Source organism: Urocitellus parryii, unplaced genomic scaffold (assembly GCF_045843805.1).
Source record: "Urocitellus parryii isolate mUroPar1 unplaced genomic scaffold, mUroPar1.hap1 Scaffold_109, whole genome shotgun sequence".
NCBI classification, from domain to species: Eukaryota; Metazoa; Chordata; class Mammalia; order Rodentia; family Sciuridae; genus Urocitellus; species Urocitellus parryii.
The window spans coordinates 251744-395922 of NW_027551845.1; the positions used below are offsets into that span (position 1 = coordinate 251744).

At 38.9% G+C, this 144179-nt stretch overlaps 1 non-coding gene and 2 pseudogenes across 1 annotated transcript; 2 read left to right on the plus strand and 1 right to left on the minus strand.

Annotated features, from left to right (window-relative positions):
* The first annotated feature begins 20340 nt into the window (after positions 1–20340).
* Positions 20341–112872, plus strand: LOC144251569 (transport and Golgi organization protein 1 homolog; annotated as a pseudogene).
* On the plus strand, positions 80888–82197 carry LOC144251570 (transport and Golgi organization protein 1 homolog; annotated as a pseudogene).
* Positions 86555–86661, minus strand: LOC144251576 (U6 spliceosomal RNA). The gene has a single exon (XR_013342688.1). It is a non-coding gene; the product is annotated as a U6 spliceosomal RNA (small nuclear RNA).
* Positions 112873–144179: the final 31307 nt, after the last annotated feature.

Consider the following 144179-nt stretch of genomic DNA (forward strand, 5'->3'; position numbering starts at 1 on the left):
ATTGAATCATAAAAGCTGGGGTGAAATATGAGACCCCATTCATCCCTCTCTGCAGGGCTACAGGAAATCAGCAGGACACTAGGGCCGGCTTAGGCACACCCCAGTTCTGCCTGGAGACCAGGGTTCCCAGACGCGAAGGCAGTTATCCCAGCTGAGGTGAGTGGGGAGCAGCTGCCGGCCGGGGCCTTCGCTCCCACACTCCTGCGGACCGGACCGTGGTGCTGGAGAGAGATCCCAGGCTACAGGGATGCCTGTCCCATTTAGGGAAAGAGGAACACTAGAAACAAGTGCAAACGGTGGCCTTTCCGATCCAAAGACTTGGGGGAAATCATTTCTTTTAAGTCCACGTTTCCAATCCCATTTGATTTCATGATACTTAGCATCTATCTCAGCAGAACAGCAAAGGAGCCATCCAAGGGTCAGTTTTAAACGGTCCACATTTAGTCATTCAGAAATTCAGCTTGGAGCCTGGTGTAGTGGCACACGCCTACAACCTCAGCAGTCCAGGAGGCTGAGGCAAGAGGATCGCAAGTTCAAGGCCAGCCTCAGCAAATTAGGGAGACTCTGTCTCAACTAAAAAAATAAAAAGGACTAGGAATATAGTTCAGTGGTAGAGCAACCCCGAGTTCACTACCCAGTACTAAAAAAGAAAGATTTTCGACTTGGATCCATTTTCAAAATCATTTTCCAAGATTTGAGGAAATTCTAAAGAAAAACAATAGCATCACCCCAATAAACAATATGGAAACAAACAAACAAAAAATCCTTGTATGTGACCTGTTGGGACATTTTTACTTGCAGAGTTCTAAGTTCCTACCTCTCACACAGGCACCCAACAGGACAGCCTCCAGAAGATGGAAAGGGCAAGGCCAGGGATTCTCCCCTACAGCTTCTGGTGGAGTGAGGGCTGCCAACACCTTGATTCTGGTCTGGTGAAATCCATTCAAGACTTCTGAGGGACTGGGAGCTAGCTCAGTGATAGAGCACTTGCCTAGCACGGGCAAGTCCCTGGGCTCAGTACCCAGCACCACGAACACACACACATACACACACACACACACACACACACACACACACACACACACATTTCTGGCCTCTAAAACTATAAGTCTTTAATAAGTTAGTGTTGTATTGAGTCCCAAGATTTTGGTAATTTGTTACAGCAGCCACAAGAAACTAATACAGTTGTTCTTTTCTTGACTTGTGATTTAAAGCAGTAATTTTAATAGAGTAAGTTTTCATTTAAAAAAATCATTCAAATTTAGTGCACTGTATCATGTATGCACTAAAAATTGCATCACCAAACATAAACACTTCTTCCCACAGTCCACACTCTTTCATGGTTTCAAATCTAAACACAAATGAACACTGGATGTAGTTATGCAGAACGGCAGGGTTGACATCGGCCATGTTGTTTCTTCATCGCTGGGGTCTGGTCTATTTGTTAAGTGCAGGGGAGTATAGTCCCACAGAGATGCGGCAGGTGCACCCACCTCACTGGGAGGCACCTGGAGCCACCCTGAGCCCTAAGGAGCTCCCTCTCCAAATGAACAAGTGGCCACTCGGAGCTGGGAGGCCACAGCACATCGGGACTTTTCCAAATTAACTTCCACAAAGAACCCGCTGCTTATCAAAGGATAAGTGATACAAATGTGCTAATTTGAAGTTTACCTACATCTGAGTAAACTCCCAGGAATAGAAATTGTTTAGGATGCAAACCAACGAAAATTTTTTTTCAGGGACACTGTTTAGAATTGCTGGTGCCCACTGTGAATAAAAAACAGACCCACTTCCGGCCTGTTTTATTATTATTTTTACATTTCCTAGGGGGACTGTGTGTCCTCATTGCCACAGGACGAACAGACGGCTCCTGTGGAACCATGCTGGATCCTGTGGATCAGGAAGTTGGAAGAAGCTAACTAAGCCTTCCTCTGGCTCGCCCAGAGGGACATCGGGGCAGTGCTAAGCAGCCTACAGGTAAAGGACCAGAGGCAGGAAGGGATTTCACAAAGGCCACACACACGCACACACACACACACACACACACACGCACACGCACATGCACACGTGGAAGGAAGCTTTCCTCTGTCCCCAGGCAGGACAGCTTGCAAGGGGCCCATGGGAAGGGACCGTCCAGGCAGGTCAGTACAGACTTTGACTCTGGGGGATCTCGGTATGGCCCCTCCTGCCCAAGCCTGGAGTTCCCGAGAGCCTGGCCAGCCCTCCCCAGTCCCCGGAGCTCCCACACTGGCCTGACCCCTGAGGAACAGGCCCTCAACCAGGGCCTCATCTGCTGGGCTGATCACCAGCCAGTGACTCTTTCCATGACCAAGAGGCATCCCACGAGGCTGGCCCTGCCAACCAGGGATCTAGATGTCCCCAAGCAGGTGCCCCATGGGAGGCTCGTGAAGGTTGGCGTCACCAGAAGTGGAAATAAAGGAACAAGGAAGGAGTGAGAAAGCAGGGTCCTTCGCCAGCTGCCCTCCACCTGGCCACCACCTCTAGGCATGTGACCTGGTCACTGGTCACCACATTCTCCCCTGGTGCCTGGCGACAGATGGCCACTTCATGACAACAGGACAAGGAAGTCCCAGTGGGTGCTGGGCTAGGGGATCTGGATTCAAACCCTGCTCCTCTGAGCTGCTCGGTCGTGGGCGGGGCTCCATCCACAGACAGGGCTGGAGGGCTGAGCCTGGGCAGCAGTGGGCAGGTGCCTGCAGGGCAGGGCAGGGACTTGGACTGTGCCTAGCAGGGCACCTGGCACTGTAAGGGCAAAATTTCCTCCACTGAGGGCACATCCAGAGGGCAAGGTGGGTCTCATTTGTTTTTCGCCCCCCTCCCCTGGCCCCACAACCAGGAGGGGTTTTCTTGCCTCTTAGAAGCAACTTTGAGCATTTGACAGGAGCCTTTTGGAGACATTTTCAGCAGCCCTGCAGGAGGAATTCCAGGACTCTAGGGGACACTCCAGGGGCCGCTGGGGCAGACAGCTCCCTTCTGAGCTGGGCTGGAGTGGGGACCTGGTGGTGGAGGGGAGGGGCGGGCAGGGAAGCACTTCCACTCTGTCGGTATGCAGATCACTCACTGCTGAGATAAATGATCCGCATGATGGCAGCAGGCTTCCCAGCGGAGCCATTTGTCATTTCTACTCTGAAGAGTGAGCTCGGGAGTGTCCACCGGGGTCCTCCCTCCACCTAGGTAGCTCAGCCCGGGCACAGGTGCCTGGGACAAAGAACATCTTCCCAGCTCCACCCTCCAGTCCACAGAGGGGGCCACCCAGCACCCCACGGGGAGCAGTCCTGGGGCCCTTCGTCTCTTGGAAGGGCGATTTGAAACTGCAAGTCTCTCTCTGCTAATTGACAAGTGCTGGTCCTGTGTCTGCACGGCTAAGATTTTCCATGATGTCAGCAGAGCCCAACAATGCCTGGGAGTCGCCCAGCAGGCCTGGCACAGAGCAGGAGTGTCAGCCAGGTTATGTGCTGGCGGAAACGTGCGTCAGGCTTGGCCCCCACAGTCTCCTCTGGAAACAGCTGATGAAGGGTAGATGAATCAATCCGTTCTGGAGATTTCAAAAATTGCCAGAGATCCAATCCCCAAGCCTTCCCACCCTTTCAAATTTGGGCCCCTGGTCTCCAGGAAGAGGATGGAGAACCACACGTGGGTGGGACTCAGGCAGCCGTGATGTGCCAAGGGAGAAGAGACGCCCTTCACCAGGGCTGGCACCTGGTCGCAGCTTCAGAGCTCTGCGATGATTTCCAGAGTGGTGGTGGGCCGGTGGAGGCAGCTCCCTCTCCAGCTCAGAACCTACTCCATGAATATTTGCTGAATGAATTAAAAAGCCACCAGAGAAAACCCCTCCTCGGACCACACAGCACAGACCGAGTCCTAGAAGGAGAGAAGCCCTTGGGCAGTTAGGGGCTGAACCCCTCCAGGGCCTTCATTCACTCCTTCCTTCACCAACTCGTGTCTCCATCATCAAGAGCTGTTTATTGAGCCCACTATGCGCTCATCATTACACAATGCGTTGCCAAGGGGTAGGATCCTGAACAATGACCAGTGGGCTCCGCTGACAGTGGCCAGGAGTCCCGTAAACGCAGGCCCCTGGCTCTTGGTGAACCCCAGATGTTGCTGGGCTCTGCTGACCTTATAGAAGACCTTCAGGTCTTCACACAAGACACGCATCTGACAAGTAGCCAGGAGCTCACCAGCCACAGGAAGGTGGCCCGCGGTCTCACATAAGCCCTTCTAGAGGATGACAAGCCTTGGCCAGTGCTACCTTCTCCTGGTCAGAGCCTGCCTCATCCTGATGAGAAGAGTGAGGGGGTTCACATCTCTCATTTGAGGGCCCATGAGAACACTGTGGCCTCCCACCACCAGAAGTGGAAAAACTCCAAAAAGGCAGATTTTATTCAGTTCAACTTAACCACACATTCCTAGTCACTGCCTAGGCACAAGGACCTCTGTTTGAAGTCACCGGAGAGACCAGGATGTAAGAGACCTGGTCCCTTTTCCTCAGGGACCCATCTAGAAGAGACAGTCACAGACACAGGGGCTGTAGTTGGGGCTGTGTGGAGGGGGCCATAAACGGTGCGCGTGCGCACCAAGTGCAACCTGGGCTCCTTCCGGGCATTTTGGGGCTGGCCCCTGCACTCGGCTTCCCAGAGTGTTCCACTGACTTTCACAATAACCCGTGAGGCAGGACTCTCATTGTCTCATTTACAGATGAGGGAATCACGGCTTCCGAGGTCCAGGTCACAGGCCAGTGAATCTGTTGGCTTTAGCTAAACTCTGCTGCCTGTAAATCAAACCAGATGGTACTGTTGTCCCTGGTTTGGAATGTGGCAGGGCAGGGAGCAGGGAAAGCAGGTCAGGAGAGAGGAGGGAGCCGCCGACGGAAGAGGGACCGTGGAAGCTCGGCTTGCGTCTGTCTCGTCTGAGAGATGTGCAGTCCTTAGGGTCAGGGCTGCCATGACCAGAGTGGAGAACCGAGGGGCATGAGGACAGGGGGCGGCACCCCAAGCAAGGGGTCAGGTTGCAAAGCACAAAGATCTGGCAAGAGAGGACGAGCAGGGTGCCAGAGTCCTCGAGGCAGGGCCAGTAAATGTCAGCAAGCAGTGGATTGGTGACTTCCTCAAAGGAAGAGGGCCTGGGACCGGGGGAGGAGGCAGGGAAGCGATGCGGAGGACACGGTGTAGGTGAGGTCTGGGAGACCTCCCCTGGAGGGACACTGCCATCCAGAGTGACCTGTTCACCCCAGGAAGAGGTTCGACAGCACTGTGCAGGGAAAACGGAAGGACAGGGCCGAGGAAGGGGGTGGCAGGAGACCCAGGAGGGGAGGGTGGAAGAGACCAGGGAGGAGAAGGTGCCAAAGGAATCTTTCGAGAATAAGAACCAGACAAGGACGTCAGCTCCCTGAACGTCACACCGCGTGCAGCGGGAGGCCTGCGGAGACCAGGCCCGCACTCCAGCTTCCCTTGCTGCCTGCCCCCAGTCACGGCTCCACTGCTCCCCATCAGCCCCTGCGCGTCCCCCCATGGAGGTCTGCTGCACTGTGCTGCCCCGCCCCTCCATCGCGTTCTTACCCTCTTGGCGCCTATGTTTTACTTGGGGAGAGAAACAACAAACAAAAAAAACGAGTTTGATACGAGGTGGAGATAATAAGGGGGGGTTTGAGGGGGTGCGGTGGGAGCCGTGGGTAGGATAGAAGTGGAAACCCCCCTTTCTCCTAAAGGACATAGCCTCCGAGGGACTGGCTTTCCCGCGTCTCCTTCCACCCCTCCTGGGGACGTGTGCAGGCAGGGGCACCCCTCCACCATGAAGGGGTAGCAGGGATGGCTGGTTGCGACGGTGCCCCTGCTTACTGAGGCTGTTCAGCCCCCGCTACCACTCCGAAAGCCTGGGGTGTCTCACCCTGCCTCTCCAATCCCCTCCCATTGCCATCTTGACCCCTGTCTTATCTGAGTCTGGTCCCCCAGGTAGCACTGGGGCCAGGCAGGGTGACCTGAACACGGAGAAAGCAGTCTCCAGCCTCGCCTCCCAGTGAAGAGGGGGGGCTGGGGCAGGGCTCAGGCTTGGGGAAAAGCAACCTCAGGAAACAAGGCTCTTCCTCAGCTCCAACCCGGGAGAGGCACAGCGTCCCGACAATTCTTCCCCCAGAAATGACAGACTCCGTCTGAGCACAGAGGCCTGTCCACCGCCAAACCCCAGCTGGAGCACATCCTCAGTGGGCTGAGGTCTAGGAAGTCTGCTGCTAACTGCCCCAGGATGCTCGGATGTCCCCGCATGCGCCACAGTCTGCCCAGCTGCCCTGCCAGGGCCTCGCCAGGTCCTGAAGCTGCAGTGGGCCTGAGGGTCCGTCCTGCTGTGCCAGCCAGCTTAGGACAGGGGGCTGTGGGCTGGGACACAGGGCAGGAGTCACTTCCTGGTTGGAGGTACAGAGACCAGGAGGATAGGCTGAGAGCCCTGGGGACAGTCCAGGTACCCCCAACCCCATATCCTGCTTCCTGACAGCCCAAGTCTCTTGAGAATGTGTCACTTCACAAAGCCCCCACAGAGCCACCTAGACCTCACCTCTCTTTCCCAGCCCCCAAAGCTGCTTTCCCTCTCCCTTCCCTTAGGGCCAAGTCCTTCCTCTCACCGGGTCTCCAAATCGCCTGGATCTCCACCGAAGTCAGGTGGTCAGCAGCAACTTCCGGGTTGTAAGTGATGTGGCAGGCACTGGCGGGAGGGGCAGTGCCCTGCACAGTGGTGGGCAGCTGTGGAGCTGGCTTCCTGAGCTGGCAGGCCTCAGGCCCACCTACCTGCACGGGGCACACGCCCCCCAGGCTCCAGGCTCACAGCCCCCGTGAGCTGTGCTCACCGTCTCTGCTTGTGCTGCAGGCTGAGCAGGCCCAGGAGGCCCCCGAGCCTCCCTGTGTTACCGAGGGGTCAGTGTGATAGAGGACAGGCATGACCCCAAGCAGGAGCCAAAATCATAGCACCCAGGCAACAGAGGGGAGCCAGGGCCCAGCCTGTCCCACTTCAAAGAAGGCTCCAGACCCAGGACTGGAGGCCAGGTTGGGGGCTCTTCCCCCCCCCCTTGCTCTTCGGCCCTCTGCCCTCTCTCTGAGCCCTAACGGCCTCTTCCTGGAGCAGTGGAGCCCAAGGAGAAGGGTGAAATCCCTGCCCTGCCTCATTATCCCCTTTTGTCCCACGAACAAACTGATGGCCCAGAATGAACGATCCCTTTCCTTCTGGATTGGAATCTTCCCAGCACGATTCCTGTGCTGGAGAGAAGAATTGTCCCCGCATGCGCCACAGTCTGCCCAGCTGGCCCCTGGCTCCGGCTCCCACCTGCCCAGGCCCATGTGCCCAGCTCCCTCTGGGGCCTGTCCCCACTCTGTCCCCTCTGCCTGATGAAGTCTCACCTTGCTGCACATCCCATGACCGTGCTGTGGCTGGTTTGGTGGATATTATAATTACTGCATTAGCCCAGTGGCCTGAAGAAAACTCGGGGTGGGGTGGACTGAGAACGGGGGGAGGGGAGGATTCATTATTAAATGCAGATGTTGTTAAATCACTGTAATTAACTGGAATGGATACTGAGAACTGGAGGCATAAAAGCCAAATGGGCTTTTGTTTTAACTGTTTGTCATATATTTAAAGGGGTCATTGGAGAATATAACACAGAGAGATGTTCTTGCTCTCTTCCGGTTTGCTTTGGCCTGGCAAGTGTTGAGCATGTGCACGTGCAAATGAACACACACTCACACACACACTCACACACACACACACACACACACACACACTCACACATGTACACACCCCTCCCATCCTCACCCTCTGTCTCTCTCTGATTCACACACACCCTCTGTCCCCTCTGTCCCTGTCTCTCTCACTCTAATGCACACACTCAGTGGGGCTGGCCCAGGAGGTGGAGTCTGAAAAGGAGGAGTGGGGTTCCCAAACACAGCCCTGGGGGAGGTGGTCTCCCTGTCCTTGGAAACCTTCCTCAGAGGCTGTCCACTTGCCCGCCCCAGAGCTTGCCGGCCTCCTGTGGCTTCTCAGTAGGCACACAGAGGCCCACGCCCAGCCGCCTGCTTCTGATCACCCCTGGCCCAGGGGGCATATCCCTGGAGAGATGCTGCCTCCACTCCTTCCTGGTCTCACTTAAAAAGTTGGGGGACAGACACACCCCCATTGGGTCAGACTGTCCCTTTCTCCCCAGGAGGTCGAGACTTCTGCTTGGACACCTTCCTTCCCAAGGTCAGGGCAGTGGTCAGGAGGCAGGGTCAGCTGTGTCCATGTGGGCTCTGACAAGCCCCTCAGCCACACACCTCCTCTGGGCCCTGAGAGGAGGCAGAGGCCAGGCTTGGACCGCACAGTGTACATGACAGACAACACGAGGACAGGTGGAGGAGGCCGCAAGGTGGGGTCTTCTCTGGACTGTCTTGGGCCACTGCTCCGACCCCACCCTCAGCCTACAGAATTGCCCCTGCCGACTCCGGGCCTTTCCAGGGAAACCCACCCATTGTGTCCCGGAGCCAGTGGTTCTGCTGCCGGATGAAACCAGGGCCCGGGGCCTGCCCACCAGCTGCCCTCCCTGGACACCAGAGTGGTGTCGTCTGGCTCAGTGAAGAGTTCCTCTCTCGCCCTCTTGCTGGAGCTGAGCCTTGGAAAGCAAAAGCAGGGCAGAGAGGAAAACCAACTGGAGCAGCCTGGTGACGGGTGTCCCTGGGAGGCCCTGCCGCAGCTGAAACGGCCCCCTCCACTCTCCAGAGAACCAAGTCAAGGTGCTGGGTGCTCTGGTTCCCCTCTAGGGCTGCGACTTAGCTACCCCTGAGCCAAGCCAGGACCCCAGCCACCTTGAGAACAAAGCTTTCACAGAAAGGAGTCCCCCACATGGCCACCCTGGGCTGGCCTGTGAGCCAGGGAGCCTCATCCTTCAGGGCCTGGCCTTCTTCCTTGGTGTAGTGACAGGAGTCCCTGGATCCCCAGCACCTAACTCAACTCCCAGCTCCCCTCCTTCCGGCTCCACTCTTCAAGACGCCTCTGGGAGGACACCTTTCCTTCTGGGTTTTCAGGGCCAAGACTTACAGTAAGAGACACAGGATAGAACAGGCACCGTGGTGCACGCCTGTAATCCCAGCAGCTCGACAGGCTGAGGCACGAGGATCACGGGTTCAAGGTCAGGCTCAGCAACTTAGCGAGGCCCTAAGCAATTCAGCAAGACCCTGCCTCAAAATAAAAAATAAAAAGGGCTGGAGATGAGCCAGGCACAGTGGTGCACACCTGTAATCCCTGCAGCTCAGGAGGCTGAGACAGGAGGATGACAGGTTCAGAGCCAGCCTCAGCAACAGCGAGGCACTCAGCAACTCAGTGAGACCCTGACTCTAAATAAAATACAAAGTAGGGCTGGGGCTGGGGCTCGGTGGCCGAGGGCCCCTGACTTCAATCCCGTGAACATGTCACAGAGAAGCTCTCCCGGGCCCTGCACACTCCTATTTTATTTCTCTACATGCTCCTGCTGTTGTTTTACATTGCTGTTTCCATTCCATGACCAACTTCCCCACCACCTGATCTCACCCACTACCGAGTGTCGTCCGGCTCTCTGAAAGCCACTCTCCCTTTCCCGGTGACAGCAGGCAGCAGTAGGAGCATGCCTGCTCCTACCTCTGCCATCTTACTGCTCCACGGGCCGGAGTCCCGGCACCGTTTAACCAGGTCCTTTGCATCACTGGCGGCAGCCAAGTTGTCGAGTCGGGTCACCTCTGAGACCTGGGTTTCCGTTCGGGCTCACAGGGCTGCTGACAGAATCCACAACCCCGACCCTGTAGGAGCACCTCCCTAACCTGGCTTCCAGGTGCCTTGCTGGCCTTTCTGTGGGCCTCCACTGCTGCCCGGCCTCTTCCCTGCTCCATGAAGCCTCTGTCCTTCTGGGGTCTTCCCAGTTTTCCGAACCCTGAAAAGTTTCTTTGTTGTACAGAGAACAAGACTGGGCCTCAGGCAGGGTGGGGCAGAAACCTGGCTTGTCTCCGTGTGAAGAATCCACCTGAAGCCCTGGCGTTGAACTGTTCTGCTCCTGCCGCAAGGACAGACCCTCAGTGGAGGGTGAGGGTTTGCAGGTAGGACAGCAGTCACTGCCTGCCCACCGCTCTCCTTGGAGTCTAATTGGTGTGATCTCCTGCTGTCTCCCAGGAGCCCATGAAGCAGGATTTCATTACCACTTTTCCGCAGGGAGAGGGGGAAGGAAAGTCAGTTATCCCAGGCTTGTGGGAATGCTGGCGGGGTGGGGAGGGGTGAGGAGGGACGAGTCACACCTAGGCCTGTGGATATAGCAAAGTCAAGCTCTCTCTGCCAGGGAGATGGCCTCCCTGGGGCCTGGTGCTCAGATGGCAGAACAAGTCTCCCGGCCAAAGGGGATTGTTTTTGCTAAATGAATGCTGCCGCTCTTTCTGGCTCCCCACATCCCTCCCGGCTGTAAATTTCCAAGCTTAAGCCAACCATTCCCTGTACGTTCCAGAACCAAGACTGAGAGGCTGGGGAGGGAGGGAGGGGGAGAGAGGGTGAGGGGAAGAGTGAAGCAGAGCAGAGAGGAAACTAGAGAGACCCGGAGCCTAGGCGAAGCCCCGGGCTCTGTCTCTGGCACCAACAACACAGAAACAAGGAAACGGCAAGCATGCTTCTGAATGTCTATTTTTCTGTTAGAAAATAAACATTGTTTCCATACTCGAAGGTTCCTGAAATTCAGAGCATTTTATAACTGATGCCAAAGAAGCTTGCTGGTAAATGGTACACCCTAAGAGTCAAAACGATCTGGAACCGGGAGGGGGAAATGCAGGTTAAGGTCACCTGTGACAGCCTGCAGCGCCTCGCGCAGACTGTAGGTACGTCTGGACTTTGCAGGACCGTTAAAGGCTTAGCGGAGTCTGGTTATCATGCTTTCAACTATACCGGTTTATGGGGAAGGAAATTCTGTGGTCCCGATTATTCTACTTTTATTTGCACAGTCTTGTGTGTGTTTCCCAGTGCATCTCCCCAGCGTGTTTTTTTTTTTTCTTTGCAGTAGCAATTAACTTAATAAACCACCTCCTCAGTGTTCCGCATGCAGATTAACCACTTCAGACAATGCCGGATAAGCATGGCGCTTTGCATCCCTGCCCCTTCTGAGAGCGGCTGCTTTTTCTGCCAGGCAGAACAATGGGGGTTGTTTTAACGGCAGAATCCTAGTAATTAGCGAGAAGAGGCCCCCTCAGGTATCCGCTGAGAAAGGTCCCCTAATTTGACCCTGTTTCACACGGTCCAATTTTCAATAAAATGAGACCCTCCAGCACCGCCCCTCAGGAGCTCTCCTGGGAGTCGCAATGCCTACATCTTCCTGGGGCTCATTCAGTTGAGAGTGTCCCTTCTGATCTCTGCATCGAGCGCCAGCGGACCCCCTTCCCGCCTGGTATTTACCCAGGGACAGTTCTGTGACCCCGGCCTCCATGCCCCTTGGCAGCATCAGTCAAGTGCAGGGCTGTCTTCGTCCTCCGGTTGGGACTGCCTTTATTATTTTTGATGATCTCCTTGAACCTGCTTCCCTTTCCTACAGTCAGTGGAAGCCCAAAGCCGTGGGCGATGGTTTATTCATCATTTACTTACTTATTTATTGAGCAGCGCTTCCATTGCACATACGTTTTTACCAGAAGTAGGAAGCACACACAGACTAGCTCCTCACCCTTCAAAGTCCTCCCCTGCCGTTCTTTCCCTGTGGATCCCAAATCGTCCAAATCCACCGTAATATTTTCCCCCAGGCGCCTTGGGTTCTAGGTTTAGTTTTTGTCCCCAGATGTCTCAGCTCCATGTTTGATATCCTGGCAGCTCAGGACCATGACAGATGGGACAGTCACAATTCTTCCTTCAGGCAAAATTCTCTGCCCATGAACCATGAAGTCTTCCGTTCTTGCGCCCAGGAGGCGTGGGTCTCGCTGGACAGCCGTCTATCCCTTACCCCTCAGCGAGAGCTGCTTGGTGCCAGTCCTGCTCACTCAGACCTCGGAGTCCCTGGGTCTTGGCACCAAGAAGCACACAGAGATTCAGGGCTGGCTGTTGATGGGTCCGTCACGCTGCCCGGAACAGGGTGGCTTTCCAGGTGAGCAGGCAGGTAGCGTCTTGGGCACAGAGGAACATGTCTACATCCTGTCCTCCCCTGCTCTGCCCCAGCATCAGCTGCTAGAGCACACTCAGCGTACCAGGGAGGGCTGAGCACATTGGCATTGACATCTGTGCCTGGCCCCTATGTTCTTAAAAGACACACAGGTGAACCCCACAGAGTTAGAAACAGGAAATAAGGCTGCCCAAAGTAACCAAAATATCTCCTCCTGGGCTTTGCACAAGACAAGCAACCCAGGGTGGTGACGTGGTGTATCTGGTGTTTTCCACGCTGCTGTCATTCAACAAGTTATTTATTAGTAAAAGGAAATCATTATTATTACTATTGTTTTATGGTACTGGACATTAAACCCAAGGATGCTTTACCATGGAGCCACGTCCCCGGTACCTTTAGTTTTATTTTGAGACAGGGTCTCACCGAGTTGCTGAGGCTGGCCTTAAATTTGTGATCCTCTGGCCTCAGCCTTCTGAGTCCCTGGGATTACAGGTGTGTACCATTGTGTCTGGCTGGATTATTTCTTAATAAATGCAGTACAGAGGTGGGAAAGCTAGCTGGTGCAGTGGCACACTGCACTGTAGTCCCAGCTATTTGGGAGGCTAAGGCAGGAGGTCAATTGAGGCCTGGAGGTCAAGGCCAACCCAGGTAACAGCAAGATCCCATCTCTTAAAACACATAAATAAGCCAGGCGTGGTGCCAAAGGCCTGTCATCCCAGTGACTCTGGAGGCTGAGGCAGGAGCATGGCAAGTTTGAGGCCAGCCTCAGCAACTTAGTTAGAACCTACTCAAAATAGAAAAAAAAGAAATGGGCTGAGGATGAGGCTCTGAGACAGAGCACCCCTGGTTCCAATCCCTAGTACCAAAAAATAACTCAATTAATTCATTTCAAACAATCTTTCAAACACAGGGCCCATGGATCTAAAGGAGATAAATGGTATCTTGGTAGGCTAGGCTGGAAAAGACTAATCTGATACAAACTTTCACTTGGTGCTGGCGGCCCCCGCCCAGCCCGCGCTGCAGATTTTGGTTAACGGATGCCGGCTGGAGAGATCAGAAAGGCTCCATCCTCTCTCCCTTGCCTGAAACTTTGGGCTCTCCCTGAGCCCCTCCCTCAACAATGTCCACGCCACAGGCAACCCCAGACCCCTCTAAACCAGAGGGGCAAAGCCCAGCTCTGCCAGCCTAGCCATGGGCCCATGACCACCCTCTGAGTTCCTTCCCTAAGGTGGTCAGTTCCTCCTAACTGCCCGTGGCCTCTCCAACTCTCGGACTCAACGCCCCTCCCTCCTGCTGCGTGGAAACTGCCCTGGCGTGGTGGCCACCGACCCCCTACTATCTATCCAATTCCAGTCCTCTCACCATTGTGCATTTTGGGTTATTCATTCTTGGAAACTCTCTCCCTCCTTGTCTTCCCACCACACCCTCTCCTAACTCTCCCACCACCCCTTCCCTTGGGTGGTTACCTCGTCTTCCAGCCCCAGAGTTCCGCAGCCTTGGCCCTGGCCACCTCTGCTCTAAGCTTCTCCCTGGCTGACCCTCCGCTCCTGGGGTCAGACCTGCACCTTCGTGGAGGTGGTGCTCAGAGTTGCATGCCTTGCTCGGGCCCATGCCACACTCCGCCGTCTCAGGCCATCTTCATGAGAAGATTCTGCATGAGTCAGCTTTCACTTGGGCCCATGCCACACTCCGCCGTCTCAGGCCATCTTCATGAGAAGATTCTGCATGAGTCAGCTTTCACTACGGTCACAAATACCTGAGATAATCAGCTTATAAACAGAAAAGGTTTATTGGGGCTCACAGCTTCCGAGGTTTCAGTCCATGGTGGGTTGACTCGGTGGCTTTGGGGTGTGTGGCAAGGAGCACATCACGGGGAGCGGTAGGTGCAGTGCAGGGAGCTGCTCACCTCATGGTGAATGGGAAGTTAAGAGAGAGGGGAGAGACCAGGCGCCCAAGCCCTTCAAAAGCATGGCCTCCGTGACCTAAAGTCTCCCACTAGGCCCGGCCTCCGGAAGGTTCCACCACCGCCTGTCCCCTCGCCAAGCTCAGGGCCAAACCTCCAATACCCGGCACGATCCATCCCTGAGACCTGGGTCTCCCCAGTGTCAGTGATTCTTTTCTTCCATCACCAGCTATTCCCCTCAATGGTAGGAAACCCGTGGGCCTCACGTTCCTGGTACCCCAGCCTTGTGAGTTGTGATACGGTGCTCTGGGTGGAACACAAGCACACAGTGGGCTTCCCCCGTGTGCTTGGAAAGGTTCTCAGCCCCCTCTCTTCCTGGGGCTCCAGGTTGTCGGGACAGTTCCGCTGCCCTGGCACCAGTGTGGTGCTTCCTTTCTGGTAAAGGAACATCCTCCACATTTCTCCCAGGACCAGGTAGAAAGGACAGTGACCTGAGAACTGCTTCATAAGCCCGTGTGAGCATGCGCTCTTTGGGGAAGGGCCGCCCAGCTTGCTGCTGGCATTACCCGGGGAATGCCTGTCCCCGCACCGCACACCACAGGCTGAACTCAGCCTCCGCACACAGCCCACTTCCTCTTCCCAATATCGCTCACTCAGGCCCCAAACCCGAAGCACCATGCGATGCCACCTCCAATCCTGCCGATTTTACATCCTGCCGATTTTCTCCAGCTTTCTCTTCCTCTCCGCTCTGGTCCAAGTCTCTATCACCTCTGCCTGAACCTCGGCCTCCTACTAGCCCCCGAGTTTGTACCTGACAGGTGTGCACATGGTCGCTCTGTGTCAGACCCTCCAGGGACTCCCAGAAGCTCACTCCACACCCAGACCACCCACCCTGCCCTGCCTCAGCCTCCAGCCTCAGCCTGTGCTGCCTCCACACTGTTACTGGAGGCTGAGAGTCAAATGTGGCATGATCCTGGTCCTCGGGTGTCATGCCTAAGATTAGGACAGTTACTTCACAGGAACGGAAGCAAGGGAGGGAGGTAATCAGGGCACTTGGGGGGCCTGGTGGCGGGGCGGCGGGGGGCCTGGTGGCGGGGCGGCGGGGGGCCTGGTGGCGGGGCGGCGGGGGGCGGGGCGACGGGGGGCGCTGCCGTCGGGGCGGCTGTCCGGGAGGCGGGGCCGTGCAGCGGTGGGGCCTGGCGGCGGCTTGGGGCCTGAGGCCAGGCGGCGGCGGCAGGGGGCCGGGCGGCGGGGGGGGGGGGGGGGGGGGGGGGCGGTGCCGGGCGGCTGGGGGGGGCCAGGCAGCGGTGTGGCCCTGCGGCGGCTTGGGGCCTGGCGGCGGCTTGGGGCCTGGCGGCGGCTTGGGGCCTGGCGGCGGCTTGGGGCCTGGCGGCGGCGGGCCCCGGCTGCAGCGGCGGGGGGCCGGGCTGTGGGGGGGCGGTGCCCGGCGGCGGGGGGCCGGCAGGGGGGCGGGGCCGGGCGGCGGCGGTTCCGGTGGCGGCGGGGCGCGGGACGGCGGGGGGCGCTGCCGTCAGGGCAGCGGTCCGGGAAGCGGGGCCAGGCGGTGGGGCCTGGCGGCGGCTTGGGGCCTGGCGGCGGCGGCGGACCCAGCAGCGGCAGCGGGGGGCCGGTTGCCGGGGGGCCCGTCGGAGGCGGGGGGCTGGGCGGAGGCGGAACGCCGGGTGGAGGGGGACCAGGCTGCGGGGGGGCGGTGCCCGGCGGCGGGGGGCCGGCGGGCGGGTGTGGGGGGCGGGCGGCGGGCGGGTGTGGGGGGCGGGCGGCGGTGTGGCCCTGCGGCGGCTTGGGGCCTGGCGGTGGCTTGGGGCCAGGCGGCGGGGGGCCCGGCGGCGGGGGGCGGGGCCAGGCGGGTGTGGGGGCCGGCGCGCCCTGACCGGTCTGCGCATGCGCGAGCCCGGCCAGGCGGCGCAAGGTCACAGTGGGCTGTTGGCGGCGGTTGGCGGCTGCTAGCTGTTGGGCTGCCTTCGGGGCAGAGGTCCTGGAGGCGGCGCGGCGGGGGGGCAGGCGGCGTTGCCGTGGGGGGGGGCGTTGCCGTTGGGGCGTCGGTCCGGGAGGCGGGGCCGCGCGGTGGTTGGGCCTGGCGGCAGCTTGGGGCCTAGTGGCCGCTTGGGGCCTGGCGGCGGCGGCGGGTGGCCGGGCTGCGGGGGGGCGGTGCCCGGCGGCGGGGGGCCGAGCTGCGGGGGGGCGGGGGCCGGGCGGGGGGCGCTGCCGTCGGGGTGGCGGTCCGGGAGGCGGGGCCTGGCGGCCTGGCGGCGGCTTGGGGCCTGAAGGCAGCGGGCCCCGCAGCGGCAGCGGGGGGCCGGTTGGCGGGGGGCCGGTCGGAGGCAGGGGCTGGGAGGCGGGGGCTGGGCGGAGGCGGAATGCCGGGTGGAGGGGGACCAGGCTGCGGGGGGGCGGTGCCCGGCGGCGGGGGGCCGGTCGGGTGGGGGGGGGCGGGCGGCGGCGGGCCTGGGGTGGCGGGGGGGGGCGCTGCCGTCGGGGCGGCGGTCCAGGAGGCGGGGCCCGGCGCCGGTGGGGCCTGGTGGCGGCTAGGGGCCAGACGGCGACGGGCCCGGCGGGGGGCCGGCGCGCCCTGATCGGTCTCCGGAGGTCCCGGAGGCGGCGGGGGGCGGGGCGGTGCCGTCGGGGCGTGTGTCCGGGAGGCGGGGCCGGGCGGCTGCAGGGGGCCGGGCGGCTGCGGGGGGCGGTGCCATCGGGGTGGCGGGGCGGCGGTGGGGCCTGGCGGCGGCTTGGGGGGGCCAGGCGGCGGTGGCGGGGGGGCGGGGCCAGGCGGCGGCGGGGGGCCGGGCGGCGGGGGGTGCGGGTCCGGCGGCGGCTTGGGGCCTGGCGGCGGCTTGGGACCTGGCAGTGGCTTGGGGCCAGGCGGCGGGGGGGGGGGGGGGGGGGGGGGGGGGGGGGACAGGCAGGCGATGGGGGGCCATAGGCGGCAGGGGGGGGGGGCGGTGCAGTCAGGGCGGCGGTCCGGGAGGCGGGGCCGGGCGGCGGCTTGGGGGGCGGCTGTCAATTTAAATAAATTAAGATAGCTAATTCTTTGTGTTCGAAACTATATTGTTTCATCCCAAACATTTTATTAAAAAATGTTTTTTTTAAATTATATTATTCCTTTTAACTTTTAACCAGAGTCTTCATTTTTCTGATGGAGAAAGACATAAAAATATAGAAATCATGATTCTTGATGATGACATTCCAGAAGGAGATGAAAAATTTCAGCTCATTTTAACAAATCCTTCTCCTGGACTGGAACTGGGGCAACAGACAATAGGTATTTGACAATTTCTTCTCCATAGCCACCTCTTTCTCATGCTTGTTTCCCTAATTTGGGGGAGAGACAGATTAGAGAGACTTCATGATTTCTACTTAGAATAAAAAAAACATTTTAAATTAGGCATCTTGGAATTCTATGTCAGTGTTTTTGAATGGGTATATTTATCTAAAGAACAAAAAAAGAGTTAGTTGGTACTAAAGATACTATTGAGTCATTTCCACAATTTAGAATGTTCAAAACATGAACAGAGACAATGCAGAAAATATGTCTCAAGTGATGGCTATAAAGGAGGAGGAGAAAAATAGGTAAAACAAAATAAAGGGAAAGAAAAAGAATGTATAAGAGAATTTGACTGTGAGAAGAAAAAAAAGGAGAGAAAGAGAAACAAGTAAAAAAAAGAAACAAAACAAAACCAAAATTAACAAGACAAAAACACAGACCCTTAAGGGTCAATTCAAGGAAAAATAAACATGTTTAAAAAATGCTAAAACTGAGATAAAAAAAAAAAAACAAATGTATGTATGTCTACCAACAAATCACTCCAGCAAGAATACATACACACATGCACACTTAAAGAATCATCTCCACTTAGGTGTTTCAAAGTGTTGATAAAGGTGGATGTCGGTACCTATCCTCAACTGTCATTCTGTTTCTTCTTGGGCTATGTATTGAGAGTAAGAGACACAACCTTGGTTGGGGGTTAACTCCTTCCTCTTTTTGTGTTGTTCACTAAACTGCCTACTGGGTTGGCCTAACATTGAAGTTGTTTGAAATAGCTTTCAGCTTCCCTGCTTACCATTATAAGTCAGGAAGGAACGGGAAGTAGTATCAACTGCAGTTTTGTCCAGACAGATAACATTGATGCACTCCGAGTGTGGAGCTTCTGCACAGTCCTAGTAGTGATGTTCTGGTGGCTAGGGCTTAGGTCTAATCAGAGCTTAAGGACTTTGTTGAGTATTATCTTCCCTGGAGAACACACATTCCTAGTGCCAGGCTGATGGCAATCGCTGCCAGGATCTCAGGAATCTCCCTAGAATTCTATTTGTAGGACAGGAAAGCCAGTCCTCTCCACGTGTTTCACGTCTCTATAAGTCTTACACACTTATAGAGACTTGAAACACAAACATGGCCTTCCCACACTTAGTCCCTAAGTGTATTCATACCCACTTGTTCAGTTTCATGACCTCTTCAGCTGGTTATGTGAGCCACCAGACTCAAAGGGTTAGTGAGTTGCACTCCCCTCTGTATTTCTTACTTGAATCACCATGGGTACAATATTCTCCATAACTCTTGCATTTGTGTTCTACTAGGTACACGTTGGGCCACATGATGGGACATTATGGCAGTTCTTGTTTGATCTTACAGGCTTCTGCAGCAGCAAACTGCAAGGTGGCCTCCTCAGGATGACTTCCATGTCAGGTTGAGAGAAACAGATTTCACAACAAGCACATTTCAAACAAGAGCCTGTTGTGCAGCCTCTGGATAGCTAAATTATGACTTTTTATCATCCATAGGTTTTTCCATGCCAATAGGTTGTGTCTCTCTCTATATATATTACCCCTCCCCTCTGTGGCCAATCAGTGCTGCTGCTGCTGCTGCTACCAAGTTGGCTCCAATGTACTCTTTCTTGTTCTTTGTTCAATGCATCTTCATTTCTATGTTTCTAAGAGACCATGATTGTCTAAAATTGAATTTTAGTTCCCTTTTTTTACCCACCTTGCTGAGAAGCAGTTCTCCTGCTGCTTGAGTGTGGAGTCATGGAGCAACTGGAAATGCAACCTTCCTCTATTCCACTATCTTGAATCTCTTCTAAATTTATATTTCAAACTCTTATCATATGATAATTTTTTTCTTGTACCTTGTTAGTAGACAAGCATTTCATTTAAGGATGAAAGTTCTGGACCTTCTTTTCCATTACCTTTGCCTGACGGATAGCTCCAGGACATGTTGAGCAGTAGCAGTACTGGCAGTCATCATTATCTTGTTTCTTTCTTTTTTTTATTGTTATTATTAGTTGTTCAAAACATTACAAAGCTCTTGACATATCATATTTTATACATTTGATTCAAGTGGATTATGAACTCCCAATTTTACCCCATATACATATTGCAGATTCACATCGGTTACACATCCACTTTTTTACCTACTGCCATACTAGTGTATGTGGTATTCTGCTCCCTTTCCTATCCTCTACTATCCCCCCTCCCCTCCCCTCCCCTCCCATCTTTTCTCTCTACCCCATCTACTGTAATTCATTTCTCTCTCTTGTTTTTTTCCCCTTTCCCCTCACTTCCTCTTACATGTAATTTTGTATAACAATGAGGGTCTCCTTTCTTTACCATGCAATTTCCCTTCTCTCTCTCTCTTTCCCTCCACCCTCTCGTCCCTGTTTAGTGGTGATCTTCTTCTCATGCTCTTCCTCCCTATTCTGTTCTTAGTTGCTCTCCTTATATCAAAGATGACATTTGGCATTTGTGTTTTAGGGATTGGTTAACTTCTGTTTTTACTGGGAATGTTTTCACTGTTTCATCATTAAATTTGGTCTCTGCTGTTGACTTCTGAGAGGTAGCATCACATCAGGTTGACAAACCTACCTTCCATTCTAAGATTGCAGAGTATTTTCATATAATAAAGGAATATGAAATTTTATGTAATGCTTTAAAAATGACCTCTCTTTAAAAAAAAGGAAAAGGTACTCTTAAAATGATCACTTGAGGTCGAGAGTTGACCTTCTTTCCAATGAAATATCCACACTCATTTCAGCATTTATAACAGCCCTTCTTATTTTCACTTATCATTGAATATTTTTGTTTTGACAGCTGTAATTACCATCCTTGCTAATGATGATGGCCCTGGAGTTCTATCATTTAACAACAGTGAGCACTTTTTCCTGAGAGAGCCAGCAGCTCTCTATGTTCAGGAAAGCGTTGCGGTCTTGTACTTTGTTCGGGAACCTGCACGAGGACTGTTTGGAACTGTGACAGTTCAGTTCATTGTCACGGAAGTGAATTCTTCAACAGAATCCAAGGCCCTGACTCCTTCCAAAGGCTATATTGTATTAGAAGAAGGTGTTCGACTCAAGGTACAGTATGCAACTTTAATGAGGATGAAGCTTATAACTCTAATATTTACAAAATATTTTTTCCTGCATCCTCAAAAGAAGAAAAAGATATTTCCAACTTAGGTGAGAAATAAAGACACGATTAGATTATTATGTGACAAGTGCTAATGTACTATATAATATGTATAGAGGGCAACTGAAGGAATTTACTATTAATAGAGAAATATGGAAATAATAAAAATACACATTTTTTTTAAATTTTAAATTCCAAACTTATTTAAATGGTATACTTCACTTTATATGTAAAGCATAAGCCAAAAAAGCTCCCAGCCTCAGTCAGTCATTTCTTTTTGCTATATTTTAATTAAGCAGCATGTAACTGCTGCTTCAAACTGTTTGAGAATAGGAATAGTGTTTTAAAGAGAAAAATCCTGGATTTGAGATTAATTATGAATGTGATCTATCCTTACATAAGTTTAGTTTCCCAACTTATTTTTCTATATATTTTCCATTCCTGTATATTGATTTTCTGTTCCTACTAAACTTTATTTTTAAAAATATAGTTGAAGTTTAAATTAGTTCATCGAATTATCTTTAGACATTTTTCAAGCTAGCTAAAATACTGCTTTAAAGAAATACATTTGGGGCTCGCCTGGCATGCGTGCGGCCCGGGTTCGATCCTCAGCACCACATACCAACAAAGATGTTGTGTCCGCCGAGAACTAAAAAATAAATATTAAAAATTCTCTCTCCCTCTCTCCCTCTCTCTCCCCTCTCTCCCCTCTCACTCTCTCTTAAAAAAAAGAAATACATTTGCAGCCCTTTCCTCTAAACTAATTCATCTAACAATCAAATAACTTTCTCAATTTTAAGTTTTTGTAAAGTTCAACATATTTTTTGTTCATTTTTTAAACGTTCTTCCAAATTTAAAATCTTTGATTTCTTCAAAGACACACTTAAATTGTGAAAAATACAAAAGTTCAAATTTGAAGTATATTAAAATTTGTCATTGCTTTATTCACATTTTTCTCTTAATAATTTTTTTGTAATTTAAAATGTTTAAAATTTTTTTACTGTAATATTTTGTGTCTTTTTCTCGGCGTGTATTTAAGTAAAACTTTTGTTCATTTGGTAAATTAAACATTAGAGAAAATTAGATTAAATATTTTTGGCTCACACAACTGTTTTTGCTCCACGTTTTTATTTTGACATATAAATAGTAAAATGCACCAATTCCAAGCATATGGATTAATGATTTTAAACATAGTATACACACATATAATGACCTGTATTAGTCAGCTTTTCATCACTATGAACAAAATACTGATAAGAACAACTTAGTGGGGAAAGATTTATTTTGGCTTAGCGTTTCAGAGGATTCAGTCTGTGTCATCGGGCTCCAAGGTAGAATCATCTTGGTGGAAGGGTGGAGTTGAGGAAAGCTGCTCAGCTTATTGCACCCGGGGAAAACAGAAAGCAAGAGGAAAGTGCCAGAGAGAACCCAGACCTTTCCAGGAAAACCTCTATCCCTTGTGACCCACTTAATACAAGTAATCCATTCAGCCATCAGTGGATTAATCTACTGATGAGATCAGAGCCATCATGATTTATCACTTTCCAAAAAGTCTACCTCTGAGCAGATGAGACTTTGGACAACATTTCATATCCAAAACATAATACCTCCACTCAGATTAAAGATATTAACACTACTATTACCCAGATGGTTCTCTTGGCATCTTGCCTTTTCAAGAGGAAACCACTTTGTAATGTTTTAATTGACTCATTTTTGCTGATTCTTGAGCTTTGTATAAATAGGGCCTTATAGTATCTATTATTTTGTGTTTAGCTTCTTTCATGCTTCTTTTGTGTGGTTGCGGACATCCGTAGCTGATCCTTTTTTATTGTTGAATAGAGTTTTGTGGAACAGATCACCATTTATTTATCCATTTTCCTGTTGATGAACATTTGGGTTGTTTTCTAATTTGTTCCTACTATGGCTTTTTTGTAATATATATATTTTAATTGTCAATGGACCTTTATTTATTTATATGTGGTGCTGAGAATTCAACCCAGTGCCTCACACATGCTAGGGAAGTGCTACCCCTGAGCCAGAACCCCAGCCCCTCTACCATGGCTTTTTAATGGTGAATCCTAGACTACAAAGACATTAATGAAGTTATATAGCCAGAGCAGGATAAAAAAGTATCCCAAAAAAGGACATGAATTTAATATTTTAATATTTTATTCTGTGTTATTTAAAAATGTCATTTATTTTTTAGACACTTCCATGTAGTGTACCACAGTGTTGAAAATCCCAAAAGTAATAACATGAAAATCCCCAAAGTAGCTATCACATTATGGGGACCATTATTAAATAAAAAAGAGGTGCTGTTTTTTGAAAGACATTATTTTGGTTTCTAAAATGTTTAGTAAATTTCTCTATGTGTTTTGCAAATATATTCTATTCTAGTAACTTTACTTTTTTATTTTGTTTTCAGGCCCTGCACATTTCTGCTGTATTAGACACAGAACCAGAAATGGATGAGCATTTTGTTTGCACCTTGTTTAATCCGACGGGAGGTGCTAGACTAGGGGCTCAGGTTCAAACCTTGATAACAGTATTACAAAATCAGGCCCCTTTGGGGCTGTTCAGTATTTCTGCTATTGAAAATAGGTATAATTTATTTATAAGAAAATGTCACTTCTGAAAATAAGGAAGAAATAATTTTTGACATAAGAAAATGCAAAAGAAAATTGAGGTGTGATTATGTAAAGTGGACTTTTAAAATGAATTCCAGACTTAACCATGGCCTGCTTAATGGTGTCATCAGAATTCTTATTTTCTCATACTTCACACTTCTAGGAAAAGGCCTGCATTATTTTGTGATTTTAGAAATAAAAAGCAAGAAAAAATATAAAATATACTTGGTCACTGAATCCAAATACATTACTCTTTAAACATATTAAAATGATTATAATTATAAAATTTCCTTTGGAAACTGACAGATATTTATATACAGTATATTAAGAGATTTAGTTTTATTCTTATACTAAGAATTTCCTGTTTTTTCCTGTCAGATGTTTTTGATTTATGTGTGAAAAAATTCAAAAAAGACAGTTTTAAAATGTGTAATGTTAAATTACTGATCTTCAGTATTTTCTGATTATAAGTGTTGCATTTGTACTTAAAAAAACTCCATAAATGAATATTTTCAAGCACACATTTGTCTTGAAAATATTCATGTATCAAATTTGTGCATGTCATTTGGGTTGTATAAATGTAGAAGCATATTAAGCATATACTGGTAATGTGACATATATTTTAAATATGTAGAAATTATATTCTTTTTCTGTTTTCCACAATTTCAGAGCCACTTCTATAGATATTGAAGAAACCAACAGAATGGTATACTTAAATGTGTCGTGTACTAATGGCATTGATTTAGCTGTGAGTGTGCAGTGGGAGACGATATCTGAAACAGCCCTTGGCATGAGTATGTTTAGTTTTTTATGAGAAAAAAATGCTGTAACTCAGAAATGTTGCATGTATAAGATTTACATTATTTCCATGAATTATAATTTATGGGTTTATTAAAAATGGGAAACAGATATTTAATTTTATTACTATATCCAAGAATATTTGAGTGCCTAGGAATGTTACTGAGCTCATGGAGCTTAGAATTTAAGGTGTACCAAAATAATAAGTAAAAATCAATGTGGAGGAATCAATTATGCAAAGAACTGGGTTGGAGGAACCTGGGAGACACGAGGGGGAAGCTTTAGAGGCAGGAAACTCAGGCATAAAAGGACATGTCATAATTGAAGAACCTCAGTGAATAGGGAGTACAGAAATAGGGGAGATGCAGAGATCATTGAAGAACTTGAGAAATATTTTATGGATGTCAATCTTTTATCCCAGATTTAATGGAAAACCTTTGAGTGGTTTAGGCATGGGGAAGATGGTATGGTATGATCATGTTTGCATTTTTAAGTGTTATTCATAGGACCGTGTAAAGAATTGGTTGGTATAGCAGAGAAGAGAGGATGCATGGAGATGAGCAAAAGGGCAACAGATGATGGAAGTTTAGAGCAGGTGATGAACTGGGTGCAAGGGTGAGGGTGAGACCCAGATGACTCCTAGTTCCTCAGCTTGTGTGGTAGGATAGAGTGTCTTGCCACTGACTAAGAGATGTGTGAAAGAAGGCTAGGTGGTGTTTTGGTGAGGGAATTAAAATAAATCTGTTTTAGCACATTTTAAGTTTGAGTTCCTTTTGAGAAGGCGTTTATACTCAAAGGAAGGTCTCTGCTGCAAGATAGACTTAGGGATCTGACATGTGTTACTGTTTTTAAAGTCATGGACATTGATTTAACAATCTGAGAAGAGGAGCTGTAGACAGAGAAGGGAAGAAGACCCAGCCTGAAAATTGAAAAGCATCAGATTGAATGGCTAGGGATAGCAGAGTGATCTCACGAAGGGGATTTGGAGACCTGGTGAGAAATACAGGAGAAAACAGTAGATTGCAGATACTAGAAGAGTGTGTTAAAGGGTGGGAGATGGGCTGGGGCTATTGCTCAATGTCAGAGTGCTTGCCTAGCATGCCCAGGGTCCTGAGTCCAAACCCCAGTGCTGGAAAAAAGAAAAGAAAGAAATAAAACATGTTTTAGCATATTTCCCTTTAAAATTACAGTTAGCAAGTATTTATATTTAAATAGACCTTGGGAAAGTTCATATGGCTATAGAGTGAAGTATTAGTACTCCTTTTGTTATCCATAATTGTTATTTTAAGTTACTATTTTTAAGTTTTCTAGCCTCTTTCTCTCTCTCTCTCTCTCTCTCTCTCTCTCTCTCTCTCTCTCTCACACACACACACACACACACACACACACACACACACACACACACACCATGGGGAATTCATTTGTATTGAAGTCATTAGTCTCAATGTTTAAATAACAAATTAGAGCAGATAAGTTTGAGAAGGAATTATGCACTGGTAAATAATGATTTATGTTTTTTAGGGGGAATGGATGTTGTCTTTTCCATATTTCAAAGTTTTTTTGGACAAGCCAGTTTCTGGCTGGTGTTTCTTTACTTTGGAAGATTCAGTATATGGTATAATGTTAAGAAAATCATCATGTACTATTTACCGATGGCAAGGGATTTTTATTCCAGTAAAGGTAAACATTGCTTATTTTTTTCCACAGTGCACAAAATAATATATACAAGTAAATGTGAGATACATTATGAGTTAACTGTTTTTTGTAATTCTCATTTTCTAGGATTTAATGATACAAAATCCTAAAACTTGTGAGGCCTTTAATATTGGTCTTTCCCCCTACTTTGTAATTACTCATAAAGAAAGAAATGAAGAGAAGTCTTCTGTTAACAGTGTGTATACCTTCACATCTGGATTCCAGTTATTCCTGGTAAAAACAAAATCTTCATTTTATATTGCTTTACCTAAAAGAAATTCAGATTTGTAAGACTGATCTAAATGGATGACAATGTATATTCTATGTTAATGAGTAACAGAACTTTTTGCAAGTTGATACAAATTGTAGCATGTATCTTAAACGGGGGCTATTTTTGTTGGCTTGAAATGATGTATGCTTATGATATATGCATACCTAGTGATCAGAATAGTTTTAAACATCGAGTCTTAAACATCAAATACTAACTCATTAGTATAATATTTAGTGCCTTTCTGAGTTAAACTCTTTAAATTTTTATTCCCACTTTTCTGTCTTCCTTGCAGGTGCAAACAATCATTATTTCTGAGAGTTCCCAAGTAAGATATTTTACTTCAGACAGTCAAGATTATTTAATTGTTGCAAGTCAAAGAGAGGATTCCGAATTAACTCAGGTTTGAATCTTTGAAAATGAAGATCTCCCCAACTTTTAAAAAAATACTGTAATTGAAAGTTATGAGGTAGGGTCTAGAGATTTGGTATAAAAGAAAACCATAGTTTGTGGTAAAGTAGTAAAGGAGAATATGAATATTTATTGGTCCCAATTAACTTTTAAACAACAGTTATGAATATTATATGTTCTTCAAGAGCCAAAGCAAATGTAATCATAAACATGAACATTTAATAAGAATTTAATTGAGTTGGAAAACATTATGGAGGAAAATCACACAGCTAGATAGATGGTATCACTAAAAATTCATGATTAACATTACCAATTGGGCACTCAGCATCACCCCAGAAATTTCACATTTTTCTAGCACACTACATCTTATAATCTCCTTAATGCTTAATTGATAATTTTTGTCTCTGGTGCTTCTGTACATGCTTCTTATCGCCTCATTTTCAACTAATGACCTCAGTGAAATGAAAGTCACTAGAGGGAGATTACTTATTTTCCCAACACCAAATTCAAAATTCCACTTAAAAGCCAGTGTTGCCCCTCCCTCCTGCTGCAGCGGAGGAGTGTCCTTCTGGAGAAGCCCTTCCTTTCACATGGCTGCCCCTCAGCCTTCATAAGGTTTAGTTATTCCCTCCATAGCTGGCATTTCTTTCTCCACGAAATTATTACAGTTGGCATAAATAGTTGAGAATTGTTCAGTTTACAACGAAATCCCTTGATCTCTTCCCTTTCTGATTTCTTTTTTTTCATTTATTTTCTCTCCTTTTCGGTAGGACGTTGTGAGAGAAGTGTCAGCTAGCTTTGTCTACTTCTCATGCTCACCCATGGCGACTGGGTTGCCAAATCTAGTGGATATGTTTATCACTGTCATATACAACTTCCCACCAGCATGAGACTTAGTCATACCCAAATCTCATCCTCCTCTACTCTTGCTTTGTGATACCACAAGGCTTTCCTTCTTAAGAACTCTGTCTGCTCAGTCTCCATTGCTGGATCCTCCTCCCTTTTCTGAATCAATATGTCTTAGAGTATTCCATAATTCAGTTTTAGTTCATATTTCTTCTTTCTTTTCACCTACTATGGGAAATTTCATCAGTTCTGTAGCTCTTCATAGGAACATTAGGCTAGCTTTACATATCAGCTGTAGGCTAATGTCTTTCAAATCATATCTGCAACCTTTCCTCTGTAGTCCAGACTTGAATGTCTAACTGCCTATTGATGCATCCACTTAAATATATTTTAGGAGTGTGTTATAATGTATATCAAGCTGAACTGTAATTAATTTTCTCTATGAAACTGTGCTTGAGTATTTGCTTTTATCTCGGGAAGTAGTAACCTCAGAAATGCAAGTGCTCAAGGGAGAATTCTGTGATATATTTTGTTGAATTACCCCCTTTTTTTTTCTTTCACATCTAATTGATCATTAAGTGTTTTTGAATCTGTGTCTCCATAATATTTTTGAGTGTAGACATTTCTTCCCACCTCAGCTCATCTCCATCTAAGCGTAGTTCTTATCTTTTCTTACCTGAACTGCTAGTCTCCAAGCAAGTCTCTGAAGTTCTCTGATCTCAGATTCATTCTCTATTGGTAGCGAGAGTAATCTTTTAAAAATATTGATTCATGTTACTCATTTAAAAAATTTAGTGATTCCCAATGATAATAAATTTAGCATTAGTTAGTATACTATATATGTAGGATAACCATATTTCTTCTAGCCCAGGATAGCACTGGATCATGCCATGTCCTTGTATAATTATTATTAATATTTCAATCTCTAAAGAACCCCTACATGAATGGTAATTGTATGGTCACCCAAGAAAGGATACTTCATGACCTCCCCTTTCCTGTCTTGACTGTTCAACCCCTTAGCACTGTCAGCTTTCTGGGCTAGTTTTTATTCAGAGCACCATAACCATCTGTATCTTAGAAACTGTCATGTCATTCCTTCTAACTTCATTCCCCTAATACATACATTTCTTTCATCATATCATCCTGACTTTTGGCTTCAGTACCAGTTTTAATTTATGGTCATCATTTGTTCAGTTATTGCTATGTGAGTTTTTGCCTTTTCCTCATCGTTAATAAGAGTGATAAAGGAGGAGGTCAGTGTACCCAGGCTCCTAGCTTAATGCTTGTCTCAAAAGTCCTAACTGTTGACTGCATAATTATTAATTTTTCTTTTTTAAATTAGAGCTTTATAGTTATACATAGTAGTTGCATTCATCCTGAAAAACTCATACATGCATGGAAATCTATTTTAGTTCATGATATCCATTTTTCCCTCCTCTTTTTCCCTTCCATCCTCCTTCCCCTCTCCATCCCTTTCCTCCACTCTGCTAGACTTCCTTTCACTTGTCTATTATTTAATATTTGATTCATTTGTATTATCCTTTCCTTACCTCCTCCTTTCCTTATTTTACTCTAGCTTCTGCATATAAACTTTGAGTTTCTGAGTTTGGCTAATTTCACTTAACATGATATTTTCCATTTTCATCCATTTACCAGCAAGTACCATCATTTCATTCTTTTTTATGGCTGAGTAAAACTCCATTGTGTGTGTGTATGTATCATAATTGTGATACATATTAAGAATATATATATGTATATGTATATGTGTGTGTGTGTGTGTGTGTGTATATATATATATATATATATATATATATATATATATATATATATATTTCATTCTATTCCAGTCATCTATTTATTGGCATCTGGGTTGATTCCATAAGTTACCTATTGAAATTTTGCTGCTATACACTTTGAGGTGGCTATATCCCTGCAGTGTGTCAATCTTATGTCTCTCTGGAAAAATACCAAGGAGTGGGATAGCTAGGTCATAGGGTGGTTCCATCTCTAGGTTTTTGAGGAATCTCCATACTGCTCTTCAGAGTGGTTTAGTAGTCACACCAACCATGTTCAAGTGTACCTTTCCCCCCCCAACATCGCCAGCAATTATTATTCATATTCTTGAGCAGTGCCATTCTGACTGGGTTGAGATTACATTGTATTGTAATTTTGATTTATATTTTCCTGATTGCTGTTGAACATTTCTTTCGTATATTTGTTGGCCATTTGTGTTACATCTTTTGAGAAGTTTCTGTTTAGATCTTTTGCCCATTTATTGATTGCATCATTATTATTATTATTATATTATATTTGGTGCTAAGCTTTTTTTAATCTTCTGGATATTAATCCCCTATCAGAAGAATAGGTGGCCAAGATTCTTTCCCTTTCTGTCATCTCTCTCTTCATGTTCTTAATTGTTTCCTTTGCTGTAGACAAGCTTTTTAGTTTTATGGCATTCATTTATTCTTCATTTTATTTCTTGCACTTTGGGGGTCTTGTCAGTATCTATATGATGGACTATGGAGCCTATGTTTTCTTCTAGTAGTTGTAAAGTTTTTGGTCTAATTCCCGAGTCTTTGATCCATGTTGATTGGGATTTGTATAGGGTGAAATAGAGGGGTCTGTTTTATTTTTGTATACATAGCTATCCAGTTTCCTAGCACCATTTGTTAAAAAGGCTGTCTTTTGTCTGTCTAAAATATAGTTTTGACAGATTTTTCAAATGTCAGATGGCTGTAAGTATGTGGATTTGTCTCTGCATCTTCTCGCTGTGGCTGCTGCTTCCTTCTTGCTGTGAGGTAAGGAAGAGGGAGGGTGTGGGTCTTCGTGGGGGTGGCAGCCAGGGGGGCGGGGGCGACTTCAGTGGCCTGCCGCCGCCGCCTCTGCCGCCTGGGTCTCAGTCCTGCCAGGACCACCACCGCCTCGGGGTCTCGGTCCTGCCGCCTCCTCCTGCCGCCGCCTCGCTGCGGCGGCGGCTGCTTCCTTCTTTCCTCGGAGGTAAGGAAGAGGGAGGGTGGGGGTCAGCCTGGGGGGTCAGCTTGGGGGTGGCAGCCAGGGGGGCGGGGAGGGGACGACTTCAGTGGCCTCGCCTTCCAGCCACCTCCGCCTCCTTCCTGCCGCCGCCGCAGCCTCCTTCCTGCCGCCTCCTCCACCTCGTTCCCGTTCCTGCCGGCGCCGCCGCCTCGTTCTCCTTCCTGCCGCCACGATTGAGGTCGGCTTTGGGGGCAGCTAGGGCTGTGGTAGCGGCGGCGGCAGCTTCCTTCCCGCCAGGAAGTAGGGCAGCGGGGATGGGAACCTTGTTAACTTTAGCCAGGGCGGTGGCGGCGGCAGCTTCTTTCCCGCTGCAGGTAAGGCGGCGGGGCTGGGGTCCACGTGCGGGGCAGTAGGGGCGGCGGCAGCTTCCTTCCAGCGGCAAGGTAGGGCGATGGGGCTGGGGTCCTGGGGGGTGGGCAGTTAGGGCGGCGGTGGCGGCAGTTACCTTGACGCCAGGAAGTAGAGCAGCGGGGATGGTGTCCCCGTGGGCTTTGGCTGGGGCGGTGGCGGCGGCAGCTATTCCCGCTGCAGGTAAGGCGGCGGGGCTGGGGTCCACGTGGGGGGCAGTAGGGGCGGCGGCAGCTTCCTTCAGGCAGCAAGGTAGGGCGGCGGGGCTGGGGTCCTGGGGGGTGGGCAGTTAGGGCAGCGGCGGCCATAGTTACATTCACGCCAGGAAGTAGGGCAGCGGGGATGGTGTCCCCATGGGCTTAGGCTGGGGAGGTGGCGGCGGCAGCTTCATTCCCGCCGCGAGGTAAGGCAGGGTCCTGGGGTCCCTGGGGCGGCGGCAACTTCCTTCAGGCGGCAAGGTAGGGCGGCGGGGCGGGGGTCCTGGGGGGTGGGCAGTTAGGGCGGCGGCAGCAGCTAGGTTCACGCCAGGCGTCCACGCCACCGGTGTCCCCGAGCTGCGGGGCCTTTTGGCTGCTCCTATTACTTGCCCGCTGGGGCTGCGAGCTGTCGGTGGGTGACCTTCCCCACAAAGGGCCGCGGAGCTGCGTGGACGCCGGCAGCAGCAGCGACAGCGGCAGTGGCTCGCCTATGAGGGCGCAGACATTTGTTGCAGTTCTTGGGGCTTTGTTGTTTTCCTTGGGCTTTTACCCTTCTTTTGGTTAATTTTGGATAAAATGTCCCCCGTGATGTAAATATTGAGCAAGGAACCTTGGTGACGTGGGGAGCTTTGCCGAAAGTGCAGTTTGGATTCTGCTTTTCCCATGGTGGCGGCTGGATGAATCTTCACTGCTGGCTGTGGAAAAGGCTAGGGAAGCTTGTTAGTTGAGTTTTAAATTTCCCAGTGTTGTGTTTAAAGGTTTTACGTGCATAGAAGAGGAATGTTCACCTTAAATAAGCATATGAGCGGTTGACAGGGAATGTTTTCCTCTGGGAAAGGGAATTTGGTAGCTCTGACCCATGTCAGTCTGTGAATATTTAGACGTGTAGTGACTTTTTAACATTTTTCATAAAAACCTGTTATTTACAGTTATGTTGTTAATACTCCTTGCCTTAAGTTCCCCGGCAAATCTTTTTCATGCCTTCTGAGAAAGTAGACAATTCATAGATTATCCAAGGAATGGAAAAAAATGTGAGTGGGTGATTTCGGACAATCCCTGAGAGCTGGCATTGTAAGATTCATCCTATCCCCAGTAACATTTTCATACAATAAATGTGAACACTTTTGAAGCCTTTTTATAAAGATACAATTTGGGAATGATATTAAGATAAGGAAAAGCTGTTGATTGATTTCTTAGATTAACATTTCTTCCCTCTTCTCTTTCCTCTTTAAAAAAGTTTTTCAAGTGATAACTTCATCAAATGGCCAGTGATAAGCAAATGTCCGATGATGACAGCCCCAGCACCAGCAGTGGCAGTTCAGATTCGACCAGCAACACCCTGCTGCTCCAGAGCCTGAAGATCATGAAGAAAGAACCTTCTGCCACCCAGGGGAAGAAGAGCACCAAACTCTCTCGCAAAACCACTGCTAAGTTATCCACTAGTGCTAAAAGGTAACATTGTCAGGTTGTCTTTCAAGCAATTGGATGCTTTTATTTTTACATCAAGAACAATACTCCAGAAATACTTCATGACCAATTTTATTTGTACTTGAATGAATTGTCATCCTTTAGGGAGCATGAAAATATCCTCACTAAAATTATGCTTCTAAGCAAACTTATTCTGTACTTTGGTAATTTCAGCAAGAGTCCTAGAGACTGAATTCTCATCCTGACAGTTTAAGGAGTTGGCAAGGAAAATTTGTGAAACTGAATTAGATGGTACATTGGGGATGTTTCCTTTTGTGAGTTATACTCTTGAGTGAAATTAGCGTGTGTCCATGTGGGTGTCAGTCCAGGCATCTGTGGTGGCAACTTCATAAAAGGAAATATGTCACTTTTCATGAAAGGAAATGATCAAAAAAGTTTATATTTGCTAAAAAATGTTGAATGTCAGGCCTTGGCTTTTTTTGAAAGCAGATTTTAAATTTGCTTAGTTTTACAAACAAGTCTTTAAATCCTGCATAATAGGTATAATTTTTTTTGTAGTTATAGTTATCCCTGTTTGTTCTTGTGAGAACAAATAAAATGGAAAAGTAGCCATTAACAATCTCAGGTGTCACTTTGCTGTTAAAACTTTGCACATCTTTAAAACTCCTGGATGTTCTTGACATAGTAGTGAAAATCAACAGCAGGAAAAAAAAACATTTTGTTGGTTATAAGTGAAAGATTATTTGTTTCCTGCTGACTTTAATTTTCTATTATGGCAAAAAAAATCCATCAATGGGACTCCATCAGTGATAGTGGTTGTGTTGAGTAGAACTCTTGTATCAAACATAAAGTGTACCTATAGCATTACCTAATGTTGATGTTTTGTGGTTTTTCATTGATCACAACTAAAAGAAAAAGGAAATATAAAAACTGATCAATTATTGCATTTTATAGTGATTCATGTTCTTATTTTTCTATACATTTTCACAGTCATTGCACCATTAATCAAACACTAATGAACTTGAGAATATTGTATTGAATAGCAGCAGTCTTTGAAATAATTTAAAATTCTTCTCAGTATGTTGTAATCTTGTGGAGAGAACATTAAACAACTTTTGAAAACATTTTAAATTTCAAGAAAATCAGAGAAATGCTCTTTTTCCCCTTACCTTAAGGCCCTCTTTCCTCCAAGAGTATGAAATTTAAATTTGCGTGCTGTACCTAAGATCAGAGAAAAGAAATGGTTAAGTAAGATTGCTAAAATAGTCCTTGGAAGTTTTTCATTGGTAAAGGTATTTGTAAATTTTAAACTTTTTTTAAACAGATAAAATATTGACAAAACTATTAATGTGCTCTTGCAATAGCTTTCTAATTTTTACCACAGTAAAAGTGGATTGAAGTCATTGTCAAAAATATTCTAGTGCTTTTCCTCCTTCTGTTTTGTCTCATTTGCATATAAGCTTGAAAAGAGAATTTCTTTGGTAAAAAGAGTTTTAAAATAGATTTTACATCGTTTTGTTGAGTAGTAGTGGAGGACTTTCTCAAATCAGGTGTAAATGACTTACCTATTTACAGTACCAAGTGAGAAAAAAGCTGCAATTTTCTGTTAAGGAGTTTGGGTTATGCCTCTGAGAACAAAGAGGAAGCAGCCATGTTAGCATTACTGAAGGCAAAACCAGCCTTGCAGTTACCTGCATGATGGTAGAGGGCATTCTGATTTTCTGGTTATTCTGTAGACTGTCTCAAATCCTTTTTGTCTGTTCCCATTTCACTAATAGAATTCAGAAGGAGCTAGCTGAAATAACCCTTAACCCTCTCCTAACTACAGGTAAGAAACAAATTTTGTTATTTTGATTTCTAAATTGTGGAATGATATCAGGAGATGAATGTATTATCCTTGTATGTATGTGCAGCAGAAGAGGCTAGCTAGCTATGTTTGCTTCCTTAAAACTTTGCAAGTGCTTTAAACAAAAATTTCCTAGGTGAATTAAATTAAATTAGGGGAAAAACACTGTTTAGCATGTATCATATATTCTGTACTTATGAATATACTGATCTTGTGCTTCTTGCTGAGATTTGTTTGAGTGGTGTTGATTTTTCTGTTGTTTTTCTGTGGAATACATTTATTCACAAGTATTTTGTAGAAACCTGTAAGGTTTTAAGTTTTAAAGTTAATGTTTGAGTGCAATCTGAACTGATTTTCCAAATTTAGAAATTGTTGAATATGGTGTTACAAAATGTGAAAGCATTAAACAGGAGTATAGTTGTTTTTGTTTGATTTATTCAGTAACTTGCCTAAAGGACAAATTTTATGTGCTAAGCTATGGTTGTAGTTGTTATTTTCTAGAAAACACATTGTTGGAATTATTTACATTTTAAACAAATATCCTAATGACTTGGGAAAATTCTTAGAAGTAAATTAATTGGAATTGTGAGAAGAATCAAATTCAGTGGAACTCAGACTTTAAGATTGGTTGACAAATTGTATTAAAAGTAGCTGGTTGATTTTTTTCATTTGTGTCTTATATAGTGTTCTGTTTATTTTTGAATGGTGACTGTATGGTTTACAAAATTTATCAAATTTAGAGAGCAATATTATAAATAAATTGCATAGAAATATGTGCTCAAGAATGAGAGGGGAAGGGATGCTAGAATTAAGGCAGTGTTATGATTTGATATAAAAATGTTTTGGTGTTTAACCTGTGTTTTTGCTACAAATTGTGTTTGCTCATATTGATCAGCACCATCTCTGAAGTCTACTTGAGACATAATAAAGAAAAATCCATTTGCTACTTATTGTGTGTGTTAACCAGATTCCCAGATAAGGGGGATCTGATCCTGATTTATCCAGTGAATTAACAGTTTTGCTTATATTTGTAGTCACAGCCATTTCAGTTTAAAAAGCAGACATGAATGTGAACTAATTATAAACAGAGTGGTATGTCAGATCTCAAAATATTACTTAAAAAGTATACTCCTCAATAGTGTAGCCACTAGCCACATTCTGATTATGGACCAGGTTGTTGTGGTTAGTTGAAAATGTGATATGCTGTAAGTGTGAAATGCATACTGGATTTTTACATCTTGAAATAATATTTGGCATGTTTAGTGTTTTAAAAATTTTATTTTTATCATCTTCGCATAGTTATTAGAAAATTCAAAATTACATGTGTAACTTGTATTATAATTTTGTTGAACAGTATTGCTTTAGAGAAGAAGTAAATCAGTATTTCTTTTACCCTTCTAAATGGTGTGTCAAATCTGTACCATTTAGGAGGTCAAGTTAAATTTGCTCTGTGGAAGAATCACTTAACTTTCAGAATATATTCTGATAATTTCTGTTGATTTTCTGCAAATGGCTTAAACCAGTGTATGAATTTACATCTAGAGAACATAGTAGACATATTGAATACTTTCAGAGCAGTAATTTACTAGTACATTTGGTAAAGGAATGTACTTTAAGTGTTTAACCCAGGACTGTTTCCACAAGGTCACAGGATTATTTTAGATGAAGTAAAATAATCTAAAATAATAATAATATTTCTGTGAAATAGAAAGTAAGTTTCACTTATCGCATATTTTTTTCTCTTTATATACCAGATTTCATTTAGGTTCATGAAATAATGCTTAACATTTAGTGATTTAACTATTGAAGCAGTAAAACTTTGGGCTTGCTTGTGCACAGTAACATGGAATACTTATATCTATTTTCTTTTGTCACAGTCTTTGGTGACTGTTGGCTATTGAAAAGGACATCTTTTAACTTCTCTATTTCTTTAATATCTGAGTTTCTTTGTGGCTGTGTAAGTGATTCAGGAAAAAAAAAAACAAATGTAAAATACAAGTTTCTTAGGAAATTAGAAGTTGTTTCTTACTACTTTGGGGAGAGACTTTTTTCCATACACCTCATATGTAAAATAATGCAGATACTTTTGTGTGTCTTTGGATTCTTCTGGGTAGAAGGTTAGTTCTTGTAATTTTGATAGAAAAGCCTACATTTGTATTGTGTTTTTGCTTTCATGCCAGAAAATGCAATAGATTGTGGTATTATATTTCTTTTAACTCATAGCTGCATAAATGAGAATTTTAGCTTTATGGTAATTGTATTATTTAGATTTGTTAATTTATGTTGTAATTAAAAATGGGATTCCACAGTCATAAGTATATTTAGAATTTGTGTGTTAATATTGCATGAGACCTTTGAAACCTTATGCTTGCTACTTCCAGGTGCAATTATTTAATTATGGCTTTTGGTAAGGTGTGTGTGTGTGTGTGTGTGTGTGTGTGTGTAAACTTGTCAAAGTATGTGGCAGTTAATTATCCCTCAGGGAAGAAATGTTAAGTGTATCTGGGTACATTCAGGAAAATGTTGAATGAGATATAGGAAAACCAGAATTACTTGTACTAGGGAGATTTGTCTTAAATCCCATCTTTTGTTTTAATTAATAAGTTATTATTTAGTTACATAATTAGGTCTAATATACACATCCAGGATGGCCTTTGAAAGATATCATTGTCAAATTAAATGCATGACTTTAAAAGTGTTTGATTATATGTCAATAGGAATACTTCTTTTTCTTTTAGTAAACAAGGTTGATAAAGATTTAATTTCTAATGATTTGATGGTATTTTAGGTTTTAAGTATTGAAGGCCTGTGGGCCAATGCATTTTAAACACAGGGAAATAATATATGTTTTTTGGTTTACTTTTATACTTTTTACATTCTATATTTTAGATTACGGTATAAAAATCAATTCACCAGTGAGCATGAAGGGAAATTATTATGAACATCCCTTTGTTTTACAGAAAGTTATGGACGAGAGTTGTTTAGTAATGTGTTGACATTTACGTTCTGTTTATCAAAGGATGTGCTTCCTTTTCCACTTAGAGTTAGCACTTGTGTAAACAGCAAAAGTTTGGAAAGGTGCTGGATTTCTAAGTTAACCTTGAATTTCTTTTCCTGTATAGAGGGTACAAACATGTACTCCTAAATATTAATGGGTTTGGACTGAATCTATGTTAAAGAAGATATTTAAGAGTAATTGTAAATCCTTTTTGGATGAATGGAAGGCCTTATGGGGGGTAGATATTACAGTTTCAAGTTTATATTAATCATATGTTGACTATCAAAACCTGAAATTAGCTACTATAATACTTGTAAATACTATAATACTTGCAAATTTTGTTAACTTCCCTTTTTTAAAGAGAGAGAGAGAGAAAGAGAGAGAGAATTTTTTAATATTTATTTTTTAGTTATCGGCGGACACAACATCTTTGTTTGTATGTGGTGCTGAGGATCGAACCGGGGCGCACGCATGCCAGGCGAGCGCACTACCACTTGAGCCACATCCCCAGCCCTTAACTTCCCTTTTTAAAAGAAAGAAAAAGAAGTAGCATAAGTTCTAAATCAGAAGTTGGCAATTTGCACGTAAGAGTAATTTTCTGAGTATAAACTGTGTTTCTGATGGTTGCCATATCTCTCACTATTGTCCAGTGTAGATTAGAACTTTGCTAATTAAAGGGTGATCTTCAGACTAGCAACATCTGTATCACAGGTGTGATTGTTAAAAATCAGAATATTGTTTTCCCCTAACCAGAAGTACTGAGTCCGAATCTGAATTTAATAAGATTGCTAACTGAATTGTGTGTCTATTGAGGTTGGAAAAATCCTGCTACTGAAGCCAGACTGTTCAGATCCATGCTGTGCCACTATTGGCATGCCACTTTATATAAGTTACGGGATATTTTTGTTCTTCAGTTTTCCAAGTTGTAAAATGAAGATTAAGTTGATCTCCCCATTGTATAATTATTGTGAGGATGAAATGAATTTGTTGAAAGTTTTGTTTACCACATAAATTGGATCCCTAAAGTGGATACAGCATGATAAAAGTAGGTGAGACAGTTTAGCAGCATGCCCTCACTCTTGCTGGTGTTTGCTCCAGTGCATCCACATCCTACTTATTGGAAAAATTACATCTTAATTCATCATCTAATTATTGAGTACATATCAAGCAGTTTGTTTTTAATGTGAATAAAAGCAGGTTTTTTTTTTAAAACTTGAGTTAAAACAGAAAATTAGCCTAAAAGTGTTGATCATAGATGAACAAATACTCAATCCCTTCCAAAAAATATGTGTAAACTTAATGATACTTTAAAAGAATGCCTGGGATTGGGGCTGAAGCTACTGGCAGAATGCTTGCCTAACATGTGTGAGGCACTGGGTTTGATCCTGAGCACCATATAAAAAAAACATAAAATATATGCATTCTGTCCATCTACAACTACAAAAAAATGTTTTAAAAAATATTTATAAGAATGCCATGACTATGACTGCCCAGTAAAGTATAATAAATTTTTTAGATAGTTGTATTAGTTACTATTTTCCCCTCTTTAAATATCCCATTTTAAGAGTTTGTGATTTTATTCAGAATGCAGTAATTTCAATATTTGTAAAATTTACACTCATAATAGTATAGTTTACCAATTACTTCAACATAATGTAGTGTAATTCCAGGCAAAACAGTGAGTTGGAATTTGAACGAAAATATTAAATAACTCATATTCTTTACTTTTTTCATAATTGTGATATTTAATATTATTCACTTAAAGATTATTTAGCTATCATTTCTATTTGCTTATAGAAAGTAGTTGATAATTACAGTAATTCTAATTGTGTCCAACTACAACTAAAAATTAAATTTTAAAAAAAGAATTCTGTTTGGGCATTTCATTAGAATTTAAAAGATGAAATATCTTTAAACATTTAATGTTTCTTTTGCATCTGGATCACGGAAGTTTTTGCCTCTTCCCCATATTCATAGTCTAGGAGATAGTTGACAATACCTGGAGACATTTTGCTTTTCAAAACTTGGGGAAAAAGGCTCTAGCATACAACAAAGAATTGTCTCCCTTCAGGAGATCTTAATGAAATAAAACATATATATGTTTCTGTTATGTTTTACTAGGAATATTGAAGTAACTTGTGACTACAGAATGGGAGTCACCTTTGTATTGTCTTAGTGATGAAAATAAAAACCAAATGAAGAGCATGGCTTTCTCACCAGTGTGTAATTTAGTGTCAAAATCTAATATAATGTAATCATAACTTTCTGCAATCATAGAAAGTAATGTAATTGCCTCTTCGGAAAAATGTGAGAAGAGAGTATCAATATCAAATTTTGAGAAATGTTAAGAATAAGGGAAGCATCTGGAAGAGATGGGAAGGATCAGTCTCTAACCACAAATTTTGCACACCTCTAGTTCTCCCACCTCCTACCACATATCTGGCTTTGTAAAACTTTACTTTTTATTTTTTGCCTTAGATAACTTAGCTAAAAATTATTCCAAAATTATGTAAAATAAATGTAATTTTCCATTATTAAACTTTTGTTTTCCATAACACATTAAAAGGAAAATTAAATAATAAAAACAGACATAATAAATTCTTGTTTGATATAATCATTTAAATATCTTTTTTAGACAGCAGTAATTCAAACAAAAAATACTTCCCTTACTTAAAATGTAACATTTTATATTAATGAATCAGGAGGCTAAAACACTAAAATTGTCAGACTCAGTAAATCCTTCAAATATTTCATCTATAGAGGCACAGTAAACACTTAGTGTAAATTATAAAAGGTTTTTTAAAATATATAAATTCCAGGTCAAAATATATCAAATCAAACATATATCAACTTTACTTCTCAATTTACTTCTCTATGTAATCATATTTTGTTGACTCTAAATAACATTGTCTGGTAACTGATAATGACATTAAAATTTGTATCATCTCTCTGCTAAAATATAGTAAACTCTACTCTGAGCCCCTCATTCATAGGTCTTACATCTGTTATCCCATCGTCAGCAATAAAGCCAATGAGATTATTCTAAAATATAAATGTCCCCATGTTATTCTTGTCTTTGCTTTTTAAAGGACCAAGCAATGTACTCTCTAATTTCTCTTTTGCCTATTTTCCCTTTGTTGTAGAATTATATTGTGCATTTCAATCAAATTAAAGTCTTTCAGTTCCCTTAACTGTCTAATATATTTCTAGTTAGGCAGATGATGATGCACCTCCTGAAATCCTATTTTCTTTTCACAGACCTCTCAGTCTCACTCTGCTCCATCTGGAAATATCCAACTCCTCTTTGGGATCCTTATAAAATCTCCCTTTTGTGAACATACACTTTATACAGTCTCCTTGATGACTTGCTGCTTCCCGTCAGTTCTATTTTGGAAATATTTGCAAAACTGCATTTATTACCTCATATCACAGTTATTCATTCACATCACTATTTCCATTTGCTGACTATGAAAGAAAACCTTTCTGGTTTTGGCATCTGCCTTGGCAGCAGCAGTCGGAGAAGACAGCCTGGAAGACCTCCTCTTAGGCTTCTTCTTAGCCTCACTTTCTTCAGAGCTGACCTTCCTCTGGAGCTTCCTGGCTGAGAGCACAAGGCTCATGCAGGTGCTGCAGGCAGTGGCTCTCAGGAACCTTCTGAAACTGTGCTGCCTGGCCACTGCTGCTGTTCCCACCACATGAGTTGCTGTGACACACCAAGTATTCAATTATTTTAATTCAGTTTTTACCATAATTGAGACATAACTATAGGCAATTTTAAATCTCTAAATTTTGTGATTTTAGCTACAACAAACCAAATAAAAATCAAATCCTTACTATTATGTTTTGTTTATTCTGCTTTCTAAATAAGTTCTCATTTTGTCATTATTGCCAGTGCTTACAACCCTCCTTTCTCTTATCTCTGGCCTAGAGAACAGTGACCTGCCCCTGGTTACTCTTCCTGTCATGAGCCTCTCTCAAGTGTGCCATTCTCCCCTCTCACAAGCATTAGTTTCTAAAATAAACATTTAACCATGCCATACCCACAAAAGTAAGAAAGTATTCTATTATTTATGCAATAAACTCAATATTTATTCATATGTCCCCCAGCTCTTCCAAGCATGATCACAAATAGTCTTCCAAATTCCCTGTAGGAACAAACTCAGCCCCACTAATACTTGTTCACATCATTCCTTCGCTTCACACAATTCCTACCTCTTCTGATTTTTATTGCTTCTCTGTCTCTATTTATGCTTAACATTTGCCAACATAGCCTCCATTGCCTCTAGCTCCTTAAGTTCCACATTGAATTCTCTTTTTTTCATGCCCCAAAGAATTTCTGCTGCACCATCATTACTTTCCCATCCTAATAGAAGTGAGAGCTTATTAATCTAATTTCCATATACTTTTTCAAAAGCTTTAATCATAACATTAAGTGTGCTTTGTCTGTTTTTACAAATAAATATCTTCTCCATTATGATGCAAATTCTTTCAGGATTGATATTATATTGTATCATTTTTTATATCATCAACATCTAGTATATAAAAGGAAGAATGAAAGAATAATCTAAATAGAAAATATATCTAAAGTTTCTAGTTACTGTGTATTATATCCAATATTCAGAGCTATAATATTAATTCTATATTTTGTGACAAGGAACTTCTTGTAATAATTCTACAGTGCAGGTGGACATAAACTTTAAAGCCCAAATGAAAGCCCCACACCACTTACTTTCCCCAGTAATAAATGCTACTTTTGGATTATGCTAATAAAATCTAACCTTCCATTAGATAGATGATTTCTGAATATTCTTGAATAAATTACCTCTTAAACAGAATAAAATTAGAATGGCATTCACTTTATTAATTAGCAATTTTTAAGACAGGCAGAGATACAATTTACATACTTAAATATGCCCATCTATTATACATATATATTATATATACATATATTTTTGTCAGGCCTACTATTTCTCTATCCTCTAATAGATAATGAAACAAAGGTACTTGTGTTTATCAAGTGTAAAATAATGCTTCTGTGGATGTGGGGAGTAGTTTTTAATTGCCTGCTATTACCTATGGAATAAATTTAAGAGTTAAGTTTGATCACTTAGAAATGCTTGGTTTTAATGCTTATAAAAATTGAACTTACACATATTCTGAAAAATACATTTTTAAAATCAAACTTAAGCTCATTTCACTTTCTCTCTTTAATATGTCATCAACACAAAAGCTTTTATCTCTTCCACTCTAAAAAAGAGTATGTTATTGTGGATAAGTGAAGGAAACAGCAAAAATATAAAAATTAAATATTTTGTGTCACAAGTCTTTTATGAGGAATAACATTTGTTTGATTTTTATTTTTTGAAAGCTAAATATGTAAATGCTAATTCTTTAAAATTGGAATGGAACTTATTGATGTCTATTACCAGTATCCTTTTTTTCACTGTGTCACAAAGGGGAAATTGGGCGCATCAGGCCAAGAAACTACTCCAACATATTACACAGGAGAACTTTAAAAAATCTAAGGGAAATTGGACAGTGGCATTTGCAAAATCAAGCAGCATGATACAAAAATTTGAGATCTATCTAAGTCAATAGGATGATTTTATTCAAAGAGAAAAAGTCTCCACTGTCTCTCAGATTGGCAAAATCAGTTTCCTTTGTCATAAAATTGCTTAAAATTCCAAAAGGTAACATTTCATATGTCAGTGACTTGTTCAAATGGCTATCCCCTACCTTACCTAAGCCAATTAACATCACTATAAATTTTGTTCATATTGATTTGCCTTTCTTAAAGTATAAGCAGGAAAAATTCCTCACTGTCTCAAAACCTGCTATTTTTTCTCAATTATTTTGTGACTTCCTGGCTATTAAGTAGATGGAATAATATTTAATGCTCACACAACTGGGGCATCTGAAAATGAAGGGAAGTCCATCTTCCTTAGCCACTCTGTCCTGGGGGATAACTCCAGGTTCCAGTGCCAAAACAAATCAGGAGAAAAACTTTGTCTCAGAAGTATTTTATTGTGTGTTAAAATGGCAAAAATAACAAACTGAGGTGGGTGTTTGTTTTTTAGAATCCAACTCAATTATAAAATGTACTAAATTAATTTTCCAAAATAGTCTAATAATCTCTCTCAGAAATTACAGTGATGCAGTGGTTATTTGCATTTTCCTGATTATATTCTATTTTTTCCTCAGAGGGGGACCTATGTCCAAAGGGAACAAGTCCTATCAATTGAGTGTCATAGCAATCATGCAGAAGCTTCAGCATATCAAAATGTCAGAAATCAGACAACAGAGAGAGAAGATGAACGTTTAAATAATAGAAAACTCTTCAGTAGCGCTGAAGTTTGGTAAAGAAAGAAAAAGGGAGGTGGGAAGAAACTAAAGAGTTAATGAGGAAATAATTTATGAAGAATTTTATAATGCTTTCCATCCCTTGTACTAAATAATTGAAGTTTTAAGTATAAAATACAGGCTCTTTTTACATTTTGGACAGACTGGCTCTGCTATAGTGTGGAAATTTGTCTTGGATGGGAGCCAGAGCAACAGTGAGAGATCATTCATTCATCCTGTTGTTTCAGGTATCTACTTACCAGTTAATGATGTCTTGATCTCAGGCAGTTTCTGGACCTCAGCATTATGATGGTTCTGCATTGCAGAATTCTGTGCTGTTGGGGGTTTTGCTGTAAAAATGTAGTAGTTTATCAGTAACCAAGGCTTCTACTCACTAGATGTCAGTAATATTTCCCTCACCTCCAGTATAACAATATCTCAATATCTTTAGGCATTTTCAGATGTTCTCAGGGGAGTCTCCCACCCCAGAACACTGATTTGTGGTAATAACAAAGAGGATAGAAGAAGGAGAATTGGAGAATATTTAACTTGTTAACAACAAAATGATGATGTATTGAAAGTAACATTTGAGGGAAAGGGGTAAATTGTAGATGCAAAATTTAAAGTGTGTCTGCTTTTGCTTTTTACTGGGAACAGTTACGGTGCTTATATAGGGAGGTGCTGATATCAGACATATGAGCTTAAAGAGTAAATTGAAAAATACACACACACACACACACACACACACAGGAGAGTCAGAATATTATTATAGTATTCCAACATAAAATTAAGGGGAACTCAACTAAAAATGATAATTAAAGTAGAAGAAACCAAGGCGAACAATTTTCAACCCCTACTCAATCTCTCCAGTTTGAACACCTATGCCCATCATATTAGCCATTTTAGAATATGAAAATACAAAGAAGTAATAGTAGCTATTTTAGAATATGAGAATATAAAGAAGTACCAGATTTTAACATTCAGAGTTCAGAAAATATTTATCTTAGCTACTTATTATTTGGAATGTTCATAAAACACAATGTAATGTCTTTTCGAAGTGTCTGTGATTTTAGGGATATAATATGGAAAATCAAAGACAACAATATTCTATTACAAAAATGTGTTTCATATTTGATGTTAGAATACAACACATTTGTTTTCTAAGTTAGATTCAATAAAGATGAGGAGCTTAAAGTTATCTGGACAGAAGAAGAGAAAGGAATCAGTCATCAGTTAGAATGAAAGAAACCCATGATTGCACTTGAAAGGGTGTTAGCAGAAGCTGTCCAATAAATTCACAGAAGATGCTTCTGCTTTAATAAATTGTTGTGCTATCAGCCAGGCACGGTGGTGCACAACTGTAATCCCAGTGGCTTAGAGGCGCATGAGTTCAAAGGCAGCCTTAGCAACAGCAAGGCGCTAGGCAACTCAGTGAGACCATCTCTAAATAAGAATACAAAATATGAGGGCTGGGGTTGTGGCTCATAATATAGTGTTTGCCTAGCATGTGTGAGGCCCTGTGTTTTATTCTCAGCACCACATATAAATAAATAATAAATAAAGGTCCATCAACAACTAAAAAATATCTAAAAAATGCAAAATAGAGCTGGGATGTGGCTCAGTAGTCCAGGGCCTCTGAGTTCAATCACTGGTACCAAAACAAACAAAGAAACAAACTGTTGTACTATCAAATCCTTTTGTAGCACTTGAGCTTCACTTTCTCTACTTGTACTGACGGATCAAGGTTTTGTTTGTCCCAAATCTATAATTTGGTGCCAATTGTCTGTTTATCTTCTGAGCATGAAAGGGAAATCTCAGCCTTGAAAAATTTTTTATTATTAGTGTTATTATTATTGGCCTGGTAAGAACCACAATAGTGCTTTTATGAAGCATAAGAAAATTTAGGGGTTCTAAAACTTTATTCTGAAAAAAAGTAATTTTATAAATATTATTTCATGTTCAAAGTATATTCATATACAGCCTTACATTTTCAAATGACCAAAGAATGAGGAACACTTAAAAATAATGTGTTTCATTATTCACATAGGTGGAAATAAAGTTGTAGGTTAAATTTTAGCATTAGTACTCATTCTCTGATTTTGTGTTATTTCTACCTATTGTCAAACATCTAACAATACTTTAGGAATAGGATGTCAATTTTTTATGTTCATAAAGTTCAGTGTAAAATAAAAAAGAATTATCTTGATTATGGCTAATATTTTCTGTATAATCTTATGAATCATTACTACTGGATTAGCATTTTTCAAAACCAGGATCAAACATGTGTTTTTCAACTTTATTACCTTTTTATACCTATTATTAGAGTAAATAAATTGGCATCATAATTTTAAGTTAATAATTTTTTTTCACATAATGGATATGCTAAAATTAAATCCATTCCTTTATATAGACTTGTAGAATCTACACCCAATTTTCAGATGCTATAAAAAATGTCACAGTAATCTTCATATATAAGTAGATATATATATATATATATATATATATATATATATATATATATATATATATATATATGATACTTGTTATATTTTGGAAGAATATTCATGAGCTAAAAGGTGTTCATATTTTTTAGTATTTTTTAAAATCAGAAAATACATTAATTTGCTCTTTGATTAGTCCAAATGCAGCTTAAACTTTTCCCATTGTCCTCCATCTTTTACAACACAGTTGTTTTCAGCTATTTAATTGTGGAAACAATAAAGACATTACTCTGAAACAACTCTTAGTAGGCAAAAAATTTTAAAAAAATGTTATCACTAAGAGATAATCTATTAATCTCTTTGTGACACTTGGTTTAATTCTCAGCTTCAAACTCAATAAAATTCCAGGCATTTGCATAAGTTGTATATTATCTAATAAAGTAACACTGTTCTTCATTTTTCTAATCTAAGGTAATATATTACCTTTGTAATATATGGTGGTAATAAATTTATCTTTTTTCACCATAAGTAGTGGACTTTAAATCCAGTAAATTTGATCATTCTGTTGCACATTGGTGTTTTTTATTTGGGTTTTTTTTTTTTTTTTTTTGGTTTTTCATTGCATTGACTGATTTGAGTGATTTTCATATTGATTACTCTTCCTTTTCCTTTTTTTCTCTCTTCCTTTCAACATATTTAAAACCTGGAATTCCCTTTTCTTTCTTTCAAAGCAATTTTTTTCTTTTACAAATATTTTTAGATTTTTTAGAAAAATCTTGCCCATCTCCAAATTCTAAAATGATTTTTCACCTTAAAAATTTTACATATTATTTAGTATGTATTTCAGCATTTCTTATATGTTAATGCTGCCTCTGTATTTCTTATTTAGTAAGGTATGTGCCCTGTCTCTTCCTAATTGTAGAAGCATTATTTTTTTTTCAATTGATAATATCACTTTTTCATGTAAATTTTTACTATTTGATAGATATAATACTAATTTTATCTGCAATTTATGGATTCTTTTTTTGTGAAGTCATTTAAAATAATTTTGCAGTCAAATCTCTCATTACCTTTTCTTACGTTAGCCTTTTCTACATAAAGCCAATTCAATGTAAAATTAAAAATTGTCTCATTAAATTTTTCACACAGTTATGATTTTGTATTTAATATTTTAAACAATAATATATTTGGTTTTCAGCCTGAGAAGAACTGGGTTAAAATGCCCATTTTCTCCATTAATATTTCAAAACTTGGAAAAGTCAGGGATCTTTGAGCATCTTTAAATGGAGCCTATTAGGAACCATAGGGGTTAAATTAGATAATGTGTGTAAACTCTTAACAGATGTCTTGCTGGTAGTAAATAATAAATGATGCAGAAAGTTATTTATGGCTTTATACATAATGAGGTGTTTTAATTTATTATTTACCAAATACATATTTATCGTAGAAGTTTAGGCTAAATATGTCTTTGGTAAATAATAAATTATTTTTATTAGTTTTGACTTATCTCTTGAAGTTGGGACATTCAAAAGATAAGTCAAAACTTAATGAATATAGACCTGAAAGTAATATGAGAGTTTTTCCAATTATAGTTGAAATATAATGAAAAATTAAAAAGTAGTCATGGATATAGGACACATAGAGAAACTTCCTGTTCAGGAACATCACTTTGGTCTTTGGAGATTTATGTCTTCATTCTCTGACTCTTTAAATGGAACAGTACAATAAATAGTTAATGTCTTAAGAGTGATTGCAGATCAACAAGCAAAGATAAATACAAAAATGTTACAGGACACAGTGTTCCTATTCAATATCCTTGAAGTAGTTTCAGATTTAGATTGATTCTAGGCACCCAGGCCTCTTAGACATCATCAGGAACATCTAAATTGCTTTCTCACAACTTCTACAATGTTGGGGACCACAAATCAAGTCAAGATGGCATCTGGCAGTTTGCCAGGAGGAGTGGTTTGTGAGGCAAGGCCACTGAGCCATTAAGATGATAAGGATTCCTTATTGGCTGACTGCTGTATCTAGATAATGCTAATTGAGTCAAGCTGTGTGTAATCAGTTAGGTATATATTCCTCTGCTGTTCCGCAATAAAGTGGTGCCTGCTACCTTGGGTACCCACTACCTTGAGTTCGTGCTCAGTTCCCTCTGAGTTTCTCCTCAATAAAGCAGTTCCTGCTTCAACCTTCAAGTTGTTTATCACCTCCCGGTTATTTTACCCAGCCGGACTGCAGCACTACAAAGCCTTCTTATCACCTCAATTTAGAAGGTACCTCATTAAATTGCTTTTAGCCAATTCGCTTTCTAAAATACTCACATTTCACATACAATAAAAAAATTTCTTTAGCTCTACTCTTTTAACTTGCACTTGATAGCATACAGGCATTCATTAAGTTTTACTGTCAGCAGAACAGCACAAATTTAACAGTTTTGTGATCCATTTTTACTAAATAACAGAAGAGAAAGTGTTATGTTAAGGGCAGTGTGAGTTTAATTTTCTGTATCATTTAAAATTACTTAAGTGCATCCCCAAAGAAAACTAATATATTGATCAGATATAATTCACTTCAATGTTAATAAAACCTTAGCATGAATTGTTTGCATATACTAGCAAAAGATATATAAGTGAAAATAATCTACGAAGGTTCATAATGCTTATATAGCACACAAGAAATCTATGGGATAATAATAACAAGAGACAAAATTTGATGTGTATAAGAAGAAATATATTTTAGTGAAAAAAGTTTGATATTTAATTGTGGCTTTAAAATACTCTTCTATATTAGATTATATAAATACACAAAGAGAAATATTGCATCCTGGTCACTCTCCAGTAATCTGCCCATGTCACAGACGGGTGGACGGACAGCACTCTGACTCACCCTGTGCAGGCAAGCAAGGAGCTTCCTGTCCCAGCCACATCAGAGGAAGATACAAGACAAGCACCAGTTCACCTGCCATGGTATGAGGGAGGATCTAGGGACCAATGCCCAGAGACACATTATTTTTAACAAATGCAACACTCACTTTCTCAGCCACTGGAAGTGGAGCATAGGTCTACAGGGGGGAGTGGCCATTCTGACCTATGGCCTCTCACCCACCTACCAGCACCACTCACCAGGGTGCTAGGAGGTGCTGTCATTGGCTGACTGCACCAGGCATGCTGGGTCACAGTGATTACTACATCCTTCTTTCAGCACTCAGGGACCCCTCAGTTCCACTGGACCTGGGAGAGACTGGAGGGGGATGGGAGGATTTGAGGATATACTTTAATATGTGTATATATAAGTATTTACTTATTATATCTTTATATGTATATATGTATATATTTTACATATTTATCGTGTCTTTATATGTGTGTATATATTTTATGTGTGTATATACATACATGCTTATGAACTTTATACTTCCATGTGTATATTGATACTTAATTGAGAGTAGAGCTTCTATTTATCATCTTTATTTTTTTGCATACTGTTTCTTCCATATTGATAACTCTGGTTTGGAAGCATAGAGGGAATAATTTAATTTTCATGTCTCATAAATGCTCATTTCTTTTGTCCCATAATACATATCAGTCAAAGAATAAAATTGCAATACTTCTACAGTATGATTACTGGAAGCATTCTGGGGTTTTATTGTTAGTTTTGGTTTTGGTTTTTAGCATATACTCTCTCATTTCTTTTTTTCTTTCTTTCATTTTTATTTTTTGCATTTTCTGTTTCTTTTTTGCCAGTGTTTTTTAAATTGATTTTTAAAAAAATTAATGACAGCAGAATGCATTACAATTTTTATGACACATATACAGCACATATTTTCATATCTCTGGTTGTATATAAATTATGTTGACACCAGTTCGTGTCTTCATATATTTACTTTGGATAATGTCTATCACATTCCAACATCCTTGCTAGTCCCCTTACCCTTCTTTTTCCTCCCACCCCTCTGCCCTATCTAGATTTCATCTATTCCTCCCATGTTTCCCATCCCTACCCCTCTATCAGTTAGCCTCCTTATATCAGAGAGAATATTCAGCATTTGTTGTTTTGGGATTTGCTAACTTCACTTAGCATTATGTTCTCCAACGCCATACATTTACCTGCAAATGCCATGATTTTATTCTCTTTTATTGATGAGTAAAATTCCATTGTGTATACGTGACACATTTCTTTTACCCATTCATCCACTGAAGAGCATCTAGATTGGCTTCATAGTTCAGTTATTGTGAATTGTGCTTGAGCCACATCCCCAGCCCAAGAAAGATAATTCTTATGGAACACAAACACATTTTCAAATGAGATGACTGCCTCGATAGTTAGCACACAGTGGATAAAAAGGTTGTGGAGCCTGGCACAGTAGTGCATGCCTACAGTCCCAGCTACTCAGGAGGCTGAAGCAGGAGGATGGCTTGAGCCCAGGAGTTCAAGGCCGGCCTGGGCAACACTGTGAGACCCTGTCTCTGTCCCAGGAGTAATGACCTCAGATTCTGGAATATGGGATGGAATCCTGACTGTTTTATCTTCTAGTGGTGCAACTTCAAATAAATCCCTTAATCTAGCTGTTTCCATTTCAGCATCTGCAAAATGAGAATAGTGCTAGCAAGGACATAGGGTTGTTGTGATAGTTAAAAGAGTCAATGCATGTAAAGTGCCATGAGCAGTGCTTGGCAGTAGTAAAGTAGAAGTGTAGCTCTTATTATTGGGTATAACTTAGCCTTTCTCCGTATTCAGTCATTAGTATTTCTTTATTCCAACTTTGATTTTATAGGAAGACTTCAATGAGAATGTTCCTGCCTGGCTTGTCTTACATCCAGCCGGGAGTTAGTAGTCCTTGTGGAAAGGAACCCTTCATTCAGTTCTTGGAACAAGCCCTTTTAGGCCTGTTTTAGCAATGAGCTCCAACGACCGTGGCTAGAGTGTGTTCTGTACAGTTTCCACATTTATCAAAGAGAAGCCTGTAGTTTGCTTCTTAGTACTCTAAATTCCTGAACCCAAAGTGCTCTTTTGGCCTTTTCCTGCACCATTGGAGAAAGAGCAGAGAGTTGTTGCATTGAGTGTTCTTGTCTTGAACTGATTTTATGACATCTTCTTTGATCAGTGTGGAAACCAGTACAGGAAGACACTCTCAGGTTTTCTCCACTCAGAGGCAGGTATCATCTGCTCTAATCATAGCTAGCGTCAGGTCTTCCTACCTTGTTGAAGCTGCAAGTGTGGTCATGTGTGTTTCTTACTGCCCACTGCAGACCTCTCATTGTTTTAAGATACATTTTTAGTTGTAGATGGGCACTGTTTTAGTCAGCTTTTTCACCTCTGTGACCAGAACCAACTGTGGAGGAGGAATGTTTATTGGAGGGCTCATGGTTTCAGAGGTCTTAGTCCATAGAAGGCCGACTCCATTCCTTGGAGCTCCAGGGGAGGCAGCATCATGGCAGGAGTGTGTGACTGAGGGTAGCAGCTCACATCATGATCAGAAAGCAGAGAGAGAGAGACTCCACTGTCCAGATACAAAATATATACCCCTTAGCCATGTGCCTGATGAACCCGTTCCTCCAGCCACACCCACCTGCCCCAGTTACCACTCAGTTAATCCCATTAGGGATTCATTCACTGATTAGGTTAAAGCCATATCCCAGTCATTTCTCCTCCAAACCTTCTTGCATTGTCTCAGATGTGAGCTTTTGGAGGACACCACATCTAAACCATAACAGATGATACCTTTATTTTATTTATTTTTATGTGGTGATGAGGAAGGAACCCAGTGCCTCACGTGTTCTATCACTTGTGTTCTATCACTGAGCTACAACTGCAGCCCCCAGACCTCTTATTTTTGGAGCTGTTTTCTGAAAGAACTTGTGTCCTTATTCACAGACTGTTTGAAGCAAAATCCAATCAAGGTTTTCAAACAAATATTAAATGTCTTCACGCAATTAACTTAAGCATCCTTTTCTTCTGCTTACCTCTCATTCTGTTATATTTGATAATTAAATTTTCCCAGTTCATGCAATGGAAGGTGAGGTAGCACTTTTGACCACTGTAGGGTGGTCAAACCTGAAGTCTGGGGCAGAAATGTCAGTTTGAAGGATGAAACCAGTCAGTTGGACTGATTTCTGATTTTCACTAGGACCTAGTCCTGCCTTGTGTATTTTCTAGTTCCCTATTTGTGTGTTGCTCATCATGTTCCTTTTTTTTATGGTTTTCAGGTGGAGTTGGCATGAACTTAAAAGCAGCAGATACTGTTATTTTTTTTGACAGTGATTTTAATCCTCAAAATGACTTGCGGGCAGCTGCCAGAGCTCACCAAATTGGCCAGAACAAGTGAGTGAGTTAGACATTGGCACCTTTCTGCTCTGTTGGCTTGCAGCTGTGGATTGGGGAGGAAGGTGGACCGTGTAGTCCTGACAACAGTGCCACGTTGGAGTTAGAGACCACTGGGTTTGAACCCCGTTGTGCTACTGGCTTGTAGAGTCATGTTGGGGGATCAGTGGTCACATGATCAGTTCAGACTCACTTTGTTGAAAAGAACAGTTAAATTCCAAAATGATTAGAAGAAACTTAGAATTTATTTAGTTCATGTTTCTCACATTAGATCCTAATTCAGTTTAAAAATGAAGTTAAAGCCAGTGGGTGCACATGCCTGTAATCATTATCAGCATGGGAGACAAGCAGGAAGATCAAGTTTAAAGCCAACCTTGCAACTTACCTAAACCCTGTCTCAAAACTTTTTTTTTTTTAAAGGCTAGGATTATAACTTCATGGTAAAGCTCCCCTGGGTTGGGTTCCCAGTACCACAAAGAGGAAACAAAGTTGTGTTCAGCTACCCTTTGACTTGAGGTAACATGCCTGCCAGGGGTTATCCTGGCTACAGATGAAGGCCCAATAGTGGTCACTTCGTCTTCCTTCCTCTTCCTCTTTTGGGGAAAAGTTCAGGAAGAAGTTGAGGCCAGATTTCTCTAACAAATGCTCAGGTCCCAATGAGCAGTGTCTTTTTCCTTTTTCCCTCAATGTGGCATTTGGTTCTGCTTCCTTTTGGGTGTATTTTCCTGGCATGCTTTTTTCCCCAGCTTTGCAGACTCCTAACACTGCTCTCATTTGACTCCAGTACAGGGCTGGGAAAGTGATCCGGCTGATTGGCCGAGACACTGTGGAAGAAATAGTTTATAGGAAAGCAGCCTCCAAACTGCAGCTCACCAACACAATCATAGAAAGAGACCATTTTACTCTGGGAGCCCAGAAACCTTTGGCTGATCCTGACCTCCAGGTAAAATGTATTCTTTTTAGAGTCTCATGATTTATAACTAGTACTCTCTGTGGATGAGAATGCAAATAAAAAGGACCAGCATTAACCACCCATTGTTGCAAATTACCCATTTTTTCATTGGCCTAATTCTTACCCTCTCAGTACCTAACTACATGCAAGGTGCCATACAAGCTAAAAATGAGGGTGGCATTTAAAGGCAGAGAAAATAGAATAAAGAAAATGAGCTTTGAACCATCTAACTTGGATTGAAATTCACATCTTATCCCTTATTGGATGGATGACTTTGAGCATGTAACTGAACATCATGGATCTAATCTCTTCATGGCTTCTAAAGATGAGTGTGCCACGAGTTACCTCAGAATTTGTTTAAGTTCTTTTTTTTTCTTTAAATCAGTGATGATTAGTTTCATACCTCCTCCTTAATCCCAGACCCTTTGAGTAGTGACTTACAGTACTCATTCCATACTCAGAGATGAGTGAACAAGATTAGGAATTCAAAATTATGCCATAGGATATAGGGATGAAAGCACTAGAGTTAATTTGTTGAAGAAGGAAAAATTAGATGGGAGTCAAATGCTGTCTTAGAATATCCTAGAGAGCTCTCTTTTGGTAAGAGGTTTGGAGTTATTCCTTAGCAGCAGCCTTTGAGATAAAATTGAACCTATATTATAATATACCCCAGGTCGTTTTGAGGGATTAGATGCAGAGAGATCAACCCCTAGTATCTAGTATGATTCAGGCATGAAGAGAGTAATAAATGTCTGAGAAAAGGTAGTAGCTGTGGGAAGATCTGCTGTAGGAAACTGCAGAGAAATGACAGGAGTTGGCTCTTGTTTTGAGGCAGGCAGTGAGAGAGAGCAAGTTCAAAGATGGCTTTAAGCCTGAAAGATGAGAGTAGAAAGTAGGAGATAGGGATAGAAATTAGAAGGATGAAGATAATGTAGGCTTTAGTCAACAGAGTTTGTAGTAAAAATCAATATACATTATTGTTAGAAGGAGACTCAGAAAAGAAAGGAATTAGAAAAGTTTGCAAGAAAAACCAGGCTTTAAAAGGATCAGCTTATCAAACAAAAAATTCAAGAGGTATGTGAAAGGGAAAAAATTACACAGTATTACAAGCAGAATCATCAAATTTACAACTAGCCCAAGCATGAGTTTAAAAATGGCAGTTTTCTCACATCTGTATCTTTACACATCAGCATTGCAGACAGGGAAGGTGCTGTTTTTGTTAGGGAGTCACTGACCTGCAGGAAAGGTTCACAGATTTGGGGGTACTAGAACCTGAAAGAAGAACTCTAGGTTTTGTTTGTTTGCTTGACGTTTGTATATCTTAGAGAGTAACTGGAGTCTTTGGCCTTTTGTGTTTTGAGTCTTCTGCATGCTCATCTGTCATGGTGGCTGGGCAGGCTGTGCATTTTATTTTCACACTATTGAAGAGGCAATTTCAAATGGAAGGTGAAAGCTTGAGAGAGAGGTGCATGTACACTGTAGGTGTCTAAATACACTTCTTCACAGGATCTTGGGAGAGGAGCTCATCATGGGCTGTTGTGAAGGCACAGGTGTCAGGAGTTAGAGGAGACAAATTCTCAGATGCTCGATGCTTCCCCAGTGGAGGGAGCTCCAGGCATTCAGTCAGGGGTTTCTCTATGACATTGGCTGCTAGCACATCATTGTGAAATGCACAGGCACAAACTCTGCCATGGGACCAGATCTTGGGGCCAGTACAAACTATGGGCTGGTGGAGAGGACCTCGGTGGGACTTCCTGCACAAGCCATGGCAAGAAATCACACTCTGGTTCTGTCTTGATTCTTTCCTCCCCACCAGACTGTGAGTTATTTATGGTTGCCAGGAACAAGGGTGATAACTCACTGCCTTGTCTCAAAATACAGCAGGACATTTTTTTTAAGTTATTAAAAGAATCTAATAGTAAAAGACGTGGTTCTGGTTTGATAAATCTAAGCAGTATAGAGCAGTGAAGTCCTGAAAAAGGAGAGCAGGTTCCTTGTCTTAGAAGGAGAACACAACAGAAACAGAGAACAGATAAAGATGCGGTGAACACTTATTGAATGCTTACTGTGTGCTAAGCATTGTGTGACGTGCACTTTTTCCAGTTGTTTCAGAAGAAGAATAACAAAAAAATGAGATAGACGTTGTCTTTACCTCCATCTTAAGAAATTTTCCAAACATCAGATTCATGACTCTAATCCGAGCACTCTTTAACTTCCAACTACATGCTCTTAGTTACTATAATAAAGTGGTTTTCATTTAAAAAATGGGTAGTTCCTTAAAGACACGTTGTGAGTGAGCAGTAGCGAGGGAAGCCAGGAGACATAGTCCAAGGAGTGGACGAGTGAAGGGTCCCAGTATGGACTGAGCCTCATCATAAATACTTGGCTTTCTTCTGTTTTGGGTACTAAATGCCAAAGCCATTTGGCTTGGTTTTATATATATATACACATACATATATATATATATGTACACCAAGGTTAAATATAAATATAACAGTTATGGTTTTGCTTAGTTTTTGTCATAGTTTTTATCTTGGATATTTTCAAGCTAAAGTTTCCAAGTTACAGAATAGGCAATATAGAGATAACTAACCAAATCTAAAAGGGCAAAATGAAAATGAAGTCCCATGATGTGGATCCCAATTGGTTCAGAATTCCTAAGAGATAGTACTTAGGGAGGTGGAGAGTTGCAAGTAGCAAATGAAAGCCAGGTAACACTATCTAAGATTCTGGTTCCAATAGCCGTAGGAAATAGGCTGAGTATATCCCCTAGGTGGAGCAAGAGGGCAGGATGGGGAGTGCCGCAGGACTATCCAGGGAGATTGAAATTGAGAAAGGGCTTTTGGGTCTGGTGATCAGGGTGGTTATGGTTTTGCCAAAGTGGGTCCCATAAAGCACTGTAGTAGCAAAGCGGCTTGGCAAGGACAGGTGGCAGCTCATGGTGAGATGAGGTATTCAGTGGCACCTTTTATTTATAAGAGTTTGGCAGTGGGAGAGGTAAGAAGGTAGCCAACAGGGTCTCTGACTTCTCTGGGGACTGCTGGAAGTGCCTGTAAAAATTGCTGGTGAGAAGTGCTATAGAAGATGCTGGGAATCATTTTATCTGCCCCCACTCCTCAAAAAAATTGGAGGCCAAAAAATTTTTTTGGTATTGTAAATAATTGTCAAAGTCAACATCTCTGATCATCATTTATCACCTCTCTGCTTATTCCTCATCCAACTCCAAAACAGCCTGGCAGGTGTCATTTGTGATGGAAGAGAAGAAAGTCCATCAGGGAAAGAATTACCTGGTGTCATTTAGACACTTAGCAAGTCACACATCCTCATCTGTGTTTTCATGAGAACTAACTGGATCTCTCATTTTCTTCATTCAAGTTGAGTGACATACTGAAATTTGGCTTGGATAAACTGCTGTCTTCTGAGGGGAGCATCCTGGAGGACGTAGACCTGGAGTCCATCCTGGGAGAGACAGAGAACAGCCAGTGGGCCTCTGATGCCCTGCCTGCAGCTGGAGGAGGGATCAGAGAGCGGGAGGAAGGAAGTGAGTTGGGGTTAGGTGAGCCAGTGACTCCATCACCTCAAGCTAGGGTGTGAGTGAGATGCGTCCCCACGGGTAGTCCTGTGTCCTGCTCTGGCACCTCTCTTTCCTACCCAGCCCTATAGTCATCTGTTGACATTCTTAAGGCTTCCTGGTCCAAGAACTGCCAGAGTAATCCTTGTTCCCTTGAAGCTGGACTTTGAATCCAAGTGATGATATTAATGTTTATGGTCCTGTCAGTCTCAAGGATTAAATTTGAACCTTTTCTCTCTTGACACAGACTTCTTCTCTGGAGTTTATTTGGTAAACCTGCTATCTTTATGATGGTGCTTTGCACAGTGATACCTCTTCTCAATAGTAGAATGTTTTTTAAATTGCAAATGATATTTATGGACATTTATTGTGTTCATCAACAGTGCTGACTATGTCATGTGCTTTAGGTCTTTTAAGACCCATGAGGTGGGGGGCTGGGGTGGTGGGTCAGCGGTAGAGCACTCACCTCACACGTGCAAGGGCCTGGGTTCAATCCTCAGCACCACATAAAAACAGAAGTAAAAATGAAGGCATTGTGTCCAACTTCAACTAAAAAAATACATATTAAAAAAAAAGACCCATGAGGTGTAGGAGATCATTTTGTCTTCCTTTTTCTTTTTTCCCAGATTTGGTGTCTGTCTGTCTGTCTGTCTCTCTCTCTCTCTCTCTCTCTCTCTCTTTATATATATATATATATATATATATATATATATATATATATATATATATATATATATTTATATATATATTTTTTTTTAGTTGTAGATAGACAGCATGCCCTTATTTTATTTTTTTAATGTGGTGGCTAAGGATCGAGCCCAGTGCCTCACACATGCTGAGCAAGCACTCTGCCACTGAACTACAGCCCTAGCCCCACTATTTATCTTTTTGTCCGTTTTCTGTTCTGAAATATTTGAATTTCAGACTTGAAAGGAGTTTTGTTTTGTTTTGTTTTTTTCCTCATGATTATTTTTAAAATGACTGTTTTCCTGTATCAGCAATAGGGAGTCAATCTGGGCTGGTGTGAGAGGGTTTTACTGACCTTTTTTAGAATTTTTTATTCATATATGACAGCAGAATGCATTGTAATTCTTATTATATATATAGAGCACAATTTTTCATATCTCTGATTGTATACACAGTATATTCACACCCAGTTCCTGTATTCATACCTGTACTTTGGATAATAATTATCACATTCCACCATCTTTAATAACCTCATGCCTCCTCCCTTCCCCTCCAACCCCTCTGCCCTATCTAGAGCTTGTTGTTCCTCCCATCTCCCACTCTCTATCCCACTATGAATCAGCCTCCTTATATCAAAGAAAACATTCAGCATTTGGTTTTTTGGGATTGGCTAACTTAGCATTATCTTTTCTAATTCCATCCATTTACCTACAAATGCTATGATTTTATTTTCTTTTATTGCTGAATAATATTCCATTGTATGTGTGTGTGTACACACACACACACCACAGTTTTTAATCCATTCATCTATTGAAGGGCATCTAGGTTGGTCCCACAGTTTAGCTATTGTGAATTGTGCTGCTGTAAACATTGATGCAGCTGTGTCCTGTAGTATGCTGTTTTTAAGTCCTTTGGGTATAGATTGAGGAGAGGGACAGCTGGGTCAGATGGTGGTTCCACTCCCAATTTTCCAAGTAATCTCCATACTGCTTTCCATATTGGCTGCACCAATTTGCAGTCCTATCAGCAGTGTATGAGTGTGCCTTTTTCTCCCACATCCTCGCCAACACTTATTGTGGTTTGTATCCATAATAGCTGCCATTCTGATGAGTGAGATGAAATCTTAGAGTGGTTTTGATTTGCATTTCTCTAATTGCTAGTAATGATGAACATTTTTTCATGTATTTGTTGACTGATTGTATATTATTTTCTGAGAAGTGTCTGTTCAGGTCCTTGGCCTATTTATTGATTGGGTTATTTGTTTTTTTTTTTTTTTTTTTTTTGGTGTTTAGCTTTTGAGGTTCTTTATATACCTAGAGATTAGTGCTATATCTGATGTGTGAGGGGTAAAGATTTGCTCCCAAGATGTAGGCTTGCTATTCACCTCACAGATTTGCTTCTTTTGCAGAGAAGAAAGAAACTTTTTAGTTTGAGTCCATCCCATTTATTGATTCTTGATTTTAATTCTGGCACCAAAAGAGTCTTATTAAGGAAGTTGGAGCCTAATCCCACATGATGGAGATTAGGGTCTACTTTTTCTTCTATTAAACGCAGAGTCTCTGGTTTTATTCCCAGGTCCTTGATCCATTTTGAGTTGAGTTTTGTGCATGGTGAGAGATAGGGATTTAATTTCATTTTGTTGCATATGGATTTCCAGTTCTCCCAGCACCATTTGTTGAAGATGCTATCTTTTCTCTAGTGCATGTTTTTGGTACCTTTGTCTAACATAAGATTATTGTAGTTTTGTGGGTTAGTCTCTGTATCCTCTCTCTGTTCTGTACCATTGGTCTACCAGTCTGTTTTGGTGCCAATACCATGCTGTTTTTGTTACTGTTGCTCTGTAGTATAGTTTAAGGTCTGGTATAGTGATGCCACCTGCTTCACTCTTCCTGATAAGGATTGCTTTAGCTATTCTGGGTCTCTTATTTTTCCAGATGAATTTCATGATTGTTTTTCTATTTATATGAGGAATGTCATTGGGATTTTGATTGGAATTGCATTAAATCTGTATAGCGCTTTTAGAAGTGTGGTCATTTTGATAATATTAATTCTGCCTATCCAAGAGCAAGGTAAATCTTTCTATCTTCTAAGGTCTTTTTTTGATTTCTTTCTTTAAGGTTCTGTAATTTTCACTATATAGATCTTTCACCCTTACTGAGCTTCTTAATTCAAGAGTTCTTTCTAGCCTGGCACAGTGGTGCACACCTGTAATCCTGGTGACTCCAGAAGCTGAGGATCATGAGTTCAAAGCCAGCCTCAGCAAAAGCGAGGCACTCAGTGAGAACCTGTCTCTATTAAATACAAAATAGGGCTGAGGTGGCTCAGTGGTTCATGCCTCTGAGTTCAATTCCCAGTACTAAAAAATAAATATTTAAAAATCTCTCTCCTCTCTCCTCTCCTCTCTCTCTCTCTCTCTCTCTCTCTCTCTCTCTCTCTTAAAAAAAAGACACAACTGATGTGACTATGTGTACAACCAGAGATATGAAAAATTGTGTACCATATGTGTAATATGAATTATAATGCATTATCCTGTCATATATAACAAGTTAGGATTAAAAATAAATAAATTTTTTAAAAAGATAAAAAAAGTGGGAAAATCAGAAAGTAATATCGTTCCATGCTGTACATATCACTTCCCTTTCTCAAGTACAATCTGGCACAAAATGTGTTGAGAAGAGATTCCCCTCCAAAAAAACAAATCCACTGGGGCTGGGGATATAGCTTAGTTGGAAGAGTACTTGCCTCACACGCACAAGGCTCTGGGTTCAATCCCCAGCACCACCAGAAAAAAAAATCTGATATTATATCCAATGGCATGAACAAGATTTAAAAAGCCACATAACCATAATGAGAGCACAAAGCACACAAAAGGCTTTCTAGATTCCAATCTAGAAAAAAAAAACAAACATATCCCAAGGGAGGAGAACAATGTTCTTGCAATTACTTTTCTCTAAGGAGTATCTTAGTATGGTGATGAATGACCTTTTTCCCCCCCAGCACTGAGGATTGAACTGAGGAGTGCTCTACCACTGAGCTACATCTGCAGTCATTTAATGTTTGTTTTGTTTTTGTTTTCCTTGAGACAGAGTCTCACCAAGTTGCCCAGGCTCTCCTGAAACTTACCATTCTCCTACTTGTCAACCTCCTGAGTAGCTAGGATTATAGGCATGCACTATTGTACTGGCTACAAATTATATGTTTTTAAATCAGGAAATTGTCATTTAGAGAATATTATTCCCATGAGTCCTTTCTATATAAATTATTATAGAGCAAGCTTCACACAACCAATTGAAGAGACATTATCGTTAATAGATTATCCTATATTGTAGTTAATTGTATGGAAAAGAAACAATGTAGCAAAAATGAAATCATAAAAACAAAGACATTTCACATAGTAATGTAGATTAAAATGTCATCCAACTATAAATTCCCTCAAAATGCATGGACCAAGATCCTACCCAAGATTGAGACTTGAGGAAGGACTGACTGTATCCTTTAAAGGCACAAACTCGTTTTTTCTTCTCTTTGGTACCCTGTGCCACACTGTAAAGAAGCCCAGGCTATCTTGCTAGAGGGAGAGTCCATTTGAAGAAAGCCCCTGACATTTGAAAGACCACATGGAAAGGGAGACTACATAAAGCCAACAGTCAGCACCTTAGTTCCAGACATACAAAGCCATCTCAGACCTTGTAGTCTAAATCAGGCGTTTGCTGTATGGGTGAGCCTAGGTGACACTGGAGCAGAACCTTGGTTAAAGTCTTGACTTACAAAATTATGAGAAATAAAATGGTTGTTTGTTTGGTAGTGGGGATTGAATTCAGAGGCTCTCGGCCACTGAGCCACATCCCGAGCCCTATTTTGTGTTTTATTTAGAGACAGGGTGTCACTGAGTTGCTTAGTGCCTCGCCATTACTGAGGCTGGCTTTGAACTCTCGATCCTCCTACCTCAGCCTCCTGAGCCACTGGAATTACAGGTGTGCACCACCACTCCTGGCAAATGGTTATTTTTTAAAGCCACTAAATTTTGGAATTTTAAAAAATATAGCAATAGATAACTAAAACACTGTTTATTGATGATTTGCAGGGCTTTTATTTAATGACCAGTTTTATTAAAGAATACCCCATTTATTTCTACTGTGATCAGCAAACAAACTGATATTCAATATTTAAAATTTTTTGAAACTGATTAGTTTGCCAAGAATATAACCTATCTTGCAAATTTTCATGAGGACTAGAAAAGAATATATATTCTGGAGTTGTTGGGCATTGTCAGTCAATGTCAATAAGGTTAAGGTGGTTGATAGTTTTGTTCAGACTCTTGTGTATCATTAGTGATTTTTTATACTGTTACTATCAGTTGTTAAAAGGCTGTTAAAAATTCAAAGTATGGATTTATCTCTTCAGTTTTGTCAGCTTTCATATATTTGGGGCCTATAAATGTTTGGTTGTATGGTGTCATGTTTCTGTGTTCTTAAAAAACACATTATAGTATTATGAAATGTCTTTCTTATCTCTTATAAAACTCTTTATCTTGAATTTAAATTCATCTGATGTTAGTATAGCCTCTGCATTCTTCTTGGCTTACTATTAATGATGTATTTTTATTTAATGTAATTAAATAAAATTACATTAAATAAAAATTAAATTTTATTTAATTTATCCACTAGCTTTTAGCTGTATTGCTTTACATTATTGTTTTAGCAATGTTTCCAGGAATTATGAAATGCATTCTTTAATTTATCACAGTTTTCATAGTTTAAATTGTGATACTTTCTCACATTTCCCCAAGTCTTTTGTGCTTTGTCGTCATACATATTACAGCTGTATACCCTATGTTTTTTACCTTAGTCATGTTTCCAAGAAATTAAAAGAATAAATATGTATACATATTGCCTTTTATATTTACCTACATTTTACTATTTCTAGTACTTTTCATTTCTGTTTATGGTGCATTGTCTTTAAAAATATCTACCCCAAATTCTCCACATTCCTGTATCATGTTGCTTCTCTCATTATGAAGTAATATCTATTTTCCCACCCACTGAGTCTGGGCTGGTCTTTTGTCTTGTTTTAATGAACAAAATATATTTTTGGTGAAAGTGATTCCATGCCAATCCTAGACATAACACCCTGGGAAGGTGTATACATTCTACTATTATCCTCTAGAAATCTAATCAACAAATAAAAAATTTTAGAATGACTGAATGACTAAAAGCATTTGAAGAGATAAGCCTGACCCAACCAGTTGAGCTAGCAGACATGTAAACGAAGCTATTTTGTCAGTTCTACCTTTGGTTAAACAATTCCTGCTAAAGGAAACCACGTAAGCAGTAATAAATACCTAGAGCAAAGGACCCATCAGGTTATGTAAAGCCAAATCATAGAATAAGGAGAAATAACAAAGAATTTTTATATTAAACCATTAAGTTTATTACACAGTGAACTAAAGCACACAGTGCATCTGTTTCTACCTGATGGATCATCTCCTTTTATCCTGAAGAGGTTCTTTTAGCATTAATAGTAGAGATCTATTGGTATTGAATTTTCTTTTTATTTATTTGAAAAAGTCTATTCTGCTTTCAGTTTTGAAGAGTATTTATCCTGGATTAGCAGTTTTTGTCTTCTAGCACCTTAAACCTTTCCATTAACTTTAACCTCTCATTTCTGATAAGAAGTCAGCTATCATTTTAGTCATTTTTACCAATGTAAAACACACCACTTTTTTCTAATTGCCTTCAAGACCTTTTTCCTCCTAATTGATTATTTACAGTTGACTCTGATGCATCTAGGTGTGATTTGCTTTGTAACTAACCTTAGTATTCACTGAGTTTCCTAAATCTGTTAACATCTTTTTTGTTAATTTGGGATAATTTTAGCCATCGTTGTCTTAAATATTTTTTTCTGTACAATTTATGCGTCTATTCTTCTAGAAATCTAATTATATGTATGTTAGGTCACTTTGTACTGATAGTAACCAAGTCTCTATTTTTTTCTTTCTGATTTTTAGAACAGATAATTTTTATTGGTCTATCTCCAAGTTAACTTTTTGCTGTTTTTGCACTATACAATCTGATGATAGATTTGTTTCATGAATTTTTCATTTCAAATACTATACTTTTTATTTCTTTTAAAAGAATTTTTTCATTTATATGTTGACACCCATATCTACTTATTCATTATGATTAAGCTTTTCTTTAACTCCTTGAAATTAGTTATTAAAACTATTTAAATTTTTTTTCGGCTAATCCTAACATCTGGGTCAGCTCATGGAACTTTTTTTATATGTGATATTTTCTCTTGTGGTTCTCATTTTTCTATCTTCTTTGCATTCTGGCAAAATTTAATGATATTCTACATGCCTATAATCCCAGCGACTCAGGAGGCTAAGGCGGGAGGATCAAAGCTAGCCTCTGCAACTAAGGGATGCACTTAGCAACTCAGTGAGACCCTGTATCTAAATAAAATGCAAAAAAGTGCTGAGGTTGTGGCTCAATGGTTAAGCACCCCTGGGTTCAATCCCTGGTACCAAAAAAAATTTTTTTAATTATATTCTGGTCATTTATAGATGATACATCATAGGAAGTCTGGATTATGTTGTCTTCCTATAAAGGATATTCTGTTTTATTTGTCATGCAGGCTAATTACTGGTGAATTGTTTTGATCATATTAGATTTGGTATTACTATTATTATTATTATTTGGTTCCAGAGATTGAACTCAGGGTACTCAATTACTGAGCCACATCCCCAGACCTATTTTGTATTTTATTGAGAGACAGGGTCTTGCTGAGCTGCTTTAGCACCTCGATTTACTAAGGCTGGCTTTGAGCTCGTGATCCTCTTGCTTCATGCACCTGAGTCACTGGGATTATAGGCATATTCCACCGCGCCTCACTAGGTTTGGTATTTTTCTTTATTTCCATATTTCATGGTGCATTATACTTGTACATAATGGTGGGATTTGTTGTTATGTTTGCATGCATATGTACAATACAGTGATAAAACTTGGCCAATATCGTTCTCGAGTATTTCTCTTTTACCTGCTTTCCTCTCTCCCCTGATCCCTTTCCTCTACTGATCTCCCTTTGATTGTCGTCAGATTCCTTTCACACACACACACCTTTCTTTTTCTTTTTCCTTTCTGGCTGCCACATATATTTTCAGCATGAATCAATTTTGGTTTCAAATTTAGGTCTACCTTTTTCCCTTTACTCTTTTGTGTGTGGTTCTTTTTGCTAAGGCTTATTTCTGAACTCTTAATTAAGTACCTGATATATTAGTGAAGCTGCTGCAACCTGACTCTGCTGGAAACCTAATTTCTTCCAACATTGCCATTTAGCATCATCTTCAGTCTCCTTTATAGCAGTCAAACTCTGCTAAGCCTTAAAGAGTCTCATCTGGTACATTCATATGAAAAATGAATTTCCTCCAGGCTTTTAGTATTCTCTCTCTAACACACACACACAATCACATTGCACCCACCATAAATAGCTCAGACATTCTTGTCCACAAAATTCCAACCACTATGATAATCTTGCACTTTGATAATTTTCTCCTTAACTCAGTATGACCTCCATCTTACTTGAGCTTCATCTCCCTAATTGTGTTTTGTGCACCAGGCCTACAGTCATGTCTGAAATTAATACCTGAAAATGTTTAGTTTTCCTAGTTTTATACACTTTTGTGTCAGGAAAACAAATCCAGTACAGTAGATCTATAACAGTTTCAAGTAAAAGTACTAAATTACTTATATCCTTGCCCATCAATAGTGGTAGAGGCACTTAGGTGAACTTACATAGAAACTGCAACATCTTACATACTCAACAACAATTTCATTGCCCATGGAACCCAAAATTAATTGAAAGAGTAAACCCCAAAATGGATATCTGAAAAATAAACTGGTCAAAATTAGTAAGGCAATCAGACTTAAATAATCATATATTTTACCAATAGCACTAGCTTAAAAGTATGGGTCTACAATAACTAGAAAAATACAAGTTAATGGCTAGAGTCATAAAAGTTTCTATTATGATAGGCAGTCTCTTATGATGCTTTAATATTATATGATAGTTGTGAAATGATTACAAACTAATAATGAACATAATCTATTTGCAGATTACAATATTCTTCCCTGTATTATCTACAAAGTTTAGATACACCTCAAAATGCCCTGGAAAAGAAATTTCTTAAGTCTCATCAAAATGAACTGCCAGGTTTTTTTCCTACATTTGACATGACACAGTGCCAAGATTTCTAGTCCTGAATACACACTTTCTATAGGGAAGGGACATTTATCTTGGCAATTAATAGATCATTTATCTCATTTCATACAGCCAATTTTAGTCGTAAGAAAAGAAATGTTTATGTATTTATTCTGCTGACTTTAATCTATAATCTAATCAGGGATCAACAAACTTTTCCTGAAAAGAGACTGATAATAAATATATTAGACTTTGTAGGCAAGTCTTCATTACCACTCAAGTGCCAATGTAGCACAAAAACAGCCTAGACTGTGGGTAAATAATATAAGCTTCTGTATTCTAATAAAACTTTGTTTACAAACGCAAGTGTTATTGTTGGACACCGTGAAAGAAAGAAAGAAAGGAGGGAGGGAGGAAGGGAGGGAGAGAGAAGGTGTGGGGAAAGAATGAAAGAAAGAAAGAAAGAGAAAAAAGGAATAAAGAGAACAATTTAAAAAAAAAACAGTGTCAGGCTGACAGGTATGATTTGCTCATCACTGTTCCAGAGTATTAATGTTTATGCTCACAATAGATGTTTGGCTAGGCTGTATACATACATACATACATATATACATGAAAGCAATTTTGTTCTTTTGTTTGCTTTCTTTTATTTTTTCCATTTTTTTGTTGATACATTATAGTCGTAAATCATGGCAGTATTTGTCGTAACATATTTCCACATGCACAATATAACACTATAGTTTGGCCAATATCATTCCCCAGTATTTTCCATTCACTCCTCCCTCTCCTGGTCCCTTTCCTACACTCTACTGATCTCCTTTTGATTTTCACTTTTCTTTCCCTTTTTCCTCTCTTGCTTCCACATCCGAGAGAAAACATATGCTCCCTTGATTTTATGAGTTTAGCTTATTTTGTGTAACAGAATGTTCTAAAGTTTCATCCGTTTTCCAGCAAATGACATAATTCACATTTATGGCTGAATAAAGCTCCATTGTGTGTATATGCCACATTTTCTTTATTTATTCATCCTTGATAAGCACCTAGTTTGGTTCCAAAGTTTGGCAACTGTGAATTGTGCTGCTATAAACATGGGTATGCATATACTACTCTAGTATTATGACTTTAATTCTTTAGGATAAACATTGAGTAGTTGTATACCTGGGTTATATGGTGGTTTCCTGCCTAGTCATTTGAGGAACCTCCATACTGATTTCAATAGTGGTTATATTCATTTACAATCCTATCAACAGAGAAAAAAGTGTCCCTTCTCCACATTCTCTCTAGCATTTATTATTGTTCATATTCTTTTTTTAAGTAGTTGGACACAATACCTTTATTTTTATTTATTTATTTTTAATGTGGTGCTGAGGATCGAACCCAGGGCCTTGCACGTGCTAGACAAGCAATCTGCTGTTGAGCCACAACCCCAGCCCCATATCATTCATATTTTTGATGGCTGCTATTCTGACTAGAGTGAGATGAAAGCTCACTGTAGTTTTGATTTGCATTTCCCTAATTGCTATTGATGTTGAACATTTTCATAGATTTGTTGTCCATTTTTATTTCTTCTTTTGAGAAGTATCTGTTTAATTCATTTGCCCAATTAAGCTAGGATATTTGAGGTTTTGGTGTTAAGTTTTTTAAAGTTTCTTATATAGTCTGGATATTAATCCTGTGTCAAAAGAGTAGTTAGCAGGGCTGGGGATGTGGCTCAAGCGGTAGCACGCTCGCCTTGCATGCATGCAGTCCAGGTTCGATCCTCAGTACCACATTACAAACAAAGATGTTGTGTCCACCGAAAACTAAAAAATAAATATTAAAAAATTCTCTCTCGCTTTCTTTAAAAAAAGAAAAAAAGAGTAGTTAGCAAATATATTTTCTCCCATTCCATAGGTTCTTTCTTCATGTTACCAATTGTTTCCTTTGTGTGCAGAAGCTTTTTAATTTGATGCCATTCTGTTTATTAACTTTTGTCATTATTTTCTGAGCTTTAGGAGTTCTAATAAGAAAGTCATTGCCTGTACCTATATGCTGGAGTCTCAAACCTATATTTTCTTCCAAGGATTTGCATAGTTTCTGGTCTAATTCCTGGGCTTTTGATCTCTTTCAAGTTTGTACAGGGTCTAGTCTTATTTGTCTACATATGGGTAATCAATTTTTCTGGCACCATTTGTTTAAAGCCTGTCTTTTCTCCCAATGTGTTTTTGGCATCTTTGTCAAGAATCAGATGACTGTTAACTGTGTTGGATCTTTTTCCGTGTCTTCTCTTCTTTCCCATTGGTCTATGTATCTGGTTTTATGACAGAGCCATGCAGTGGTTATTTCAATAGCTTTGTAGTATAATTTGAAGTCAGGTATTGTGATGATGCCTCCAGCTTGCTTTATTGACTTAGAATTGTTTTGGCTATTCTGAATATTTCATTCTTCCAAATGGATTTCAGGACTGTTTTTTCTACTTCTGGAAAAATGATATTTATTATTATTATTATTATTATTATTATTATTATTATTTTAAATTTATATGACAACAGAATGCATTACAATTCATATTACATATATAGAGCACAATTTTTCATATCTCTCGTTGTATACAAAGTATATTCACACCAATTTGTGGGTATTTTGATGGGAATTGCATCAAATCTGTATGTTGCTCATAAAACCAATTTCAAACATATACAATCATATTAGTAGTGATTTTAGTGTCCAAAAAGAGATCTACTAAACAGTAATTACTGGGCTGGTTTGGTGACTTGTAGTCCTAACTACTCAGAAGGCCAAGCCAGGAGGATTGCTTGAGTCCAGGAGTTGGAGATCAGGTTAGGCGACATAGCAAGACCCCCATCTTAAAAATAATAATAATTACTGATGTCAAAACACATCTCAATCATTATGATAGTCACTAACTCTTCATTGTTTTCCTTGAAACTCTAATATACAATTAGTGAATGTCAATTTAGGACTAATTGGGCTGTTTTATAGAGGAGAAAGCTGATTATAATAGTAAATGAAATCAGCTATCATGAACTGATTTGTGTTTATTTAATTACAATTATCATGCTGATGACTCTAATATGTAAAGTCTCCACCTATAGTTCCCTAGGTGCTAATTTTAAAAACGTGAGTTTTCACTAAAAATAAGAAAAGAAACCCCTCCATATGCATTTCAATAATTCAAATTGTATCATAATTTGACTATTAACACAATGCAACTAGTTCAGATTTAAATTCAAGATTACACAGTGCAAAAGAGGGAATAGTCTTGGAAAGGAAAGTAGAAAAATGTAAGATCCCTCTTAGAGGTCAGAAAAAATAAATTCAAAAATGTGATTTTTTTAAAGGTAGTGTTAACTTGAAGTGGAAAACAAAAAGCAAAAAAACCTTTGAAGCAAATTCAGTTGTGTTTACAAGGGCCTTTGAGTTTCTTTGATGTTTTAGTGATTCTGGTTTTTAAAATGTTGATTTGTGGAGGATGGGCACAGGGGATTGAATCTAGGTGCTTAACCACTGATCCACATCACCAGCCCTTTTTTACATTTTTTTTATTTTGAGATAGGAAATCCATAAATTACTTAAGGCCTTGCTAAATTGCTGATGGTGAGTTTGAACTCAAGATCCTCCTGCCTCAGCCTCCAGAGCCACTGGGATTACAGTGTGCATCATGAAGCCCAGCCTTAAATGTTGATTTTATAATCCTTTCTTTTTAGCTGATAAGAGAAATTACAAAATACAGAATACTTGCAAACTACAAAATATAGGATACTTACAACTAAAGGTGCTTTGTTAAATGATCAGAGTTTAACTAACATTTCAAGCAGTGACTCTCAAACTGGGAGAGTGATACTAGTCTTTTCAAGAGAAGTTTAGAAATGCCTGGGGGCATTTTGTTGTTGTTTCACCATGACTGAGGAAACTACTAACATTTTTTGGCCAGGCCCATAGATAGTATATAACCTTCAGCTAGTAGGAATAGTCCAAACCAAAGTACCAATAGAGTTCTATCAAGAAACCCTGGTGCAAAGAAGTAATCTAACAAGGAAAACACAGTTGCAGTTAAGTAAGAGAACAGAGCAGGTGCCGGGTGCAGTGCTTCATGCCTGTAATCCCAGTGGCTCTGGAGGCTGAGGCAGGAGGATCGTGAGTTCAAAGCCAGCCTCAGCAAAAGTAAGGCCCTAAACAATTCAGTGAGACCTTATCTCTAAATAAAATACAAAATAGGGCTGGAGATGTGATTCAGTGGTCTAGAGCCCTTGAGTTCAATCCCTGTTACCAAAGAAAAATAGACCACCCAAGTGATTTGTTTGTACCAGTAGGTCTACCTAAAACGAAAAGGGATTTTATGCAGTCAAATTGTTTTATTATCCATTTAAATATAATTCTTTATTTCTTTATGTTTGTCAAGAAGTAAATATATTTAAGATAACAATGAAAAATAATAAAAGAATGACAAGTGTAGGAACCTAATGATGACTTACACTTTTTGATTACAGACTTGACATTCATCTGAAATGACAATGCAATCCCTAGCTACTGCAACAGAAATCCTAACCACTGAGTGAAAAAAAAGAGGGATGTTGAGATACCTTCAATCATCTTTTCTCACTTCTGAGTAAGTACCAAGAGAGGTTGGCCAAAAATATTTTAAAACCTAAAACATGCTATTAAACTTGGCTTTTCTTTAAAATAAGTGCAAGTATATGATATGGCCTAGTGTTAATTTACAATCCCTAATTTCTTATGCTTTGACTGTCTTTAAATGTGCCCAGTTTGAACTGAGATGTGCCATAAGTCAGATATCAAAGACTTATTATGAAGAATGTAAAATAACAGTTATATTTTTATTATGATTACAAGTTAAAAGGATGTCATTTTGAATATATTGAATTATGTAAAATGTATTATTAAATGAAGCTCATCTGTCTTACTTTTTAAAATATGACTTCTAGAAAATTTAATTTACATGTAGAGTTAATATTATATTTCTATTGGTGGTTCTAAGGGATCAGTGAGAAATAAGAGAAAGATCATGTTCAGATTCTCTATTTCATCATTTGCGTTTGATGTCATTCACTGATCCTCCTTATGTATTCCAAACCATTTCAAATTTCATTTGGATTTGGGTAAGACTGAGCTTTCATGCTAATCACAGAGAACTTACTTTCCCATATATATTTGTTCAGTGTCCCCCACTGAGTATAGTCTTCATAATAGTGTTTATGGTCCTGTTTCTAATTTTATACTGCATGCATCAGTTAAAATGCTGAAGATTCAGGAGGGTTTGCTTTGCTTCAGTGTATGCTCTGGTAGACTATATGTTATCCCGAAGAACATATTTTCTCCTCCACTCTCCCTGTCTCCTCCAAGAGGTGCTTGTGATCTTCCAAGCACACTTTTGGAGGATGTTATCAGCCTTACTTTGTTTCAGTGAGAAGAGAACAGTTTCCAGAGTATGCACTATCTAAAAATGTCTTCTTAGTGATGAAAGCATTTATTGCCAAGACTTTTGTTGCTTTGTCAATTGTCTATATTGGCTGTAACCGCCAGGATTTTGCTGTTTAATTATTTAAACCACATAAATGGGCAATCTTTCATATATTATCTCATTTTCTTCTTAAAAAGTGAATTATAAAATTTTAACTTTGACCCCATATTTGTATAGATGAAATATCTGAGACTCAGAAAAGTTAATGATTTCCCTATAGTCACACAATTAGACTTCTGACTCTTACTACAATCTTTTTGGCTATATTCCTTACTTCTGCTGCTGTTCTAGTAAGGAAGTAATTTATATTTCTGAAAACTAAATGTATAAAGCCCAACAGTGCACTGTGGAAATTGAGATGTGCAGGCCACAAGTCCCCAACATCTGTTCTGCATTTATTTCAACACACCAAATATTTGACCTCCGTGAAAAGAATGCCAAGGTAAATTAGGCAGAACCAGAAACAGGAACTCATATATGCCATATATTAGTGGCAATTTCAGATGTTTGAGTTTCTTTCTTTGTACAGTTGAAAGTGGAATAATATTTCAGGGCTAGACAAACAGTAGATGCTGGCAGAAGACCTTGCCTTGTATATGACTCAATTCCATTAGTACAGTACACTTCAACATGACTTTTTAATTGTGGGGAGTGCCTCAGCCCTACTGGTCATGCCCAGCCTAAACCTCCATCTTCCCTGGATTTAAGGGCAAGATACTTGTTTAAATTCCACTTAAGTTATATGATCCCTTTACTTAAAGTCTAATATTTTCTGCATTTTTATTCTATTAAGTCTAAATCCTTATGCTTGATTTTCAAGGAATTTCATAATCTGACCTAAGCACACAAATATGTCATCCTTTATAGAATCCTTTCCTCTTAGCAAAATGAGGTGTCCTTACTGTCCTTTAAACATACTTCTTTCTGCTGAGTCTTTCTTATGCTGTTTAATTCACTTGCCTTTTATTCTCTTTTTAGAATCTGAATCCTATGTACTTATCCAGGTCTAGCTCAAATCCCAAGACTCATCTCTTACTTTTAACTCTTTAGTGTTTACAATTTGTACCAAAATACATTTTAGCATTTATTTTGTGGCAGGGTAGTGCCCTTTCCACCCCCCCACTACACTAACTTTTACCAAGGAGGAAACTGGTGTTACCAAGAAAGACCTGTTTATTTTTTTAGGAGTTCCCACTCTCGGGATTATAATGAGGATCTAGAGTCACCTCCACCCTTGGAGATAGATCCCAGATTGGGGTCCTTCGGCACAGGTGTAAAGGTTGATCCATTGCCTAAACCTCTTACACTGGCACAGAAGATGATGTACACACACACACACATACACACACGCGCCAAAACTCGAAGGAAGGAAGGGAGGGAGGGAGGGAGACCCTTTGAAATCCATTGAGAAATGATACTGTTCTGGTCAACCTGACAGAAAATGGGTATTTGTTGTCATTTTCTGACTTACCATATTGTGACCAAGCATAGTGCTTTTATTTTTATTATTTTTTTTTACTAAGACCTTTACTAGGATTCACCTGGTTTATAACTTTCTACCTTTAAATATAACTGAATCTGCTGGAAGGTGGTGGCAGAGTCTGTAATCCCAGATATTCAGGAGGCTGAGGCTGGAGGATCACAAGTTTGAGGTAAATGTGGGGAACTGAGCCAGACTCTGTTTCAAAATAAAAACTAAACTGGTGGCACACACCTGTAATCCCATCAGCTCAGAATGGTGAAACAGGGGAATTGGGATTTCAAAGCCAACCTTAGCAACTTAACGAGGCCCTGAGTAACTCAGTGGGACCTATCTCTAAATAAAATACAAAAGAGGGCTGGGGATGTGGCTCAGTGGTTGAGTTCCCAAGAGTTCCATCTCTGATAGCAAAAAAAAAATTAATAATAAATGAATAAATAAAATGGGCTAGGGAGTAGCTCAGCAGTAGAGCACCCCTGGATATTTGTACTAGGGAGTACAAAAAAAAAAAAGAATTTTCAATGCATATTACTTTTTGTCTAGTTTATTTCATTCAGAATCTCCCTGTTTTTGCTATTATCAATAGTTCTTTATTCTTGCTAAGTATGTTTCCAAAATTTATTATCTATTTTCCTATTGATATACATTGGGGATTTTTTTTTAAGTAAACCAGGTTATATTTATACAGTGGAAAATTATTAAGCAATGAAAATAAGAAGTACATTCACATTCAACAACTTGGATAAATCTTATAAAAATACATATGGAGCTAAAAAAAGCCACATACCAAAGATCACATGTGTATGATTACAGTGTATAAAGTAACAAAACAGGCAAAACTAACCCTTGTTATTAGAAGTTAAAATAGTGCCTAACTCTGGGGGAGCGGAGGGAATAATTAGGGGAGCAATAAGAAAGGGCTCATGAAGGTGCATTTGATGTCCAGTTTCTTGACCTGGGTTAGGGTTCAGTGGATATGTTTACTTTGTGATAATTCATTGTGCTATACGTGATTTTCTTTTGTCTGTTATATTTAATAAAAGAGAAGCTCTATTAACAGTAAAAAAAATCAGTCTCTACATTCATGTAAAAGTTAGTAATCAAATGCCTACTATATGGTTAATATGAGTATAAGGGTTCTGAGGCATGTAAGACAGACATGTTCCCACAGTCCAACATTGGGGATTTTTTGACTATTACAAATAAAACCACCATGAATAGTTGTGCACAAGTCTCAGTGTGGATGTATGCTTTTATTTCTCTGGAGTAAATATCTCGACAGATGTGATTTAACTTTTAAAGCAACTGCCAAACAGTTTTCTAACAGTTTGTGCCATTGTTTGTACTACATGTTATAGTCTGCAGTTCTAAGAGAGATACCATAGTCTTCATCTTTGTCAACATTTGTTATGATCAGTCTTAAATTTTGTCCATCCTACTGTATGTGTAATAACATTGCAGTTTTGATTTACATTTCAACTTACGTTGGATATCCTTTCATGTGCACATTCACCATATTTGTATCTACTTTGGTGAAGAAAAAAAAATCTTCTGCCCATCTTTTCAAATTGGGTGATTTTTCTTATTAATAAGTTGTAAGAATCATTTGTATATCCTAGATATCATTCCCTTGAGAGAGATATGTTTTGCCAATACTGTGTCCTAGTCTGTCAGCTTACCTTTCCATTTCCATAACAATGAATATAGAATAGACAAAGTTTGTTGTTGTTGTTTTTGGTACTGGGGATTGAACTCAGGGGCATACCACCACTGAGCCACATCCCCAGTCCTATTTAGTATTTTATTTAGAGACAGGGTCTCACTGAGTTGCTTAGTGCCTCACTTTTGCTGAGGCTGGCTTTGAACTTGCAATCCCCCTGTCTCAGCCTCTTGAGCAACTGGTATTACAGGTATGTACCACCACGCCCAGCATGAGACAAAGTTTTTAAGTCTGATTTATTTCTGAGAGGAGAGAGAAAAAAGAGAGCATGAGGCAGAGAGAGCTAGTTAATTTTAAAAGTCTCTGCCAAGCAGCTTTTTATATTTTCTTCCAGAAGTTGTATAGGTTTAGCTGTTACATTTAGGTCTGTAGTCTATTCCTACCAGTAGTGTGTGAGGGCTCCTATTGATCCACATCCTTGCCAACTTATTATTATCTTCTTGATTATAACCATCTTAATAGATGTGAAGTAGTATCTCACTGAGGTTGTACATTTCCCTAATGGTGCTGGGTATCCTTTCATTTGCTTATTTGCTTTTGCATATTTTCTTTGGAAAAATGTCTATTCTAATTTCTTGCCATTTTTTTTCATATTGAACAATAAGAATTGCTTGTATATTCTAGGTAGTTATATTCTAACTACATGAATTGTAAATATTTTCTTCTATGATTGTGTTTTCACTTTCTTCGATGGTAGCCTTTAAAAGTTTTAAATTTGATGAAGTTCATTACTTTATTATTTTTTTCTTTTCGTGCTTGGGCCTTTGGTGTCTTAACTACAAAGTCATTGTCTACTCCAAGATTTACCTATGCTTTCTTACATTTAGTTTTGGTATATATATATATATATATATATATATATATATATATATATATATATGTGTGTGTGTGTGTGTGTGTGTGTGTGTGTGTGTGTGGGGTCCATTTTGAGTTCTTACATTTATGTCTGTGGTCCATTTTCAGGTAATTTTTATGTGGGGTAGGGTTTAACTTAATTCTTTTGCATTAAAGACTACATCATTTTGAAATATATTTTCATTTGGAATGCAATTCTAGGATGTCAGTGTTTTTTTCTTTCAGAACTTGAAAATGTTGATGTACTGTTTTCTGCATGGTTCTTGAATGAATTTTGACATTTTACTTTCACTCCTTTGTACATAATGGTGTCTGTTTTCTGTAGATGCTTTTCAATTTTTAGCACTGGTTTTAAGCATTTAGTGTATATTTGTGTCATCTTTATCATTTTTCTTATTCATTGAGCTTTTTGAATCTGAGTGTTCATCAGATATAGAACATTTTTATTTATTATTTATTCAAATGTGTTTTTCTCACCTCTTTTAGGAACTACCATAACATACATATATATATGTTGGACTGGTTGAAGCTGTGCATACTGATGCTCTGTTCAGTTCAGTCTCTTTCTCCATGTTTGATTTTGGAGTCTTTATCACTGCATATTCAGTTTGCTGATATTGACTTCTTCAATGTCGAATTTGCTGTTAATCTCATTCAGTGTAATTTTCACCTTAGCCATTGTTTTATCTGATTTTATCTAATTTTATCTGTTTTATCTAATTCAGACATTTTTATATCTTCTTTTTCTCCTTTACATGCTTATTCTTTTCCATAGCATCTTGAACATATGGTATACAACTGTATTAATGTCCTTGTATAATAACTCTATCACAGTGTAATTAATGATCATTTCTATTAATTTTCTTTTCAACATGGGTTATATTTTCCTACCTCTTTGCATGCCTCATACATTTTTATTGGATTCCAAACATTGTGAATTTACCTTGTTGAGTACTGGATATTTTGTATTCGTTTAAATATTCTTGAGCTGTGTATAGCTTTTTTTTTCTAAACTATCTTGGAAGCATTTTTATCTTTTTAAGATTCTGCTAGACTGGAGTTACCTTCAATCTTGGGCTAATTTTTCCCTTTTACTGACTATGTTACTTGATGCCCTTTTATTATAGATTTTCCATTCTAGCTGGTGATTACAAAAATTGATCTCCATGCCAACAATCACCACCACCTTCCATTCTGTTCTTTTCTGAAGGTTCTTTCTCTGGCCTTACATGTGTGCCCATTGTTACATAGCCACAGACTTCAGGGGAACCGTCCATAGATGTCTAGAGAGCTAGTGCATGTACACACTCTCCCTCCCTCTGCAATTCCCTACTCTCCCCTTTATTCTGCTCTGGGACTTCTAGCTGCATCTGTCTCTTCAGACTTTAAAATCCATCTCTTCAACTCAGGAGATTTTCTATTTGAGTTTCCCTTCTCTGGATGTGGCCTGAAAAAATTCTTTCCAGGGAGTAAATTGGGATAATCCTAGCACTCATCTCTCATGCTTAACTTTATCTTAGAGGTCACTCTTACGCTGCTTATTATCTAATATCTGAGAACTGTTGTTTGTATTTTGTCCACTTTTTTCCAATGTTTTATATGTGAGGGTAAATCTGTTGCCCCTCTTGGAGAGATTTAGTCTTCCATAAATGTTTAACACTATTTTCTGACTCATCATTTACAATAGATGAGGTTCTTCCTGGTAACAGCAGCGTTAGGCCTACTGAATGCTCCTAGGCAAGTGCCTTCACAAGTTTCCAATGGTATATGTTATTATGCTGCCAATTATTTGTTTCAGATATGTTTTTCTTGTCTCATTTAGATTGTACTCTGACATTAGGAACCCTTCATATCTTAGAATTTTATGTCCCCTCCACCCAAACTGGTCACATTTACCTTTAACCATTACTCATCCCTTACCCCGTAAGATTTCCCTTTGAGGTATTAAAGAATAATGCACTTGAGATTATTTATCTCCATGCCAACAATCACCACCACATTCTATCCTGTTCCTTTTCTGAAGGTTTTTAATATAACCTTATATTAAACATCATGTTAAACATCAATGCCACAAATTTAAATGCCATGAGTAAAAGTGAATGCTGATTCATCCACTAATTGTATGTATCCTGATAGAAAGAACTACCACTACCTTATTGTGGCCAGTTGAGAAATTTTCTTCTCATTATCCACCAGACTAGTTAATATGTCTTTAAGGCAATAAGTTTAAAAAATAATACTGATAAATCAAAGTATTGAAAACTCTACAAAATAAGAAGCTAGTTCTTCAGTAACTGGAAGCACTGACTATGCATATAAAAGTATATCTGATTATGAGTCAAGGTAAATATCAAGAAGATAATATGCAATTAGATCATTTTGCTATTCTGATTTTTCCACCAATGAATTATCATTAATTTCTATTCTACAATAAGAAAAATTCTACAACATACCATATTCTATAATAAGAAAAATAAGAAAAAATTAAAGCTAGTTTTAAAAGATCTACTTAAATATTCCAGTATCATGTAACCAAACAACTACTCTCCACACAAGTATGTTTTCATTCAACAACAAACACATTCAGGGGTACATTCCTGGAGCTGAGGATGCATGCTGCTGAGAGGTAGACCTTAAATGCCTTGTTCTCATAGCTTATTTCCTCTCAGTACTATTTATATATGGGGGCTTAATAGTTAATATAGGTGTTTAGGTTAATAGTGTAGTATATTTATAATATCATTGGAACCATGAGTTTACCCAACAAATCATTTGTTAACTCTCTCATACATTCTAGGCATTTCCCTAGTCACTGATGTAACAGTAGTGAACAAAACAACTAATTTCCTGCTCCTGTTGGAAATTGTGTTTGAGGTTGGCTCAGAGCAGTGAAGTAGATAAACAAATGTAAGGAAAGTGGTAAGAGAAGTCGAAAGTGGAAAGGCAAGTCTGAAGAGAAAGAAAGGCAGGGTAATGGGCTTGATAGTCATGGCAAGAGGCTCTATTTTGTGTAGGATGGCCAGGGAAGGCCTTTATCACATGAAATGCCACTGTTACAGAGACATGATAAAGTGAAGGGGTAGTTAGCTAGTCAGATGATTTGGGGAGTTAAGGTTGAGGCAAAGTTACAAGTGTAAATGCTCTGAAGCAGGGGTGGGCTTGGTGTATTTAAATGGAACTAACAGACAAGAGAAGAATGTTAGGAAATGGGGAGAAAAGGATGAGGGGAGTCACATTGAATAAGAGCAGTCCATAATAAGCCAGGGCAGTCCATAATAAAGTCATGGCTTTTTTTCCTGATACCAGAGATTGAACCCCCAGGGGCACTTAAACACTGAGCAACACCCACAGTCCTTTTTAAAATACTTTATTTAGAGATAACTCTCACTGAGTTACTTAGGGACTCACTGCATTTCTGAGGCTGGCTTTGAACTCAGGATCCTCCTGACAGCCTCCTGAGCTGCTGGGATTACAGATGAATACAACCAGGCCTGGCTAAAGTCATTGCCTTTTATTTGGAAATGGGAAGCTATAGGAAGATTTTGAGCAGAGAGACACAATCAAATTTATATTTAAGAATATCACTCTAGTTGCCATCAGTACAATAGATATTGGGGGAAATGAGGGCAGAAGCAAGGACAGAAGAAGGCTAAGGGAATCATTCAGGTGACTTATGATGTGGGTTTGGCCTGTATATTGGCTTAGCAGATGCAGAGGAGTGGTCAGATTGGGGGCATGTTTCAAATGCTTATTTGGAAAGAAGGAAGTCAGAAAAATAAATAAATAAAAATAAATAAATAAAATGTTGTATAATTTATATCAAATTCTAGAAAATGCAAAACAATCTATAATGACAGGAGATGTTTGGAGACAGCCCAGAAAAGGAGAGGGGAGGGATTACAAAGAACGATGAAAGACTCTTTTGATTTTGGTGATAGTCTCATGGGTATACTCATGTCAAAACTTATCAAATCGTACACCTTAAACGTGCAATTTATTGTAGGTCAACCATATCTCAATAAAATTATAAAAATAAAGACATAATATTGTCTAATGGACTGGAGTTGGAATGTGAGAGAAAAGAGATCAAAGATGGTTTGTAAGTTTTGGGCTTTGAGCACCTGGAAAATGGGAATTAAATTGTCATTCTTATTTCTGAGATAGGGAAGACTGAAAGGAGCAGATTTTGAGAGAAAAATGAGTTCAGTTTTTTCAACATGTTGTTAGAGATGCCTACTAGATACATTTTATAATAAATACATGGTAGAAAAGAAATGAAGAATGACTCAGACAGTTTCTCTCTATGATCCACTGGTTCTCCAGAAAGCGCAGAAGTACACTGGACCAACCGGGACCTCTCATGGCCCCTGTAGACAAATGTTTGTGCACACCTTTTTTCCATCGTTTTCTTTATTTAACATTATGAGCATGGTGGACTACATTCTTTTCTCTAAGTTTTAAAGATTCAGTTAATTTGGGGAAACAACTGATGGGTTCATTGTTGGAGGTTGATGAATAACCTTAGCAGAGACTATAGTGACAAGCCCTTGGTCACAGACAAACGAGAATGGCTCCACCCAGGACGGGAGCATTGCAGACACTCTTCCTTGGGCTGGCTAGCTTGTGCCTTCCCCCTGTTAACTGTACATATCAATAATTCAGCTATATTATGATTTAAATCAGATTTTGCTCCTCTTGTCAGAAAGTACAACAATTGCTTGTTAGTTGATAGGTTGTGATGAAAAGGAGTCTACTCCTTTGGCTTGAAACTTAGCTTCATTACTCACTGGATGTGTGACTGCCTCAATTTACTCTAAAATAAGGATTTGAATAGGACCTACTACTACTGTAAGGTACTATTGTTATGAAGATTAAATGAATTGATATATATAAAACCTTCAGAATAACAACTGGACATAAAGCGTTCAAGAAACGTTAGCTAGTAGCTTTCTTCTCTGACAATCGGTTTTGTCAGTTGGTTCCCACTAAGTTGTGGACTTTTTCCGACCAGGACCAGATATCTTGTCTTTTGATTTTCATCCACTCCAACACCATTCTAGGGCCTTGTCCAGCGTCTGGCATGAATGGTAGCACAAAATGAGAGTTAAAAATATGCTTTTGAATTAAATAATTTCTTCCCTTATGGATAAAGATAAGAATCTCAAGATCTTAGCTGGAAGACTAATGTCCATCTCTCTGCCCCCACCTGTCCCCGCCTTAAAAAAAAGCAGGCCACTGTCTCCAGTTTACACCCTCACTCACAGTTCCATTCACCTTCCCCTTTCCTAATCAGAGGGATCTTGGGGTGGGGCTTCAAGGATCCTCAAGGAGTTTGAAGGGGAGGGAGCCTGGAACCCTAGACTAGCTGTGACAAGTCATGGGTGGGATTTGGTAGTTCAGAAAAGGAGGTACCAGACCAGGAATGGGGGATGGGAGTCATGGTGGAGTGGAGTGGGCTAGTTCAGGATGGACCAGAAAGGAGACATTGAGGAAAGCCAGAAAGGACCGGTTGGCGGAGTGGGGGGGGGATGGGTGGGTGATGACTTGTGAGGGCATAGAAGCAAAGGCAGGTGATTGGACGAGAAGGAGAGTTCTAGTTGCCAAGGCAGCGACTAGAGGAGAAGGTCTTCAGTTGAGGAGAAGGTCTTGACTAGAGAAGGACAGAGCTCTGGCTCTGTGAGTTCTCCAGTAGAGTCTGTGCATCTACCCCCAGATATCCCTGCTGACGTGTCACCCGGGAAAGGCTTAAGCCTTCCCAGGCGCCACCCCTCCCCGCCTTGCTACCCACCACCCCTCCCTGCCTCGCTACCCACCCGCCCCCTGAGCCCCCTCCAGCGCCGCCTGCCACTGCCTGCCTCAGCCTACTCCACCGCATCAGGGGCTCACTGAGGTGACCACAACATGGCTGCGGTGCCTGGGCTGCTCTTCTGGCTGTTCGTGCTCTGTCCCACCTGGCGAGTGCCGGGCCACCCGGACCCAAGCACCGGCAGGCGCTGCTCGAAGCACAAACTCTGTGCAGACTACGAATGCACCAGTGAGTGAGCAGGCGGGTGGGCGGCCCGGGGTCTCTGCGGTGGCTCTTTGGGGCTGCATGGGGCTCCGATCCCCTGGTCCCCAGCCCTGTGGTCTGGGCTAGGGGTTCGAAGGACAACGGGTGGGGTGCAGGAGTGACAGAGCCTCGGGACCCTGTGTGTGTCCCCTCCGTCTCTGCCGGCGCCCTCCTACTTGTTGCCAGCGTTTTATTTTTCTCTACTGACTGAGGCGGGGGTTGGGAAAAACTCAGAGCGCATTGAAAGTGCATTCTCAGAAAACACTATGGATGGTAGGAACAATTTTTGGCTCAGAAGAACCATCCTCATGCAGATAGTCAAACAGATAATGCTCAGGGTGAACAAACTTCATTTGAACTTTTTGAAGAAATACTACCAGATAAATTGAAAGTGCCAGAAAGTGAAAGCAACAAAACCAGCAACATTTCTCAGGTCTCAAACGAACAGGAGAAGACTGATGCTTATAAACTTTTGAAAAAAGAAATGACATTCGACTTGAAAACCAAATTTGGCTCTACTGCTGATGCACTTGTGTCTGATGGTGAGACGACCAGACTGGTGACTTCATTAGAAGATGATTTTGATGATGAGGAATTGAATGCTGATTATTATGCATTTGATAAGGAAGAAGAGGAGAATGAGGAAAGCTTTGGGGAGCCCCCGTTACTAACCTTTATAAATGAAGAAGACATGAAATTCACAGTGGAGTTTGGAGTGGAGAAATATTCAATAGGTGAAGAGCAGAATTCAAATGGAGAAGATAAGGCTGAGGTAACTCTGCCCCCGGGCATCAAGGATGATGATAAAAATATACTGACAACCTTGGAGGATACTTTATTTATTGGCACAGGTGGTGATGAGAAAACAGATATGATGGATTTGGAGAATTCTTATTCAGAAGAAGAAGAAGAAGATGAGGAAGATTTAGTCCCAGATAGAAAAAAGAAGAAACCACAAGCAGCAACAGATTATATTTATCCTGAAAGTGCAGAATATGGTCTTTTTGTGGAAACCTCTAAGACAGATAATGATGAAGAGCCAAAAGTGGACATCGAACTTCATATTAAAGGAAAAGAGACAGATGTTCAGGAGATGTTTAGGTTCCACCACAAAGTGATGTCAATGACCTCTATAGGTAAAATCTTCCCAAATGTCATTTAATGTGTCTCAGGTGCTGAGATGCTGAGGCAATGGGGCAGACTTCACCAGCAGTCAAATTCATAGACCAATAGTGAATGGAGGGCCTGGGGTTATAGCTCAGTGGTAGAGCACTTGTCTAACATGTGAGGCACTGGGTTTGATTCTCAGCACTGCATACAAATAAATAAAATAAAGGTCCATCAAAAACTAAAAAAAATGGCTGGGGATGTGGCTAAAGCTGTAGTGCGCTCGCCTGGCAAGCGTGCGGCCCGGGTTCGATCCTCAACACCACATACAAACAAAGATGTTGTGTCCGCCGAAAACTAAAAAATAAATATGAAAAAAATTCTCTCTCTCTCTCTCTCTCTCTCTCTCTCTCTCTCTCTCTCTCTCTCTCTCCTCTCTCAAAAAAAAAAAAAAACTAAAAAAAAAATTAGGCAAAAGCTTAAAAGAATAGTAGTGAATGGAATCTCAGGGTTGAGAAAGACCTTAGAAGCAACTGGTCCAACTTCTTAATAACTGCATGTTGGACTCCTGCTGTTTAATCAAACGTACCCCAGGCTCATGTAACTCATACTGAAATTCCACCCCTACAAGCTCTCAGTTCTAACTGGAATTCTACCTCATTCACAGAGCCTCAATGCAGGTCTGTACCCAATTCCCTTTAGTCTCTCTTGGTATTACTGTGTTCTTTTTAAATAGCTGTCATCTGTCCATTCAATACATAATTGTTGAGTATCTCTGCCAGGTGCCAGATGCTGTGTTAAGCCTTGGCTCATTCCACCTGCAAATCTGCAAACCAAGACTCCCTCTCTTTCAGCTTTCCTAAAATTTTAAACACAAAGTTTCACCAGCACTAAATCCATGTTTGTTGAATGTGACCCTGTCTACATATCTCTGGTTTTAAAATTTTTCCTTGAGTTAATATTGTTCTGGTAGCAGTTGTATGGCCATGGAAGTAGTGGAGAGTAGACTGGAGATTGTTCATTTTATAATTGAAGGGTCTGACAGCTCTAATTAGGATTTTGAAGTTTTCTTCTCTGTGTTAATTGTCTTTAGGAGAGCCACATATTCCAGGCACTGTGACTCATATATTTAGTGAAACACTCGATGAATATTGAAACTGAAGAGAGACAATTCTTATTCTATAACATAAAATAAAATAGCCATTTCCCCTTTCAATTTTAGAGCTACTTATAACAGAAGGTACTCCTGTTGATGCTGCTGATACAGAAAACCAACTAGCGATAAAGGTAGAAGAGCCAGCAGATGCCACCCTTTTGGACAGCATACTTTTCTTGTTACATTCATTCTTGCTTTATTTGTCTAAGATGGTAAGTTTGACATAGTTTCTTCATTTAGAATGTTGATTATTTATTAGTTTGTAAGTGGCTTCTGGTCATGAAGTGAAGAACTTAAAATGTCTTTATGAAAATGACTCCTGACCCTTTGAGTAGATAGCTCCAGAAACAAAAGCCATAGGGGTGTGGCTTAAATGGCTACTTGGTTTAGCACATGAGGAAGATTTGCTGTCTACCAAGGCTGGTCATTTGCATACCTGTAAAAACTTGGTTCTTCCCCTCAGAACCTTTCTTTCTGGCAGGGAGATAACAGCATTCACTTGAAACACAGTAAGATAATGGCAGAAAGAGAGGTATTTATTTGATGGTAGAACATTATTGTCCATAAATGCATTTATTATGGTTGGAAGGGTGATCAATAAGGTCATAAAGTAGTTGAGATGTGTTTGAAGCACTGGCAAAGGGCAAACAGGAGTCTGACATGTAGTTTGTTGTTGATTAGACAGGCTGGGGTGGAAGACGGAGGGGGAAGCTGGTAGTCAGAAGAAATGTGTTCAGAGAAATGGAAACATCAAGAAAAGGATATTTGGGGAGGGCAGGAGAATGTGAATAATTGGTGTTGTAAAGTGTGAAGTTGGAAGGGGATGGTCTGTTGGAGAGGCCAGCAAATCTTAAAGGAAGTCATGAGCCAAAGTAGCATTAGACCATTAATAGTGGGGATCCTTAGAAAGTTTTAAGAATGAAAGGAATTAGGTTAGATCTGTTTCTTAGAGTCACTTAAGGCTGATCTTTCTAAAGAAAATCATGATCCAAACAAGACATTTAATCTGTCTAGAAGCTTATCTAAGCATTTTAGGGCTTACCTCCCCCCCATTGGTATTTGTTGATATTGGACTTTTAGAATTTAATTATAGGAATGAGAAAGCTTTTAGAGGTTGGAGGATAAGATGGTCCTAGGGCCATTGTGACAGTAATCCTCCTAAACTGAAGTTGTTTCCTGTAGATTGTGTTATTTCAAGGCTTGAGTAAGAAAGATGATGATGTTGTTTTCCTTGTAAAATGTATAAATTTTGTAGCCAGGTAGATCTGGTTTCAAATCCCAAGGTTATCATTTAGAAGTTTGGGCAAATAACTAAACTTTTGAAAAAAGTTTTCCTCATCTGAAAAATGTAGATAATGCTTACTCCAATCATAAGAATTTAATGATTTGACAAGGTAAAGTGTCTGGTGAGGTGTCTGGCATTTTGAAGGGTTTTACCCCCACGTACCCCCTAATTCTCATGTAGGCAGTCAGAAGGTGGTATAAAGACAATGAATATACCTGGGGAGGAAAGACCACCAGGGTGGAAAAGATGTGGTGGGGAGAAACAAATCATTTTTCAGTTGGCTCCATGTTTGTTCATGATGGTGGCAGCCACCTGAGTAAGAGGTATATAGAAGCCAGGCAGTTAGAATAGTGATATTTCCAGTGATTAAAGCAGTCTTCCACAGTCATAATTTGATTATCAGAATGAATCAGCATCACTTGGAAAGTTAACAGCCTCACGATATGGGAAGGATTACTTTATTCATATTTTTAGGTATGCACAGAGCCCTCCTCTAGTTCTAGGTCGGGGGACACAAATGTGGTGCAGGTATGGTCAGTGATTGTACGGTGATAGGTAAGACATAGATGTGAGTGGTAAAGGAGAGGCACAATGTTAGGAGACTGATTTGAAAGGAGATTTCAAAAAGGCATTTTGATGGCCCAGTATGTACAGGACATTGTGCGAGGACTAAAAGAGTCTAACAGGTATAAGGCACGATTGTGATTTTTGAAAGCCTTAAGAAAAGGACTTAACAAATATATGCAAAAATTATGAACAAGTCAATGTAAAATCTTAAACAAGTAGTATGATATCTGATAGGACTGGAGAGTAATAGGCTCTGATGTGTTTGGGAGATGTGCACCAATCAGATTCATTGATCAATGGAATCTTAGTAGAATCTTAGTGTTAGAAGAAACCTTGGAAGTCAGCTAGTCTAGTTTCTCATTCATTGCTGTAATTTTCTTTACTGTGGCCCTGACGAGTAGTTATGAGGCCTGTACACCAGTATTTCCTAGCATGAGTCACTCTCTTACAAGGCTATATGTTCTTCTGTTGTCTAGTTCATCCTTGTATTGACTCCAAATTTTCCTTCACATGATTTTCTCTATAAAATTGAATTCTTTTCTACATAGAAATCCTTTAAATATTTGAAGTTATATCTTAATTTAAAAATTATTTTTAGTATTTTTATCATGGAAACTTTCAAATAAGAGCAGAGAGAATAGTAGGGGACTATAGGTAACCATAACATACTGTCCATTTCAGAATACTAGAAGAAAAGATTGTGAAAGTTTTACCATAGAGAAATGATGTTTGAGGAGGTAGATATATATTTAACCTGATTTAAACGTTACATAGTGTATACATGCATCAAAATGTCATGTTACCTACTTCAATAATTGTAGTGTTTGTTTCTATGTACTAGTTAAAGAATAAATTTAATTAGAAAAGCTTTAAAGAAAAGCATAGAGAATAGTATAATGAACCCACGGGCCATCACCCAACTTAACAGTAATTCCTTGATAGCCAATATCAGTGAGGTTTTTTTTTAATTTGTTCTAATTGGTTATACATGACAGCAGAATGCATTTCAATTCATTGAATATAAATGGAACAAAACTTTTCCTAGTTGTACACAACACATGTGTAGTCCTACATGTACCTCGGGTAATCAGGTTCATCTCATTCTACCATCTTTCCTATCCCTATGCCCCCTCACCTGTCCTACCTCCCCTCTGCCCAGTCAAAGTTCCTCCATTCTTTCCATGCCCCTTACCACACACCTCACCCCCATTATGGGTCAGCATCCACTTTCAGAGAGAACATACAGCTTTTGGTTTTTGGGATTGGCTTACTTCCCTTAACCTGATATTCCCATTCACCCACAGATGCCATAATTTTTTCTCTTTTAATGCTATAAGTAATATTCCATTTCATATATGTACCACAGTTTCTTTATCCATTCATCTGTTGAAGGGTTGGTTCCACAAAACTATGGAATGCTTCACAAATGTGGGTGTCATCCTTGCTCAGGGACCATGCTAATTTTTTCTGTATTGTTCCAATTTTAGAATATGTGCTGCCAAAGCAAGCACACTCTGAGTTTTAACAAATGTAGATACCCATATAAAAACTACCATAATCAAGATATAGAACAGTTTTTTCACTAGAAAAGGGGTTTCCTTGGGATCCTTCCCAGTGAGTTCCTTCACCACCTGTTTCAGGCAACCACTGATAAGTTTTTTTTTTTTTAACTATAGATTCATTTTTCCTACAGTACTATTTTATATATATGCCACTATAAGTGGACTCATATCTAGGAGTGCAATTGCCTCCTACGTTTAATGTATGTTTTTATCTTGTGTGATACTGTCAAGCCATGCTAAAAATGACTACAATCATTTTATACTTCCACCAGCAATTTAGGAGACTTCCACTTGACTTCATCTTCACTAGCACTTGGGCCATTCTAGTGGGTATGTCTTTGTGAGTTTATTTCCTGATAATTAATGATACTGAGTGAACTTTTTTTTCTTTTGAGATAGGGTCTCACTAACTTGCTTAGGTCCTTGATAAGTTGCCAGCCTCAAACTTGGGATCCTCCTGCCTCAACCTTCTTTTTTTTTTTTTTGTTTTTGTTTTAAAGAGAGAGTGAGAGAGGAGAGAGAGAGAGAGAGAGATAATTTTTAATATTTATTTTTTAGTTCTCGGCGGACACAACATCTTTGGTATGTGGTGCTGAGGATCGAACCCGGGCCGCACGCATGCCAGGCGAGCGCGCTACCGCTTGAGCCACATCCCCAGCCCCTGCCTCAACCTTCTGAGTTGCTGGGATTACAGACATGTGCCATGATGCCTGGATCAAATACTTCTTGATGAGCTTGTTGACCATACTGTTTTTGTATGTCAACTCTCTCTGGCTAGCTGGAATCCAGACTTCTCTCAGCTCAGTGCCAACTGTGGGATTGGTTAGCTTATAGTTGTTCTTGGCCCTCACAGGTACTGCTTAGAATGTAGCCCCAAACTGAAGACCACCTCCATGCAGATTTCTGGAACTCTTTTTCTTGTGGCTCCCATCTTTCTGGTAGTTTTCTCTACATATTTTTGGCTGCTTAATCTCCTGGAACTCTGGTCTCTCTCTGCACAGTGAGACTGTTATGCCCCATTTGGGTTCTCCTTCCCAAACTGAGGTCTAGAGGGTGCCTCCAGGTAGAATGCTCACCTATTTGTTCTCCTGCTCTTAGGGGTGACAGTTGCATGTCCCTTGTGGCTTTCTATCTGAAAAATAGCTCTTTAAAAATATATTTTGACTGGGCATGGTGGCACATGCCTTAATCCTAGCGGCTCGGGAGGCTGAGACAGGAGGATCACGAGTTCAAAGCCAAAAGTGAGGTGCTAAGTAACTCAGTGAGACCCTGTCTCTAAATAAAATACACAATGGGGTTGAGACTAGGGATGTGGCTCAGTGATCAAGTGCTCCTGAGTTCAATCCCTGGTACCAAATATATATATATATGTAACTTTTTGCAATAATTGAAAAAATATGTTTGTGGGACTTCTAGGATATATTATAGTTTTGGTGAATAAATGACATCCCCTGGTACAACAATTTAACCTGTTTTCTCTATTGCTTTTTTTTTTTTTTTGGTGGTGCTGGGGATTGAACCTCGGGCTCCATGCATTCTAGGCAAGTGCTGAGCTAACAACCTCAGCCTCTGTCTGTTGCTTTATATTTCTTGCAAATTGGTAGTCAGGTTTAGGTTCAATTCAGAATAGTAAGGTATTCTTCTAGCATTATCAAATGATACACAAAGGGGCTTGAAATCTTTTTAACTTTTATTTGTCAATATGATTATCATGCATTTAAAAATATTTGGTGTGTTTAATCCAATTAGGAATAGTAATTGTTCTTACCTGATGCTCCATTCCCCCCCCCCTTTTGCCTTGTAGAAGCCTCTTTATCTTGGCTCCTGGGACCCTTTGCCACCACCTAGTGGTCATTGTTACCTATTTCCCTTGCTTTTGAAGTATGAGATGTTCCACGTTCATCTTAAACATTTCCTGTCCAGACCTTGAAGGAACTACTTCTCTAAAATAACTTTGGTTCCTTTCAATAAGAAGTCATATTTAGAGGCTACATTCCAAGTACTAGGATTGCTTATTGCTCAAATTGACTGTCATTTGTAGGCCTTTTTAGTGAACAAAGCTCAGAAATATGTGGGGGTTTTTCATCATGTCATTTAGATAATTCCCATGAAAATTCAGGATGCTAGAGATTTTACTTCACTTCATCTATCTTAGATTTGTGTTTTCTTTCTCTGATGTTGGAGTTCCAGTTTTCAATGACATCAATATAATTGTTTACAGTATTGTGCCACTTAATGACATTTTGGTCATTAGTGCATAATAATGGAGCTAAAAAATTCTTGTCACCTAGTATTTTTAATATCTTTTCTGTGTTTGATATGTTTAGATATATAAACATTTACAATGTTACAATTGTCTACAGTATTCAGTATAATAATATCTTATAGGTTTTTATCCTCAAAGCAATAATATACCATATATGAATACCTAAGTGTGGAAATGGCTATATTTTCTAGGTTTGTATAAGTATACTCAATGATGTTTGCACACTGAAATTGCCTACGATGTGTTTTTCAGAATTTATTCCCATCATTAAGCAACATACGACTATATTTATATTATTTAAAATACTTTCAGAAATGTATTCCTGAAATGAAATGAAATTCTCTTGTCTTTAAGCTATATCCCACTAAGGTGTGTTTGAAATAACTCATTTCTGTGGTTTGTCACCAAGTTGATATCACAGGTTGTTTCATTTTTGCTTTCAATATTTAGGTATTACTTTTTAAGATTTTTTAATTTATTTTACAATTATTTAAATATTTAGAAGAGCCAAAGTTAATTTGTAAAAATAAGTTGTTTCTGTTTTTTTGTACTGGTGATTGAACCCAGGGCTCCTATCCACTGAGCCACATACCTTGCCTTTTTATATTTATTTAGAGATAGTTCTCACTAAGTTGCATAGGGACTTGCTAAGTTGCTGAGGCTAGCTTTGAACTTGTGATTCTCCTGCCTGATTTTGAAAGAACTCTAGCTTTTGTCCCAGTTCTGTCTATCCTGATGTTACTCTCTTTTATAGTTAACTTTAAAAATTTATTTCATTATGTATTCTGCTATTAAAAAAATAAGCAAATGAGAAAAGGGATATGTAACTCAGTGGTAGAGCACTTGCCTACCATATAAGAGGCCATGTGTTCAATCCCCAGCACCATAAAAAGAAAAAGAAAAGCAAATGATTTTTACATCTAGCTATGATAGGTTTATATAGGTACTGGCTTCACCTTCCCAACTGAAACAACTAAAATAAATATGAAAAAACCCCACAAACATAAAATTTGAAGATCAAGCAACATTGAAGATCAAGCAACAAAGAATGGTTCTGGAAACATAAGGAACAAATGCTATGAGCTCTATAGTTGTCCCAGCTTTTACTATGTTAAGAGATTCCCAAGCCATGACAAAGAAGGGGAAGTCGGGCAGAACCAGAGGATACCATGAATTGAGAGATGGTGCTGAGATTCCAGGAAAACCAAAGTGACTAGAATTCACAGGGTGGAGTAACAAAAGAAGGTTTCTACATTGAGAGACAATTCTGGAAATTTGTGAAAGGCTCCCTGAGTGTTCAGCAGAGTATTGATCAGCACATAAGTGTGATGAAACTGCTTAGCAAGTCAGAGAAACAATCTTAAGTGATTAGAAGGAATAGGTCCTAACACAGGGACCAGAATAGCACCTGGAAAAAACTATCTAAGGAAGTTGGGTAGAATAATCAGAAGGGTGTTACCTCGGACTGACTATTACAATTTATGTCATACCTAACAAATATTCAGACCCAAGAGACTCAAATTGTTTCCAGTAATTTAACTGTATACAAAATATTAAGAACAGTAATTCGTAATGTATGGCATCGAATCAAAGCTTACCAGGCATGCAAAGAAGCAAGAAAAATACAATCCACAATGATGAGGAGAAGAATCATCCAATCAAAGCCAACTGAGAACTGGCGGAGATGTTAGAATGAGGTAATGGCATTTTTTTTAAAGTTATCACTATTATATTTCGTGTGTTAAAAAGGTAAAAAGAGATATAGAAGATATATTTTAAGAAAATCAGACTTCTAGAGTTGAAAATATATGATAAATACAGTGGATGGGATTAATGCCAGAATAAGCATTGCAATGAAATTGTTAGTGAACTTGAAGACATAGCAAGAGAAGTACCCCGAATGAAACACAGAATATAGTGGAGTGATACTTTTAATATATTTGAAGAGCAATAATGTTGGCCGATAATATCGTGCCCAGTGAAATATCTTTCTAAAATGAAGACTTGTACTTACATACAAGCTGAAAGAATTCACCCTACACTTGCACCAAGACAGCAGATGGAAATAATGGAATAAAGGAGTAAAGAAAATGGTTACTGTGTGCATAAATGTTTAAAATAATTTTTCTTATTTGAACATTTTAAAAAGTCATTGACTGTTTAAAGACAAATATCAGTGTAGTATGGGACTTAGAAAACATGTAAAGTAAAATACATGACAACAGTATAAATCTCAGAAGGGTAGTAACTATTGTAACGTTCTTATTGAATATGTGAAGTAATATAGTATCATCTGAAGGTAGATTGTGACAAATTAAAGATGTATATTCTAAACTCTGAAGCACTAAGATTAGAAAACAGAGTTATAGCCAATAGAGGAATAATAAGCCAATAGAGAAATCACTAAAACATACCGATAGTGGTATTTCTGCAAAAGAAGACAGAAAGAAAGAAAAGAAAAAGAACAAAGAACAGAAGGAACAAATAGAAGATTATATTAAGATTACACCTATGTACAGCAGTAATCCGGGGACAGGTGAGCGTCTTTCCTTCTGGAGTCCTTTCATTTGGACTCTTCCGCTTGGCTCTCCTTGAGCTGTCCCCCGCTGGGCTCTGCAGTTGGTTCTTTCCGCTCCCAGCCCCGCCCCTCGGCATCCTCCATCTGCTCACTGCAGTCCACCCAGTGGCTTTCTCTGATGACGCATTTTACGTGCTTTGGGCAAAAAGCGCCTGTGGAGGAAGGCAAAGTTCACTCCCAGTACGCGCCCCCTGCGCTGGGTCCTCCCAAAGTAGGAAACAGTGAAAGACAGGGTCCTGTGCTGTTCTGCAGGGAAGCATCACTTCCGCTCACCTGTCCCTACACCATGGACTCACAGTACCTGCCACTGTGCTTCCCCGGGGGACCCGGAGCTCCTGGGACCCCTGTCCATGCTCTACGCAGCCCTCATAGCCAAGCTACTGGAGGTGACGGTCCCATTCCCAGGGAGGGACCCCAGCTCTGGCAGGCGGGTGGCTGAGTTCTGGCAGAGTGGGTGCACTGACTGTCATGGCGACGGAGAAATGGAGTGTGTCAGGCCCAAGGCAGGCAGGATGTGACTGTATTGTTAAGCGAGGCCGGTGAGAGTGGACTTGAGCTTTCCCCACTTGCACTTTTTTTTTTTTTTTGACGGAATAGAGGTGACAACCTCATGGTATGTTCCGAAATGCAGCCAACAATCCAAACAGCTAACGTTACTACAGGTCTTTTCCCTTAGAGACTGCTGGGGAATTGGGCTCAGATGACAGTTATCTGGTATTACCTGTAGAGGGCGGTGAAAACAGGGAAGAGTAGGCAGGTGTTTACTACACTGCCTTTGAGCAACCATTTAAAATTAGGCTTTGAATTTTATAGAAGGATGTTAAATTCAGAGAAGTTTATCTAAGCCAGTTTTCAAGAGTTGTCTGAAATTACATGTCACTTATCTGTTTATATAAGAGTGGAATGGAAGTAAGATATAAAATCTTATACATACATCATCATTGTTTTTATTTGTTGCCATAAAATTAATTAGTTCTTTCATATATTTAAGTTTTTGTCTTAAATGAATTTTTTAAATTCTAAAAACCAGGTTATCAGAGAAAAGAATGATCCAGAGGGATTCTAGCCAGGTGTTAGACAATGTGATGATATAGGGCCTGTTACAAACTGGAAATGTATGCTCAATTTAAAGTATTTAGATTCGGGCTGGGGTTGTGGTTCAGTGGTAGAGCGCTTGCCTAGCATACATGAGGCACTGGGTTCAATCCTCAGCACCATATAAAAAACAAAACAATGTGTCCACCCTAAAACTAAAGATACATAAATATTTTTTAAAAAGTATTTAGATTCATTATACTTGAAAACACTGCAAGAGAACAAAAAATATGAGACTGCCAGTATCCTCTCTCTTGAAGACGCTATTGGAAAATATTGAGGAGGTGGATTTCTGATGAGGAGGTTGGTTTAGAATTGCCATGATTCTTTGTGACTGTTTTGTTATAAATTTAAGGTTTCCCATTTTTTCTAATTTGTCTGTTTCAGCTGTTTACTACATTGCCTGATGATACTCAACCTGGGCCTGATTTTTATGGACTACCATGGAAGCCTGTAGTTTTCACTGTTTTCTTTGGGATTGTATCCTTTCTCATTTTCTTTTGGAGAACTGTTGTTGTTGTGAGTAAATTGACTTACTTATACCTTAGCACATAAGCACAAGGATTATTTTATATAGTCACTGCCCCCCCCTTTTTTTTTCTTTTTCAGTTGCTAAAACACAAATTAGTGGTTTAAGTCAAACTAACCTTATAAAATAATTTAGTGTGGGTGCAGTTGGTATAACTGGTAATTCTTACAGCCATCCTAACCAGTAGTTTCATATGTATCAGAAGTCTTAAAAGTGGGATAAAAGATGGGATAGGTTAGATAAATATCCTTTTATGTAGCATATATGTCTAGTAGTCTATCTTAAAGAAATAACTATGCTTTGAAGATTTTGGTAATGTTTTTCAATGGAACAGTGTATTAGATTGAAGACTTAGCACAACATTATTTAGGGGTTATTGTATGTTTGATTAATGGAATAGTAGGCAGATTTATTTATTTCAAAGCTTTGAGGTACAGAAAATGCTCACAATTAAATGTGAAGTGGGGAAAAAAGCAGAAACTAAGATTTAAATGTTGATGAACTGTATGTTAATATAAACACATATAAACAGGGGGAAATGCTGCAAAGAAATACAGTAAAATGAGAAAAAGGAGATGAGATAATTTTTCCAGTCTTTTATATAAATTTTCCCAGATTTTATGATTTGATCATATGTTCAGAAAATACCTTTTTATTTGGAAGTATAGATTATGTGTTGTCCAAAAATCCATTAAATGTTTTGTTCATTAAGTTTTTTTTTTCCTGAGCAGAATTAGTCTATGTCTGTGTATGTGTGTACATATATGTATAAGTGTGTGTGTGTGTGTGTGTGTGTGTAGGCTTATACATACTTATGTTTGTACTGTGGGTTATTCTGTTTCATAGTTATTTAACATAATTGGAAGAAAATTATTTTAGGTAAATGGACTTTGCATATGAAAATCCTAACATTTAAAGAGGCCAAAAGCATTGGATACAAATCTTTTCAAATCTGAGTGTTCTTTTTCTGATTTCTTAATTATTTCAGACATATCATTGTTAAGATAAGTTTCCTCTCCTTGTACAATTGAGAGTAAAATCTCTTAAAAAGTATTCCCTTCTTAAATAGAAGAATCGTTTGCCTGGATTCCTGTGAGGAATTTTCTAATCTCATTGAACTTTGTCTCAGCTAAAAGGAAAAAGGAAATAGAAGGATAAAGAGAAGGGAAAAACATGAAACCATTTTATATTTCTCCCTCTTGTTTCTTTCATTTCAAGAACTGCGGTACCTGTTTCTCTTTTCACTAGGTTATGTGGGATCTGGTTCCTAACTTGTTGCTCCTCAGTTTCAGCATTTGACTTTGGAACTTTAGTCCCTACCTTAGATGACTGCTTTTATGCTACTTCCCATTTTCCTCTGTTGCCATTTTGAGTAAAAGGTTAGCAAGGCTATGACATTAAAGAAATGTTCATTTATTTCTGTGTTGGAGTTTTCTGAATGCAATTTCCTATTACGAAGATCCCATGGATGATCCATGGACACATCTGAGTATCCCATCACCATTAATAACATAAGTTTGAAAGGACAAGTAATATGCTAAGTTACAAAGAAATTTAGTGATGTTTTAAAAAAAATTCTGCTTAGGTTTTATTATCAGGCAGTTTATTGCTGTCTTTTGGAAATGATTGTTTTTGTCCTTTCCAGAATATGTTAATTGTCATTTCTCTTGTTGCTTGTGCATTTTCTTCTAGCAGTCTTCCCTTTCAGATTTCTTGCTATATATTTAGTGGTTTGCAGAAATAAGATGATGTAGCCTCTTAGTTTCTAAATTCAGCCAATAGCCAAATTTAAATTGGAGTTCTAAGATGTTTTCTGGTGAGTGAAAGTGGCATATCTTAGTACAAAGATTATGCCTTTAATATTGTTTCCTCAGATTCCTTTTGAATAGTCATTGTTTCTAGACTTTATCCTGGTTATTTAGAATTGTCAAGTAAATGATTTTGAAGACACACACACACACACATATACACACACACACATCTTTACTGTGAAATAAGGTACATATCTTAGTGTTTTTATGTCAGAGGCTATTTATGAAATCTCACTACCAATTAAATTTAAAAGGCTTGTTAACTTTACTTATTTTTAATCCTATAAATTATTATCCTGAACCAGAATGTTATTAAATTCTCACTTGGTTATGATTCTGACTGTTGTTTTACTGTTTCTATTGAGCATATGTTTGACATCAAATTTAATCTTTTTTCTCTCTCCTAGGTAAAAGATAGAGTATATCAAGGTAAATTTTTAGGTTTCTTAAACTTGTAATAACCCTTTGTATTGGTGTTTGATGTGTGTTTTATGTATGTTAGAAATAGATACAGTGACTTTTAATGTCTATTATCTTTTTTACCTCCTGAAAATTTTACTATTCCTAGGTTGCTAGCATGGATAATAGAGTAGATGATGATGGTTCCAACTCTGAGATAGGAGATAAAGAGGAGGAACAAATTGTGGATAGGGAGATGATGATAAGTTTTAATTTGGGGCAGATTAACTTTGAATATTGATGTAATGCAGATGTATTACATTTGAAGAGTATTTCTATGCTAATTATTTAATCATGCATTAAGTAATTGAGTAGATAATTTAAAGAATGGTAATGTGAATCAGTATGTTTTCATTTCTGTTTTTCTTTGCAAAGAATGAAATGATTCCATTTTCTGAAAAGAAAGTGTTTTGAGAAGGGAGGAATATCAAGCTACAACACTTTACTGTATTTCCCATCTGTGAAATAAGCTTAAATTGAAATATCATTTTGGATGGGAGGGGTACCTGTGATTGAACTCTGGGGCACTCTACTGAGCCACATCCCCAACCCCCTATATTTAGAGACCAAGTCTCACTTAGTTGCTTAGTGTCTCGCTCTTGCTGAGGCTGGCTTTGAACTTGGGATCCTTCTAGCTCAGCCTCCTGAGCCACTGGGATTACAGGTGTGCACCACTGCACCCAGCAAAATATCATTGTTCTTATATTTTTCTTAAATTTTAATAATTTTTATACTCTTATTGCTAATAAGCATAGATTGCTTTTTAAAAGCATAATAGTTATGCTAAGAAGTATTTCCTCATAGTACCATATAACATGTCTTTGCTTTTAGTAGATTGAGTAATTGAATTTCATTTAGTGATTGTAATAATCTTGTGTATTTCCCCCTTTTAGTCAATGAACAGCAAATTTCCAAAAAGGTGAACAATTTCATGAAAGAAAATGAGGAACTAATGCAGAAATTGTCAAATTATGAACAGAAGGTATAATTATTCTTTTTCTTTCTCCCTTGGTTCTAGCTTGAATCATTTCTACCTGTTTTAATTTAAAATCGTATTTTAAAATTTTTGTTTCATTATTTCCTACAAATCATCCAAATTCTAAGCAGTCATATGTATTAAGTACTGCTTTCTTCTGGAAAGGGTCACTTGTCTGGAAGTAACTTGTATAGTAGCACTATAATTTGTGTATCTTAATTCTGAATGCTTTATTTACATAGATGAAGGAATCAAAGAAACAGCAGGTCCAAGAGACCATGAAACAAAATATGATTCTTTCTGATGAAGTAACTAAATATAAGGTAAAAATCCCTTCTTTGGGGGGAATTACATTCTAAACTCAAAAGTAAATGTAATGAGTGAGTGATCTTGACACCTTTTTTTTCCAGGATGAAATGAAGCTTCTTGAAAAAGCTAATGAACTTCTGGATGAGAGAGCTAAAAGTCTTCTTGTTATGTTAGAATCTGAGAGAGAACAGAATGCTAAGAATCAGGACTTGGTATGAGTTTTGCTGCTAAGTGTTACTGCAATTTGGCTTTTGAAATATTTTGTAAAATTGGTTAAGTTGAACTTAGTCCAGCTGTTAACTAAAGTAAGATTAGGAGTCAAGGAAGTTGAACACACTTCTGCCCATTTTGTGGAACTTTTAAGTACTGATACAACAAATTATTTTTATGGGCCTAGGAAATATTTTTATTCTCAACCTTGGATAATTTTCATATTGCTTTGCTCTGCCCTTGGAATCATGCAGAACAACTAAAAAACTATTGTCCAGTTGAATAGTATTTGTTTACTTTTTACTTGAAAGTGTAATGAATTAATGAATTTTCTGCACTTAAAAAAATTTTACTTACATATTTCATTTTCAGTTTCTATAAGTTTCTGTAATTACATAAAAGTTGCAAAAGATAGTAGAGTGTGTTCTGAAATATCCTACCCCCAAGTAAGCTTGATCACCTAGCTGAGGTAGTATTTATCAGATTTCTCCACTGTAAAAATTCTTTCCAATCCTTGTCATATTGCATTCTTTGGAAGTTACCATGCACAGCCCACAGTTAAAGTATGAAGAGTTACAAGCTCAGGATGCAGCTCATGGTAGAGCACTTGCCTAGCATGCATGAGGCCCAGGATTCAATCCCAGGCATTGCAAACAAAGATTGCAGAGTTATGTCCACTTCCTTAAGGAGCGAGTATCTTTATAATTTTTTTGGAATTCTTCTGTATGTGAGATTAGTCTATTCTTCCTTAAATTTTATCATTTTTTACTTCAGATAAGAAAATTTTAAAAATGATCTTGGGAAATTTTTTTCTCTATCACTCGAAAAAAATTACTAATTTGAACTGGTTTATTTGAAACAGTAATTAATTAGTTAATTTTCTATGCTTTAAAACATTTTATTTACTTATTGCATTATGGTTTTCTATACTTTGTCCTTTTTTTCTGGTTATCTCATAAACAGTAATGTTGTGGATGCCATGAAATATTTATGACTTCATTTTCCCTCATCTCTTTCATTTCTTGATTTTTTGCTTAGTCCAAGCTGGATCCCCTGCATTTACCTGAAATTTAATGGGATGGCTTGACAAATATTTTGTTGTGTTTATCTTTTTTAGTATATATATATATATATGTGTGTGTGTGTACACACACACACACACACACACACACACATATGTATCAGTATTTCTACTGAAATCCTAATGCATATTTTGTGTTCTGTTTTTACCTGGCAGATAATGGAAAATAAGAAATCTATAGAGAAGCTTAAAGATGTCATTTCAGTGAATACTTCTGAGCTTTCAGAGGTAAAGCTGCCAACTCTTGCTAACGGATATTAATACTACATCTTAGTTTTGTTGCGAACCAAAAATTTGAGGTGTGCTAAAATGTGCAAAAAATAAGAACTATATGATGTCTGGTTTGGGAAAGTATAACTTTGTTTTTTCTTTGGAACTAATTCACTAACTGTAGTGTTTTGCATTAGCTTCAAATTATCCTCAATGAAACTAAGCTTCGTGAAGAGAAGGTGAAGTTGGAATGCTGTCAGCTTCAGAAAGAAAATACCATGCTTAAGAAGGAGAAAGAGCAGGTAAAGAAAATTTGATGTCATACATAATGTAAACTAGAGAAGTGAATCTTTCTTGGATCTGTTTCTGAGGTAAGGAATATTCATGTAGGACCTTTTCTAGATATGCAAAGTTTAAACAATGCTCCCCAAATTGAGTGCATATATATGTTCTCCATCTGTTTTGGATTTTTGGATTATTGCTTTTCTTATCAAATATCAATCAGTTATTAACTTGCATAGCCTCAAAGAAACTTTTTAAAACAGAAAATTAAGTATTTTATGATCCTGTTTTGAGTAGTTACTGATTCACCGGCCAAGGGAAGATTACATGATAAGGAATCTAAATTTAGGAGACAGTCATATGTGCCCAGCCATTCCTGCTGGAGGTAAATTATTTGAATTGACAGCAATTTTCTGGGGAATGCAATAAAACAGGGTCAACTTCCTGATAGCTCTGATGTTCTTACTGCAGCTGTGAGAGTTGGGGCCACTCTGCCCTCTTCCTTAACCAAGGTCTCAACCCCCTCGTTTGAGGCAGGCCACCGAGGAGTATGGCTCTCTATTTCTTTGTCTAAGTCTTGTAGTCCTAATGTATCCAGTGCAGAAACCCCTACCTAACCCATAGGAATTCATGTGTTTTGACTTTTCAGTTGCAGCAGGAAGTCAAAGACTGGAGTACATCACATGCTGAGCTCAGTGAACAAATCAAATCATTTGAGAAGTCCCAGAAAGATTTACAAGTAGCTCTTAGTTACGAAGATAATACTAATAAAGTAATTTTATACTCCAAATACATGTTTCATCTCATGAATTCTCCTGAAATCTTCTGAATTAAAATCGAAAGTCTTCCAACCTTTTGCTTCTTTTCTAGGCTTTGACTAATTATATCACACTGTTGAATCGGTTACAATGTGAATCTAAATCTGAGGATCAAAATAGAGAAGATGAGTCAGATGAATTAACCAATGGAGAGAGAGCAGGTAAGATCAGTCTCAGGGAGGTTGAATCCTTTTTTGCTTTCCTGTCTTTAAGTATACAGATGCCACTTTTCAGCTGGATGAATTTCTTCTTAAGCTTCAGGGTTGTAGACACATATCACTGGATCTATAGATATGTCTGTTGCATTGGCAGAGGTGGGTTGCTGCGGTATAATGTAGCAATAGGCATGTGAAGAACACTGACTTTTTCTATCCCATTGAAAACTAGTAAGTACACTGCAGCTACAATAGTCACATCCTATACCTCTAAGTATTGAACATTGTACAGTAAGAGAAATTTATTTCTTAACTTATGCAGATGATACTTGATTTTGATACTCATCATCTCTATGGCTCTGTGGTTTTAAGGTCCACAGTCAGTCTTAAGAGTCCAGAGGCAGTTGGAACCATAAACTAAGGCTGTGAGAACAGAGGCTAGAGACTATCAGAAAGCTAGAGAGGGAGTGTAACAGTGTTTACTGATGAGGAAAATATTTCCAGATGTTTTCTCCCAAGTTGGATATTGCTTACATAGCAAGTATTTCAAACCACACCTGGTAGTAGATTCAGGGAGAAAATATAGGATTGAATCTTTCTAAATAAGACACTTACTTGCCCAGGTGAAGATAGATCTGAGAGAGAAGAAAAGCTTTTATCTTACAAGAATAGCAGAGATAACATTTTAGTTGTGCAAACTAGAAATTCACCTTTTTTTGATTTCTACTTCTATTTATTTTTATGCTGAAGATCAAACTCAGTGCCTCACACATGCTAGGTGAGCACTCTACCACTGAGCCACAACCCCAACCTGAAATTCACCTCTCTCTCTCTTTTTTTAAATCTAAGCTTGCAATTCTCTTAAAAGTCATTAGTCTAATCAGTTTAATTATTTAATTGATTTTTTTTTCTTCCGGTGTTTGAACACGATCATTCTTTAGTTTGGGGAAGTTAGGAGAATATAGAGTTAAAAGTAAGGAAAGAAAAAGCTAAAGTCTTTTGTTTTTTAGGTGATCGGAACGAGAAGATCAAAGATCAAATTAAGCAGATGATGGATGTCTCTCGGGTATAGTTCTTTGTAAGAGTCCCATAGTGCCTGTGAATTCTTCCTGTGCCTCACTTTTAAGAATACCTCTCTTTTCTGCAATTTTTAGACACAAACTACAATATCAGTAGTTGAAGAGGATCTAAAACTTTCACAACTTGAGCTAAGAGCCTCGAAGTCCACAAAATGTAATCTAGAAGGTGGGTTCTTCTTGAGAAGAAATTGCCATGTTGGAAAGACTTAAAATTTTATTGGAAAGATAAAGCTTCTTGCTTTCATGCTTCTTACTTTTCTTGGCACTACTCCCTCAAACAAGTTCTTAAGTCCTTGTACACATATAGAGATAAACTGTTTTATCCTTTACAGACCAAATAAAGAAATTAGAAAGTGACTGCAATTCACTACGGTCTTCTAAAGTTGGACTGGAAGAGGAATGCAAAACTCTTAGGCAGAAAGTGGAGATTTTAAATGAACTCTACCAGCAAAATGAGATGGCATTACAAAAGTAAGATTTTCATTGTTTGTTATTGTTATCACTGTGTGAACTAACAGATAATTTTATCTTTTCTTAAGATTATTTACAATTTCTTCTAGTTGTAATAAGTAGAGATTTGTCTTTTTTCCTTTGTGTTTTGTTTCCTATAAGTTGCATTTTTCTTTCCATCGTCAGTCTTAAGAGTCCTGAGGTAGTTGGAACCATAAACTAAGGCTGTGAGGACATCGTAATCAATTGTCAAATTCATATGAAGGCAGGAAGTGGTAAACTGGTATTAACAGTCACTTATGTGGAAATACCTCTCAAAGATCTAGACCCTTTCTATGATCCCACTACTTATTTTAATTACCTTTCATTGTGATCAGTTATGTAATTCTAATGTTTTGAACTTGTATCTCTAACTCTGGACCTTTAAAAATACTGAGTGATTTGGAATGACATGTTTTAGTAGAATAAAAACTTCAAAAAGGAATAATATTTACTTATTGATGGTACAAGTTTTGGACTTGAATATCTCAGATGTTCACACTAAAAATTGAACTGTGGCAAGGACCTTAGGAGTTATGATTACAGAAGTACTTGTTTGTAGTATATATTTATATATTAATCTTCTCAGTGTGGAGCTAGTTATTTTTTGAAAGTTCATTTGAAGTTTTTAATCCACAAAAATACTTGAATTCTCTAAAAATAGTTTGTGTGTCAGATTTTATTTATTTGCACCTGATTTTACTCTTCAGCATTTATATATATATATTCTTTTATATAATATATATATAATTAATATATAATATATATAATATATATTACTTTATATAATATATAATATATATAATATATATTACTTTATATAATATATATATTCTTTTATATAATATATTCTTATTAATTTTCTCTATAGCCGCTTGAGTGGACTTTCTAAAATATAAGTCTGTCCATGTCAATATGTGCCTGTGGTTTATGAAGAATTTGCTTTCTATTTGATGACCTGTTCTTTTTTTTCTTCCTTGTATCTTTTTTTTTTTTTTTTAAAGAGAGAGTGAGAGAGGAGAGAGAGAGAGAGAATTTTTAATATTTATTTTTTAGTTCTCGGCGGACACAACATCTTTGTTGGTATGTGGTGCTGAGGATCGAACCCGGGCCGCACGCATGCCAGGCGAGCGCGCTACCGCTGAGCCACATCTCCAGCCCCCCTTGTATCTTTTTAATAGTTTAAATATTTTTAATTATTTTCCTCATCCCCTGTATAAGCTTGATGTAATCCTAAATTATAATGGAATTATAATTATATAATTATAATTATAATTTTATTCATCTTCTCATAATTTAAAGGCCATGGTATATATTCTGGATTTAATAACAACCTGACATAGATTAATAGGTTTATTATCTTTTTATGGGCTTTAAGTAGCTCCTGAATCAGATAACTGTTGTGGCATTGTATGTTAGTACTTCATATACTGTGAACTCCACAAAACATTCATTCAATTTATACACATATTTAAAGTTTCTGTAGTTCTGCATTCTACACTGTTGGTTTCTTATTTGAAATTATTTTCATTCTATTTGAACATTGTCCTTTAATGATAGATTTGATTAGTGTATCAAAGTAGTACAAGGATAAATAGAGAATAGTATTTTATCCACTAAATATTGCTACCTTTATAATCTGTGTTAGGTTGACATGAACTTCATGATTAGAGTTAAAACCAGTTTCCATTTTTTAAAGGTTCTTTCTTTTGGCTACTGAATTTTGACTGTTACTTAGTTTTAGCAATTTAAAAATATCCAATTAATTACCATCTGTTTTAAATTTTTTCATTAAGGAATCCATTATCATTGTTGTTTGGTCTTATCCCTCCCCTAGTTCCTGTAGTCATTTCTCTGTTTTTTTAACAGTTGTATTGGGAAGTGCCTAGGTGTAGTTTTCCCCACCCCACCCACTTTTTCTCTTGCAGTTATGTTGCTTGGGACCATTAAACATTTCTTGAATTTTCGAGTCTTTTTCTAAATGTTGATTTTACCTCATTCTCTCTTCTGATTATAATAATGCATATTAGAATTTGATTTCCCATGCCTCCTACATTCTGGATTTACTTCTTCTGGATATTTTCTTCTGACCTATCTTAAAAGTGCTAGGATTTATTTTACTTCCCAAATCTGCTGCTAAAATCATTCATTGAGTTTAGGATTTTAAAAAGTTCAGGGTTTAAAATATTATTTTAGTTGTAGAGGGACATAATATTTTATTTTATTTTTTATAGGATTTTTTAAGAGAGAAAGAGAGAATTTTAATATTTATTTTTTAGTTTTTGGTGGACACAACATCTTTGTTTGTATGTGGTACTGAGGATTGAACCCGGGCTGCACGCATGCCAGGCGAGCGCACTACCGCTTGAGCCACATCCCCAGCCCAACACAATATTTTATTTATTTTATGTGGTGTTGAGGACTGATCCCAATGCCCCACACATGTGGGGCACGTGCTTCACCACTGAGCCACAACCCCAGTCCTATTTCAGTACTACAGCTCAAACCCAGGACATTGAGCCATGTGCTCTACTATTGAGCTACCTCCCCAGACTCCTTGCTCTTTCTCATAAGGGACTAGTGTCTTACTGCTTTCCAAGCTATCTTTAATCTCATCATTCTGCCTCTGCCTCTTGAGTATCTTCTACTGTAGGTAGGTCACCACACCCAACCTTTTCTTGGTTTTATAGTTTCTAATCCTTTGACAAAATTCATAATCTTTTTTTTTCCTCTTTTGTGGTGGTGGGTTTGAACTCAGAGTCTTGTGCATGCAAGGCAGCATTCTACCAACTAAGCTATATTCCCAGCCCTGAAATTCATAATCTTGACTTTACTTTTTTGACTGTATAAAGCACAGTGATTTTAAAACATGTGCAGATAACCCCATTAGGTGGTTTTCTTTTCTGTGGGATTTTTTCTCACAGAATTTTGTCTTATGGAGTGCCTGGTCAGTTTTGATTGGCTAACATTGTTGTGATAATTATAGATGAAATTTGAGGACTAAGATGAAGTTATCTTCTTATAGAAAAGTGTTGAGGTTACTTGAGTAAGATTGTCACTTTAAACTTAGTCAGCAATTAAGATAATTCAAAAATGACTTGTCTTTTCAATGTTTCAGTATTATTCCTTTTGGATTTTTTGCCTGTTCATCACTTAAGTGTGCAGTATTTTCTAATCTAAACTCAAAGGCTAGGGCTTTTATTAAGGGTCCCTTTATTTGTAGCCCCAAACACTTCTTTTTTTCTTCTAAGCCCAAGAATTGGATGAAGGCTTAGTTCAGACTCATTATATCTTTGTGTTATGTTCAATATGTGGGTAAACCTAGGAGAAAAGTACCTTAAAGTGCCAACCTTACTTGTAATTCTGAGATTCCTTTTTCTAATGGATCTTGGCCACATCCATATATCTCCACTGCCTTTTAAGCTTGGATCCCTTCAAACACAATTTTATATTCTTATAAAGATATTTTGATTTTTCTTAGTGCTCCTCAGACTAACTCTTTGATAATTGGAAACAAAATTCTCTCTGTCCTTCAAGATTTAGTTTTCTCCATATTCCTTCTTAAGCCAGTGGGGAAAATTATTATATTCCTTTAGGCATCATTTATACCTGAAACAGTGAACTCTTTTATTCTTTAGCATCTTACAAGGTAACTAGTATATTATAGCCACTCATAAAATACTTGCTGAAGAATTAAATGAGAAGCTATATAAGAATATATAATCCCCTTTTTCTATTTGGTATCAATAATCCTTTTTTACTATAGTTCTTCTGATTTATGGAAAATTAAGTTTCAAGTTAATTATCTTTTGAATTGGAACTATGGCTAAAGAGGGTAGTACAAGGATAGCAGAAAATAGTATTTTTTAAATCATTAAATGTGTCTACCTTTGTCTCAGTAGATGAACATCTTGAGTTTCATGATCAGAGTTAAAACTTGTCAGTAGATAATACTCTGATTGTAGGTCAGTTTGGCTTCTTTTTCTGGTTGACAGGCATTATCAAAACTCAGATTGGTCTTTTTGCTTAATTACAATTCTTTTGAAATAGATATCTAAAGTGTGAAAAATGTTCTGTGGTAAATTGCATAGCTAAAAGACATATTCTAGAAGATTTTTTCTTTGACTGACTATATCTTTATTATGGTACCAGTCTTGGATTGAGAAGAGTTCCCCCATGACAAAGATATACTTAATGTCCTACCCATGGCAGAAACGAGAAAAGAATTATCCCCTGCTTTATCCTAATATGTTTAATTATGTTAGGTTGATCAGTCCTGATCTTCCACATTGAAGTAAAGTGAGTTTTTATTATCTTACACACAGGAGACTTGCCCTTGGGGCACATGTTGTTTTCACATTTATTTTATTTACTGGTAAGTAGAGAATTAAGAGGAGAAGTTAGAAAATGTAAGTGATTTGCCAGAGTTTGATTTACGAAATTGCAGGTTTGAATTTCTATTTTATGTGCCTAAGCATTTTATAGAATTGTGGGAAGTGATATTCACAAAGAAAAACTTTTGATTTGATAACTGGCTTTATTTTAGGAAACTGAGCCAAGAAGAATACGAGAGACTAGAAAAAGAGCAGCAGCTGTCAGCTGCAGATGAAAAGGTGGTTTCCGCTGTACAGGAAGTTAAAAATTACAAGTGAGTTCAGTTTCTAAAGGAGGGTGTCAGTGTCTAATGAACTAGTGTTAGCTTTCTTTTTAATCTTTTTTTACATTGTGTAGATAGAAGAAAATAGCTTGGAAGTATAAATAACGAGAGGATATGAATACATTCAATTCACACAGGAGAAAAAATAAATTTCAACTTAACAAATGAAAAATGTTAACAAAGATTTACTTATACCTAATGGGCAAGACCATAGGGAACTTGGTCAATGCAAACAGTTCTGGGGGTTTTGTATGTTGTAGTAATTCTTTAAGAAATCAGTTTGCTGTGTGATGTATCAAGACCCACAAAAGTGTGGCATTTGATAGACCTTGGAAATCTTCTATGGATATAATTTGAAAAAAACAAAAAAAGTTTTAAGGAGGAAGATATTTCTAGCAGAATTACTTGAGAACACACTCATGAACAGTTAAGGAAACTATAATTTATCATTCAGAATCTCTAGCAATTAAATGATAAAGAAGTTATTAGTATTAGGTTTTTATTTAATTAATTAATTAATTAATTAATTAATTTATTTATTTATTTATTTATTTATTTTTGGTGCTTTACTACTAAGCTACATCCTTAGACCTTTTTTTTACTTTGAGCCAGGGTCTCAGTTGCATAGGTTCCCACGTAATTGCTGAGACTGACCTCGAACTTGTGATCCTCCTGCCTCAGCTTCCCAATCATTGGGATTACTGGCATGTGGCATTGCACCTGGCCTGTAGTATTAGTTTTGATCACACTGGATTCATATAACCATAGAAATGTTTTTCTTATGTATGATAACGTCTTTAAAAGTATAGCTGATGGAATAAAGGGAAAATGGTCAGAATGTTTCAAATGTTATTCAATTGTTGTAATTCTTAGGCGGAGAATTGAAGAGATGGAAAAAGAACTACAGAAAACTGAGCGCTCATTTAAAAACCAGGTAGTAATTAATACTGTCCTGTAGTTGCAGAATTCTTTGATATCTAATACAGACAATTATAGGCTATTATAATGAGTCCCTAAAAACATATTTTTTTAATGTGTTGTCTTTTTCAGATTGCTATGCATGAGAAGAAAGCTCATGATAATTGGGTAAGATTTTTTCCCCCTTTTCTTTATTTTGTGCATAGCCTACCGCAACTGAATTTGAATATTTTCTCTTTAATAGCTCAAAGCTCGTTCTGCAGAAAGAGCTATAGCTGAAGAGAAAAGGGAAGCTGCTGATTTGAGACAGAAGTATGTGATTTTGGTATCTTACTATATGTTTTATAGTGTTTTAAGGTTATCCTAGATATTATCTATGAAGGAATAGATTGCTGTTTCATAATTCAGCCCATTCTTTCTCAATATTCAAGACTATTGGAAATGACCCAAAAGATGGCAGTGCGGCAAGATGAACCCGTGATTGTAAAACCTATGCCGGGAAGACCAAATTTACAAAATCCTCCTCGGAGAGGTAGGGGGCACTTTGTAAAAGGAGCTATTTTATTTCTTGGTGCATAATGTATGTAAATTACTTTTTATTTCTGTGTGTAATGGTTATGAAATAATCTGAATGATTTGCTAAAGCGGGAGGTGAGGGTTGGTGTCAGGGAGAAGGCTGCCTTAAAGTAGTAGCACGGCATTGTTGTCTTTAGGTCCACTGAGCCATAATGGCTCTTTTGGTCCATCCCCCTTGAGTGGTGGAGAATGTTCCCCTCCACTGACAGCAGAGCCAGCTGGGAGACCTCCTTCTGCTACTCTTAATCGAAAAGATATGCCTAGAAACGGATTTGGTTAGCATTCACATGTTGCTTCAAGGTTTTGTTTTTTTTTTTCCCTTTTGAATATTTTAATGAAAACATATAATTTGGGCCTGTACAATATATAGAAGATAATTTCTTACTTTATCTTAGTGAATGTTTTCTGTAAAATCTGTTCTAGAATAGAAAACATTTTTTTTTTCCTGGAGGTCTCTGTATTGTTTTTTTCTTTTAAATTTTACTCTGTGAAGTGTAAACCTTTATCTTTAAATTAAATCTCTATGGTGTTCCTTTCCCAAATATTATAAAAGTAGCCTTAAACTTTATGTAGCATACTTTATTTCCTACATGAAAATACTGAGTCTTATTTCCAATTCTAAATAGGACTGTAGTCTTGGTAAGATTGGAAGTCAGGTTATACAGACTAAAGAAAAGCCAGCCTACACATACTTCAAGTCTATAGCTTAAAGTTTAGGACCAATACTTATTAATCTGCTGTTCTATCAACCCAAGGCAGTTCTTTATTTTACTTAAGTCTCTTCATAAATTGTGATTTACGTATTGGGCAGCCCATTTTTTTAAAAAAATATTTTTAATTGTAGATGGACATGATATCTTTATTTATTTTTTAAATGTGTGCTGAGAATCAAACCCAGTGCCTCACACATGCTAGGCAAACACTCTACAACTGAGGTATGACCCCAACCTCTGGGCAACCCATTTTTCATTTTGCTTTCTAGGTATTGTTGAATCCTGACCTGTCCACCAGTGGTTTATTTCTTCTGAAAAATACATACAAGGGCTCTGATCTTTCTTTCCCAAGGGTCAATGGATGGACCTTTACCTCGTACTGGTCTTCTGAGGCATCTGGGAAACCTGTTGCCTCTGGTAAAGGGACCAAGTAATTTCAAAGAATCTGTAATTGTGGATGGATGATTTTTATTCTTTTCATGTTAGAATAAGTCTGAATCCATTCTTTGATCTCTAACAGACCCAGGATGTGTTCCACCTCACATGAACAGCAGCTCCAGAAGTTCTTCTCCAGCTAAGGTTACGAATGAGGGCAAGGTAAGTTCTGTAGTTACTGTGAATCATGTGGTCATGCAGGAACATGTAGCTTTCCTACAGTACTTGCTCTTTGCTTTATCCTTCTTTGTGTTCTATTTGTACAATCCCATTTGTTTTTTAAAAAGCAAACTGTTCCCCAAGAACCTGAGACCCCCTCAGTCTCCACCATTACTTCTTTGACTGAGCATCCAGTTGGATGCTTAGAGGTTGAGAACTGAATTGGGTTTTATTCTGTGCATTTCTGGGAAGGATATTCAGAGCATGACACTGATCTTGTTTGCTGTAAACTGCATGCAATATTGAGCTTACTTTTCTCCTTAACTTGGGAATGTTGCTTAAGTGTGTACAACTGTAATGGACTACAGAATGTGAAAAGTTATCACTCTAACTTTATATGGTGTTTTGTGTTGAATGTTCTAAGGCAAAGTAAATTCATTATACATTATATAATTCATATATTTTTTTATTTTTTTGGAAGAATGTTATTTAAGAATTCCTCCATTTGTGCAAACCCTATTTTGAGTGATTTGAATTAGATTGGTATCAGATTTTCTGAAATTGAAATACTGTTTCAATGAAACAATGATCATCTAAAATGACCTCTTGAGCCAGTCCCAAGAAATGGTCTCATTTGTTCACATAAGTGTATTCTCTTGTAACTGTGTTGCTATTATATCTGGTAGGTCTTCTGCAGCTCTATAACAAAATAAATTTTAATTGTTTAGTTTCAAACCCACTACTCATAGGAAATGATAAATCAATATCTCAAATGGTGTACAGTAAATGAATGTAAATATTAAAGCTTTGTCTTCCTAATTTGTGTATATAGCACTGTGATGGAAAATACTTCTCAAGTTCCAGTGTATATATATTCCAGGAATATACATCTCTAGAGAAATCTAAGGGCACCTTAGATAAGACCCCAAATCCCTTTGTAGTAGAAGATTTAAAAGAGAGAAAAGACCCATTGTTAGAGAGGAGTAGAGGTGGGAAAAGCATGGCTTGGAGGCAAACCTGGGATTGAGTTCCTTTAATATGCAGTGTGGCCTTCAACAAATTATGATATTCCATTTGCTTTTGTTCCCTCTTATTTAAAATAAGACAGTCTACTTAAAGATCTCAGAGGTTGAATAATATATGAAAGACTTACTGAAGATACTCTGAATAGTAGCTATTATTACATGGGTAGAGAATGGATTTTTCATTTTATTCTGTTCATTCTTAATATGGAAGTAATGAGCTATTGTGATGAAAGGGAAGTGATGGGGAGGGGGGGGACTCCCTTTGAAATAGATTGTAGTGAATACAGCATGACATACTGGTCAGAAATCACCTCTGTTAATAACCTCTGCCAGTCCTCTTGCCTTTCCCTTTCCTGTGCAGATATAATCAGTAACAAACTGCTCCCTCTTGTGGCATCCTTCCAACTTCTGTAAGCTGTCGGTGGGAATACACAGGAGGGGTGGGTAGTTTTGTTGCACTGATGGTGTTCTCTGGACAGGTGCCTGTTTTGGGTTTTAGCTTTTATCGGTGTTGGTACTTTGTCTTAATACATAGGAATTTTAAAACTTTTAACTGCTTTCAAATCTTAAATTGCAGGTTCATATGGCTATGAAAGGGCCCCCTCCTTTCTCAGGGGTACCCTTCATGGGACCCCCGATGGGACGGCCTCCACCACCTCCCATTTGGTATGGACCGCCACGTCAGCTTGGTGGGCCTTTTGGGCCTCGGCCAATTCCTCCACCGTTTGGTATGATGATCTGAACAGTAGTGATTGACTTATAAATCACATTCATCTTTCATTTCTATTGCTTGCTAAAACAGTTGGTTGCTATCTCAGGTCTTAACAATGGAAGGATAAAGCTGAGTACATTTTAACTTTTCCTCCAGTTTTCTGGGACATATGGGACACTACATAATCTTATACTGAGATAGGCAATAGCTATCTCTCATAGACAAGGATAAGGGGCTATATACAGAAAAGCCAGAAATATTACTTCTGCAGATGTTTGTTGAAAATCTGTTGATATGCACTGCAATAGATGGAAAGGTGGATGAGACACATGCCATAACTTAAAATTTTGTCACAGATATGAAAATCCTATAACATAAAGTTTGTAATCACCCATAATGGAAGCATAAGCAGTAGGTTATAGAATATAGAAAAGTCAAACCCTCCTTACCTTGAGAAAAGTCAGAGGGAAGTGTTAAAGAGGAGGATTTAACAGTGACCTAATAAATATTGCTGATTTAATTAGGTGGCTTTGGAAGGCCTTTTTCAGGAGGGCATGCACCTTGATTCTGATGGCATGTGTAAAGTCCATGCTGAAATACTTCATGAATTTTTAATGGATACAGTAATTATAGTGGAATTTCCTTTTATCAATATTTCTTTGATGTAGTGAAGTTCTTATTTCATGATCTATCATCTTGTCATGGTAATATAGTACTTCCAAATATAAATGGAGCTCTTGTGAGATAGAAATAATTCTGCAATTATATAGTAGGGAAAGAAAAAAGACAAGCCTGGAGCTAGGTAGAGCCATGTTTAAATCCTTAATATGTTGCTTCATGGCTGGTTGGTCAAAGGCTATAACTAAACTTGTTCCATCTCAGTTTGCCTCATCTGGCAAGTCAGGATGTTCACCAGTTGATGTTCTAGGCTTGGGAGAAATTAAAGACTATATTAACATACTTGAAATCACCCTAGTTCAGAAATTTCTGGGTATTTACATAACTTCCTTTTTATTTTCCAGGTCCTGGTATGTGTCCACCAATAGGCTTCAGAGAATATGCACCAGGTGTTCCACCTGGAAAATGGGATTTGCCTTTTGACCCTCGTGATTTTTTTCCAGGACCCGCACCAGCACCATTTAGACCTTTAGGCTCATTTGGCCCAAGAGAGTACTTCATTCCTGGTGCCCCATTACCACCTCCAACTCATGGTCCCCAAGACTATGGGCCACCACCTGCTGCAAAAGACTTAATGCCTTCAGGCTTTAAAGATGAACCTCCACCTACACCTAATTCTCAGATTAGTGAGGGCTGTTCACAGGCCTTAAAACAGGGCCCATAAAATTAACCTTTGACACTTAGTCAGAAAATGGACTATAAACTATTCATCAAGTTAAAGGATTATTGGCTTCAAAATATAAAAGTTTATTTTAAATGGTTTATGTTTTTAGAATGAAGCTGCCTTGGTGCAGTATACATTTTGAGCCAAAATATTTTCCCCCTAAATATCCCCCACTTAAGCTAGAGTATCCTTCCAATTTTAAAATGTGCAATAAGGAATACATTTGTTTTAGTTAATGTAGCATATACAATTGCTAAATGATTTAGAGTGTCATAATTATGGACATTTCCTGTGGAAATGCTTTAAGAACATGTATTTCCATTATCCTATTTTTAGTGTATTCCAGTTGATAACAGAGAAATGGTGTTTTATAAGCTTGATTTTTTTTTCTCTTTCAATATCTGGTCGCAGAGACTGCTACACTAAAAATTTTTACTCAAAGATCATAAACTTCATTTTCCTTCTTGCTGAAGTTCTTTGTTGTAATAGTTCATAAAAAATGTTTATTAATATTTCCCAAGTGTCTGTTGATTCATTGGATCGTCATGAGACTTTGTGCCATTGGGGAAGCATGTCAACTCACTCTCAGAACTGAAGATGGTGACTTGTCAGCATATTCCCTGTTGCTCACTGTTAAGGAGGCTGGACCTTGGTCAACTGTGGACTTCTACAAAGGATTTCTTTTACTTGTGAGAAGTCTTGTGGCTCTATTTTTGTAGCACATTCATGTACTTTTTTCTAACCACTGTCCATGTGAGAATGGTTTTCTGAGAATGAGTTTACATTGGTAGCAAGAGTTGTTTGACCTGAAGTTCTACTGCTTTTGCCATTATTGCATTATAACAGTAAAATATAAGGTGGTATGTTGTGTCTATAAAAAATTAGGAAATTTCTTTTTAAAAATGTACACAACACACTCTTCTCTTTCCCATACCTTGCCACTGATTTTCAAGGAATATGATAAAAAAAATTAGAAAAGTATAATCCTCTAAGAATGAATGAAACTCTAAGGCTTATAATGTCTTTAATCAGCAACTATGGGCTGAATTAAATTCTTTTTTTTGATAGATACTCAAATATATTTTATTTAAAAATCAATTAAAGCAAGTCCTGAATCTGTAACTACTGTCTTTAAAACAATGTTTCTAAGAACTAGCTCTCCAGAACTGTAATTTTAATTACGGCAATTTTAACAGTACATTTTAAAGAGGTTTAAGATTTAAATAAAATTATAAAAGCCTGGTACTTTTGCTTACTGCTAGACCAGATTCTTCCATTCTTTTAAATTCTAGAAAGTAATAGGATTGTTGAAACCTAGAACATAACATATCATTGTTCTTTTTATGTCCCCTAAGTATTCTCAAAATAGGGGCAAAAGCTTCAGTGTGAAACAAAATCTCTGTGAAACAAAATCTCTAAAATTCTGAAGATAACTCAGAATCAAAAAGAATTTGAGTCCTTTAGGAAGAATTCAATCTACATAACCTCCATTTAATAGTAGAAGCAGCAGCTGTGTGTAAGAGGAAAACCATATAATAGCTTATGCCATTTTTAACCATGTAAAATAAAATTTAAGTCACAAACACATTTTGAATGTATCTTTCAACCTCTACAGGACACAAGGCAATGCTGAAGTTACTATAACTCCTAATTTTAAAATAGCATTTAAATAAAGGTGATGTCAGCTAGGAAGATAGATTTTCAAGGAAAGGCAGATTTATTATTTTATTCAAAGCAACAGTAGTTTTCCCTCTAAAGCCTTTTTTGTATTTATTCTATTAGTAAGTTATAATGTGTTCTATGTAGTTTATCTGAGCAGTTCTGAACCCACCCATAGTTGCCTCTCCTTACATCCATCTGATTGTACCACTTCTGTAGCAAAGCCCAAGGTAGCTGCCCACGTACAGGTTGTGTAGAGAATACTGTCCCTTGATTCAATTATACTTTTGTATCAAAAGTTTTAGAAGTCCTCTCCAGCAAATTGTGTTTGAATTTAGTTACTAAAATCATTTCATTTGTGAAGCAGTAGTGTTTCAACCTGAAAGTATTACTGCTATAGTTGTAATTATTGTCCAGTGACTCATCCCCTCCCACACTAGAAAGTAAATTTAAACAACTAATTTGTGAGATACAGATTGCTTTGTGTTAATTGCTTCAAGATAAAATCACCTTTTTTGGGGGGGGAGGTTTGGTCATTCATATCTTAATTAAAGCTAAGCTGATGACAATGTTCAATTTAAGTTTGTTTAATGCTGATGAAACAGACATTCATACAAAGCATCCTTTTTTTCCATATAACCCCATTCTTTGGTGGCAGCTGGGGTTGTGGCTCAGTGGTAGAGTACTTGCCTAGCACAGGCAAGGCCCTGGGTTTAATCCTCAGCGCCACATAAATAAATAGAGGTTAAAAAAGCATTCTTATGTGAAGGATGCTAAATGTTTCTTCATATAAATTATCACTTTGAGGGGCTGGGGTTGCATGTGAGGCACTGGGTTTGATCCTCAGCACCACATATAAATATAAAGGTACTGTGTCCATTTACAACCAAAAAAAAAAGGTTTTTTTTAAATTATCACTTTGATATACATGTTTTATAGTATGAGAAAACAGAAAGAACAATGTATCAGTTTTGCTACATTTTAATAGTAGATTTTAAGGGAGCAACATCAAACATCAGTAACATCAAACAAAAAGGTACTGAGTATTCCACAGGGTACAGAGTGCTGCCAAGCACCTTGGAAAGTTTACATGACATGGAGAACATGAGGCCCTTCTCTTGAGAAGTTTAGAGTCTGGAAATTTTGACTACTCAGAGTTTCAGTTGAGTGAACATTTTATTAAGGCAAATTCTTCATTTCCTAGAACTACTGTAGACTGAACTACTTTTGTACTTGTGAAATTAACCCAATCCAGATGAAAGAAAAGACTAAATTTGGTTGATAATTCTTTCAGGCTCATATAGTTTTGTTAACATTCATCTAGTAAACAAAACTGACCTAACAGACAACTGAAAAATTAAAGACTAGATCTCTTGAAGTGCAAGGGCTAAAATAACTGTTATTCGTTTTAAAAAGCAAACGGATGGTATCATTAGGTTTTACACTAGTTTAAAAATAGGCCAAGTATTGCATTCTCTTCATGCATTGTTCATTTAAAATAGTGAATATTAAAATACGTGGGTTCTACATGTAACCCACAAAAAAGCTCCTCACAAATCTTTATGTTCTGTGTATCAAATATCCACCTTGTGTACTATGAAAGTTTTATTTATGTCTCATCAAGTTAAAAGTAATGTAAATAGTGAAATTATAATAGGCTAATGACCTGCATATTTTCATATGAATGTCAATATATCTAAATAGGAAATAAATGGCAGTCATATCTACCTATATTTAAAAAATAGAATATCTTTCCAGATTTTGCATACTCATCACTTTATAAAGACAAGGTATGCAGGTTTTAAGGTTTCACAATCAGTTGTCAGAAAAACAGCAGTTGTTCCTGCAGTATCTCATTAGCATCTCACTCAATTATTTTTAGATGACATGATTTAGAAGACGTAAACCACCCAAAAATTTGTAATTATTCTGAGAGAGATGGTTTTAATGTTAACCCTAGAATCATTAATGTTAACCCTAGAAACAATAGCAATGTGATGTAGAACAACTAATCAACATGACTAAAAATGTGCTCACTTTCAGAAAAACAATCTGGTCATCTGGAAAAAAATCACAGCTACAATCTGGGGAACACTCCCATATAAGATATTGATCTGATTAAGGCACACTATTTCTAAGTAGAACTATCAGATGAGGGTGAATTTAGGCCAGCTCTAAGGAACAGCCTATAAGACAGATCATAACTGATCCAATCTCCCTTCAAAGCAATCTGGTACTATCCTACCCACTTCAATTCAAAAGTTTGAAGTTAATTCAAATCAAAATATTATCAAAATGACCATACTACCAAAAGCACTATATAGATTTAATGCAATTCCAATCAGAATCTCAATGGCATTCCTCATAGAAATAGAAAAAGCAATCATGAAATTCATCTGGAAAAATAAGAGACCAAGAATAGCTAAAGAAATCCTTAGCAGGAAGAGTGAAGTAGGTGGTATCGCTATATGAGACCTTAAACTATACTACAGAGCAACAGTAACAAAAACAGCATGGTATTGTCACTAAAACAGACTGGTAGACCAATGGTACAAAATAGAGGACACAGAGACTAACCCACAAAATTACAATTATCTTATTTTAGACAAAGGTGCCAAAAACATGCACTGGAGTAAAGATAGCATTTTCAACAAATGGTGCTGGGAAAACTGGAAATCTATATGCAACAAAATGAAATTAAACTCATAACTCTCACCATGCACAAAACTTAACTCAAAATGGATCAAGGACCTAGGAATTAAGCCAGAGACTCTGCATCTAACAGAAGAAAAAAGTAGGCCCTAATCTTCATCATGTGTGTTAGGCCCCAACTTACTTAATAAGACTCCTATGGCACAAGAATTTAAACCAGGAAGCAATTAATGGGATGGATTCAAACTAAAAAGTTTTTTCTCAGCAAAAGAAACAATCCGTGAGGTGAACAGGGAGCCTACATCCTGGGAGAAAATCTTTACCCCTCACACATCAGATAGAGCACTACTCTCTAGGGTTTATAAAGAACTCAAAAAGCTAAGCCCTGACAAAAAACAAGTAACCCAATCAAAAAATGGGTCAAGGACTTGAACAAACACTTCTCAGAAGAGGATATACAATCAATCAACAAATATATGAAAAAATTTTCAACATCTCTAGCAATCAGAGAAATGTAAATCAAAACTAAGATACAACTATAGTCAGAATGGCAGCTATTATGAAGACAAACAACAATAAGTGTTGGCAAGGATGTGGGGAAAAAGGCACACTCATACATTGCTGGTGGGACTGCAAATTGGTGCAGCCAATCTGGAAAGCAGTATGGAGATTCTTTGGTAATCTGGGAATGGAACCACCATTTGACTGAGCTATTCCTCTCCTTGGACTATACCCAAAGGACTTAAAAACAACATACTACAGGGACACAGCCACATCAATGTTTATAGCAGCACAATTCACAATAGCTAAACTGGAGCCAACCTACATGCCCTTCAGTGGATGAATGGATTTTAAAAAATGTGATATATTACACTCAATGAACTTTTTTAAAAGAGAATAAAATCATGGCATTTACAGGTAAATGGATGGAGTTGGAGAAGATAATGCTAAGTGAAGTTAGCCAATCCCCAAAAAACAAATGCCAAATGTTTTCTCTGATATAAGGAGGCTGACTCATAATAGGGTAAGGAGGAGGAACATGGGATGAATAGTTGGATTCTAGATAGGGAAGAGGGGAGTGAGGGAAAGGGAGGAGGCAGGGGATTAGCCTCCTAATGAATGTGGAATGAATGTGATTGATGGACATCATTATCCAAAGTACATGTCTGAAGACACAAATTGGGTGTCAACCTACTTTATATACAAACAGAGATATGAAAAATTGTGGTATATATGTGTAATAAGAATTGTAATGCAAAAAAACAAGTACATGTATAACGTGAATTGGCATGAACATACTTTATACAAAGATATAAAAAATTGTGCTCTATATGTGTAATAAAAATTGTAATAGACTCCATTGTCGTGTATTTAAAAAAAATAAAATCAGTAAAAGAAAAAGAAGGGAATGGGGAGTGGGTAGGGAAAAACTGTGGAATAAACCCAAACTAACTTTCCAATGCACATATGTGAATATACTATAATGAAACTCATCATTTTGAATATCTATAAGATACTAATTTTAAAAAATGTAAATAGATCAGTAAAGTGGATGAAAGGGAACAGTGGGAGGGAGGATGGTGAGGGTGAAGGGACTGAATTGGAGCAAATTATATTCCATGCATTTATAATTAGTCCAAATAAATCTAATGTCAAGAATACCTATTATGAACAAATGAAAAAAAAGAATAATGACTTCACTGTTTTTATAAAATGCATTCTCATAAACAATTCAATTGAGAGAAATGAAAAAAGTAAAAGAGAATGTACAATTTAACATCTCACCAACCATAACAATTATTAAGTCACTCTTCCATCTTTTTCCCTAATTTCAAGATTGTTCCAGTTTCCTTTTCCTTTTGATATTCTTTTATTTCTTTCAACAAAGGTTTATTTTCTACATAAAATTCTTATATTTCTTTTGTTGAATTTATAATAAGGTCCTTGATATTATTTAATACTACTATAAATATTATAATAGTTCATTTTCTAAGCAACTATTACTTGTTTGAGATAGAATTGATTTGTCTGTACAAATTTTATATCCAGGAACTGCATTATCTTATTAATGAGTTATGAATAGGTTTTTTTGCATATTCTCTATATATTCATAAATATGCAAATAAAGAACATCCCCCCTTTTATATTTCATTTTTCTTGTCCTAGTGCAGTAGCTAGGGCTTCCAAAACAATGCTGATGAAAAGAAGTAATAGACACTCTTGTTTTGTTCAAATTCATCATTAAATGATTTTGGGCTGTAAATGTCATGTAGCCATGTTTTATCAAGTTAAGAATGTTTTTCTGTCCTTTGCCAAGAATTGTTTAAAATCAAGGCTGTATTTCAAACTTAACTGAAAACTTTTTCTGCATTGTTGACAACATTATGAAATCTTTCCCCTTAATCTGCTAATGTGAACTATCTTGATAAATTCTGCTAATAATATATTTTGAAAAATCACTCATTAGTTCATGGAGATTTTCTGAATTATTTTCTACAGTATCCTATTTATCATAGTTTATTCAGTCAATCTTCATATGGCAATTACATTATTTCTAACTTTTTATCATTATAAAAAACACCTCAACAGAGAATCTGGTGTATATGCAAGTGTTTCCCCCTCTTTTTCCTGTATTTTATGGGTGCATCTTCAGAGTAAATTCTCAGGAATGGGATTGCTAAGGAAAAATAAAAATATGTACTTATATGTTAGAGAATGCTCAATTCCCCTCCAAAGAAACTGCACCATTTTTCTATTCCCACCAGTGATTAATAAGTACCTATTTCTCCTAAGACTCACCAACAGTAGCTTTAATTTATGTTTTTTATTAAAAATAAAGTTTAGTATCTTTTTATATGTTTAACGGGTATTTTTAAATGTGTGTGTGTGTATGTGTGTGTGTGTGTGTGTGTGTGTGCACGAGTGCGCACTCGCTCATGTTGTCTGTTCCTCTCATGTATTCTGCTTTGGTTATTACAATTAAATTTTTTCTTTATATATTAAGAATGTTGGGGGGCTGGGGATGTGGCTCAAGCGGTAGCGCGCTCGCCTAGCGTGCGTGCGGCCCAGGTTCGATCCTCAGCACCACATACAAAACGAAGATGTTGTGTCCGCCGAAAACTAAGAAAAATAAATAAATAAATGCTAAAATTCTCTCTCTCTCTCTGTCTCTCTCTCTCACTCTCTCTTTAAAAAAAAAAAAAAAAAAAAAAGAATGTTGGGTTGGGATGTAGCTCAGTGGCAAAGTGTCTGCCTTGCATTTGCAAAATCCTGGATTCGGCCTCCAGTTCCCAAAAAGACAAAAAAAGAACCCACCCCACCCCACCCTAAGAAACCCCCAAGAATGTTACCTCTTTTATGTCTTACCTCTTTACTACTTTTTTTGACAGTCAAAAGATGATTGCTTTACAACTTTCAAAGTCTTTTTGATGTTAAGATTATTTTTTCTAAGTTGATATTAAACTTGTTACTTTGGGGTAAGTCAATTTTATAACCTATCATCATCTAGATCTTTCAGTTGAAATGGTAGGGCTGATGCTACATTCCTTACCAACAATCTTTTTGCCTGAGACTACACAGTAAGGTTTAATGTAATCATTATGCTTCAAATAATTTAATATGGAGGCAGTGATTTCAAGTCTGAATTTCTTTTTTAATTCAAGGTAGAATGTCAAACCTTGTGCTTCATGATGAAGGAAGCTGACTGTAATTAAGATCATAGATTACATAGAAAGGTGCCTAGGTGTTTCAGAATGGTCTATGATGTGCTCTCTCTCTGCATGGTCAACTCCTATATACTCAGTGAGTCCTAAATCTGTCTAGATTTACTGAACTCCCTCAGTCCTTCTTTTTGCCAACCTATGACATTGGTACACATCTCTAATCATAATCATGTGCTTTTGGCTCTGTCTTGCTGACTACACAATAAGCATCCTGAAAGGTGTGGGAACTGTTCCTTTTGTAGTATGCACAAGGATTAAACAGATCTTTGTTGAAGAAATATTTTATTGAATGAATGACTGAATTTCCAGTTCTAGAGGTTATCATTGTCTAGTAAAAAAAAAATGGCTAGAAAATCTATATCAATGAGTGAAGAAATAATAAACATAAAAGAAGATCAAATACTAAAATAATACCATACCATCAATAGCTCCCAGGTTAGATGAAAAAGGGTGCATGTTTCTGCATCAAAGATAAAACCATGATAGTTGTAAATTGAGCCAATGCATTAAAAGGAAGATTTCTAAGTGAAGAATTAACATATCCAATTACATAGTGTAATATGAGAACAAGTCAACTACATTCATAAAATTCAAAGACTAACAAGGATAAGAAAGAAATCCCTACACACAATCCAGTGTAACCTGTGCTATTCCAGCTAGATCATCTGCTCTCAGATCTAGAGCAAAGATCAGAAGAAATGTTCTTCCACATGGAATTGCTATGTAAATAAGAAATAGCTAACACTTGTGAGTATTTGTGATGTGCCACATACTATCCTAATCCTCTCATCTAATCCTCACAACAATAGTTTAGTTCTATTTTTCAGAGGTGAAAATTGAGACATAGAAAAACAAATTATCCATAATCACACAGCAGTTTGGCTACAGAGTCCATGCTTTTAACCATCATGTTCCATTTTAACATCTTTATTTTAATTGTCCCTAAAGCCTTAAAAGGAACTGCAGCAGAACCTCCCCATCTCAAGCTTCTGCAAAGTTCTTTTTGCCATGTAACATAACAGTCACAGGTTCCCAGGATTAGAATATAGACATTTTTGTGAGGCCACTATTTATGCCTCATACTTTTAAATATGGAAAACTCTAAATGGCTACTGCTGTCCAAACCAAGTTTTCAATAACATCCCAGGGATGTTATTGAGCTGTCACTAAGAACTCCAAGTAAGGGAGTGATTAAAAAAGAGTAACATTTGAACTTTGTACACTGGGCAATGCACATTCACAGGAATGGACAGAGACTGAGTAGCCCAGATAGCAATATGATAGGTCTTTAACACTCATATAGCAGTGAGCAGCAGGACTGTGTTCATTTGGTTAATTCCACTTTCAGTTTTTACTGCAAGACAAAGGAAGCCATTGGTAGCTGGTGAGCCCCAAGTTGTACTGAACACAGAAAGCACGTCTTTTTCTGACTTATCTGCCCCAACCACCTCTTATGCACCAACCAGAGCAGGCATGCTCTCACTGGTGTCAAAAAGAGTTGGAAGGAATTACTCAATTCAGTGTGATTTTTCTGCGAGAGTAAGATTCTAAGCCTAAACCTAAAGACAACTCTGATAAAGTAATGACAATGAATTAGAAGGTTTGGAACCATTTCACCACACTACTGTAATAGGGGACACCAAAAAGTCCATCTTGTTGATGGAAACTGTTTATTAACAGGTGGTACTTGGGTAAAAACTCAAGTTGCTCTATTTCATTGTGCTTCATCTATGGAAAACAATTTATGAAGGTAGCTATGGATCCCCCAAATGGCTGTTTGTTAAACATAGACAAGTTCGCTCAAGAATGTTTTAAAAACTGTGTAAAAGCGTCTGACCTAGCCAAGAATGTTACAGCCACTGCCACTGTGGAGAGGAAAGGGAATTGTGCAAGTAAGGCCTCTGCCTCTGCTGGGCACCCCACAGCACTGACACAGACCAAGAAATGAAGCACCACTCTACCTGCAACAGGTACAGAAAAACAATGGGAGAGCATCTGAAGCCCCCCACCCCCCGCCCATCGCCCACAACTTCTTTGTTACAAGAGGATGCTGAGAAAAAATGAAGGTCTGAGTATCAAGTAGGATGGCCTCACATTCAATAGTCTCTGTGTAGCCATAGAGATCATGGAGAATCAGACAATGAAAGGACCACCAGCCTGAGAATGAGTCTGGAGTGACATGGATATGAAGGTCAGTGGGATCCTTAAGACCCTGTCCTCACATGCAGAAGAGGAAGTCATTCTTTTCTTTCAACTTTTTATTTTTGCTTTTTAAAATTGCTATTGTTTATATCTCATATCATACCATAAGGACAATTTCTAGTCCAAAATTGGAAATGGCATGACAGTCTTTGTTCCAAAATAGTACATTATTGTCTAGGTCAGAACATTAAAAGAGGAAAATTACCAAAGATTATATTTTTTCAAAACACTGATTTGAATTTATTTGCTTTTTACATGATATCGTACAAATGTTTGTCACAGGCATTTACTTCAATAAGAGGTGAGTCAGTCTTCATTTTGCCTTGGTGCTTGGTGAATTAAATGTCATGAATAAGGAGTACAAAATTTGTTGTCCATACTTTTAGGACAGAGATGAACCTAATATCTAAAATGTAAACTCAGCATTATCATATGTGTGTGATTATATATTTATGTCTTCTTTGTTTTAGATTTATCATACTTGCAATTAAATTCAGATGGTTGATACTACCAATTCAAAGTCTGTCACACACATTTTTTAAGTGCACATTTCTTTGTAATTTTAAAATCCAATAAAAAGGATATATATAAAATAATATTTTCTATTATTTTGGGATAATTTTAACATAATTTAAAATAATGGTATTGTCAAATCATTATTTGGTCATAACATTTTGTAGATGGCACAAAACATGAAATGGGTCTTAAAAATCTAGCAAGAGAAAAATTTTGCAATTTGCACTGCACATCTGCAATTTGTACACACATACAAATTGTGTGAAAATATGAAAACACATGCACAATTTCTTTTGGTTGGTAACTGATTAGTAGTTGAGAAACTGGTCCAACCTTTCAAGATAAAGAGTAAAATCATAAGAAGTTTGTTCAATTTGAAATTATATTAAAAGTTTGATAAAAATCTTAGGGTTCATTAGCATTCAAATAATAATATTTCTAGGTCTGTTAAAAATTATACCTGATTAAAGTTGCTTGTATATAAGTTATATGAATATATTCTTGTTTTTATTTTCTTTATTGACTGGTACTAGAAATATGTATTTTTCTGTGTTCAGAAATATGTGTTTTGGATAATGGCTGAATTCTTAAGTGTCACCATCATATCTGGAAAAAAATAATAAATACTCTCACAAAACCTAAGATGAATCAGTGGGTATATGCTTCATACGCAGTTGCCATTTAGCATGCAAGGAAGAGTTACTACAGGTGTTGGGTTAAAAATTTGAGTGGCCAGAGGACTTTCAAGAAAAAGCAGGCCAGATGTTGCTTAGAGCCTTGATGAAGAGCCTACTCAATAGACATTTCCTATGAACCAATATCTGCAAAGCTCTGGAGAAAACCTTTTGACTTCAAGTGACAAGATTCATGGATTAAAAAAAAAAAAACTGAGCCAGACATAGTGGTGCATGCCTGTAATCCCAGGAACTTGGCAAGTTAAGGCAGAAGAGGCCAGCCTGGGCAACTTAGCAAAACTCTGTTTCAAAATAAAAAAAAAATAAGTCAAAGAGCTGGGGATGTAGCTAGGTGGTAGAGCACCCCCGACTTCAATCCCCAGTACTACAAACAAACAAGAAACAAATTATAAAAAAGAAATCTTAAAATGTTTCCAAAACTGCTTGAGAGTAATAGAATATTAGCAAGCCTTAAAACTATTGAAAAACAGCTAGGAGAACTACCAGATAACATTGAATGGTATTTTCCTTTCCTTTCAATATAAGTACATGACTGGGGCTGGGGATGTGGCTCAAGTGGTAGCGCGCTCGCCTGGCATGCGTGTGGCCCGGGTTCGATCCTCAGCACCACATACAAACAAAGATGTTGTGTCCGCCAAAAACTAAAAAATAAATATTAAAAAAAAAAGAAACTGTTCCTTTAAAAAAAAAATAAGTACATGACTGGATGAGGGACTCTGGCTCTGACTGTTCGGCTCAGTCTGAGAATTTGAGACTTTGAGAGAAAGGAAGTGCACGGAGAGCCAGAGTCTAACTGCACACTTTGAGGGTATTTACTGCTTAACCCTAAATATATTCTAAAATTCTGTGAAATAAGGATGCCCTAATATTCATGGAACAGCAATGAATATTTTGTTGCAGTTTTCAACTTCCTATATGCATGGGTAAGAAAAAAACTGCACTTTAGCTGAAAATGAAATCCATATTTGCTTAACTCTCAAGTTCAACTCAGAATTGAATATTTATGCAGGAAAGAAACAAGTACAGGTTTGATATTAAAGAAGTAAGATTCACTCTTCATTTTGAGTTTCAAAAAAACATTTTTGGTACATATCTAAGACTATATAAAAGATGAATAACCAATACAAATCTAGAATAATGTTGAGATTGCTAGGCTTATGTTTAGGTCACTCAGAAATGTTTTTTTTTTTAATTTTGTCTAAAATTATGTCATGGCTATTTCTGCATGTGGTACTAGGAAACGAATGTAGGGCTTCACACAGGTGAGGCAAGCACCCTACCACTGAGCTACATCCCTAGTTCTTTCTATTTTGAGACAATGTCTCTCTAAATTGCCCCCACTGGCCTCAAACTTGCAATCCTCCTGCCTCAATTTCTTAAGTAGCTAGGATTATAAGCATATAATCCTGGCCAGCTATTTTTTTTTTAATTTGTATTACTTTGGTTTATCATTTAGAAGCTTTAATATTCAACATGATAAATAAGTTTTCAGGTAATAAATAATAGGTTATAAATTTATATCCTCTATTTAAATGAAATCTACTGAGATTACCTTAAGAAAATTAAACTACTATATGTACTTAAGCCAGTTAGTGTTTAAAGCAGTACACAAAAGTTACTGTTTGTCTTATGAGAATTGAAGGCTTTGAAAATGATATTAATGTCAAAGAAAGGTTTAACAATTTTTTATTCTTTTCAAGAAAGGTTGGATAAAAATCCATTTTTAATTTTAAATGGGAATAAACTACTCTTGGTCATACCATAGTCATGTATTATACTTCATCTCATTAGCTTAACAGTAGTAGTGTTTAGCATGTGTGTTTGTCAAAACTCATAAAGCTGCACACTAAAAAAGATGCCTTTTATATATGCAAGGGACACCTTAATAAATATTTTTTTTCAAAAGATCATAATAAGCTAGATGCTATGGCACAAGCCTGGAATCCAGGTGACTTGGGAGGATGAGGCAGGAGGATCCCAAGTTTAAGACTAATCTCAGCAACTCAGTGAGGCCCTAAGCAACTAAGTGAAATCCTGTCTCAAAATAAAAAGTAAAAAGGGCTGAGGATGTGGCTCACTGGTAAAGTACCCCTGTGTTAAATCCTCAGTACCAAAAAGAAAAGTACAACAAACTTACAATTATATAAATTACATAAAATAAAGGTAATAAAAATGTTATAATTCTTAGAAGCACCCTTCCATGATAATATAGACACAACAGCCTTATCACGACTGAAATCTTGGATGTCCACAGTATAACAATTTTTTCCCATTCTACAATTAAGTTAAAGGTTAAATTGTCCTTCAATGACATTTTCAATTTTATAATGACATAGGCCCTGGAAAATATGATTACAAATCAAATATTGCCAATTGAACTATATGTACTCTTTCTTACTTTGAGGAAAATAATTCAGGGAATAGAAGGGTTTAGTGAGCTTTCTGTATCTCTGAAATAAAATACCAAAATGCTATATCAGAATACAAAAATCTAATTACTTTGGGATTAATCTTTCATAGCAAATAGACTTAATTTACAGAGTTTCTTTTCAACTCAGCAACCTGAAACCCATAAAGACCTTAATCTGTCCATTTCATGACTTACATCATCTGCTTCAAGGATCTTGTTTGCTACAGAAGTATAGCTAGTGAACAAATAATCAAACCAGAAATTTATAGAACTGGAATCTATTTCAAGTACAGCATGTGGTTTGAAAAGGAAATAAAAAATACAGAAAAATTTTAGCAAATTTATTTACCTCATCATCTCAGCAATCTTGAAATTTCCTACAAATATGACAAGTAAAATATAGCTCTTTCTTCATAAGGACAAGCAGATTGAAAATAATTACCTTGTATCAAAGAAACACTAACAATAACATATTATAGTGATTGTAATTTTTCCAGTAATCCTATGGTGTAGGACTGTTAGCACCATTTAGAAGTGATAATGAAAATACAGTAGCCACCACTACTCCAGCAAATGAAAAGTATCATGCCAAATGCTTTGTATGTGGTGCCTTAATTTTCATTGTAACCCTATGAATTAGGCATTGTCAACATCTCCTTTTATAAAGAATTACATACAGTCACTTAACTACTGATTGGCAGATGATAGACTCAAAAGTGCAGGTATCTTGTTTGTCTAAGCCTATACTGTTTATATTTCAAACGTCTTCTACCAAAGAGTATTTAAATTACTGGAATATGACTTTAATTATGAAGTTTTCTGGATGATATGTATATTATATCTAATTATACCATAAAGCATAAAAAATGCATCACAATAGTACAGTGTTATATCCACACTTCCAAAAAATGAACTAGTTCATCAGAAGTAAAAACTGTGCACTGTATAAGAACAGAAGAAAGTATAGAAGTGGAAGAGGCAAAAAATTTACTCAGGGTGCTTGACCAGGGTATTTTACAACCTTGTCAAGATCTTCCACAAATAAAAAGGACTTGCTATGTATTCTTTATTTCCCCGTTAAGGGCAACTGTTTAGTATCCTTTCCTCCAGGTCCAGGTTTCACAATCATATATGATTATTTAAAGAACAGCTAGATATATAAAGAAAAAAATTAACATAGCAAACAGTTACTCTAGAAAGCCTACTTACAATGTTGGCCCATGGCTAGCATCTGGGAACCTGGATTTCAGCAGGATTCCTATCATGCCCTGTTAAGAAGATCACTGTGCCTAAACCATCCATGCAAACAATATGGTTTCTGCTGAACACTTGCTTTCTTCCTGGAGTCTGTAGTTTTGGTTCATGCTAACCCCAATAAGTGTCTTGTGCACTGAATCTCTACAGTGTTTCCCCAATAGACAATATTTTTCATTTCACAGGTGTGAAAGAATGTTGAGAGAATCAAGTACATATTTGACTCTGCTGGGAGAGGACTCTTAGAAGTTTGGTTTCCTCTGGAATTTGCCTGTGTGCCTTTACCCTTTGCTGATTTTGTTCTTGTGTTTTCTTGTTGTAATGACTCAGAATACAACTGTGAGTACAGCTATATGCTGAGTCCTGTGGTTCTTCCTAGCCAATCACTAAACACGGGATGTTTTGAGGATCCCTGACACAAATAGTAAGATACTTTCACAATAAACCAATAGCTACCGCTAACAGAATGGCCATGATAATTTGCTTAAGATTGGCAAAACTGGAGATGTTTTACCTGCCACTAACAAGTACAAAAGTAAGTTCCAAACACCTGACCTTTAATTATATAATGTACATTTTTTGTACCCACCAGGCACTCTAGCAGGAAAAGAATCAGGAGACCCTGCTCCAGCGCCACCTTCTTCTTCATCTTCTTCAAATTCCAAATGCTCTTCCTCACCAGGGGCTGAAATTCTCCTATATAAAAAAGGATAGAAAAAATAGTGAGCTACTCCACTTAATATACCAGCTAACCCTCAGAGCCACTAACTTCCCAGATAAGATGCTGATTATTAGGTTAATGTTGATATCAATGTCAATGTCAATCATCTCATTGCTACCAATGGTATCAGCCATATCACCAATACCAAATTTGATAGGGAAAAAATCCAGAAATATTTGAAAAACAGGCATAAAATAGATAATAAAATCAGAAGACAAAATATGGATGCTTATTTATTTACCTTAATGGGACAGGCCGAACATCAAATGGAAATTCTTTATTATATGTGAGAATATTCTTTAGGACTAGAATAAAGACATAGACCAACATTAGTCTTATATCTTAATCTTACATGTTATGTAAGACTTATATATTAGTTAGTCTTATATGTTATATCTTAAACTGATACTTTTAATCATATTTTATAGTGTATTAACCACACATTAATATATGTATTTTAAATTCCGAGCTTCACTATCATTTCAAGACTCTGCAATTGACTACTGAGTGTCATAGCAAAATAAAAATGTCCATTGTGGACTGCAGGTACTGTAAGATCTCCAAGGAAAGTCTCAGAGCCCTCATAGAAAATGAACCATAAAATAGTTCTCCAATGTACAAGTTCCTAGGTGATATGGGGTACCAGTGAAAGAGAATACCTCTTCTCCTGAAGTATTTTAATTAAAAGATTGATACTGAAGATGACTAATTAAAGAGAAATAGATAATCACATCTTATTCTTTATCCTAAGTAGATTTCCCTCAATACTTATCACACTGGTAAGGTTTGTAGCAGCAAGGTTATAATTCTAATATTCCTTTTATGATGAAATTTATTGTATATGTGTACACACATATATACATGCATATATGTGTGTGCATATATATATATATATATATATATATATATATATATATTTACACTTGTGTACACACACATACATACACACACACACACAGCAGACTTTCTCCTCAGGGAAGTCATCAAACAACATAATGCTATCACCTCTTGTGTCCTGGTTGATCTACAATTCTATCTGTATCTGGAAAAGTATTTTATGAAATTTATTGTTTCATTCCCCAATTTATGGGTTCTAGTGACTACCTGCAATTATTTCAAGGTGAATATTTAGCATTATTAATTGTGCAACCCATGGTTTTTACTCTAATTACTCAGACTTTAATTTTGGAGTCTTGCAGATTTGAGTTAAAAGGAGTATGGCATATTGGATTCCTAAATAAGGAAATTCAAAAAGAACAGGTTGTAATTACATAACTTATTCCAATAGGAGTCAATCATCCAGTGAGAAAGAAGTTGGAAACTTGTACCTAGATTCTCATTACTCACTCTTATTCTCTCTCCCTTTAGCTCTTCCTCATCCTTTATCTCTTTCTTCTTCTCAATAAATGCATACCGAGTACTCACAATGTTCCAATCACTGTTTTAGGTGCTAAAGATACACAGTAATCAAGAACTCATATTTGGACCTTAGACCTTACTAAGGAAAAGTAGACAATAAATATGCCAACAAATAAACAAGATAATGTAAGATGTGATTAGTGGTATGAAGGATACAAACAGGATGCTGTGTAAAAGCAGAGAGAACTTGGTAGAGTAGCTAAGGTAGACAGGGTGCCTTTCAAAACTAAACTGTAAGAAGACATTTGAGCCAAGACCTGAGATGAGAGGAATCATCCACAAGTGGCTCTAGCATAAGGGCTTCCCAGGTATTAGAGAACAGGCTGGAGCAACAACAAAGTTTCCAAGTAGGAAACAGTTTGCCTTATTCGAGGCACAGAAAGGACTGTGGGAACTTAAGTCTGACAAGCAAAGGGGAAGCAGCAGAAGATCAAAGTAGAAGGTTTAAATCAAAACCTAGCCCTACAATTACAACAATAACTTGAACATTTACATAAATACTCTAATCTCCCCAGTTCTAAAATGAAAATGCTACTTCCTTTACAGGCTATTGAGAGAATTACAGCCTAAATAAATTTATACAAAATGGCAAGGGAAAATCTAAAATGGACATTCACTCTCTCCATGACCTTCTTGATCTAGTTGACTAGAATCCTAATATTTCTTATCTCACTAAGAAGTACTATTTATTTTTTAATACAAGAACATCTTTTCTATACTTCTGCATGATCATTGTTACTAAACTATTAAATCAACTCAATATTAATAAGTAATATTAATAAATATTTATCACTTACACAACAATGGAATAGATACCAAGAATGGGGAGCAGGTAACAAAAAGATCATGTCTCACTCATATCAGAAACAAAAACACAGAAATGATCATATTGTAATAAGAGTTTAATGAAATGGGCAAAAAAATCAACCATTAAAAATGTATATAACAATAATTTTTAAAAGTTGATCCTGTTATGGTGGCATGTGTCTGTAATCCCAGGTACCAAAACCCTGAGTCAGGAGGACTAGAAGTTCATCTGCCTAAGCAACATAGGGAGACCCTGTCTCAAGATGCATCATGATGGCCCCCTGGTTCTGACAAGGTTCACATGGGGCCAGGAATAAGGAATAAATGGACCTGTCCCAGGTTCTTCTCCTAGAGGTCTGGGGCCACAGATCCATTCAATGGTTATTTCAAATTCTCTGAATTTGTAACTGAAATGAATCATCCATGGACTTAGTGAGTCACCTGTGGGGTCAGGGATACCCTGGTAGAGAAGGTCAAGTACAATCTTCTGACACTACTTTCCCCAGACCAATGCTTAAAATAGTATCTCATCCTGGAGAACACACATTTGTCCTCTACTAAGTGTATCACTTCACCTTGAGCTCACACCTGTGGCTTTAGAAAGTGTACCCTATAATCAACATGAACCGAAGAATCCACTGGGCAGCAAAGGGTGTGAGTGTGGGTGGGGGTACAGTAGGCCTCAATCTACAGGAACCCCTCCTAAAAACCAGACCATCTGAAGCCACAGGAGCATAAGACCTGCTGCTCACTCTAAAATATGCATCTGCAGAATCACTTGGGAAAGACAGCATAAGGATGGGCACCAACACTGGAGACACAGGAGATACCCTAATCTAGGGTCAGAAAACTAGGGCATAGAAAACTATGCCAGTGCCCCATTCATTGGCATGTGGTCTTCAGTTGCTCTCATGAGTACTTGATATAGAGACAGTTATAGTGTGGCCTGCAGAGGCCTGCCACCCCTTACTATCTGCCTTTACGGAGAAAGTAAACAACTTGTGCCTACTTTATACCCTTATATGATGCTGGATCCTCAAGAGTTAGATGAGCCTAGGATCCAAGATCAGAAGTCTATAGATGCTACTACAGAAATGTATAGATGTACCATTGCTGTTAGGGGACAGACAGATGAGGAGGGTGGGAACACACATTAAGAGAATAATTCTATGAAATGTCCCACTGTGCTTACTCCCACATGCTTTCTTCACCCCCACATGCTTTCTTTGCCAAAAAACAATTTACCTGCAGCTCTGCCTAACCAAAGTGGAAAGGATATGTCTTATTCTTCAGCAAATTATTATCTACAAGGAAATTCAGGCAGGAAGTAACATTGACAAGAAGAACCCAAGTTATGTGTCCCTTCACAGACCAGATTCTGGAAGATAAAGATAATTCCTCCTAACCATAAAACCTGTAAAAATGATTAAGAATCCAGATAGAACCAGTCAGCATGGGCCAAGGTGACAGAGTTGTCATGGCAGAGCAGACTTGAAATTCTGATGTCACCCTGCTGTCAGTCAAAAGCCAAGAGGTGGGCCTGGTGGGACTCTCTGGAAACTATTGATAACAAGGAACTTCAGCAAGGCAAAAATACATTCTACATGAAATTGCTCTCAATATTACCAAATAAATAAAGGCTAAAATCACTATATAAAACTAAGAATAGCTTGAAAATAGAAAAAAAAATTCAGCAACTTTGCTGATATCTTTCAACTGCTAATCTGACAATGGGAACCCTTTTGGTGTCTATCTTCTGGAACTGGCTCTAATCAGAAGACCATTTTTTCCTATATTTCCTTATTGCTTGGAAATGACTTAATAATGGTATCCAAATTTTAAGGCTTGGTAAACAGATTTCACCAGTATCTGGGTCTTTTTTTTATGAATCACTTTAATCTGTGTCCTTCTTTTGAATGATCAAGTATGATTTTACTTATCTTTGGAGGTGGTATAAGGTCATCAATTTAGATTCTCCTTTCCCCCATTATATACATACATCAACGGCTTGGTACTTGCTATCCTGTCATGTTCAAATTTCCAGGTTTAATTACCTCCTAAGCAAGATGACCAACACCAGGGTGTCTGGCAATAGAATAGGGTTCTAAGAAAATGAAACCAAAAGTCAAGTGGTATTTGCTCCCTAGTCACACCTGCAGTGTTAGCAGTTAGCAAGGTGAAAAACAGAACTTATTACATAAACTATCTTCTTTTATCCCAGTTAAATCCTATTTATGATATTTCACATTTCCTAAAGGGAAAAGAAATGAACACTTACTAAGTACCTGATCCAGGTCAAGAACTAACTTGATCTTATTTAATTCATCAATGACAACATTATTGAGTAGCAATTACCCCCATTATACAGACTAGGAAATCCTGCCAGTAAGTTTAAGGACCAGATTTTGAACTAAGACATACCAGATTTCAAAGCTAATATTGTTAGTACTCAGAATTTTAAGGCTAGATCTTTGAGAACCAAGTGGAACATTTTAATATAATCCCTTTATGTTACAAATGAGGATGAATCCTGAAAAGGATGAGATTTGCCAAAGACACAATGTTTGTGGTGAAATGGGGATCTGAATTTAAATGTCCCAATTTCCTGTGCAGTACTGTGTCTAATAACACTTCTTGTGTTTGGCTGTGTGCATTTGTGCCTGGAGTAGAGTGTCACTCTTGATATAATTTATAACATCTCAAATGTCTCCAAATGAAATTCAAGTGTGTGACAATTTGAAGCTATACATTTTAGTGACTAAAAATATTAAATGTATTTGATAAGAATAAATATTTAATTGATGCTTATGAATTATCACATATTGTAGAGAGAAATCTTGTCTCCAAAATATTTATTTATTTAACCAAAAGCCTATAATTTACTGACATGATTGGCTATAAAAATACAGCCACATATAAGATAGAAAGGAGTCCCTGTCATGGAATTTACAGCTTAGTGAAGGATACAGACAAATAAATGGGCAATTATAATGCAGTGAGGTCAATGATATGACACTGAGAGTATAAGACGCCATGGGAACAGGAAGCAGGAACACTTAACCCAGGCTGGATTTTTCAGAGTAGATATGAAAGATGAATAAAAGTCAGATAGTTAAGGGAGGATAATTGAGTGCACAAATATTTCAGGAAATTTGTACATGACAAACATGTACATGACAAACATTTGTACACGACAACATGCAAAGGCCAGGGGTGCCATGGGAGTAGCAAGGTCCTGCTGGCACACCCTGGTGTTCAGCACAGCTACCTGAACGTTGGACAGGTCACAGAGGAGGCTGGCAAGCACTTAAGAGGCCTCTAACTAATGACCTCAGACCCTGACTCTACCAAATGCTGTCAACAGCCTTTTTCAACTTTTCTCATTTTCTGGGACCTGTTTTTAACCTACCCCCAACCAAAACAAAATGTCAGAGGCCACAGTGCTCTGAACACGACTTGAACACAGAGGTGAGAAGCTCCTTCTAGTGCCACTGAAGTATATTTAAACAATGAAGCCAAGTCCTTGTCCTGGAGCTGTGGCCCTGGAGGGCCACAGAACCACCATCACAGTGTGGGTCTCAGGAGCTGGGAGCCAGAGGGTGCAGACCTGTCACCTCACAGGGGCAGGCTGGCCTGGTGTGGACACCTGCTCTACATACACCCACACCCTGCAACATCCCCAATTTCACGAACCTCTCGCTTCCCAACAAATGGGTATAAAACAAGTGAGGCAGAGCTGAATGGGATTGTAGGGCTAGCCAATAGCATGGCACTTTCCCAAGCCCTGATGAGCATGAATTTGGACCAATGGTGTTAACCCAAGTGTAGAAAAGCCCCCTAGACTAGCACATTCAGGCGGCAACCTCTATTAGGCTCACCTGTTGTCCCTGTGAGAGTTCTGTTTCTATTTTCTAATTTTATTTGTTCATTTTAGATATACTTTCTGTTCTTTTTCACACTTGAATAAATCCTGCTCTTTCCACCCTTGGATTCTGTTGTCGTGTTTGTAAGACAAGAACCCAGGGAAAAGTTGGTGATGAGCAATGGTGTCCATGGCAACAGTGGTGGGCATGGCCCACCATCTTGAGCTCCCACCCTGAGAGCCGTAACACACTCTCAATACCAGAGGAAGAAGCTGGCTCTTCCAGGTGCCACACTTTGAGCTGATTCCACCTGCCAGGAGAAGAGGAGAATGGAGTTTGCTCTCAAAGTCTGGCTTCACTAGTACATTGAGTGGTAGAGCACCTGCTGGTATGGTGAGGTTCTGAATTCAGTCTCAGTACCTTAAAAAAATAGAGAAATAGACATACATAAAAACATAAGTTCTCACTCCTGCATAATGATTCTCCAGCCCAGCCCAGGACAATTGTCCCTATCACCACAAGTAGCTGAAAAAACACTAGTAGTTTCTAGTGACCAGGAAACCCATGGGCGTGAGAATGTCCTTGTCCACATGTCAGGTAGACTTGTGAGGACAGGTGCAGTCTCAGTCCTGTGTTTGTCTGGGGTAACAGATAGTATGAGAAGGGCTGAGAAGGAGCTCAAAGCCACACAGACCCTAAATGGAGACATGACTTCATGCCTTTCCTTTCCAGAGGGAAGCTGTGCATAATCATAAACACCTAGTGGGAAGGGGAGGAAAGGGCTTCCCATTGTACACCACAGCCCTATCCCCTGAGCCAGGCTTACCCTCCAGAAGTGGCTCATCTGGAGAGTGTGAGAGAATTGCTGTGCATGTGTATGGTGGGTGGGCTTAAAGACAGTCTTAGAGAGTAGTGTGAAATGGCTTCCCTGGATTTAGAGGCGCTGGGAGGGGATCTGAGGTTAGGGTGGGAATAATGGGATGGGGCCTTTGATTCACATTTGCCTTTCTTTCATTCCTGTGTCACAAATTCAGTTAAACCTCTTTATATAGGATTTCAACCAGGAGAACATGAGCGACCCTTCTTCCTGCCCTATCTCCAAAGATCCTCAGAGGATCTTCTTCACTGAGTGTAATAGGCCCCTGTCAAGTCCTGATGGGATCCTTTGATTTCCCCTCTCAAGACCCTGTGGTTTGTTGCTATATGTGACAAAAATCCTGACAAGAACAAATTGTGGAGGAAACTCTTCTCCACCACTCTTTGAGAGAGAACAGTGCTCAGACACAGTGTGTATGCAAACATTATTAGTTGAATTGATTAGTTAATTATGTGAATTAAAATACCCAAGAAATCCAATATTCCTTATTACACTCTAGAGTCCCATGCCACCTTCCACTGTATTTCACAGGAGCTGAGGTCTCTTGGACAGAGTATTTTTGCTAGGATTTGATACTGTTTACAGAAAGGTAATAATTCAAAATAAAAAGAAAAGCTTCATCAAGGATATGAACAGGCAATGCACAGAAAATAAGTGAAAGTGACTGTTAGCCCTTTGAAAAGGTGCCCAATATCACTTTCTCTTATCACAAGATGAATGTAAATTGAAACTACAGTAAGATACCATTGCTTGCCGGTTAGGTTGGCAAACAACTAAAATGTGGCACGTGCTCTACTGGTGAGGCAACCGTGATGCAGGAGGGCCCTTTGGCACTGCTGGAGGGAGGGGAGAATGGCACAATTCAGATGAAGAGGAACTTGGCCAAACCTAGCAGAAAGATACCATTTGACAAAGCAGTCACCCTGGAAGTTAGTCTTTTGGGAATCGAAATTCTACAACACTATCCCAAAAACATACTAGCAAGAATAGCACAAGACAAGATGTGCAGGTACCATTGCAACACTATTGGTGATAAAGACTAGCAGCAGCTGGAACCGATGGGTCAATAGTTAAATAGGCAGAGCTTCCACCACACAGCAAAATACACTGTAGAAACACCAAGGAGGGTTTCTCACTACAGTGATTGCCAGGGGACAGTGTTGAGGGAAGCAAAGTGAAGAAAAACATGCATGATATGCTACCTTTTCTATAAGAAAGAAAAAATAGCTGTCTATGGACTAAGACCTCCAAGACTATGAGCTCCCAAATAAATATTTCCTTTAAAATTGTTCTTGTCTGGTCTTTTAGTCACAGCAGTGAGAAATCTGACTAAAACACAGGTCATGAGACCTTCCTATAGGAAGTGCCCTCCTGGCTACCTGGAGGAAAGAGCATCCTCCCTCCAGGACTATGAGCCAAGAAGAATCCGAACAGGCCTTCCTAAGTCCCTTGTTGATCACTGGTACCTCATATCCTTTTGCCTTCAATCATATTTCTCCATGACTGACCGTTCCTCATCAAGTCCACTATAAAAATCACTTTAATTTAACTGAGTTCCCATTTTGTTATAAAGGCTCTCAAGTCATGCGGAAGTTATAATTTGTATGCTTTTCTGTTTTCTGTTTTGATTTTTGGTTATAAGATCTTAATCATGAACCCAAGATGAGTAGAAAACATTTTCCTCCTCCACATTAGCATTTCTGCTTTTTGATAGAGGGAATAAATAATACATGGCATGATGAGTACGGTTCTGCTATGGACTGAGGTTGAAGAAGCTGCATCTGTGTACCAAAGACCCTACAGACATGTGACCCTGGCTAAGTGGAACATCAGAGGTGTGGTGTAGATTGGAAGTCAAAGTTATCTTGGGCTACTTTTGTCCCTTTTAACAGTCACTTCTTATCAACCTCTGTATCTGACACCCTTGTGACTTACAGAAAAAACTCTCAGAATGTATTGCTAAGCTTGAAACACCTCTAGCCTCCACCAACCTCAAAGCTGAGACACCTGAACCCTGTGGAGGAGACTGCGCCATCTCACTGGGGTTCACGTGCTGGAGGACCTCACCCATGTATTTAGTAAGTACACTGACTCATGACTTTTTATTCTGTGACTATGAAAGTTCATGTAACCTCTTTCACAGTGGAACGTCATCCAAACTAACTTGAATCTGTGTTTCAAGGCCATGGTCACACTGATATTTGGCTCAAAGTAAACTATTTTCTTATTTCCTTTAAAGTTGAGTTATTATTTTACATCAACAATTTCGAAGAAACTGGTCCCATTGGTAGTCTGGGGGAAAAGGAATTGGGTACTATGGTGTCATGCTTAAGAGTTTCTGTTTACCCTTTTTAACTTCTGAATTTGAACTACAGAAATACCTATCCTACACTTCCATAAATATCTTTTGTCCCTATACTGGGGAGACAAAATATACATACACAGCTTTACTACAAGATGGAAAATGTGACATGCTCTGAGGCAGAGGACAATTAAGTTACTGATGGACAGAAACCACAAGTCAACTCTGCTAACTCACTAGATATTATGACACAAATGATTAAGGCCATAGAGTGAAGTGACATGTGGATATATTAACAATAGGAATTAGCTAGGTGGTAACTAAATCCACAGGTAGGATGTGACTAGGTCACTGGAGTATGCCTCTGTCCCTGCTCAGTGAGAGCACTCTCTGCTTCCTGATGGTCACCTCCTGAGCTGTTTCTCCTCCTCTACACCCTTCTGCCATGATGTTCTGCTTTACTTCCAGTTCAGAGCAATGGAGTCGTCTGTCGATGGACTGAGACCTCTGAAACTTAATTATATACAAAAATAAATATGAATACATAGATAAACCTCATTAAACCAAGATAAATATCCTTTTAAATCATCTTCCTCTATAAATAAGGGAAATGTCTACAGGCTTTCCAATTCCACTCAAATGGAGGAAAGTTTATTTTAGGTACTGGAGTGTAATAGAAGGAAAAACAAATCAGGAACTTGGCCTTCAGAAATTCAATAGGCAAAATGTAACATCCACAGATAGCAATATTAGAGTAGCTAGTGCTGAACTAAAAGTTAAAAGGACTAGAGGATTATTTGGGAGAGAGAAACTCATACCAAAGGAGTCTCGCTAAAAACATTGAGCAAGTAGTTGAAGAAAGCTGATTGTCTAGTGTTCTGATGACCTTCTAAAAAGGTAGTTCAAAGGGGAAAATATCTCTATTACATGAGAACTCTGATGATTTTCTTTGGGGGTTCATTGCTTTGCAATTGTTAGCCCAGACCAGTATAATTCTGCCAAATGGACCAAGAGGAAATTTGTTTTCTTTGAAGGTTTGTTGGTCCAGTCTCTAATAGGTGGCCTAAATGCCCAGGCTTTAAAACCACAGGAATGCTAAGAAGAAGTTGGCATTATAATGATTTCCTTTTAGAAATGCCAAAAAAAGTATTAGAGGGTTTTGTAAGATCCTCTCTGAAGATCAAGGAGAACAAGAGACACCAGTCTCTCTGAGGCAGGCTAGAGGAGGAGGAGGAGGCAGATGCCACTGGGGACCCCTCCCAAGCCCCAGATTTCAAGGCACACGGAGGGTAAAGTCCTGGGGGGGGTGTTAGTAACTCCTCTGAAGATGGGCATAATTGTCCTCACCAACAGCCTGCCAGTCTGCAAGCCCTGCTGCTCTCTGGCTTCCTGAAGATGGAATTGTTCCATCAGAGAATGGTCTTTATAAACAAGCCTCCAAGAAACCCAACTGAATGTTCTGCTCTGAGTCAGCTCAGTCTTTATTAGCTGGAAGAACTGTTCTTCTGCAGCTCAGGTCACAATGGAGATTCTCCATTTAGATGTTGGAGCCAGAGCCCCATATCAGAAACATTACTAGCCAGAGGAGGAGTTTTTGCTAATAAAGTCTAATAGTGTTAACAAGATGTTAATATATCCACATGTCACTTCACTCTATGGCCTTAATCATTTGTGTCATAATATCTAGTGAGTTAGCAGAGTTGACTTGTGGTTTCTGTCCATCAGTAACTTAATTATATACAAAAATAAGTGTGAATACATAGATAAACCTCATTAAACCAAGATAAATATCCTTTTAAATCATCTTCCTCTATAAATAAGGGAAATGTCTGCAGGCTTTCCAATTCCACTCAAATGGAGGAAAGTTTGTTGGAAAGAGTGGCAGAGTAGAGACAGTCATCTAAGGACACTTCTTGCCACCAAGGGTGGTCTGATGATGTTGCCTTCCTGTGGTCCACAGAAGACATAGTAGATGATGGAACAGCTTCTACAACATTAAGGAAAATTATTAACCTGTGTTATATTATCCCAGAGAGCAAATAACTCCTCAACCAAAGATCTGGAGCCAACACCCACCAGATTCTCCAGATCTGAGGCACTGCCCCACTCAGGAGGAGACTCCTGTGTGTCCCTCCTCTCACTGCACTGCTGTGCTACCTACAGTGGCCTCCTCTACTCAGCAGCAGTCATTCCAGCACTACTGTGGAGTGGGTAGTGCTCAAGGCTAAGGAAGGGCATTACTTCTGTGGAGAGATATCAGTGGCCAGGGGCTTGGGTGAAACTGGTGGGACACCTGTCCTAAGGCCCTACCAGACTGAGACAGCGCCACCCAAAGGCCAGAGGACAGACTATTCCTCACCTTTCATGGTGTCTGTTTATTTCCTGTAGAACTTGTTGGCCATGGAGATGATGATGATGACTGATGACTAAAATTAAGACAATGATGATCCCTAAGCTGGTCACTGAAACAGATGAGGTACGTGGAGATCTGCTGGTAACTGGGACTGTTGATGTTGGTGCTAAAACAAACAAAAGAGCAAAATCCCTGTCAAAATTAAAAATATCCATTGTTCAGCACCCGTTTTCCCCATACAGTGCATTCAACTCATATATACTGACTCATTATGGGACAATTATTCTACCAGGTCCTGGGAGTACAGAGATGAACAGAGGTTGTGCTATGTCCTTATAGAGCTCACATTACAACTGAAGGGGACAGCAAAAGTTCATCCAATTTGTTGTAACAAGAGAAGGCCTGGAAGTTTACAGAAATGTATATAGACCTGGGAACTAGTTGGCCGACCATTAATGACTGCATCATTGATTAATGGACAATGGGGGCTCCTGTAAAGAAGAGACCTTGGGAGGTGAGATGAGAAAGGAGGCTAGTGACAAATCCACATGGCTATCACTGATTGTCCAGTCAAGAAGCTGATGAAGAAGTCAGTCATTCAGCCCATCAAATTTTCCATTATATGCACATGCTCACATCCCACAGGGAAGTCATCAGACCTTTAAAGAGAATTCCTACATCTTTCACATCCTGCTGAGTTTCATAGTAACTCAGCTCTCTACCTGGCATTTCCTCCAAGTGCTCTGAGAATTCCCCGAGCCAGTGATTGCAATCTCCCATGGAGACCTTCCTTAAAAATTCTGTCAGTTCTTTCTCATTCTCCCACTTCTCCTTGATCCCTCTGGCTCTAGGATTAATCACTGTCCACTCCATGTGCATCACGTTTAAGTAGAGAGATGGCTGTCCATCAATGCTGAAATTCCAGAATGAACCAATGTGATTTTTTCCTTCAAACTGACAAGACATCTTGGCCTGCAGGGTGAGATGACCTGCAATACACAACAAAACTATCATCTTCCACTCTTGATAGATTCATCACCTCCCAATAAGTTGAGAATTTCTCTGCACATTTAGAGGCCTGTATTCTTTTCTCCCAGATTTGCCCTTTCTTGCCCATTAAGCCCCACATCCCTCTAAGGCTGGGCCAATGTTAATCTCTTTTACACAAATACATCCAGAGCCTCCTCCACATGTGCACTCCACCCCTTCCTCTCTCCTGCTCTATCTCTTCACCCCATTCCATACTTACCCATGGTCTTATTTTTTTTCCAAGTCCATGTCAAGCAGGATCATCCTGAGATCTTGCCCCAGTTCTCTCAGCATTTCGGTCAATTGTGTCCATGTTTTGGTGGCATTCACCTCCCTTCCCAGGTGACCCAAAGGTTTGATCTTGTTGCTCTCACAGTCATACTGAAGGAAAGTGGTCTTATCCACTGAGCCCTGCACTTCACACCAGGACTCCCCAGGTCTGGACTGAGATTTGACTGTGAAGTCGAGGCAAAGAGAGTGGGTACCTGTGAGAGAAACGTGGATGTGAGATTCAGGACAGGGAGAAGACAGCCATTAGTTCCCATCATTTTGTGACTCTCAGACTCCCTCTGAAGGGCCAGGCTGGCAGATAGAGAACTCTTCATCCTAGACCCCCTCAATCTTCTAGATCCTTATTTTGGTGTCACATTTAACTGATATTGTAGGATGCTCTCATGCTATCAGGGACCCCTCACAGGCACAGTGTTACCAGGAGAAAATCTGAAAGCACTTTCAGTGACCTCTACCAACTTCTGGGTACAAAAAATACAAGATGATATCTGTTCTCCTTAAACTTAAAACCTAGCTGAACAGTCAGTATTTCCAATAGAGAGAAAAAGGAGGCATCAGGGATCACAGGTCAATTCATCATGGTCTTGGTGTTCAGGGAGGTCATCATGGAGTAGATACAGGAACATGGCAGCAGAGGGGAGCTGCCACACAGGAGCACAGAACCTAGTCTGGTGTCCTAGGCTGGGGCCCTAGGAGCTGATCATCAGATTCCAGGGAACCTCTCTAGCCAAACCACACCCTTTCCCCATTCTTTAGAAGAGGTATCCACTTATCTGTGCCCAGCATGGAGCCCCAATCTCTTCTCCCTGTTTCCAACCAGTTCTTTTTTTTATTTTTATTTTATTTTTAGTTTAGGTGGACACAAAACCTTTATTTTATTTATTTATGTGGTGCTGAGGATCAAACCCAGTACCTCACACATGCAAGGCAGGTGCTCTACCATTGAGCTACAAACCCAACCCCTAACCAGTTCTTGCTAACGCTCATGACTCACAGTCTTCCAAGCTTCTACTAGCAGCATAAGTAGCAAAAGAAGATAGCTATTGGAATATACCGGAGACATTCTATTGAGAATAAGTCTCAGAGAAACACGCAAAATTAGCCTCTAGGGTGTGGGCATGCCCCAAACCTACCATTGGAGGACTAAGGACCAGTCTATTGAAATTCAATGAAGAAAAAGGTTGTTTAAGGCATGTTTAGCAGGTAATGCAAAACAGAATTACTTATTAATAGAATTCTAAAAATTAGAAATGCAGATGTTAAAAAACAAAATTCACTGTGAATACCCAGTCTCTGTAGGGGAAGCAGAGCTTGCTGGAGGTTATATGAGTTCCTTCCTTCTACATACTGCTTCTCCTCTTTTCCCTGCCTCTTTTGCTATCTGCTTTCTTCCCATGTCTGTATTTTCTCCCAACCTCACTCTCCTCTGTCCCATTACCTCTAACCTTTCAAACCCTTCCTCTTAAAGACTGAGATCCATTTGCATTCAATACCCCACAATGAGAGATTCAGTCAATACAGACACGAGCCCTAGAGCCCCAGAATTACCTTTTTGGTTGAGAAATAGAGGCTGACAAAGATGATCACTTTCAGGTGGATAATGATGAAAATGAACACAAGTAATTTTTAAGAATGGTCTTTTGATGGGTGGTGCAAAGAATGAACTGCACCTTGCTGAAACAGAGGCAATAGATTATGAAGGCAGTCCCAGTAAGGCAATGGTGGCAGTTTTGAAAAATATCTGTGCAGTAAATAATTTCCCTTGGGGACTTGAAAATTACACCATGTATGGTCTTGATATGAAGTGTGGTTCCTGGTCTGTGCACACTGTGGAGGAATATCCCAGGGATGTCAAGCTCTTTAGTGAATCTGAAAAGCTGTTGGACCCTAGAAGCAGTAGCAAGGTTCAACAGAAAGCAGTAAAACTTGTTTCTGCTAAAGGTGATGATTTTGTTGATGAAGAAACTAAATAAAAGCACTAGTGAGGAAACCTCTTTGTGACTCTCCAGCTAAAATTGCACAACAATGACATAAGAACAGGGAAGATGAAAAACCACTGACACCTAGATCAAGAGGTCAAGAATCCTCCAGAACACAGAGAAAAACTCCTGAAAAACCAAAGACCCACTTCTGCCAAAGCAAAAAAAAAAACCCAAAAAAAACAAAAACAACAACAACAACAAAAAAAAAAAAAACAGAAATGAAAGAAAGTACAAAAGGGTCCTTCTCTTCCCAAAATGGAAGCCAAGTTCTTCAATTATGTGGAGAGATGTTTCTGGATTATTGATCTGGAGGCTATTCAAGATCTCTGGTATTGGAGAAAGTTTCTTTAAGAAAACAGTTTACCAGTTTGTCAAAAGTTTCTGTCTTAAATCTCTAGAAACATATGATCTACTAAATTGAATCAGGAGGGCATAGAAAATTTGAATGTACCAATTTCAAACAATGATATTGAAGACACCGTCAAAATGCTATCAACAAAGAAAAGCCTAGGACCAGATAGCCTCTCAGCCAAGATATACCAGAACTTCAAAGAAGAACTTACACCAAATTATTTCATGAAGTAAGAAAGAAGAGGGACCTTCCAAACTCATTCTATGAATCTAATATCATCTTGATACCAAAACCAGACAAAGACACTTCAAGGGAAGAAAATTTCAGATCAATATACCTGATGAACATAGATACAAAAATTCTTAATAAAATAATTGCAAGTAGCATATCAAAACACATTAAAAAGATACTGCATCATGATCAAATGGGGTTAATTCTAGTGCTGCAAGGTTGTTTCAACAGATGAAAATTAATAAATGTAATTCAATAGACCTAAAGACTAGAATCGTATGATTCTGTGAGTACATGCAGAAAAAGCATTTGACAAAAATCAGCATCCATTTGTGCTCAAAACAGGATAAAAATAGGGATAATAGGAACATACCTTACCATTGTAAAAACTATCCATGCTAAACCCAAGCCAACATCATTCTAAATGGGGAAAAAATTAAAGCATTCACTCTAAAAACTGAAACAATACAGGGATGCCCTCTTTTTCCTACTCCTATTCAACATAGTTCTTGAAACCCTAGCCAAAGCAATTAGACAAAAGAAAGAAATTAAAGGAACATAAATAGGAAAAGAAGAGCTCAAACTATTCCTATTTGCCAAGACATGATTCTACATTTAGAAGACCCAAAAACTCCACCAAAAAGCATCTAAAAGTCATAAATGAATTCAGCAAAGTAAGAGGGTTTAACATTAACACCCATAAATCAATTGCATTCCTACACACCAATGATGAATCAGCTGAAAGAGAATTTAGGAAAACTATTCCATTCACAATAACCTAAAAAAAAGAACAAACAAAAACTTGGGAATCAATCTAACAAAGAGATAAAAGTCCTCCACAATGAAAACCATAGAATACTAAAGAAAGAAACTGAAGACGACCTTAGAAAATGGAAAAAAATCTTACATGTTCTTGGATAGGCAGAATTAATATTGTCAAAACAGCCATGCTAGCAAAAGTCCTATACAGATTTAATGCAAGTCCTATTAAAATTCCAATGACATTCTTCATAGATATAGAAGAAGCAGTCATAAAGTTCAGTTGGAAAAATAAGAGGCCCAGAATAGCCAAAGCAATCCTTAGTGAGAAAAGTGAAGCAGGAGGCATCACAGTACCAGACCTTGTATTGTACTACAAAGCTGTAGTAATGAAAACAGCATGTTATTAGCATAAAAACATTTATGAAGAACAGTCCAGTATGAAGGGAATATATAGAACAGAATAGAAGAGACAAACAAATAGAAG